Source organism: Watersipora subatra, chromosome 5, assembly GCF_963576615.1.
Source record: "Watersipora subatra chromosome 5, tzWatSuba1.1, whole genome shotgun sequence".
Taxonomy (NCBI): Eukaryota; Metazoa; Bryozoa; class Gymnolaemata; order Cheilostomatida; family Watersiporidae; genus Watersipora; species Watersipora subatra.
Window position 1 is genome coordinate 53,646,657 of NC_088712.1, and position 126,031 is coordinate 53,772,687.

Below are 126,031 nucleotides of genomic sequence, written 5' to 3' on the forward strand. Positions count from 1 at the left end.
TGTATAACTATACTACCCTATATGCTGTATAGCTTTAGTTTTACTACCACATATGCGGCATAGCTTTAGCTATACTACTGTATATGGTGTATAGCTATACTACCATATACGCTGCATAGCTCTAGCTATTATACTACCACATATGCTGCATAGCTCTAGCCGTACTACTACATATGCTGCATAGCTCTAGCTATGCTACGACATATGCTCTAGCTGATGTGATTACTGTAGCAAAAGGCTATAAATTGACAACTGGTTTGTGTAAGACAGAAAAAAGGAGTTGAACCTGGATTTTTATAAATGTAATGTCTATTCACTGGTTTTTTGTTTCAATAAACTGTATGGTCATGGTTACTGTGATTGTTGTAAGAAGTATTGATTTCAATTGTGTAACAGCTTGTTGTGTTAGTATGATCAAATGTTTGAGTTGTAATCACTTGTTAGATTTTTAGTGGTGGGAAACAAAGATGGTTGCTATAACTAAGGGTATCTAAGATAAAGGTCGTCGCTATAGCTAGGAGTATTTAAAATAAAGGTGGTCGCTATAGCTAGGGGTGTCTAAAATAAAGGTAATCGTTAGAGCTAGAGGTATCTAAAATAAAGGTGGTCGCTACAGCTAGGGGTGTCTAGAATAAAGGTGGTCTCTATAGCTAGGGGTGTCTAAAATAAAGGTAATCGTTAGAGCTAGAGGTATCTAAAATAAAGGTGGTCGCTACAGCTAGGGGTGTCTAGAATAAAGGTGGTCTCTATAGCTAGGGGTGTCTAAAATAAAGGTGGTCGTTATAGCTAGGGGTGTCTAAAATAAAGGTGGTCGCTACAGCTAGGTGTATCTAAAATAAAGGTGGTCGCTATAGCTAGGAGTATCTAAAATAAAGGTGGTCGCTACAGCTAGGGCTATCTAAAATAAAGATGGTCGCTATAGCTAGGAGTGTCTAAAATAAAGATGGTCACTATAGCTAGGAGTATCTAAAATAAAGATGGTCGCTATAGCTAGGAGTGTCTAAAATAAAGGTCGTCGCTATAGCTAGGAGTATCTAAAATAAAGGTGGTCGCTACAGCTAGGAGTATCTAAAATAAAGATGGTCGCTATAGCTAGGAGTGTCTAAAATAAAGGTCGTCGCTATAGCTAGGAGTATCTAAAATAAAGGTGGTCGCTACAGCTAGGAGTATCTAAAATAAAGATGGTCGCTATAGCTAGGAGTGTCTAAAATAAAGATGGTCACTATAGCTAGGAGTATCTAAAATAAAGATGGTCGCTATAGCTAGGAGTGTCTAAAATAAAGGTCGTCGCTATAGCTAGGAGTATCTAAAATAAAGGTGGTCGCTACAGCTAGGAGTATCTAAAATAAAGGTGGTCGTTATAGCTAGGGGTATCTAAAATAAAGGTGGTCGCTATAGCTAGGGGTATCTAAAATAAAGGTGGTCGCTATAGCTAGGGGTATCTAAAATAAAGGTGGTCGCTACAGCTAGGTGTATCTAAAATGAAGGTGGTCACTATAGCTAGGTGTATCTAAAATAAAGGTGGTCGCTACAGCTAGGTGTATCTAAAATGAAGATGGTCGCTATAGCTAGGAGTGTCTAAAATAAAGATGGTCACTATAGCTAGGAGTATCTAAAATAAAGATGGTCGCTATAGCTAGGAGTGTCTAAAATAAAGGTCGTCGCTATAGCTAGGAGTATCTAAAATAAAGGTGGTCGCTACAGCTAGGAGTATCTAAAATAAAGATGGTCGCTATAGCTAGGAGTGTCTAAAATAAAGATGGTCACTATAGCTAGGAGTATCCAAAATAAAGATGGTCGCTATAGCTAGGAGTGTCTAAAATAAAGGTCGTCGCTATAGCTAGGAGTATCTAAAATAAAGGTGGTCGCTACAGCTAGGAGTATCTAAAATAAAGGTGGTCGTTATAGCTAGGGGTATCTAAAATAAAGGTGGTCGCTATAGCTAGGGGTATCTAAAATAAAGGTGGTCGCTATAGCTAGGGGTATCTAAAATAAAGGTGGTCGCTACAGCTAGGTGTATCTAAAATGAAGGTGGTCACTATAGCTAGGTGTATCTAAAATAAAGGTGGTCGCTACAGCTAGGTGTATCTAAAATGAAGATGGTCGCTATAGCTAGGAGTGTCTAAAATAAAGATGGTCACTATAGCTAGGAGTATCTAAAATAAAGATGGTCGCTATAGCTAGGAGTGTCTAAAATAAAGGTCGTCGCTATAGCTAGGAGTATCTAAAATAAAGGTGGTCGCTACAGCTAGGAGTATCTAAAATAAAGGTGGTCGCTACAGCTAGGAGTATCTAAAATAAAGATGGTCGCTATAGCTAGGGGGTATCTAAAATGAAGGTGGTCACTATAGCTAGGGGGTATTTAAAATAAAGGTAGTCGCTATAGCTAGGAGTGTCTAAAATAAAGGTGGTCGCTATAGCTAGGGGTATCTAAAATAAAGGTGGTCGCTATAGCTAGGGGTATCTAAAATAAAGGTGATCGCTATAGCTAGGGCTATCTAAAATAAAGGTGGTCACTATAGCTAGGGGGTATCTAAAATGAAGGTGGTCACTATAGCTAGGGGGTATTTAAAATAAAGGTAGTCGCTATAGCTAGGAGTGTCTAAAATAAAGGTGGTCACTATAGCTAGGGCTATCTAAAATAAAGGTGGTCGCTACAGCTAGGAGTATCTAAAATAAAGGTGGTCACTATAGCTAGGTGTATCTAAAATGAAGGTGGTCACTATAGCTAGGGGTGTCTAAAATAAAGGTGGTCGTTATAGCTAGGGGTGTCTAAAATAAAGGTGGTCGTTATAGCTAGGGGTGTCTAAAATAAAGGTGGTCGCTACAGCTAGGTGTATCTAAAATAAAGGTGGTCACTATAGCTAGGGGGTATTTAAAATAAAGGTAGTCGCTATAGCTAGGGGTGTCTAAAATAAAGGTGGTCGCTACAGCTAGGTGTATCTAAAATGAAGGTGGTCACTATAGCTAGGGGGTATTTAAAATAAAGGTAGTCGCTATAGCTAGGAGTGTCTAAAATAAAGGTGGTCACTATAGCTAGGGCTATCTAAAATAAAGGTGGTCGCTACAGCTAGGTGTATCTAAAATGAAGGTGGTCACTATAGCTAGGTGTATCTAAAATGAAGGTGGTCACTATAGCTAGGGGGTATTTAAAATAAAGGTGGTCGCTACAGCTAGGTGTATCTAAAATGAAGGTGGTCGCTACAGCTAGGTGTATCTAAAATGAAGGTGGTCGCTATAGCTAGGTGTATCTAAAATGAAGGTGGTCACTATAGCTAGGTGTATCTAAAATAAAGGTGGTCGCTACAGCTAGGGGTATCTAAAATAAAGATGGTCGTTATAGCTAGGGGTGTCTAAAATAAAGGTGGTCGCTATAGCTAGGGGTATTTAAAATAAAGATGGTCTCTATAGCTAGGGGTGTCTAAAATAAAGGTGGTCACTATAGCTAGGGGTGTCTAAAATAAAGGTAGTCGCTATAGCTAGGGCTATCTAAAATAAAGGTGGTCGCTACAGCTAGGAGTATCTAAAATAAAGGTGGTCGCTATAGCTAGGTGTATCTAAAATGAAGGTGGTCACTATAGCTAGGGGTGTCTAAAATAAAGGTGGTCGTTATAGCTAGGGGTGTCTAAAATAAAGGTGGTCGCTACAGCTAGGTGTATCTAAAATAAAGGTGGTCGCTATAGCTAGGTGTATCTAAAATGAAGGTGGTCACTATAGCTAGCGGGTATTTAAAATAAAGGTAGTCGCTATAGCTAGGAGTGTCTAAAATAAAGGTGGTCACTATAGCTAGGGGTATCTAAAATGAAGGTGGTCACTATAGCTAGGGGTGTCTAGAATAAAGGTGGTCTCTATAGCTAGGGGTATTTAAAATAAAGGTAGTCGCTATAGCTAGGAGTGTCTAAAATAAAGGTGGTCACTATAGCTAGGGCTATCTAAAATAAAGGTGGTCGTTATAGCTAGGGGTGTCTAAAATAAAGGTGGTCGCTACAGCTAGGGGTATCTAAAATGAAGGTGGTCGCTATAGCTAGGGGGTATTTAAAATAAAGGTAGTCGCTACAGCTAGGAGTGTCTAAAATAAAGGTGGTCGCTACAGCTAGGGGTATCTAAAATAAAGGTGGTCGCTACAGCTAGGAGTATCTAAAATAAAGGTGGTCGCTACAGCTAGGAGTATCTAAAATAAAGATGGTCGCTATAGCTAGGGGTATCTAAAATAAAGGTGGTCGCTACAGCTAGGGGTATCTAAAATAAAGGTAATCGTTATAGCTAGGGCTATCTAAAATAAAGGTGGTCGCTACAGCTAGGTGTATCTAAATTGAAGGTGGTCACTATAGCTAGGGGTGTCTAAAATAAAGGTGGTCGCTATAGCTAGGGGTGTCTAAAATAAAGGTGGTCGCTATAGCTAGGAGTATCTAAAATAAAGGTGGTCGCTACAGCTAGGGGTATCTAAAATAAAGGTGGTCGCTACAGCTAGGAGTATCTAAAATAAAGGTAGTCGCTATAGCTAGGGCTATCTAAAATGAAGGTGGTCGCTACAGCTAGGAGTATCTAAAATAAAGGTGGTCGCTACAGCTAGGGGTATCTAAAATAAAGGTAGTCGCTATAGCTAGGGCTATCTAAAATGAAGGTGGTCGCTACAGCTAGGAGTATCTAAAATAAAGGTGGTCACTATAGCTAGGTGTATCTAAAATAAAGGTGGTCGCTACAGCTAGGGGTATCTAAAATAAAGGTGGTCGCTACAGCTAGGGGTGTCTAAAATAAAGGTGGTCACTATAGCTAGGGGTGTCTAAAATAAAGGTGGTCGCTATAGCTAGGAGTATCTAAAATAAAGGTGGTCGCTACAGCTAGGGGTATCTAAAATAAAGGTGGTCGCTACAGCTAGGTGTATCTAAAATAAAGGTGGTCGCTATAGCTAGGAGTGTCTAAAATGAAGGTGGTCACTACAGCTAGGAGTATCTAAAATAAAGGTGGTCACTATAGCTAGGGGTGTCTAAAATAAAGGTGGTCGTTATAGCTAGGGGTGTCTAAAATAAAGGTGGTCGTTATAGCTAGGGGTGTCTAAAATAAAGATGGTCGTTATAGCTAGGTGTATCTAAAATAAAGGTGGTCACTATAGCTAGGGGTGTCTAAAATAAAGGTGGTCGTTATAGCTAGGTGTATCTAAAATAAAGGTGGTCACTATAGCTAGGGGTGTCTAAAATAAAGGTGGTCGTTATAGCTAGGGGTGTCTAAAATAAAGGTGGTCGTTATAGCTAGGGGTGTCTAAAATAAAGATGGTCGCTATAGCTAGGGGTATCTAAAATAAAGGTGGTCGCTACAGCTAGGGGTATCTAAAATAAAGGTAATCGTTATAGCTAGGGCTATCTAAAATAAAGGTGGTCGCTACAGCTAGGTGTATCTAAAATAAAGGTGGTCGCTATAGCTAGGTGTATCTAAAATGAAGGTGGTCACTATAGCTAGGGGTGTCTAAAATAAAGGTGGCCGTTATAGCTAGGGGTGTCTAAAATAAAGGTGGTCGCTATAGCTAGGAGTGTCTAAAATAAAGGTGGTCACTATAGCTAGGGCTATCTAAAATAAAGGTGGTCGCTATAGCTAGGGGTGTCTAAAATAAAGGTGGTCTCTATAGCTAGGGGTATTTAAAATAAAGGTAGTCGCTATAGCTAGGAGTGTCTAGAATAAAGGTGGTCTCTATAGCTAGGGGTATTTAAAATAAAGGTGGTCGCTACAGCTAGGAGTATCTAAAATAAAGGTGGTCGCTACAGCTAGGTGTATCTAAAATAAAGATGGTCGCTATAGCTAGGAGTGTCTAAAATAAAGGTGGTCGCTATAGCTAGGAGTATCTAAAATAAAGGTGGTCGCTACAGCTAGGAGTATCTAAAATAAAGATGGTCGCTATAGCTAGGAGTGTCTAAAATAAAGGTGGTCGCTATAGCTAGGAGTATCTAAAATAAAGGTGGTCGCTACAGCTAGGAGTATCTAAAATAAAGATGGTCGCTATAGCTAGGAGTGTCTAAAATAAAGGTGGTCGCTATAGCTAGGAGTATCTAAAATAAAGGTGGTCGCTACAGCTAGGAGTATCTAAAATAAAGGTGGTCGCTATAGCTAGGAGTATCTAAAATAAAGGTGGTCGCTACAGCTAGGAGTATCTAAAATAAAGATGGTCGCTATAGCTAGGGCTATCTAAAATATTTTAAACCTATGGATTAAAACAAGATTGTAGGCGAGCTTAAATTTTTTTCCAAATTACAGTTCATAATTCAGAAAACGACGCACTGAGGTGTCTATCAAGATTACACTTCGTAGAAGAAATACATGTTTATATAATAAAATTAATCATTTTAGAACAAAAATTTTAACAATAGAAGCTTGCATGCACCGTTTTTCTTTATTTAAATATGCTCGATAACAACAAAACGAAAAATAAAATCTTAACCAATACCATTTGTAGAAGAAAAAATTAACAGATGGAATGCATCAAGGAGATGTAATGTGCTGCCTTTTATTGACAATATTATCATTTTTATTTAAGGTCAAAGTAGGTTAGAGAGTAGGTGGTTTTGACCAACGATGAAAGAAGAGATGTGAGATACTAATTGTTTTCTTCCTTCAGTTTTTTTAGGCTAATAGTAAAAGTATAGAGAAGGCGTGGGTTGTTGGAATGGTTAGTTTAAAATGATCAGGTGTAGGACTGTTTGGTAGGTGTCATGATCAGGTGTAGCACTGATTGGTAGGTGTCATGATCAGGTGTTGCACTGCTTGGTAGGTGTCAAGTTGAGGCAGCAGCTTCTACCTTACATAATTGATCCCGATGAGTATCTTGGAGTGTCCATTTCAGTCCCCAAGCCATTAAGCAATTATCTAATTATTCTCCATTCTCATTGTTAGAGTGAAGGTTTATGTCTCATTTTACAATATTGTCATTTAGACCATCTGGGAGTAACTTTTCTTATAAGAACACCTATATTCATTCAAATCAGAAATCTTTGGGCTTTCTAATGGTATAAGTAGCAAAATTGTAGCTCAATTACTGAAGAATGTATAGAATGTCAAACTTGGTGAATATAAAAATTTGACAAAAACACAATGGTACATGATTTCAAAAACATTATTTTTATTATTATGACATGACTGAAAACATAACAGAGGATTGACGAAGTTGCAAAAATTAGGAAATGTTCGAGATTTTCACTTCCAATACTGAACTCTGGTATGGTACGCTTTCCAGCAGTCTGAACCGTGTTTGATGCACAAGTACACATTGCAGGTTTCACACCGAATTGAACTCTTGACTGATTTGTGTTGTAAGTCTTTGTAAACCTTCTCTGGATTTTGCTGCGATTCTATCAGGTACTTTTTCTGGCAGACTGCACAGCGGTGATCTTTTGACCCATTAGTAGGCCACTCGGGACAGTGTAGTTTGCTCATGTCTAGACGTATCTCCGGATTGTTGGGAGTGGCAGCTGGTGTGTTTGTCCTAGTTGACTGTCGAGAGAATGACTTTTCACCTATCCATGTCGTCAGTATCTGCAGGACAAAGTCTCTGAATTCCATCGGCTTTTCCTGGCCATGCTTATAGAGCACATAAGCGTTGTACAGGGACCAGTGAAAGCATTTGCGGTCGATTCGCGCGTACCACTTATATGACTTTCGAGAGCGATCGAGTCTTGCCATTTTATCATTGAGGTCCACACCACCCATCATCTGATTGTATACGATGACGGATGGTGTGGCCTTCACTGTCAGCTTCTCACCTTTCTTATTTCTACGGATTACAGTTGGTGGCTCAGACAGCTCAGCTCTGACATAGTTTGACAGGAAGTAGATCGGTTTCTTGTCATTCCAGCGGGTTGCTACAATTCCTGTTTTCGCACACTGGAGCCACTTAGAATCCCCTTGCTCCAACCTCCGAGCTTCCGCTTTGGTGGCTATTAGCTGTTTCGGGTACTCCTTTCGGTTGGTCATACATGTACCAGTACCAGACATCTGAAGCTCACGTAGCCAGTGGAGAAGATAAGGTGACGTGTAGTAGCGATCAGTAACTACATGGTAGCCTCGACCCCAGTAACTTTGAACTAGTTTCAGTACTACTGCGGCAGAGTTTTTCACTGTGGTCAAGTCCTCAAAGTCTCTGTCCTTCCCAGAATAGACATCTAGGTTTAGCGCATATCCGCTGGAAGCACAACACGCCATCCAGACTTTCACTCCCCATTTGATTGGCTTTGAGGAGTCGTAACATTTCCCACTCCAGCGACCCCGAAAAGGAATCATGCACTCGTCTACTGACAGATCCTGGGAGGGAGAGTACTCTGCTGTGAATCGCTCTTTCATGTGATTGATGAGGAACCTGATTTTGTAAAGTCTGTCGTATTTAGGATGGCTACGATCCTGAATTGACGTCTCTTCATTACAGTAATGCAGGTAACGTTTTATCTGGTCATACTGTCGTAATGACATGACAGTTGAAGTTTTAGGCATCTGGAGAAGCTCGTACTGCGGTCTCCAGATACTTCGCTGCCTATCCTTGCAGAACATTTCTATGAATGCTCGGAGCGCGTAGAACGCTTGGAGTTCGTCTGTCTCGAGTTTAGTCCACTTTCCATAACCGCTGTGGATGGTACTCTCGCTTATCTTTCGTCTGGCAGCATTCTCGTTCGTGAAATCACATACTGATTGTAAAAGTTTCTCATCGTAGAACAGCATGAAGAAATCAGCTGGCTTTGAATCAGCAGGCATTACTCTTGTTGGTCCATGTGGTGCAGCTGGGTCAAAGTTAGGGCTGCACATTACTTTCTCAGTAGGCTGCCAGTCGAACGTGGGTGTTGGGGTATTATCCAAGTCAGACAGGATGAATCCCAGATAACCTGGTGCTGCCAGATTTCCTGAACTACCGTCATCACCAGAGGCTCCAGTAGGAATGTTGGTAGCAGTACTAGTACTAGCAGCTCCAGTATCAGTTGTACTAGTAGGTCTACTAGTAGTAGCAGTACTAGTAGAATTTGAGTCCAGCTGATCAAAATCTGAATCCCAGTCGAAATCAGCACTTAATTGTGAGTCATCATCACCAGTATCAGCATCAAAAACAATGTCCCTTGTTCAAGGATGAGCTCCAGTAGCATTGTCCACAAAATCATCTGAATCATACTCAAAATCACTAGAAAAATCCATAAATAAGCCAGCACTTCAAAATGTTACAACTTTCAACAATCAAAAATGGCCGCGTAGTTGTGAGTTTCCTTCCGTATATTTTCATTGGCCTTTACTCAGAAAACTTTCATTGTAACATGGTTCAATATTAGCCAATAAGGGAAGCTTAGCATCTCTTCTTATTGGTTGGCTACTCTAAGACTTCATTTGGATTGGACAAAGGCTGAAATTAGTCTATGCCAAATAGAGTTACACTAAAGCCTCTACAGAGGCTAGGAGGACTGTGTGCAGACAACTCCAAGCCTCCACAGAGGCTTGTATGACTGAAATGGTTAAGAAGCACTTCTTATATGTGGTGCATGAGTCAGCATGACAGCCACGATAAGAGGCTGATGGACAAATGCTGCTGGAAAAGTGTTTATGGCTGCAACCACAACTCCTTATCCACACAGTAGACACATTGAGAGTTTGAAGTTGCCAAACAAAGTGGGTCTGTTAGAGATACACCTCTCAATCATTACGGTATACATGTACTAGTACCCTGGCGGTTCTGTGTGCTCTGAAAAGTCATCAGGTGTGCCATTGGGGCTCAGCGAATCCCTATCTGCACAATTATTCTGAAATAGTTGACGATGGTCAATTGCAGTTTTTAGAGTGCCAGTTTAGCATGCTGAAAGTTACGAGTTCAAATCCTGGATGATACAACCTTTTTTGCTAACCGCGATTTCAAACAGACGGATGGACACGCCTCTTATTGTAGTAAACAAGATTATAGTACAACTTAACTAATAAGAGTTTGCTATGAAAAGTTTATTTGATCTGACGACTGTTCCATCATAAAAGAGCTCGACTAAGGCTCTGTATTAAGATTTGTTGTTTAATCGGTATACCACACAATTGACTTTTAAATTTAGTATTTTTAAACGATTTGCGCTCTGTACTTGTTGTCTCCTCCTATTAAACGCTATTTCATTATGAAATTAGCAGTCATAGGAACGATTAATCAAAGCTGGGATATTGACCCGCATCAATGGACAAAAACTGAAACCATTGGTTGAATTATAAGTAAGATATTATTAGCGATATTTATAATCAGGCACGTATGTTGGAAAAGTAATTCACAATTTGATGTTACGTGGTCATGTCTGTCTTGCGCACAATGTTATTTGTCCTATATATTGGCCACAATGTTGCTTTAGGATCCGTGTAATCAGATTGCTTATGGAATGATACTTAGTGTTTTCAGTAGTGGAATCATCAGTGCTTGTAGTTGCATAGTACTTAGCGCTTTCAGTTGCATAATACTTAGTACTTTTGGTTGCATAATACTTAGTGCTTTCAGTTGCATAATCCTTTGTGCGTTCAGTTGCATAATACTTAGTGCTTTCAGTTGCATAATACTTAGTGCTTTCAGTTGCATAATCCTTTGTGCTTTCAGTTGTATAATCCTTAGTGCTTTCAGATGCAGAATCATTAGTGCTTTCAGTTACATAATCCTTAGTGCTTTCAGTTGCATAATCCTTAGTGCTTTCAGATGCATAATCCTTAGTGCTTTCAGTTGTATAATCCTTAGTGCTTTCAGATGCATAATCCTTAGTGCTTTCAGTTACATAATACTTAGTGCTTTCAATTACATAATCCTTAGTGCTTTCAGATGCATAATCCTTAGTGCTTTCAGTTGCATAATCCTTAGTGCTTTCAGTTACATAATCCTTAGTGCTTTCAGTTGCATAATCCTTGGTGCTTTCAGTTGCATCATCCTTGGTGCTTTCAGATGCATAATCTTTAGTGCTTTCAGATGCATTATACTTAGTGTTTTCAGTTACATAATTTTTAGTGCTTTCAGATGCATAATCCTTAGTGCTTTCAGTTACATAATCCTTAGTGCTTTCAGTTACATAATCCTTAGTGTTTTCAGATGCATAATCCTTAGTGCTTTCAGTTACATAATCCTTAGTGCTTTCAGTTGCATTATACTTAGTGATTTCAGTTACATAATCCTTAGTGCTTTAAGTTACATAGTACTTTTGATCTGTAGCCGTAATGATATCTACACAGTAAGTTGAATATGGTTTGTGTGCCACATTTGGTTTGTTATTTGTTATAAAAACAGGACAAGTGACCACTAGCCCGTAAAGCAAAACTATTGACACAGTTATCTATTTGGAGTTGATCTTTATCGTGATCGAAAATATTTAATGGATTTTATGCATCCTTACATTCTTTATTTGTGTCCTCTTTTTTGTTCTCACAAAATGCTGATCAATTGGATCTCCTTGACTTTTTAAATATGCCGACTTGTTAAACGGCTGTGTGCAACAGTCAATGAAGTCATATTGCTTATGAAGCAGCGCTGTCAGATCTACATGATCCATGTAGATCTTATTCTAGTCATATAGAACTAACTGTAATATGTAAATATGTCCCACTAACTAAAATACTTAATATCAAGAAGACAACCTCATGCCACACACAACATTTATTGATATTAGAAATTCTGCAAGCTACTATTAAATGCTGCATACATACATTTTCACAATCTTTCAAAATTTCATTTTCAAATTTTGTGTACGAAAAGAGTTTTTTGATAAATTGTACAAATTGATGAAAACTGTTTTGGATTTAGTGTTTAATGTTATGATTTTGTGTCAGATGTTTATTATTATTCTATTCCAGTGCGTTAAAACAACAATATAATACCATATGATGCCAGTTAAGGAGATATTTTGACATAATCTATGATTGATGTCTGGCGCAATGCGTTTGTACGCACTTTAAAGTAATGAATAAGAAATTAGGATAAACAATCTTTATCGAAGACTTGGATTGCTTGGAAATGACAATTTAACTGACAACATCCATAATACTATAGTTGACTTCAACATTCACTAACAACAGACACTGACAACCCTATTATTAGACCTTTTACATACACATTTTCTGAGTATAAATAAAATGTCTTATTAGTGCTATTCTACTGCATGAAATATGCCCCTTACAATTTATCTCAGTACACACAGAGTATAAAAATAGAAGCCATAGAGGTAATTCTTCCTGCACACTTATCAGCGAAGTTAAAACATCAATCACATGTCTCTATGTTTGTCAAAAATCTTCTAGACTATTATAATAATCTTATAATATAATGCTATAACAAATACTTCTCTTACTCTCATAAAGCCATGGTTGGAGGTTGGAAAAAGATTTGCTTGATACAGGATGCAAACCCAAACCTTCAGCATTTTGACAAGCAGGCTAACAACTGCGCCAATTCACCACTTTTCCTGGCATTTCAGATCAACAGTGCATTTTGACCTAGCAGGCCAGGATGATTATAACACCTGATGAGCTCTCACGGCACAGTGAAGTGTCAGGTTGCTTATTTTATACAACATAAGACAGGCGCTCATTTCTTCTAACAAAAGCTTCTTGAAAGTGTCAAATAGAATGGTGGGTAACACATACAGACGCTGAAATTGTACGAAATATGGTGAAATGAGTTTCTGATCTGGTAATAGTTATTAGCTATCACAGTTTTACATTTTATTAAACTTTTAGAACCATAGAATTTAACATTGTTAGATGAGACTGAAGTTGTCTTACCTTTGTCTTAGCGCAGCTGAAGGGTATTTGCAAACTGTTACATAATTTGTTGTCTGTTCATTGAACCCTGTCTACTAGCAATATTAATGTTGATTAGCAGCTGACTGATATTAATGTTGATTAGCAGTTGACACGTGATGCAGGTGACAGGCACTTGGCTGGCAAACGCATTGCTTGATATATGAAGTCCAGCCAATATCCAGTATATCTAGTCAAGTACTACAAGCCTAAAGGCATTGTTACCTAATATAGGGTACAACAGCATTTTGTTTATACCTGTAGCATAAACGCTGTCTTGAATGTGTTTAGCAACTGTTGATATTGTTTGTCAGCGACGGCACAAGATGCAAATACCAAGCTTGAATCCACTGTAATTTAGATATTTAGTATAGAAATTAGTATTCACTTGTCTTTGCTTGAAATTATCATCAGTTACAAGTGTTTGAATCGTATACATACAGTCAAACATGGATAACTCGCTCACGGATAGCTCGAACACATGGTTAACTCAAACGGTTTCTTTGGTCCGTTCCCACGTAATGATAAATTAGCTCGAACAGTTTTTTGCCCAATGGCTACCGAGACGGTTGTTATCGCTTTAGAAAATCACTTTATTATTCCAAGCCATAGAGGTAAACCTCAACATTTCGTAAATCATAGGCGTCGTTATTACCACCGTCGGCAAAATATTTTTGTCAACAACTTTTCTAAAGGTTTGGTGAATTTTGATTTTTACCAAACATCCGCTTAGCGATCGCCTTTCGGAAGCATGGAAAAGTGAGGTGACCTTTGCATAAACTTCAAGAAAAATCGGCAAAATTGATCTCGATTAAAACTCTCAAATGAAAAAGATGTCTTTTTTTCTGAGCATTTCAACAACGATCAAGTTTTGCCAATTTTAATCTAAAAAACGTCCTGGCAATAACATCACCTCAAACAACAAAACAATCTCAAGTGATAGAAAAATCTCCTATACTTTTTGATAAAAAAGTTTTAAACTTTACATTGGAAGCATTTAATTTGAAACAAGCCATTTATGCTTTTGATTTCTATTATAGTTTGTATATGTGCATGTATCTACTAATAAATAAATAAATACATGGACTTGTTACAGTGCTCTGATAACTTGAACGCTCTGATAACTTGAACGCTTTCGCTCGGTCCCGTGAAGTTCGAGTTATCCATGTTTGACTGTACTTGGTGGTTGCCTGATTTTCTTAGAGCCCAAAGGAGTGCTACCAAACAATGGCCTGCAAAATCAAAGATTAAAGGAGCACAGGCTTACCTGGCTAGCAGTCATGTATGCTGTTCATAATTACTAGTTGGTCGCCTGTACCAGCTCATGCGCTTGGAGTGCCTGAAGTAACTAGAATAGTGAATGAAGACCTAACTAAAAATATTTAGGGGTATGTAAAACAGGTGTGAAAATGTAATGCCGAAAATTCTGATTTTCGGCATTACATGCTCCATACCTGTTTGATCCATACCATTGCATGATCAATGATTTTTGTCTAAATTTATCAAGATGATCTCCTAACAAAATAGACAAGTTTCAGACGCACAGCCAAACGTAAAATGACATAAAACTACTCATAAAAACAAAAGCTAACCAAACTACCACTGCCATTGAAGCCAATAAAGAACTATTATTCTTAGACCCAAAAACAGCTTGGTTTGTGAGAATCTTTAAAAATTTAGACTACAATTTTAGGAATCATAATAATCTTGTGATGTTTATGAACAATCAAAAACTGCAGGTAACTTTGAGGAGAATAGAAGGCCCCAGCCTTTCCAAATGTGCTGACGCCAAAATCACAACTAAAATTTTAAAAATTCATAGATAATTTTTCGACTCATTGCGAGGTTGGCAGAAATTGCCGAACATATGGATTCAAAGAACGGTGTCACCTTTCCTTCTATGTTCACTAGCAACTCCTTGCATTTAACAATGAAATGGCTACATGGAAACCGGATGTCTGGCAATGGTGAATCTTGCTTCATTCGGAAGTCACCATTTGGGTCATCTACCATCACAAAATCCTACAAAACCCTCACCAGAGGCAAATTTGTGAGATTCTTCATTTGGTCTTAGTAGCAAGCTAAATTACCAATAAAATTTGAGATCAAAAGTAAACCGACTGACACATCCAGTTGTACAACTTGCTGTTAAAACTGAAATAAAAACATTTGTCTAGCTGTAAATTCACAAATGCATGTCTAGGAACAAGTTACAGAGCCTATTCAATGTTGGATTGGCAACCGATGGGCATAACTCTGTAGCAGCCCACCAAGCTGATTTAAATGCTTTTACTAGCCAGTAATGGTTAACTAGATTGTTAACCTTGACCTGTAACAATGTGATTGAGTCACATCGTTACAGGTCGCTAAAAGCATGAGCCCCTATGTAACTCATGTGGGGTTGATGGCCATCGCCAAACAATAACCCAGGTTCAAACGCAAATACACTACTAGTTTATCCTAAAGCAAACCCTCCTATAAACTCTAAAAGTTAGGCACAATATATTATGTCTAGTTCAAGCACTCACCAAATGCTGGTTTATCAAGAAGCAGTGACTTACTATTGCTGAGACAGCGATATGGTTAACTCTAGTTTACTGCTAACACGAACGTACTAAAACAGCTTCGCTAAAGGCATCATCGGTTATCATTTGGCGACTTTGAAACGAAGGTTTTAGAAGCACTACCGACATGATGCAATAGAACTATGAGACAAAAGAATCTGGAGTATAGTGGAGACAACTCCTAAGATACATGTGAGAACAAGGAGAAGATACCTGTTGTCAGCACCATTTATTGGACTCATAGTAAACATGTGTCTAAATATATAGTCAGAGATGCTAGTGTTAGCGAGAAACAACAAAAATAATGCCACATTTTTAATAACTATAATGACTTGTTATGTTTATAGAATGATCAGCTGACAGGCTGCAGGAATGGCCGACTAGGAGAGGGTTAACACGAGCAGTTGCCAGCTTCTTGTTTGTACGTCAATCATTAGTCTGTTTATCAGTATCCATTATGTCATCCGGTTGTCATGGAAATAAGTTAGCAGTCTATAAATAAAAGATTAAATACTCAACCTATCGTAAAATTATGTTACTTAACAACCACGTGGTGCGCCATGGGAGACATATAAACAGGTCATAAACCATTTGGGAATGTTTTGGGTTTTGTTTTCAGCACAGTTTTGTTTTCAGTTAATCAACACACAGAGATATCAGATATGTATGTACAAAGATCAAGATAAAAATAACTATGTGTACATTAGCATGGTGCAATCACTCATAAATAAGGCAGTTGGTGAGATTGTGCCTGCTACTAGTCAATCAAAGGTGTGACAGCATCAAATTACACGTAATTGCAAATAACTTTATTCTTATTAAACGTAATATAGTCAGGAATTCTATTGCAGGCTTGTGCAAAAACAGTGAGCAGGTCAAAGATCAACTCTGAGTCGTCCCCTTACAGTTATGTAGCTGGCTGACTATTCAACCAACTGAAAGATGTGCATTGTTTAGCTCCATAATATTCAATAATTAATAGTGATGCGATGACATTATTTAAGTAGGCTTGCAGCTTATTTTCTCCTCTTGCGGAGGCGTGTTTTAAGTGAGCAAAGAATGAAACAGTTTGACAACATTTGAAACGGTTTATTACAACAGAAAAGTCACTACAGAGTCACAAAGGCTTGGTTACAGTCTGATGTTTCACACTAGCAGAGACTTCAATGTGTTTAGGACACGCTGCCGGTTGCATTAGCCTTAGATTTCACAACTTAGCATATGTCTGGAGTGTTTTTGGTCACTTCTAATGTGCTAATTCTGTTAGACATATTCTTGTATTTTAGAAAGGTATCACAAATGATAAGCCGGTAGCTCAATACTGAAGCAAAATAAAAAATTGTTGGACGTCAGCGTGGAATCTTTGTGATCAATATACAGCCAACACAGGTGTTACCAAAAATAGTAAGTGTGTGCTTGAGTATAAAGGAACAAACATCACACACTGGACCAGCCTGCGTAACCAGTCAAGTGTAGGCACGATGGCTGAGCCTACAAAATGGCCTTGCGCAATCAGAAAGAGCAATAAAAACCAAATTGAAGAAAACCAAAAGAGCAAAAAAGAAAGGTTGTTTGTGAAAGTTGGACTGACTAACTTGGCTTACCATAAGTTGATGATACAACTATAACTATTTCGAAGGATTGGAGTCCGTCTTGTTCGACTCCTTTTGGTTTTCAGAGTTATTTTGAAGTTTGGTCACTACTTTCCTCGTATGGCCTAAAATATTTTACAAATTACATTTCATAACTGTGAGTTCCATATATGTTTTCAACTATTCGAGATTAAAAATACATAAGATAAAGTGTTAGCAGCCTTAAACATTCAGGTTAGTAGGAAAGCGACACTGGTCAAGAAACTAGATGACTAGTATCACATCTAGTAACCTATCTTTCAATAAGGTTTCATCTTATTGAAAGTTAAAGGATGAAACCTTTCATCCTTTGACTTTCAATAGGATAAAACTTTTCATCTATGACTTTCAATAGGATGAAAGGCGATTGACAACTCAAAGCTGCTAAAAATAATCGAAGTATACTGGCTAAGTATATATGGAAAGATTGTAAACACTTCCTGTAGCTTTTAAAAACACTATTTTCTGCAGCCTTTTAGAGTTACTTATCTCGATACTTGATAAAACATCCAATACCAAAGAAGTGCATGCATGTACTTCCAATCATGCGAGTGCTGGGAATATAAACACATGTTGTTTATTAAACTCCATCAATATTCAGCCCTCATGTCAACTTCAATCAACTTCAATCAACTTCAGATTATATCTCACCCAATTAGCTTGATCAGCAAACCATGGTGCAATGTCCATGTTTTATTGAACTCTATACAAATTATATGGCTGTCGCTCCTCTGCTACAGTTGTCATGTTGATATCGAGTAAACATTCATTTTCCAAAAAATAAAGTATACTTATATTGCTCAGACCGTCACATAGTTCACAGCAAGGCTTTTAATACTTCATGAAAATTGAAATATGGAAAAAGTTCATAACACAGGTTGACAAATAATTGCATCTGTTTTTGAAGAATGTAAGCAAATCCATATAATGATATACATGTATCTAAATTGAACAGCATCCATAACTAGGTTATTGCTTATTAAAAGTGCCTGAAATTCTGTTGACCAAAGTTTATGAACAAATTTCTGCTATATAGATAATCATGATGATACTTTAAACTGGAGTTAATTAAACAACTAGGTTTATAAAGTTCGATAAAATAGCTCAATATTGCCTTCTGTAAAAGCACATAACAGCTAATATTTAGAAGATTTTCAAATAAGATGATAACTCTTAAAAAATAGGTCACGCTACAAAATATCTAGTAATACATCTTAGAAATGGTGATAAATAAAGCAAGCAAACTAAAAATGCACACTGCAAACTATTTTAGGCTGCAGGTTTATGTCACAGAACGACCTTATTTATCCAATAAACCTGCAGCAAGATATAGAACTGTGTTGCTGAAACTCTTACGCTGATCTACCAACCAAACTGCTAGGAGATGAACCTTTTCAGTTTTTCATGATGGAATAAGATATCGTCTATGACTCCTGACTGTTGCAAGACGTCAGCAAATATGACCTGTTTATTAAAATCATTTTGATTTGCACATGCAAGGCATTCTAACTGTTTTAATACGCTTTTTTCGTACTCGTGACTGTTTTTACGAGGAGCTGGGAAATATTTGTGCATGGCAATATCATAATAGACTAAGCCATAGACGGAGCAATCTGAAACACACATTAACCACAATTTTCAAGTTTGCACACAACACGCAGTAATTAACAAAAACAATAGAACAAGAAAGAAAAACGTGAATATTTCAAGTAAACGCATGTGATGTAGGTATAGCTTCCTATTCGCAACTATTATATTGGCCTACCTCCTACATCATGCTGATTGGTGTGCTGTTCGGCTTCTTTTTTGCTTCTTTGCTTTCCGCTATGACCAGAATGCATTTGTTTCTGAGTCTCGCTATCATAATTGTAATGCTCGTATTGGTCTTCGTCCGCCATAATTTCTAGATTTTTATTTCTAACAACAATGGAAACCTTGGGCTGGTCGGATGTGCAAATGTGGCATCGCGTTGTTCAAAACAATATTTTGATTGGACCAACTACGTTATCTTGTATTCTAATTGGATGGTTTATATACACGTTTGGATAACATTCAAAATGAAAATGCAATGACTCGTTGATCAGCATTTCTAATGCTGACTCCATTATAAATGCAATTACGAGATCCAACCGTGGAAAGATTTCACCAAGACACGTAATAAGTACTGTATTACTTACTGCGCTTATTACGGACATATGTACATGTACTAGCAAATTAGCAATGGCTCAAGAATGGTTTTACTCGAAGTTAAATTTTGGAAAGATAACTCCAAATTCAAATCATATTTGTATTGTAAAAACTGGATTTGCTCGAAGTGCATATAATGATACACACGTCGACGTATTAATATTTCAATATGGAAGGGTTTGGTGAATAAAAGGAGGTAGAGAATAAACGATGTAGTTTCAAAGACTTTTGGCAGTGCTAATCAGCAGCTCTGGTACTCCAGGTTCAAACTGTGAGATGCATGTAGTGGCAGCTTGAGTTAGGACAAACTGGACTGGAACGCCGCATCACTCAAAACACCAATTGCAAGTTTGCCGGTGTAAAAATCACAAGAGTGACCTCGTAAAGATCTGCTTTACATCTCAATCATGAAGCTTTGAGTGTTAGATCTTAATCAATAACACAGTTAGATGGTTAACTCAAACTGAAATCACTGCCTGGCCTAGGTGCATAAAATAGTAATAAAAAAGTATGCAAACTATGTACATATGTTTGAAGTTCAAACAACAGACAACAATACAGCATAATACATTGCGAAATCTGCTTTAATAAGTGTCAATATCTTGTCATGTGCAGGAATTCGTGTACATAGAGAGATAACTATAAAATCTCTGCACAATCCCTTCCGCCGAAAACTTGAATCTCCAGCTTTTTGTTGTATTATTATTTTTACAATTAAGGTTTTTGTATGGCGATACGTCTACAGCCATCCAGGACAGCCATGTGGTAGTGGTGTAAACTGTAATTGTCTGGATGTTCACCCATAATCTGCGTGGTTTGGGTAACTTTATCTGGCGAGTAGATTGAAGAGTGACAACATATATTTCTATATTCTATTATTCTGGTTCAGATTCTGTTTCACTTTTTTATCTATATCATAAGTTGATGCAGACATGGCTTGACACCGCCTCCTTTGTTCATGCCATCGATAAAAAGCATTTTTCAATACATCCCAATTTGCATTGCAAATGCTTGCAATACACGAATTTGGCTGAATGCACTCTGGGAAGAGGACTCGCCTGCTGTGCATCTTGACTTGGCACCAAAGGATTCAGGTTTGCTAGGTAATTCAGGCAAGATTTCTTTTTGTGGAGTAGTGACTGCCCTATCATTCTATTACTCTATTTGGTAGTCAAACACACTTTCACGTCACTCCCACACATTCCGCCAGTCTCAGTTGAAGAATTTTCCACTTCATCATTTTTATGTGGCAATAATGTTTATGGTAGTATCATGACATCATTGATCTGTCTTTCAAAGACCTTGGTCATCTTGCAACTCTTGTCAGTGGTTGGCAATGTTGTTCTCATCGAGCTGGCAATCGATCATTCCTAATGGAAAATTCCAGAAACCTCTCTAGTCATCCTTCATTATGCAACCCAACTTTTCCATTTTGCATTATTTTATATGTATGATTGTCATATACTTCAATCACCACACATGGGCCGACAAACTTTGGCTGAAGCAAGAATGTGTCTTGAAATTTAGCTCTATTCAGATGTCTGTCTGTCTACACACAGACTCCAATTCTGATCTTTCTTTTTAACCAAGACCTAAGGTAAGCTCCAAGCTTCATGTCTTGGCTCGATGATTCCTTGGCTCAACAGATGCTGCACCTGTTGGTCAACCTCTCGCTCCTTCTCATGGCAAAGTCATTTGATTGGCTGTCGAACAGCCTCGGTTTCTGGCTGCTGGGGATCTTGTGCTGAACGAGCAGGCATACCAGTGTCTGTATGACCAGAGCTGAACATGTCTCCATACACAGGAATTAGCTGTCCTCACTTCATCTTTTCACTGTCACTGAAATACTGTTGGACATTGTCTTCAAACAGTGACTTCAGGTGCTCCAAGATGTTTTGTTCTTTTGGGAACATCCCAACAGCTTGTACTAAGTAACATTAAGTATTCTGTTCTACAGTCAATTTATTAAGCCAAATTGAAGAGATGCTGTCGAAATAAACTTTGGAGAGGCTTCCAAGATTACATTAAAGTGTCAAATACAATCAGTAGAGTCGTAAGGTCACCAGAAAGACCTCAAGCATATCTGTAGAACACCTCAACCAGAGAGTTGTGCCTGTCAGTTTTCTGATAGAACTTAATTTAATCAATAATGCAATCATTCATAACAATGACTCTCGCTGAAATCATTGTCTGGCCTAGCCACACAGATATGGTAATAAAAAGAGTATGTAAAATGAAGTACAATCCACAGGCAGTGATTTTATGATAAATTGCAGTTCAACCAACAAACATTATATCTAGCATAATGCATTGTGAAATGCACTATAATGCATTTCCATCCCGTGGAATGCGTTGGGATTCATGTACATAGAGATGACTTTAAAATCCTTACACTAATCAAAGCCTAACTGGTTCAATCATAACATTGATGATGGAATGGTTATTTACTAATGAAATATTTGGAAATAAAACAAACTATTGTATTTTTATAGGAAACTATAGCTGCTACGCTTAAAGCACTGAAAGCTGTTTTAGCTTTTTTCCACTTCTGAGCAGTCTCTAAAACTTTCTTTGATGGTTGCGATCATCTCATTGAAAAGACTCAATTGCTTTATTTATAAAATCACTGTGAACTAAATCTTTGCAAACCTCAATATTATCGAAGATATACTTCTTGCTCGTAATTAACCACAGAGTATATAAAAGCTGAGCAATTATCTTGAAATAGACGATAGAAGAAAACTACAACCACTCCATGAGTATGTCATACACTCATACAGTATGTATTACATATTAAGAACAGTGCGTAAAGCAGTCCTTGAAGCAATTTAACGTAGGAAAACACAACTCTGATAAAACTGAGTTGAAGAATCAATAGGAAAATTTATGCCCGTAATTATCTCAAGCGAATGTATGCACATTATACATTTGTACAATTATACAATGTGTTTAACATCAGCTTATCTGACAACTGACGAAAACTTTGATTCACAAAGCACCACAGCCTGTTGCACATTTTTTTGCACCGAAAAATTTTGCAAACTTCAAGGTGCTACAATCAAGGCATCTAACGCACCACAAAATGAAGTTACTTCAATCAGTCATCTATTAATGTATTTTTTCTTCTTTGAGATTACACAAACTTTTTGTCTATATTTCTAACAGAAAGCCTAGTTGTAATAAGCGTGGACAATAATGTGTGGAAATTTCTAAATGTAAGAGCACTTTCAAACTCATGCAGATATTGCAAAAACAGAAACATTGAAAAAATTATAATTCCAAGCATTATGCAATCAAGTTACATAGCTAGGAAGCGTTCCTATGTGTGTAGAACTCAAGCTGCATAGCTTCAATAGCTTCAACATAAATGTAAACACTATCTAAATCATTGCTCGATGTAATGAATTTCAAAGTGAGACTTGCGAATAACCGCTGCTTTTATTCTTCTCATCTTGAGAATTATCTTCTCATTGAATAAGAAAATATGATTGATTATAAACATTGCTTAAAAATTCTTAATTCATAAAATATGGCAATAAATCTGACATTGGGTAGAATAGATGGAGGAAGTTATTGGAAAATAGCACTACATAAGGTTAGTTATGTAAAAGGCATCACTGCTGTCAGTTGTATTCTGGTACAGACTCAACCACTATCTTTTTTCACTTCGAGTAGATCTTCGGTCCTGACCTGCAACAAAAATTTGTGTGGTCAGTGTAAGTAGACGGTGAACTAATTATTGACAGCCATAAAGTTTACCAAACCCGTTCTAGACACAAATAGAATTTCCATGTATTTTCCGATCATTTAAACAGAATACAGTGCACCCTCAGGGTACGATTACCCTGATATACGATTTTTCACTTCACGAAATCGAACATGATAATTTTTCCACCTTTCTATACGAATCTTGTTTCAACATACAGATTCAACAAAATTTTCGCCCGAGGTTCAAATTTGGCAGTTGGTGTGCTTATTACGTACATGAAAATAACGAAGACAACGAAATGCTGTTTACCGAAAATATTTTCACAGCGCCTGAAAGAGACATGATGATTAATTTCTCGCAGTTTAGCAATTTTTGTGTGTAAAACGGGGATATTTTCTCTTCAAAACCAGTAGCAAAGTTGGAGTTGCAATCTCTTCATACAGAATGCCCAGTGGTCAGACAACTTCTCTTAACTTGCTAACAAAAATCCATTTCACTACGAAAACAGCATTGTTTGGTTTTCTTGCCAAATTAGGTTAAAAATTGTTTTAAAAGTGATAGTGAAAGCGAAAACAGAAACTGATCAGTGATAAAATTTTAGTAATAAAAAGTTGAAATTCAGTAAAATAGTTAAAAATCTATATATATATATTTCTCAAAGTTTGTGTGTGTATTCGTCTATGAATGTGATTGTCCAGCTATAGCTATTATTTTAGCATTGCCCCATACGTTACGATGCCTGTTAAGAAATATTTTGGAACTTAAATATATGCAACACGATGAGTCTTCATCTTTTTTTTTGTTAATATTAATTTATTCCGCACCACGATATCAACAATAATTTATCTCGAACTTAAAGTTTGGCGATTTGTGTAGTGATTATATACGTTATTAAAAGATATACGTTGATAGTTCAGCGGTATTCGTTACGGTTAAAAACTGTTTCGCAAACAAATAAATGATAAAATTTCAGCTAAATGAAGTATTATTTATTGATACATTGCGCCTTCGAGTTACTATGCCCCATAAAACATGGTGCTTTCCACCAAACCATATCAACAAACATTTTTCTCGAAATAAATATTTGGCGACTGTTGTACTGCTTTTTATTTGGTCATGACGGTTAGATTTTGTTTTCGCATTTTGTATAAATTGTATCAGTACCAAATCATCTGTAGTTAACATACTTGCTATTTATTTCACATCTATATTTAGTTTTCTACTAATTTATTCCAGCTGCTCAAAAAATTTTTCCCAGTTACACTATGTTTCATTGATTCTCATTTAGTACCTTGCGTTCCACATTCATTTAATACGACCAAAATCTTTTTCTCTTATTTATTTACTGCTTTTACGTTATTTATTTACTGCTTTTACGTTATTTCTTTGAATTAAAATAACTTTTTAAATCAGTTCTATTTAAAACATCTGTATGATATACAAACATTGTAAATTTTTCAATATTTTATTTAACGCTTCTTTTAATATCGATATAGTATATTAACATGCGCAATTTCCTTTCCTCAACAGACGTATATTGAGTTTGTTACACATCAGTGCTCGCTTTGTGTATTAGCTAACACATCGTTTCTTCTAAACCTAACAATTAGGAATTCGTGATTAATTTCACATTTTACAACAAACACTTGTAAGATTATTATAAGACTAGAAATTCCACTGTCATACAGTCCACAACCAAAGAAACATTGGAAAAAAGAAAGGGTACTGATGGTTGAGAAATGCAATATTAGCAGTCAAATGGCACTGCAGTGCAATAGGATAACTGCAATAGTAGCTGTAATGTACTGGGTGTGGGTGTTATTATATACAACAAATAGCAATAATGAAAGGAAAAGATTATATGTTTATATCTCTCCCCCTGCAATAGGAGAAATGCAATATTGGCCAATATTAGAAGTAAAATGCACTGATATTATTAGAATAACCAATATTATTAATACAGTAATAATATAAAACCAATGCACAATTTTGTTTACATTTCAAAACGTCATAGCTAGCAATATCAAGAAGTTGTGGTATTTATATAGATTTTTAGAAAATCTGTACTACGTAGTCATTGTTCTGTAGTCATCCAAACTTATAATTAAATATTGTAATAATTTCATAAGAATCGTTAGAAAAAAATATCATTGTCATTTCCTTTGCTTACACTGCGTTGGACATCAGTTAGAATACCAAAGTACTCAAAAGTGTCTAAAATGTCAGTTACTTTGAAATCGGCAAAAATGAAACGGTTTCAGTACTCCTACGTTAATTACAGAAACCTTCGGCAATTTGACAATGCTATAGACTGGTGAAATGTGCATGTTATTTTTTCGTGAAATGCGCACGACTTAATCGTTCTATTCTCTGTCGCTCGGCGTTTCAATTTCCGATCTTAACTTTGATAAAAGTAGGGCTTAGCAAGTTTTAATAACGATTTTCGGCCAAATAAACCTGTCTATTTGTGTATAATCCGTTCAGATGGGTAAGCTTTAAGATACTGTCGACTAGGGATGGCATTTGTTGTTTGAAAAGGTGTTATCGACTATCGTTGGAGTTATCCCACCGATAGCGATAGTATCGAATTATCAATGAGCAGACAGAGTTCACCGATAGTTATTGAGTGACTTGGTAGCTGGTAAAACTATCGAATTATCGTGCCTAAAAAGATCGAGGATTGTGGGAAGGAATAGGATAAGGTGTTCGAGTTATCAGAGCGTTCAAGTTATTAGAGCACTGTCACAAGTCCATGTATTTATTAGTAGATAAATGTACATATACAAACTATATATAAATCAAATGCATAGATGGCTTGTTGCAAATTAAAAGGCTTCTAGTGTAAAGTTTAAAAAAATTTCATCAGAAAGTATAAAGATTTTTCTATCACTTGAGATTGGTTTGTTGTTTGAAGTGATGTGATTGCCAGGACGTTTTCAGATTAAAATTAACCAAACTTGATCGCTGTTGAAATGCTCAGAAGAAAAGACATCTTTTTTTGAGCGTTTTAACCAATGATATACAGCCCCCAGGAATGATATACAGGGGGCTGTATTATGTATATCATTGTTTTAACCAAGATCAAGTTTGCCGATTTTTCTTTAAGTTTATTCGAAGGTTAGCTCACTTTTCTTAGCTTTCGGAGGGCCATCGCTAAGCGGATGATTGGCAAAATCAAACCTTTAGAAAAGTCGTTAACGAAAATATTTTGACGATGATGGTAATAACGACGTCTAAGAACTACTGAAAGTTGAGGTTTGTCTCTATGGCTTGGAATAAAGTGATATTCTAAAGCGATAACAACCGTCGTAGTAGCCGTTGGGCAAAAAAAACCGTTCGAGTTAACCAAGTTGAGGTCGAGTTATCTAAAGCAATTTATCATTGCGTGGGAACGGACCAAACAAATCCATTCGAGTTAACCATGTGTTCAAGCTATCCGAGGGCGATAACTATCGAGTTATACTATTGTTTATTATTCGATAACGATATATTTGTTTCGGATGTTTCGATAGGCTAAAAATAGGCAACATATTCATATCGAGAAAGACAACTATCGACTATTGAAATCGACTATCGAGCTATCGTGCAACTTTACTGTCGACACTTTTCAAAGACTTGGTAATATATTTGAATAGGTTTATATGTGTTTTGTATCGTTATTATACTTAAACGACTCTACAAAATGATGGTTAAATTTGTTGATGAGATTTTGAAACGAGGGTTTGCGACATTGTTGATGAATAATTTTTGTAAGTTGTGTGCACATGCATTTATCATAAAAACTCTCAAACTTTGCTCCGCTCATTTGGTCGTGGGATTATATGTTAGATTATCTGTAAGATTTACTGTACTATCATGCAAGATTACAAGTATCAGTTATTCCTCACTCTCTTTTTTTACATTTATATACATGTATATATTTCTCAAAGTTTGTGTGTGTATTCATCTGTGGTTGCGATTGTCCAGCTATAGCTATTATTTTAGCATTGCGCCCACACGTTACGATGCCTCTGATAAGAAATATTTTAGGACCTAAGTATATGCAACATGATGCTTCTTCGTCTTTTTTCATTAGGCTAATTTATTCCGCCAAATGATATCTACAACATTTTATCTCGAACTTAACGCTTGGCGATTTGTGTACTGATTATATACGTTATTAAAAGATATACGCCGCTGAACTCACCATGGTGAGGTATCCGTTATATCCGGTATCCGTTATAATAAAAACGATTCGCAAACGAATAAATGATAAAATTTTTGCTAAAAGTTTAAAGCTTACTAAAGCACATACTAAAATTTCCTTCAAGTATGTGTTTAGTAAATTAAATTCACTTAAGTTAGTTTCAGCATTTATGTTACACGCCTGTCTCAAGTGTAAGAACTCTCCACGTAGTACATTGTAATGTTATATTCTCTTGCAGATCATAACCACAAAATGCACTAAAGCCATTGTAGGTACCTATAGTTACCAAGGTTAACATAGTATTTGGTATTATTTTTAATGATAATGATTTTTACCATGAGGTGATTGCATTAAATAATGACTGGGTTTCTAAACCACTCTATGTATGCCTTTAGCCTACGATATTTTCGCATACCAACGCTGGCTACGAAAATTGGCCTGCCAATTTTTGCATTCAATACTGAAACGAACTGAAATTGTATAATTGTATACCAAATAATTTTTGATTGCAATCCTAGCAAAATAGACTATATTTAGCCATTACTTGCTAATTCATTTCACATTTGCAATCTTATCACATATCCTGTACCCATTTTTCAATTGCACATGCTAAATTAATTAAAACTCTGTGAACTCTATTAATTCTATGAAACACGATGCTTTTTTGTGAACGTTCATTTTCAATTTTTCATAAGGTTTAATTGCTAACTCTGTAAAGGCTAATACATTTCCTGCGGACAATTGTATCATCTCGAGTAGGAATAGCCTTTTACATTTTCTCTCTTCATTTGGTCAGACAAAGACAGTCTGATATCCCATTTTTACAGTTGTACCAGTGTCGAGAGGTACCAGTGTCGAGAGGTACCAGTGTCGAGAGGTACCAGTGTCGAGAGGTACCAGTGTCGAGAGGTACCAGTGTCGAGAGGTACCAGTATCGAGAGGTACCAGTATCGAGAGGTACCAGTATCGAGAGGTACCAGTATCGAGAGGTACTAGTATCTTCGTACTTAAAAATTGTGATGGATGCTGGAACAGTAACCTTTTTATGCACACACTTCTATGCACGAATTGTTATTATTAATTTAACATATTCAGAATTTTTATTTTTTGTTCTCAGTTTGTATTAATCGTATCATTACCAAATCATCTTTTACTGTAATTGTAGCAAACCAGTCTTAATTTAGCCATTACTTGCTAATTATTTCACATTTACCTTTAAACACTCATAGAGTTGTTTTATTTTGTTTCTCAATTTATTTGACCTGCACAAAACATTTTCCTCATGATATGGAGTTTGAAAGTTACAATTGTTTGACAAATTTTGAAAACCTTTTACAAGTGAAAAGTCAGATGTAGTACATAGTTTCCTGGAGATAATAGAAATTGCTCTCTTGAGAGGAATACATCAAGTTGAAATGAATATAACAACTTCATCAGCCATTTGACTATTTACGAAATACCAATTTAGAAAGAGAGTCATATCATTAACTCCCAACCCATATGACAGCAACAGTAGCCAGCCTGACTTAACAACTTGCCTGAATAGTCACTCTCTCTAGATGATGGAGCCTTCCTACGTCTCGTTCTACTAGCGGATGGAGCAACTGGAATTGGCTGAGCTGGTTTCACATGCAGTTTCTCAAGTCGTCTCCACATGTCCTCTCTATCCTTTTCCCTTCTTCGCTCTCTATAAATATCAACGCATTCATGTGAGCAGTAGTGAAAGAAACCTCAGAAGCTAAAACATTTATATTACATGTACACCACAGAGACTCATCACAGCAAGCTTGGATGTGTATTACAGTAAAAATGATGTTGACATCTTGTATGTGTATAGACCAGATATACACAAGTTAGTGAGTTATATGTAAACTACCAAAACACCGAGGTCACTAAAACCAAAATTTTTAACAAATTTCACTACTGTTACAAAGTTAAAAGCTAACATTATATTTATAACAGCATTAATTCTTCAATAAAAATGACGGTTGTCCTGATAATGTGGTATAGATCGGTAAACGTCTAAGCCTTAGGCCCTAAGGATAGCTCTGAAGTGGTGAAAGCGTTGCAGTTTTTAAAACTAACTTATATAGTTCAATGTTGAAAATAAATGTTTTAAATACTATTAATCTCAAAGGTTATAAAAACTGATACCATAACTATCATAGTTGATAAGACAATGCGAAGAAAAAGTTGTGTAAAACAGAATTGTCATTAGTTATTGAATAGATTTAATTATTGATTTTCCATCAAACATGCCAGCACATGCTAACCTGACATTACACTAGGATCTACCCTGCCTCTGATGATTTTGACTGTGATAAGAACACTTTGCGATGCTACAAGTTTATAGTCTATACAAGTGTATACAAGTCCACAAGTGATACAGGTAAATGCTAGCATGCGCAAGCTAGAACTAGGAGGCTATAAACTTCGGTGAACCAGTGAAGATACTAGCCTTTGCCTCTCTGTTTTGTAGTTTGCTGTCAGTTCATCGAATAGCTTGCTGTTCATCTCCATAAAGGTTTTGAGCACATTATAGACAAGAGCTACAACGATATAGACATATGTCAATACGTATGAGAGGGAAGGTGTCATAGTTTGTAAAGCAGGGCATATTATGTTGATTGAGAGTTTTCTTCTTTTGAATGTTTTGGCTCATTGTGTTGCATTAGCTCAGTTATAGCTCACTGATTGTATGGTGTATTATGTTGAATGCTATTTGTTATTGGTTGATTACTTGGCACGGTGTATTAAGTACTCATTGTAGTTTGTTGATGACCTGACATATTTGTGACAGCTTGTTGTAGTTTGTTGATGACCTGGCATATTTGTGACAGCTTGTTGCAGATTGTTGATTACCTGAAATATTTGTGACGGCTTGTTATAAATTGTTGATGAACTGACATATTTGTGACAGCTTGTTGTAGGTTGTTGATAAACTGACATACTTATGACAGCTTGTTGATTACTTGACATATTGGTGACAGCTTGCTGTAGGTTGCTGATTACATGACATATTTGTGACAGCTTGTTGTAGGTCGTTGATTACCTGACATATTTGTGACAGCTTGTTGTAGGTTGTTGATGAACTGACATATTTATGACAGCTTGTTGATTACCTGACATATTTGTGACAGCTTGTTGTAGATTGTTGATTACCTGACATATTTGTGACAACTTGTTATAGGTTGTTGATGAACTGACATATTTGTGACAGCTTATTATAGGTTGTTGATGAACTGACATATTTATGGCAGTTTGTTATAAGTTGTTGATGAACTGATAATTTGTGACAGCTTGTTGATTACCTGACATATTTGTGACAGCTTGTTGTAGGTTGTTGATTACCTGACTTATTTGTGACAACTTGTTATAGGTTGTTGATGAACTGAGATATTTATGACAGCTTGTTGATTACCTGACATATTTGTGACAACTTATTATAGGTTGTTGATGAACTGACATATTTGTGACAGCTTATTATAGGTTGTTGATTACCTGACATATTTGTGACGGCTTGTTGTAGGTCGTTGATTACCTGACATATTTGTGACAGCTTGTTGTAGGTTGTTGATGAACTGACATATTTATGACAGCTTGTTGATTACCTGACATATTTGTGACAACTTATTATAGGTTGTTGATGAACTGACATATTTGTGACAGCTTATTATAGGTTGTTGATGAACTGACATATTTGTGACAGCTTGTTATAGGTTGTTGATGAACTGATATAGTTGTGACAGTTTGTTGTAGGTTGTTGATGAACTGACATATTTGCGACAGTTTGTTGATTGTTTGGCACATTATGTTGATTATTAGTTTAAGTTTATTATCTCTGCTTTTTCTAAGTTCCATTTGTCGATTGTATTTTTTATTGTTGTTATTTAGAGTATGATGTTTTATATCTAGAATGTCAAGTTTACAAAACAAAGTAAGACTAACAGTGGACCTAACCAACAATTGGAAACGTTATCGCTGTATATAATAACATGTCAAGTGCCGTAGCAGTACAGGACTACACACAACAGAAAGGGAGGAGGAATATGTACAATATTATTGTTCTCATAGCAACCGTAAGTTATTGCCTCGTCGGGTCGCAGCCAAATAAACAAGAAAGCTAAATGTTTTTTTAAATTTTAAATTGCAAATTGTGCAGCCATTTAAACTCTATTTTCTTGACTATTTAGCAATAATAGCTTTCAAATTTTAATATACTAAGCAAAATTGACCGATTTTAATTTAAGATAATAAAATGACATTTGAAAAGTGTGGTAATTATGCCAAATAACACAATCATAAGCACATCTCATCGCATAACGTCATTTGCCACTGTCAACTGATTCAACTGTATCTGTAATAGGCCACAGTTGAAATTCATAACAATCAACATGTTGAGTTATATGAGCCTGATCCTCTACTTTATCCCTTTCTATATATATTGTGGGCACGTGTTCAACTTTATCCCTTTCTATATATATTGTGGGCACGTGTTCAACTTTATCCCTTTCTATATATATTGTGGGCACGTGTTCAACTCGGGCTTTCTTTAATAACTACATAGCAAGCGGAAAGGTAAACTACTAAAATTAATAAGACAGTTAAACTTTTTCACTTCTTTAGAAAGTAGATCATGTTTATTTGATCTAACAATATAGTTATAGGGCCTACATTTGATATTCTGAAGTGATGCACCAGAGAGCCTAATAATCGACATTTTCTACGGTGCAATCCAATACTGCAGCGAATACGATAGTGCTGCTAGGCTATAATCACTAGCAAAGCATTGACGCAAAGTTACCCCAAATTTAGTATGGGAGAGATAGGACAGGAAGCTAGCTTAAGAGCGAAAGGTTTTTGTCTACGACTCTGCGCCATCTACATAAAAAACAAGTAGAAAACCGCTAATAAAGCCAATTTTTAAAATGTTTGGTTGTCATGGAAAAAAAAACTAAACCACTGCATATATAACCCTTAGCATCAAGAAACAAATAATGAAATAAAAGATGATGATTTTAGCAAATGATAACCTTTGCTTTGTAATGAGGGACACTGAGGGGTGACAACTAGCATATCTTTAGCCATACCACAAATTGGCAAGATCTTAGAAGGTGCAAGCCAATATTAAAATTTAGATATCTGTGGGGTATTCAGAAGTTAAAAACAGCCCATCTAAGAATTTCAGATTGATAGATGTCAGCTATAAAAATTGAGACATTAGAAGATGGGCAGACCTTACCATAAGGAAGAACTTACCTATGATAGTTTGACTCCAATGTTCCTTGCTAATTCTATAGAGAGCAGGAAACATGAGGGGCAATATAATATTGGAGTGTTCCTCGATGAAGCCCATTAGATATTCATTGTTCCAATAGTAGAGGGCACGCTCAGCTACCTGTAACAAGTTGTCAGACTGCGTGTTCACTCCAGTTCTACCTCATTATGTATGGACATGAGCAAAACCTTGAAGATTTCAGGTCAGAAGACAGTGAAGAATTTACAAAACCAGAAGAAGCTAATGTGAGTCCAAGTAAAAGCAACAGCTAGATTGCAGCTGGTAGCAGAAGCCAATAAACTAACGATGCTAAATAAGTTTTTTCAAATGCTTCCATTTCAGCATATGCTAGTATTATGATCATTGTTTATGTCACTTGAATCGAAATATGTATTTGTAGCATTTGATAGATTATTATTAAACTTATAAATCTATGACTTTCTTCCCTGTATTACACTGATTAATAACATACCACAGATGCACAAATAAAATTAATTACATACTTTGATTTCCGCTTACACAGAAATAGATTTAGCAAATTGGGATTTTTCACATACTCAAGTATAATGCTTCCTCCGACTTTGGATGGTGAAGTTTGTGCCAAAATGGGAGCATTACACTTGGTTGATTACAGTAACTATGCCATAGAGCTATTATATTACTCATGTTGGCCTAGGCAGGTGGTAAGAGTCTAAGCACTATTTGAATGAATGCGGTAAACAGCTGAATGAGAAAGCTTTTGTCAGGTAATAGTCACTCAAATAGGAACTCTTTGCGTAATGCGGGACTATTATAGAAAACCATTTTAAAATTATGCTACATTTTTATAAAATACTAAAAATACCTTCCCAAATACCGTTTGACCAATAAAAGCCTTTCATACCTGAAAATGTGGACTGCTCACACATCGTGCGATCTGCTTAAAAAGAGGGTCCATAATCTTCTGGAACTGACTGTTTTCAATTACATCTAGAATCTCCTCCATTTCCCCCAAGAACATTACCTCCTTTCGACTGCAAGTCTTAGGCCAGAATTTGAGGAGGCCATTAACCACCGACTCAGTGAGACTCGGGTCTTTCTCAAGAAACTGCACTACACAGTAGGCCAGCTACATTAAGTAAGACACAACACGCTCAACTCTGATCGACAACCAAAAATAACAACTATCAGTGGCCGAAAGAAAGTAAATGGTATGTACAGTTGTAAGTTCCTACGAGTAGTCGGTGTACAAGACTTACCATTAATTTTTTGAAGAAGGGCCAAGATTGAAAATAACTTTAAACGCGGGAAACAAGCATAATTTACTGTAAAGTGGTAGAGTAGATTCAATTTTACATTGTTTTAAATAATTATAGCAAAAAAAGACCACCCATTACAATTCTTTAATTCAGTTGATCACACGACGTAAACTAAACTTTGCTGTAAGTCACCTCAAATAAGGCAGTCTCTGCCTAACATACTGATGACCAGTTTGATTATACATGTTTGTTCAGATCCAAACTGAAACCTGTTGCTAACAAATAGCAATGAAGAAATTCAAATTGTCATGTGAGATTGAGAAATCTATAAAATGTATTTTAAATTTCACTTAATAACATCAGTTATTTTGATATTAGCCTAAAACGATAAACGAGAAGCATTCTAAGAGTGGCTATACAAGCCGATATATTTGACACATGCTTTCGATGTCGACGTTTACTAGCAATACTTTTTAATTTGATAGGCTAATTCGCTTACAGCTACTACAAATAAAGATAATTGAAAATACCCTTCAACATGTAGCCAAATATTTTACTCAATCATCACAGATATTACAAAAAAGTATCGACTGCGTATGATGAATGTATGATGCAGACAACATTGCCACTACAGTATTGGCTTGAACATAGGTTAAGTATTAGTGCCCTAAAACATATCCCTGTGTTTCTAGCAAGCCATTGACAGTTTTATTTAAAAAAAAATTACCAACCAAGCAATACATGTTTATAAGTATTGAGTATGTAAACATTAGAGAGGAGCGAACTCCTTATAAGTCTTACACCTGAGCAAGCAGCCGTACCTACTCATTACATGTCAATTACAGACAGAGAAACTGCACTACTTTATATGCATACAACAGCAGGTCAATCAAGAGGCAGTTTTAGCCTAAAAGCTGAACATTCTTAACGAGGCCAATGAACGGAAAACCCTCCACCAAACCTCATATATCTACATCTATTTCAATCTCGAAAATATGCCTAATGTTATGAATGTTAGTTTGAAATTATTGGGCATTAAAATATAAACATTACTTCTTCAAATGAGTTCGGATTAACTCTCTGTTTAGACTATTCATATGTTTAGGTTCGGAATATGATATCGAATTTAGCCTATAATACTTTCTTCCTAATACAGCCTACTAAAAATGCTACAAAAACTAAAACAATAAATCTTTAAAGGTGTGACTGTCATATGAAGTTTTAGTGTAGATCTCAAGCTAGATACATGCTTGAGATGTGTGGATCATTGTAGATCTCAAGCTAGATACATGCTTGAGATGTGTGGATCATTGTAGATCTCAAGCTAGATACTTGCTTGAGATGTGTGGATCATTGTAGATCTCAACCTAGATACTTGCTTGAGATGTGTGGATCATTGTAGATCTCAAGCTAGATACTTGCTTGAGATGTGTGGATCATTGTAGATCTCAAGCTAGATACATGCTTGAGATGTGTGGATCATTGTAGATCTCAAGCTAGATACTTGCTTGAGATGTGTGGATCATTGTAGATCTCAAGCTAGATACATGCTTGAGATGTGTGGATCATTGTAGATCTCAAGCTACATGTAAATACATGCTTGAGATGTGTGGATCATTGTAGATCTCAAGCTTTAAAGCTTTTGGAAGAAAAACTTCGCTATCGCTGAAGTTTTTCTTCCAAAAGTTTAAAGAAATAAAATTTATCAGGCTCTGTATAGATGACTATTTTGAAGCTTCCGAAGATTCTGGCAAAAACATTTCAAGCGCAATATGGTAAATTGCACTGGTAATTGGCAGTGTTAAGGCCGTTTTCACTCACCTGGAGGTAAATGATAATTAGTAGCTGAGTAGGAATCTAAACATACTAATAAGAAAGTCTCAGTTGAAGGAAAAGTTCATTAAAGATTGCCATGGTCTTTGTAGCCATGGTTACAAAAAAATAGCGCAAAAGGTTTTGAACAATTTCCTTTAAAACCACCAGGCTGTTTGTTTTTTACTTAGTACTATGCTAAGTACAATTCAGTAAAAGTACCACACATCAATAACTACAGATAGTAAAAGTGGAGGCAAGTATAGCCTGATGTTATTAAAAAGACTCAAATATCGAAGAAATAGACAAGAAACATTTGCTAGGTCAAGGTTCTTTGCTTTCTGCTTTTGTACCTAAATTACTACACAATATAACATTTGAAAATTTGGTTTTTTTCTTGGTAGTTTTCTTGGTAGGACCTTGTCGGTGCAAGGAAAAAACATAGCTGCTTTCTTGTTCGCTTTGTTCTATTTTTTAAAGAGTAAATAAAAGATAATGTTTCTAATAACTATAAATTTCAGTTGCTATCAAGCTTTGAACTGTAAACAAACTATTTTAATTAGCTTATTGTAAAATTGAGCAAGAGGTTTATTAATAAACAAGTGTGATAAGAAATTGATCGTTTTACGGGTTTGAACAGTCACAGCAGCACCAATGAATGTGTCTGCATCAAGTAGAATCTATAAAAATTTCTTGATCAGATAAAATAGTAACTTCAAAACATTTGACCTTTACTCGACCTTTACCTTTATTCGAGGCATTCCTTTCAGATTATTATACATAGCTATATCAGACCAGGAGTTCACCAGGTAAATTATTTGTTGTTTGTGAAAAAAAATGATTTTTTTTGTTTTGCCCTGGTCAAATCTAACTAAGATAGCATAAACTTAATCAGGCTTGTGATATTGATAACAAGCAGTTATCATTTAGATAAATATTCCCCTACCTGTGCATGATAGACTGAAAGTGATTTAGCTTTATGTAATGGGAGCAGAACTTTGAGAAGAAATGTCTTATGTTCGGCTTTAAGAGGAAGGGCAAATCCGTTGACTATGCTGTAATAAATACATGATGCAAATCTGATGACACAACTCCACATTCTAACTAATGTTTTATTTTATTCATTTTATAATTATTTAATTTTATTCATAAACGCATTAATATGAAATGTTTACAGAGGACTAAAGACAACTCACCTCCCAAGAATTTCCAATAACTCTCCGATGCCATAAAATCTTTCGGTCTCATAAATAAATCTACAACAATATTATCGCTATAAATAATTGTTAGATCACGTTCACTGATGGATGACTTATTAGATATTAAGTCTTGTACCAGAATGGTTAGTTTGGTTTGTACAACAGGAAGTACATTCTGTTCCTTTGCAAGCATTAAACAGCCATTGTATAAGTTTTGACAACAGACTGAAGATTCTGCGTACCTTAAAAATATGTTGTTTATTTGTTTTCTTATGAATGCACGTAAACCTAAAAACTTTCCATATATCCGATGAAGAGAGGTCTTAAGGAAATCTCTTTCTCTTGGATCTTCACTGTCAAATAAGTCCAACAGCTGCACAAAAAAGAACAAAACAGACAATAACAAGGAATCAATTGAGCATGTCTTGGGGCTATTTGACAGCTGGTCAACTTTTAACTAGCCAAACTACACAAACAACCTAGAGTATTGGTTCCTAAAACAGTCAGAGAAAATTCAAACAAGTCCAAAGGTGACATGACATCAGTGGTTTGAGCAACTTTTGACTATAACAAATCCCTGGCAGCCATAATAAAAAAGCTTCTCTAAAGTCAACCAAGATAAATTACTAACGGTCACTATTACTACTTCACTAAAAAAAATCTACGGACAGTTATTTAGTTGTTCAATAACAATGACGAGCGAAGCTGCTTAAATGGAACCTATGAAAGGGATACATTTTGGATAAACAAAATTTGAAAACTAATGAAACCTTAAGACAGCCTTTGATATGAAAATCGATTAGTCCTTTAACCGGAGAATAGAGTAACAAGCAATAAAAACCATCTTATAACAAACCTAAAAAATTGCTTCTCCTTAGTTATAACACATTTGCACTTGCCACTTGCATGATAACCATTGGGTTATATTATACACAAAATTTCTATTTGCTGAATGCAAAACTGAAGAATAACCTCATAAATACAATAAAAATCTTTATAAAAATTTACATAAGTATGAGAAGATATGTTTTCATGTCATAATCTGCAGTTTTCTCACCTCCATAACAAACTTCTGATCTATGAATCTTTTAGCTAAACTGGCCTGAAAGTCTGGGCTTTCAAGGAATCGCAAAAAGAACTCATATACAAGCTGAAGATGGGGCCACGCTGCTTCTAGGGTAGCCTCATCTTCCTCGGGATCGAATTCTGCATTCTCAGGTGGTGGTAAAGTGCGAAACAAATTGCATGCTACCTAAAATCCATATAAAGACAATAAATCACTATCATTTACACTTTTACAGTAATGGTAGTTTTTTAAATATCACAAGTTACACGTCTTTCAAAGTTGGTGCAGCTTTTACAAAAACCAACGACTTGATACTAAATTCTATTTTAACACTCTACCAAAGTGAGAATATTCGTTAGAGCACTGTCTGCTAAAGAATTGCATTACTGAAATAATATAATTCTTATCATCTCTGTATAAATTTTGAGTTCTTTTATTATTAACATTGAATGATGGCACCAAAAATTCAGCTCATGCATACATAATAATGTCTTTTACCATTTTAACTATTTCTGGATATACTGCATCTTGCAGAACATTCTTGTTCGTGGTGACATAGTCAATGAGCTCAGTGAGGCAGTTCCGTTTAATTTCTTTGCTTTTCACATCCATCATTGGATCCATAAAGTTGAAGATATTCCCACACTGATTTAACTTTTTCATCATCAGATCATGATGATCACTGCTTGGGGTGTCTAAAAGAACGAGAAATTTCAAAATCCCAAGGCAAATTAATGTTAGAAATACAAGAAATATTCATTTTAGTGAGTTATATCAAGTTTTGGCCTCTTCCTGTGTGCAGAACATGGCGAGTTTGACAACAATAACTTTTCAAATTAATAAGCCAGCATAGTCAAAAAGGGTGCACACTAGTCAGCTTGAAGCTGTACCTTTAAATAATGGTAAGGGGATTAGTTCTTGTGTTCCAATTGCACGGTATCTTGAAGAAGCTTGGGCTTTTCTCTGTTTCCGTTGCTTCAGGCCATGTTTTAAAGATAATGCACTATCTGTGTCCAGCATTTTAGATGTGCCCATCTTTAGTTTGTCCATTTTTGGAGTTCCCAACGCCATTGTTGAATTCTGTGTTTTTATGTGAACGAAAGGCCTTTTGTGCGTGCGGTATGACAATAGTTTCCAACTTACATGGTAGTAAACGAAATTTTATCAAGGTAGAGTTGCATAAACCTAACAAAATATAACAAATGTAATTGATCTACGACTATGTGTAAATTACGTTGTAACACGTTTAATGTGAGCAGGAGAGAAAAAACTGTCGGTTTTGTATGTTTATAACATTCAAACTTATTTTGAGCAAGCATTTTAAGAGCGTATTTTAAATTCAATTAATTTAAACATGTTAGCTTATAAAGTTTATGCGCTACTGTTACCAACACAGTGTGCATAACTAAAAAGTACCGTTGAACAATGTTCGGTCACCAGAACCCTTTTTCCTTCTGCAAATTTATTGCCGTGTTTTACATAGCCGATAATTATATTTTATAATAGAGGTTTGGGGTGCCTGTACTATATTCGTGTGATTGTTAGAGCCTTTACCACCTTTACGCGTGACGGACCGCTATACTACAGCGATTACAGTGAAACAGCTTTCAAAGCGTAAATCGACGTAGGACAATTTCCTATACACTCTCGAACCTGATCACTACCGTCGCTCCAACATTTTGCGTTGGAGCTTTTACGATGGTCCAATCTAGTAATTCTAATTTGTATCACATATTATGTTTTGTTTATACAAATTAATCATGGTTTCATTTAAAATAAACTTTGAATAAAAATGCCCAGTTAACTAAATTACAAAGTTTATACTTATTCACTGTCAATGGTCTACATAAAAACAATCTTTAAAATTCTGTAAAAACCTAGAGACTAAACACAGTATCGGTATACCCGCCAACTCTCACGCATTGGGCGTGAGACTCACGCGATCACCCCAAAGAAAAAATAGAAAATGCGTGAGATTTTTGCCCCAATTTCCACAATTTTATATATACTATCATTAATACATCAATTGCCCCAAAACCAAATCTCACGCATTGCCCCACTCTTGGGTTGGCAGGTCTGAACTGTATCGGTCACATTCATAAGAGGAATAGTGCATTGCATCATATGTTTGGCTTCCATGAATGCGTTCAGGGCTAAGCCGACAGACTGGTTGTAAAAACTGCAGTGCAATGTATTTATCAAACATTGAGCTATAAGATCTTGGAATCGTTTTAGTATATTTACAAAGTTACAACAGAGTGGAAACAGCACATATATAAACAAAATAGATCACTCTATTCCTACTTACACACTCATAATCGGGTTGATAATTAATTGAACAACAATAATATTGCACCTGTACATATAAGGCATCAAATTCCATAGTCCGTTTGCATATTTACTGCTCGATCACTCAAATAGACATTCAGTCTGTACAAAGTATCCTTCACAATAGAAACAGAGCAGCTATGGACCACAGTGTAGAGCACATGTGAACGTTTAAACTCAATAGCAGTTTCTGATAGTCAGATACAATAGCATACTACCTGAACCATTACTTGCAAGTACCTACAATGACCATAATGGTCATGCATAAGAGCCAGGTGACAAAACTAAATTAAAATAGCCTATTATGTACACATAATACGCAATGCTGGAGATCTGAAGCCTGAATGTCTCGGAACTGACTAACCCACAACGCAGGAAGGTTTAAAACTTAATTGAAAAGCATAAATCAGCTGCATTTACCGGTAATTAATCTCTGCTTGCTGCCAAGCAGCTTTGAGCCTTATTTCATGCGAGAGAAGCCTACCAATAAGCAGTGAGCAAATATAAAAGTGTTAACTTGAAGCAGTACACTCAGGGCAGGCCCAAATGCTCTCCTCGGGAATTGATTTGAGGCCGACACAAAAGGTATGGTAGCCTCTATCACAATTATCGCAAACTATCATCTTGTCCTGCAAGTACAACAATGAGATGTTGTTGGAAAAACAAAGTGATCAAACTTTCATCACACATAATAAAGTCATTTATACAACTACAGCGACGTGCAAAATAAACAGAAATTTTTTGTTCATTGAACAAATTTCTCAAACTTATTTATAATTTGTTGTTCTCGTCACTGTTACAAGTAAACAAACATAAATTATATACCACTAGATTCAAAATTTTGTCAAGATTCACAATATTCTATCAAATAATCTGTAGGATGCACTCAAATTAGATTAGATGCAGTGTCTCAATGAACCATTGTAATAAAAATAATTGGATCACATATCACTAGGTTTCATGAGATGATTTCTCGTTTCTAAAATTTATAGATATAAATTCTTTATTTCCACAATCTAGTCGTGTAGGCAATGGTAGGAGTAAAAAGGAGCAAATAAAAATGTATGTGCTGCGATCATATCTGTACAGATTGTTATTTTCACCCTTTCCATTAAAAAATGAAATGTTCATAATTTTGCCAGCATAATCATTCAAAAACATAATTCTACAGCTACTTGGTTTACATATTTGAAATCAGGACAAAATGAAGATTAATTTAATATATAATTTATTGCTGTTGACTAAATTCACAATGAGTAACATTGTTATAAATGAGAATTTCAGTTTTCCAACAAAAGGGTCAAGTTTATTTCACACACCACTGTAAATAAAACTATATCAGTTATGATTATGATTGGAAAACTCCACTGCTTGCAAATGCCATCATGTCATACTCTGCTCATATGATTGTAAGTATATTGTCCCTACTAGGCACAGATGTAAATACTAAAAGTCGTCTTTAATCCACACGAATAAGCTTAAATTGCAAACGGCCTCTGGCAATAATCTTAAACATATTATTACTAGCTGCATTAACAATCTTACACCTAATATCCTTTTTCTTTAAAGAGAAAGGTATTCGTTAAAAGCTGCCGTATATGTCAAACCATTAAATTGATTTTATTGACTAAAGGTTGCCCTGTTTTGTTTTATGATTATTGTATGAAATATTTAGCACATTACTGTTTGAGATGAAATTACTGCCAATAAAGTAGTAAACAATTTTATCAAAAATCTCAGTGCTATGGTCATCTCTGAGCCGAGGCTAAACGCTCCTTTAGTATCCTCAAAAACAATAGTTGTGAGGTATTAACTACTCATCATTAAACTGTAGAAAGGCCGATTCACCACTTGTAGCTGATAAATAAAAAAATATTACAAATTAATTGTTTTCGAGTGAAAAAACTAAAGTAATAAAGCATAAGGATATTTGCAAGGAAAACATCACATAGGAAATCAATACACAAACGCTGTTCTAAAAGGAAAAAAGGGCTAGTCATTAGTATTTAACAAAAAAATGCTTGAATGCTATTACCTCTAGCGCTATAAACTTTCTGTTGAGACAATCTGCATCATGAAAACCTTTACCAATATAAGTAGCTGCTTCTATCAATTTATACTCATCTACCTACTCTAGACAGCCTCATGTCTAGGCAAGTGTACACGTAGATATGCAGGCATCCATTGCGACCTCTTTTAGACATCCATTATAACCCTTCATTACCTCTTTGCTATCAGAAGCTATTTTTACCATAAGAAACATCTACTGTCTGTAGCCGATTAAAGTCAAACTAAACGGAAAAGCACGTACCTCATTTCCAGGATCGGAGCATTTGACGCACACCTTGCACTCCATACACATCCAATTATATTTAAGAACCACGGCTAACATCTCATCTGTCAGCTCACAACACGTTGGGTGGGCTGGTAAAAAAAGCAATAGCATGAAACAGACTAGGAAGACTTACCCATGGAGCTCATTCTAACTTAAAGAACTTCAAAGAATATATGAGGTGTGTTAGTTTCTGCATAAATTTTCTATTCTTTAATAGCTAAATAGTATATTTACTTAGGCAAATATTCTACAGAATACTAGTATATCTGTGTTATTGCATATAACCATGTTCTATTGAACATCCTGTCATCATTCTATAGAATATCACTTCGTGAATCAAAAAAATTAATCTTGCTACAAAGTGTAAAAAGATTTACTGACTTCAGTAGAGAAACAGATGCCAATAGATGTATTTTCAGAGAGATTACATACCATCAACTAGATACATACATTCAGCACACGACCTTAACAAAATCATCACTGATTGTGAGTATGCGTCAACCTTACCTATTACTATGAAACTAACATGACATGATGAAACAACCCCTTCCCAACATCGTGTCAAGGTGACCTTATTAAGTAAGTGTGTGGAGATTCATTAATGATACGAGTTATTTTTAAAAAGTTGAGCAAAGCAGAGCTTTTGAAAAATTTGTTTCGCATGAACTGCCAAGCAGTATTTAACAAATCGGGACAAGGCGGCTGAACAGACTACATAAGCAGACATCTTTTTCATCTTAATCAGAACTTATAATATTAAAAATTAATTATTAAATTAAAATATTTTAAGTTCTCACGGATCAAAACAACATAAAGTAGCACTACCAAACCAATCAATACCAAACCAATAAAGTAGCACACTAAACTAGTTATATAATTTATGCCTTGAAAGCTTTGGGTAATGGTTTACTATAGTTATTGAAGCCCTTTTAATCTGTCAACGATTTTAGAAAGTTCTACAAGAATAATGGGTGGAAATCATCTATTGCAAGCTCGAGACTTACATTCTCGATGACACTCAGTGCATCGAAGACATTTCTCGGCATTACCGCTCTTGTTTTCTTGTCGACCACAGAGAGCGCATGTGCCGTCTATTAATACTGCTGCATTCCTCTTACCGCCAGCTATGGTACCTGCCAGTTGTGTCGGATTGCCAGCTATGGTACCTGCCAGTTGTGTCGGATTGGCGGCTAGAAGCGTTGGGTTGAGATCCTAGCAAGAAGGATAACAAATAAAACCAGAGTCTCCAGTACAGGTCAGTTAAACACACTAATAGTAGAATTTGCTGACAATATTTACTATAATAAGAGCTGTTTCCATTCGTCGGAAGCCACAGCAACAGCGTTTGCAAAAAAAGTTACCTCCCATGGAAATTGAACTCGGACACTCTGTTATACAGACTGGCACACTAACCATTATGCTACTCAGCCACCTTACCACTTCACGGGATAATCATGCCATACTGATTGCAGATTACAATCACTCTGGGTGCACAGGTTGTCAAGTGTACTAGTATAGAATAACAGAAAAAGATATAAATCTTTACTATGATAAAAAGCGTGTCCAAAGACACAGATACGGGTTGGAAAAAGATTCCATCATGCGAAATTCGAACTGAGGACAATCGGCTTACCAGCCTGCTAATCTACCACCTGCACTAATTATTAACCTTTATGAATTTTAGAATAATTGTGCACATAGTTATTCTTTGCGCTTTATTGGCACAGCTGATGATCTCTCACTGCACACTAGACCGTCAGGGTACTCGTGTTGATAAATTATCTGTGAACACTTCGAAATGCTAAACACTGAGTCGGTGAAAGTAGAATGTTAGTTGGTAACAACAAAGCAAGCTAGCTTGAGATTAAAAACCTACCTTTAATTCAAGCGGATGGCTGATTGAGAAATCTTAGACTAACCTACCACTGCAGGTCTTGACAGTGGCAGTGATAAATATAAAGACAGTAATCTTAGCTAGAGACCTAAACTGTGTAGGGTGCTGACACTTGCTGGCATTAGACGAAGTTTAAACTAACAGCGAATATAATGATAAAAACAGGGCTGAAACTGATGCTCAATAAAAATGTGTTAATGTGTTAACTATTTTAAGGCACTTCCATTGTTATTTTACAAAAAAGTGAGTTTGTTGCATAGTTGTCAAATATATACATGTATTCAAAGCTGTTAAAGTTGTCGTGTTTGACAACCTGTGTTGTTGTGTCTTACACCTGGTGTCATTTCATGACTGCACCAGGTGTAAGGTCTGATTTTACTGCTTTTTGACCGGTGAGCGTCTAGTCGCTGCTTGAAGCCCATATAAAAATGAGGCGTTACAAAGCATATCGTTGTGGAGCACGCTGCTTCTTTGCACGCTACGAAGCAAAGCGAAGTAAACGTTACAATTACTGCTTCGTCATGGCGATAGAGCAGCAGCCTGCACCAAAACATTACAAAAATATTTTTGATTAATGTCAGTATAAATAGTGGCGAAATCTTAGTTTTAAATTATGACAGCTATTATATTCATATTATTTATAACAAAAAACTGATGCTTCTATGAGTTTCACTAATTTCGACTATTTAAGCTAATTATGTTTTGCATCTTCGACGTTAAGAAAAAAACAGCTTCCATGTTTTAATTAAACCAAAATATTGAAAACAGCAAAGCAGTCTTATAATTTATTTAAATATTTGTACCAGATTCTAATTCTAAATTGTACCAGAAAGAACGATATTCATGTGACACATTTGTTCCCGACTCTCTGAGACACTCCATGTAAAGGAACTGACAAGCCTAGAAGAAGCAATGGCTCAATCGCACATCTAAAGACTTGGTTGGTAAACAATAGTCGCCTTCCTTTACAAAAGTACCTTGTACCTGAAGTATATTACAGAAAACATTTAAACTTTACTAGGTGCAACTTAAATGCCATGCGCTAAGATGCATCAAATATCACCTGCTCATTTTCTTCCTCGAAAGGCGGTAGAGGCATGTAGGAGTTGTGTATCCTTAGTGGCGGCTCATAAAGAGCTGTTTTGACAGGAAGGTACTTGAGTTCATCACTGGTGTACCTGTAAAAATGATGTAAGCATTTACGTGCTGCCATGCTAAAGCTGATGCAATAGAATTTGCGGTTGGTAGACTCGTCAAATGGAATTGTTAGACAACTAAACATACTTGCTATAGGCATCGGAGTACTGCCCCCTGAGCAGTGCAACAGGGTAGACTGAGGGCTGAGTTAGTTCAGGTGGGAGAGGTCTCTTCCTGTTCATAGGATAGTGGACAATCTACAGAAACAGTTGAACACGGTGGACACACACACAATATGGCAGGAATCAGCATCGTTACCTATTTTTCATGAAAATATACTTCATGCATTGCAATTGTTAAATTTAATAAAATTCAATAGTTCACATCATTCTATTTTCATATAGTTTCACAGTTCATTATTATATTACATGCACTACTAAATTTTGAAGTACCATATATAATGTATACCCATTATGTTATGTATATGAAATTATTTTATTATATTTTTATATCATAAAAATAGTTTAAAGTTGTTTCAAACACATAGTATTGAGAAGACCAACCAAGGACTGGCTATTATTAAACATTGACTGGGAGACAGCAAAGGCTGAGCTCAATGATGTCAGGCATGCAGACTGCTGAAGGGTCATACTAGACTAGTAGTTTTACTTATAATATTAATGCTAACGTGTTCACTTGTTGTTACAAATTTTAATATTGTTTTCGGAATTTTCATTAGTTTGTTGAAGCGGGCTTAAGGGTCATTAGCAAAGGTTCTTCCAAAAGCTAGTAACCAACCGAAGTAGGGATGTCATAGTAGTGTTTCCTTTCTTCTCGTCTCTCTCTTGCCAGCATCGCATTGTAGTTAGCCGCTGACCTCACTGCCTTCTCCATAAGCTTCTTCATGTCCATCTTACTAACTGCAGTCTAGAAGAAAGGAACGCGGTTATAGTGTTAGTCTTATCTATTGCGATAGAGAGAATAGAAGAGAAAGAGTGAAAGAAAGAGTAAAGAGAAAAAGTGGTTTTCATTTTAAAGAGAAAGCAAGAAGAAAAGGATGAGAAATAATAGAATATGAATAGCTGACCAAGTTTAAGCAAAAGACAAGAAGACAGGCTAACTGGCTCACCTGTACAGGAGCTGTCGTGTTCTGCAACTCCTGTAAGTCTTGGTGCTTCTTTGCTAGCCTCTGCTCCTCCCTATTCTGTAAAACCTTTGCATACTCCTGTAACAACATAGCATTATCAATGGTTTGTTGTTCTAGTCAATAAAAACGATACAATAATCTATTTCATTGATGGCCTTTTTTGTAACATTTGCCAAGCACTTATCAGTAAATTTTATTCTAATATCCTGCGTAAATGATAAGGTGACAGCACTTTTTATTTTAACTCAATTGTGCACCTTTCATGGTACACATATATACAATAGCTTACATTCAGGGTCTAGAGGGAGTTCTTTACAGGGCTGTAAGTCTATATCTACATAATTATATAAATCTCAAAGTCTATGTGTAGTTTAGTTTGTCCAGCTATAGCTATTAAAATGAAAAACTGTATAGCAGACGATTTGATCTCGGAACCTTCCATTCACCTACCCGACACCTTACTAATTAATCCACACAAGCTTGATAAATTCCCTCGGCAATATATGTCGCTACATGGGAGCAAATATGTTACTGTTTTCTGTCACAACGCAATGTGATGGCGTAACGTCATGAGAAGTGGTAGCTTTTATTAGTAAGCTTACTCAAGTTATCCATTGGCAATGTGCATGGCTAATAGCAAGTGGCAGGCAACTCTCATTACCTCTCTTTGTTTATAAGCTGTTTTTTAATACCCGGGCAACGCCGGGCATCCAGCAAGCATATATACATATACAGTATAAATACATATACAATATATATATATACATATACAGTATAAATACATATACAATATATATATATATATATAATTGCACATTATTGCAAAAAAGCAAACAACTACCCACATCGAAGTAATTGCCTAGACTATAATATAATTTACTTACTGTAAACAAGCAAACCACACAAATGTCAGAAACCTACATAGGACTTCGCTCAACAGACTTCAAAACTAGATGCGCTAATCACAGGTTATCATTTAACCAGAAGCAAACAAAATCAAACATAACTAAGCAAGGGCATATGGAAATTACATAAAAGACAATTCTGTAGAGCATAATGTAAACAAGAAAATAATAGCTGTATATTAATTATACAGCTATTATATGTATATATATAGATATACGGTATATATATATGTATATACTGTATAAATATATGTATATATTTATTTTTCTTTCTAAAAATATATTTTTCAAAAAAGATTTTTTGTCTAAGTATTTAACAAGAGAAACAAAACTGTTGGTTCACATAAGCATGCATGTATGCAGGTTTATACCTAACATATGCTTGAAAAGCGCATTCAACTTGCTAGAATAACAACCGGAACTTCTCAACGTGATCAAGAGGAGACAACTCTTAACATAAAAATACTCACCTCATATTTATCTGGATAATCCTGGAGCATCAGGTCAGATATTTCTTCGCTCTTCAACGCCGTTAGCCCTAAGAGAAACAAAAGAGCCAAGTTGTTACTCCGCTATAACAGACATCTGACAGTTTCATGACAAGACATGGCTCCTCAGAACTGTACTACTACAGCTTTCCTTAATTCAAATAAATTTTGTGCCGATTGCTGATTGATTCGTCTCTCATAAACTAGGCTATCAATTGAAAAATACAAGCAGATGTCAGACAGAAAGCATGTTGTTGTCAGCTACAAGGACTTATGATAAAAGCTAGTTTGGCTGAACTGTTTGTACGACTAATTACCATGACAACAATTATTAGCAGCATTCAGATTTACGGTGAGATTCTACCAAATAAAAACTTTAAACGAGACATTTTCTTGTCTCACCACTTCATAGCTACAGTAGTTCCTAGATACAAGTGATTCCGTGAAACCTTTTTTTCACATGCATGCCTACGCAGTATATTTTATGAAGGTTTTTATAACATCATGCATCAAATTTCGTCAAGCAATCACATATTAGTTCATCAGTGCATGAAAGACGCAGCAATGATGTTAAAGATATAATTTAGGAACGTCTTAATGCCCGTAATAAACAATTTAGGTATTGCTATGTAACTAGCAAGGTAATGACCTATAGCATGTTGTACAATGTTATTTCTCGTCTTGTATTTCAGGATAAAGAACCAATGAGAAACTGCATTAAGTAAAAGGCCAACAATGAAATGAAACCGCCACCCGAATGAAATGAAACCGCCACCCGAATGAAATGAAACCGCCACCCGAATGAAATGCAGCCGCGACCCAAATGAAATGAAACCGCCACCCGCTCTATAAATATGAAGTTTATAGCGTACTACCAATTGCTGTGTCTATGTTAGCTGACTACAATCTTTATTATAAAAAAGCATTGTCCATCTGTCTGCCATAACTTATAACTCTAAATGTAAAAAGAATGTAGCCTCAAAACACACAAAAATAACAAAGTACGCAGTATCAGGCGCTACTGGGTGGTAAGAAACTAGTCAAAAAGCAACAGGCGGTGCAAGAGTCAGGAACACCCAAAGTAATTAGAAAACGTATAGTATACGCGCGGAGACAAACCATTAGACTGAACATTCAATAAAAAGCCTTTCAATTGCTGGTTACTTTAACATACGCCAGTAGAAACATTATTGAGAAACCATCTAAAATGCAAGGCATAACAGTGGAATGCTGTTTTATTAAGATATACTGTGTGATAGCCTGTGATCATAAAGATACGTAAGAAAATAGCAAAGCATTTGAGAGCTATCTCACCTAAATCACACTGCATTTCTGTTACTGCTCCACAACCAGTGAGATAATTCCTCTCCTCTATGTCAATCTGTCTTCTCTCTAGATCTAATATAAAAGCAACCGTGATCTGTATTTCTGCTTATACAATGATACTAATCCAACCAAATTACAGCAAGTATTTTCTATACTGGTAGTACATTGTAAAATCATTAAATTGTACAGCTGTAGATCTCCTCTACTGATTACAGTGTACAGCTGTAGATATACTCTACTCATCTCAGTGTACACCTTTAGATATACTCTGCTCATTATGCAAGATAATTGTACTGCAGCAGTGACACATTTAAATGTGTAATGATATTTTTATCTAGCGCTGACTATAGAACAGTTTAATAATCTAAAATCATAAACAGAACAAAACCACAACCTTTTATCTACTGTCATGATCTTGGTTTGGGGTTTCACTCTACAAAATGTGTTTCCATTGTTTCTAGATATTGAAGTAGTACCTTCTCCAGCAGGCATGTCTATGTATTTAAAAGTAGAATAAAGAAAGACGAACACCATAATCCATAGAATGACCGCATTAAGTGTATTCTGTAATAACCAAGGTCTGATATCTTTAAATATGCAAAGGAAAAGCTAGTAACCAGTATATAACTAACCAGGGTATTTTCTTCTGAACGATTTAACATCGAGAAAAGCAGAGACCTGCTCTTGCAACATCCAGTATTCAGCATTGTTGTCATCTATCGGCCAGCTGTACTCGAAGAGGGCCTCAGCACCGACCCCTAGCGGAAGACTGCCAACCAGAAATAACCACAGGCTCAATAAAAGACATTGCAGTAATTGGTTATCTGAAGGCAGTGAGAAGTCTGGTAAGAGCGATGTAGCTGCTTAGCTATATAGCCTAACTTCTTCGAAAACAAAAGCTACCCTTCTAGAGATTACGATGACTGTCACAATAATGACAAGCATATAAAACACAGATACATGTACATGGGGAAAGGTCTAGTCAGCAAGGAGTTCATGGTTAATCTGTATTGAAATAATGAAAATAAATTTTGGTGCATTTGAAGATATTTTAAATCACTACTAATTTATTTTTATCTAAATTCATATTAAATCTCAAAGCTTTAATATACCGATAAAACTTATACAAGCTTTACACAAAAATGAAGTTGAAATGAAGCCTAAAGCATCGCAAACAACTAAAACCTCAAATATAGAAATAGAACTTTGTTATAGTCAATGATTTTGATAAAAATCTTAGAAAAATTGTCTTATTTGTTGGCATTCAATTAATCAATTTTTATCAGCAATTTGCAATAAACTTTGAAATTGCAGTGATTTTACATCAATCTGAGTCAAACCTTGCTCACTGCCTGCCAACTGCGCTAAGTACCTCGATTAGCCAAACCATTGCTCGCACGAAGCTTCAATGATTTTACACAAATATTTCTTGGCATGTAAAGTACTCTTCTTGATGAGAATACAAAATTCAATTCCGATTCAATTTAAAAAAGCTATTTAAAGTAAAATTGATTGTTATACATGCAGCTAACGACGATAATGAAGTAATCCTTAATTTATTATTTTTATTCAGTTATTTTTTTTTAATTAAGTAACAGCCAAAGCTTAAACAAAATGAGTCAGCTAACAAAAGTAATGAATACGAAATTTTTAAATGGGATACAAGTATAAATGTAGCAAATTGTCTGCAAAAGAATAGATCCAGTTCGCCGCAGAAAGTGTGCTTACGAGTACTGAGACATCTGGTATAAACACGAGATTATAGTAGCTTAGTAGATTAAAGTGATTTGAAATTAAACACAAGAACCGGCATACTGATAGACTGTAATAACTCTGATGTTGGTGTTAGACAGAATTCCATAGATTGTTTCGCCTTTATAGAATTAAATGCGATTGATTGCGCAACTGCGCAAAAATAGCAGTTTTGCTGAAAAATCACTAATGGTGATCGTGTTAGAGAGCTCTGTGAGCATTCCCCAAATGACTATGAAATAATCACAGCTCATCAAATCATACTACATGTATCTACTAATGAATAAATAAATGGACTTGTGACAGTGCTCTGATAACTTGAACGATCTGATAACTCGAACACTTTCGCTCGGTCCCGTGAAGTTCGAGTTATCCATGTTTGACTGTACTTTGATTAGCAGACAATAGTTTGACTACTACTATACTGTGTTAGAAACTATTGGAATTAGTAGAGTTACAGCTGGTTAGGTCATGAGACACGATTACCACTTTCATGTTTATGACAGTCTAACACTGTCTGATTCATAAAACTAAGCAAACAAGGCGAGTACCTTTGAAGCATCAATCGACTATTTGTCACTCGGGTGCGTTTTTGAGGAGAACTGGCATTACCATCCAAGGTAGGACCTGATTGACAACTGTCTTCATCTGTGACAATCGGAGGTGTGACAAAACTTTCTGGCTTTTGATCAAGACACTGAGAGTCCTCTTGGTCTTCAGCATCCGGTGCATCTGCAACTTCCGGTGCATTTGCAACTTCCGGTGCATCTGCAACTTCCGGTGCATCTGCAACTTTCGGTGCATCTGCAACTTCCGGTGCATCTGCAACTTCCGGTGCATCTGCAACTTCCGGTGCATCTGCAACTTCCGGTGCATCTGCAACTTCCGGTGCCAGAGACTCTTTAGAGGTAATACAACTCGCTGTGACTGTTACTTGTGCAGCAGCCGGACTCGAGTTGCCATCATCACTATATGCAAAATCAGTGGCACTGTCTCCACTAGGCGCTAAACTCATTGTTTGCTTAGCTGGTTCTACAACATCTGCTGAGACATTTTCAAGATCACTCGATGCCGTTGATGCCTCAGGCGCATCACGAGCTACTTGTTCTTCGATCTCTTGACATTTTACTGCTTGAGCATCAGTGTTGATGCCATCTTCAGCATGAAGACTCTGCTGATTTCCAACAAACTCTGGTTCTTCTTGCATGACACTTGTAGTCGACTCATCTAATCTTGTTACCGGTTCAGATTGAGTAGGAGTTTCAGCTACAAGTAAATAAACTCTGTTCTTACTGTAGAAGGACAATACATGCACAATGATAACTCTAGGTAAAGTAGTATACTGTAACTAACACAATAGTTTCTCCCTTCTCGGTCTCTCGATACTTCCCTCCGTCTCTGTTTTTTCCATCTCCCTCTTACACTTTTTCCTCTCCCTTTTTTCCCATTTTCCTCCTCCTTACTTTGCCTCACTCGCATTCCTTCTCTAACCTTTCTCTATCCCCTGTCCTACTTTCCCTTTTTCTCCCTCTTTTTTCTTTACTTTTTTCTCCGTTTCTATCCTTCTCCCCTCCTGTCTCTCCCTCTTCCATTTCCATCCCCTCTTTTCCCTCTCTTTTTCTCTCTTTCCCATTTATTCCCTCTCTCTTCCTCCTTTCCTTCCCTCTCTCTCTCTCTCTCTCTCTCTCTCTCTCTCTTTCCCTCACTTGTATCTCTCTTTCTTTTTTCTCGACCTCATTCTCCTTTCTTTCTGCCAATCTCCCTCCAACCCTTCCCACATTATCTTACACTCTAGCCTCCTCTTTTTATCTAGCTTTCTTTTTTTTAAGCAAAAACTCCCTATTGACCAATGACTTCCTTACGTAGAATACGAATACTTACCCATTGAAGCGATGCTTGTCAGTTATCAGGCTCTGAAAAATCAACAATTTGTCTCATTCCATTGTAAATAAATCAAAAAATAACATACTCTATTTGTATTTAAAATTCTTGCGTGCCCAGATTGAACTTTTAGAATGTGGTTCTAAATGAGCATAAAACTGGTAACGAGCTATCACGCTAAAGTTCAATTTTGTTCTCAAAAGCAAACAGGCACATTACGTAAACTGATCATCATGGATTAAGCATACGTGTCATGGAGAATACATCTACTGGTAAGAATAAAGATAAAACTTTATCAGCTTATTCGCCTACTCCTGTACAAGTAAGTAGAAGAGTCATGTGACGAATCAAGTTCTCGAAAGTCACTTACTATCAAAAACCTAGCAGTTGTACTGGTGTAAAACAGTACATCAATGTAATCTTAGATACAGAATTCCGATTAACACTACTACACAACAAGTATACAAATTGCACCTAGTTTTTTCAAACAACCACAATCAAATAGAAAAGAGTACCCTGTTCGTAAATAAAAATTTTCTTCTTTTATTTCCACTTGCATCTAATATATGCAATGCGTGGACTCTAGCACTAAGCAATGTTTTTCCCAATACTTTGTTATGAATAAGGATAATGAAAAAGATGAAGCACAGTTTACAAGAAATTTTTACTTTATGAATTCGTATGAAATCTACATGCATGATTTTAATAGGTAGTCTAGGTTAACAATAAAAATTAATTCAGTGTGCCTGTATTTAGTTATAACTTAAACATAATTATAACTTATGAACATTGATATGTATCATTGGAGAAGAACCCAGTAACAGAATACCAAAATAATAGCTTGTGCAAAAAATCACCATCAGCCTGAACGGCTTTAAAAAACTTTAATCAAAGAAACAAATTTTTTCTACTTCAAAACGGATTAAGCTACAGAACTTCAATATACATCAAATTCTGCCCATCATTTATATACATCAATTCATAAAGCAGTAACTCCAACCCCGTTACGGCACCCAAATGCAAGACTTATATCTAAGGCCCATTTGTACAAGAACAATAGAAAACAACATGATTCAAGGAGGGTTGGCAATTGCTTGCTAGGAAAAACAAGAGACAAAGCTCCTTTTGCATGTAATTGCTTGTGCTTCTTTCAGATTCTAAGTACATGTACAGCAAACTAAGTGAAATTATATGTCACACATCTTAAGCTCACTGCTTAACTACACTGGACTTTTACTTTAACTGCTAATCTATACACAGTATATAAATCTAAGTGGTTGTTGGTTTATTTGTCATACATCCAGTTATCAGAACAAAAAAGCACTTTGCAATTTGTTTTGCTGGAATTTAACTCGAAAACATGGGTTTTGCAAACAGGCACTAAGCACTACACTACCTGCCATACTGTAGAATAATTGTGAACATACATGTACTTATTATACCTGTCAATCTTAATGGCGCAGAGGTCTGCCAGTGTACTAGAACAAAACACTTGCCAAGACTTCCCAAAATGCTATAAATATATGTGTATAAACTTTCTTAAATTATACGACACAGAAATGAACAAACACCTTCATTTAAAAGTTAGAATGGTAAATGTTGTATATGTTGATTAAAAACAAAGTTTTTGTGCAAAAACCTTTTTATTACCCATGCTATGTTGGGCATTTATCTAGAATGGTACATTATATGACCAAAACTGTTTTTATTGCACCAAATATTTTTATAACACTAATTAAAAAATGGTGATGATCATTCCATTAGAATATTTTGGTAACTCGCTTGAACTACAACATTCAAACTGCATATTACCTGCTTGCCTACATTATTTGTATCGCTGTTCTTGAATAACTCAATACCATAATCTCAATTATAGTCAGTAATCATTAATGACAATATCTTTTGTTATTGATTAAGTTGGATCTGACATTAGACTACAAGCTTCCACTTTCTTTTATTGCACTTTGGACAAACAGGTGATGCCAAGTCAAAAATAGATTTATCATCTCATCTGGCTTCAAGTCTAATAAATATACAAATGCTGAACTTGAAGACTTGTAGTTAATGCCTAAATTTAGAACTCATACACCGCTAAATACTTCGTGTTACTTCCGCCAATTGTTATAAAAAGGTGTAGTATCTCCTTGTTTTCACTCAAGCAGTTTTAATAAAGCCTGCAATTGGTGTTTGGCTTTCAAATAATTGTTAGTCTTACAGCATATTTAAATATTATAACCGTTCCTACTGGATGCTAACAAATGCTTTAATTCTATGAAGACATTGAATAAAACCATAGTTGCTACAGAGAAACATCAATATTCCAGCGTGACCTGTAAGAAAGTACCTTCTAGTTTCAGTTTGTGAAATTAATTAAATTAACCAATTAAATTATTCAGCCACAAGTTATTCAGTGCTATAACTAAAGAAGCAGATTTTTATGATGAAATCTACTTGAAATCTACATATCTTACATATTCTAATTAATACCTTTTGGAAAAACATGTTTACCCACATCCTATTTACTGCACTTTAAATAGACCTTTTACACCACCATCACACAAATAAGTTACGAAATATCAAATGACTGTGTTTTAAGATGCTAAGTAAACATGAAATGGTATGCAATAATATCCAAACCTACTTCAAATTTTTTCTCTAGTTTTCTCAATAGGAGTTTATGAATATACATATATATTTGTAATACATAAGTAAGCTTCCTTGCTCATTCCTATCACTTTTTCCTTCTCAACTTTTTTTAGCCAAGCCAATGTTATCACGATTTTGTTTTATAGAAGATATCATTTTTCTCTATCCAATAAAACATTGCTGGTATGGGATATAGGACTTTTAAAATGTACAACATGTATTTCTACAACTCCAAGTTTTGAACTTGAAAACCTTTGAAACAAAACTTCGATCAAAAATTAAAATAAATTTTCTTTGGTGAATGTTCTTAAATCTATTGAGTAGTTCCATTATTCCTGTTGGTAGTTTCATTGACCTCTTCAATCAACTTTATGCATCAATCATGCAAACTAAAATATTGTGATATTTGCGAAGCTCAGTTTCCCAAATCGCCATAAGCATCCAGCTATTATCGGAATAGCCCTGTAAAGGAGAAGCCACCTTGCCTGGAAAGCCAATGGACTAACACCCAGCACTTGCTATACAAGCAACTGTGCTCCTGTGTTTGGGGAGAGAAGAAATCCTAGTGAGAGACTAAAGTGTCAGCAAACCGTAAAGAACTACACCACAACAAAAAAACAACAGGGCGATAACATTGATTTTAACCTCTGCACAGCTGGTGCATTATAGGTCTATCCAAAAATAAATAGATTTTTTGGCAAAATTTCAAAACAGTAATTTCATTAAAATAATGCTTCACATATGAAGTATACATACCAAACCCTAAAATAGGAAATAATTGTGGGGGTAGTGCTCCTCTATCATGTTTTAATAGTTTGCTAAAGTTAGTGTATATGCACAAAATACTTTATGACCATAATGGCAAGATAGAGATGCTTGTACATGGTATACATATTAGGCCTACTCTGAACACAAATATCTAATTGTAATGGATTTCGCAATGGCTTTGCTGCCCGCTAATGCATAAATTGGTATTGCAGTGCACTGATCTATTGGTGTGGGGCTCTTTTATAAGTTGGCATGTTTTGAGTAACAATGGTGACAGGAAACATCAATAAGTTTCTACTACACTTGTATTATTAGTTCAAAATTGGTAGTAATTTGTCTTCAATGCTGACTTTATACACTGTACCTTTAACTAATTTCAGTTTTGCTCAAAGTTGCACATATTTCCAAAATTTGCGTCACCGCTGTTACACTGTCACCATTGTTACACCCCTCAACTCATCTAACTATAGTATTAATTTGAGTGAATTTCACATTTAACAGTAATTTGTGGTGTTGTTGATGTTCTCATTTATGAGTTACTCATTATCATATTGTAAATTTAAGCCATCGTGGGAACTTAACAAGCTTCTTTTAGCAAGTTAGCAAACGATTGCTACCTTACAAATGTATTACTAAGACTTGCGACTTCGATATTGAGAATGGTTCAAAATTTAATCAAATCTACTCATGGAAGTAACTTGTAACAAGTGCTTGAAACAGAATATTGTTAGGTGGAAAGTCTGCTGGTCATTTCTGATTTCAACCTGGGTAACACAATATCTGCAGAGCAGATGCGTAAATATCGTAAAAAATATGTCAATATTCAAAACAATAGACTTAGCATTTGACTGCCCTAGTCAAAATCAAGAGTAGAACAAAATAAAGAGCTCAACTTACAGAAGATCATTTGGAGGAAACTCGAGAGAAAGCAAGAATTAGAGTTAAGCAATACAGAGATCGGGAAAAAACTTTTGAAAGTAAAATTACCAGGTATGTACATTTTATTTTTTTCTTCAAAAAACTTAATGGTTTACTACATCTGCGTACATTATGGATGTTTTAAGTTAATGTTTCATGTATTTTGTAAAAAAAGTTATTAAAGTTTATATTCACTTTTGTAGCAACCACTTCCCAATTTGGCAACCCACAATCTGAAGATAAAGCTGTAAAAAGATTGATCGAGCACTTCTAAACGGCCCAAGCAAAGGTCGTCAGACCGTCCATAAACTGGCAATGACAGTTAGACTATCATTGTCAGAAGATGGCAATAGAGATGAGAAAAGATAAAATGAAACAAAGATATAGAAAAGTAAAAGTATGCCATTGGAAAGTTTTAACTTTTACATAGATCCTGATGACCATGCAATTAGTGATCCAGAAAGTGAGTGCAATTCCGAACCCATCAAACAACTAGCAAGCACATTGAAAGAAGATGATTTTGTGCTAACATTGCTGCCTGGGAAAAAAACCTCTAGGCGTTATGTAGGAGTGGTAAACAATGTAGATGCCCTCAAAGCTAAAGTGCAGTTTTTTAAAAAGTGAAGCCAAAAAACACTTCAGTTGTTAATACAAAAAATATAGCATGGGTAGAATTTCATCACATAGCCAAGTCACTGTCTTGTCCTACTTTCTCTAAAAGAGGTCAGTAATGTTTTACAGAAGATTTAGAGCATGCAGAATGCTCTAAAACATTTCTTTAGTACCTTCTCACAATTACATGATCAATATTCTTTTTTTCATTTTACGTTATTTAAGCTTAATCATGTTTGTCATGTATTATAACTATTATATTATTACATTTTATACTTTGAAACCAATAAAAAATATTTCAAGTTAAGGCTTGTCTATATATATCGTAATCATTAGCTTTAATACCATTATTGATCTCATTAAAGCGAACTTAAATACTTATAAGTTTACTGAATATAAGAAGCGTAACGGTGGTGACAATCAAATGTAACAGCGGTGACATGCTTACAAGCAGGTAGTTAGCAACTACCATCTAATATCTGGATAACTTTTAGTGGATATGTCAGCAAGCTTCTTTAAAATAAGACAAATAAGTTTTTATAATTGTGCTTCCCAACAAATCAGAGAGTTTTAAGGATAAGCAACTAGCTCTTCAAAATGCATAGTTCTCTGATGTAACGCGAGTGACATACTAACTAAAAAATTTCTCTGTAAAAATTAACCTCAGTGTGACATATTATACGTCATTCGAAAGAGCTCGTTGAGCTCTAAGAGAATATCTGATTTAAAATCATCTTAAATGCAATACCAATATTTTATAACTAAATTTCTGCTCCAATTGTAACAATGGTGATTATGGATAGACCCTTATACATCATGACGTTGCTTGCAACAATTACAGTTGAGCATGAAAGCTAATATTAATTTAGTATAATTATGACAAATTGCACGCAGAACCTACTTGCAAGTAGCTAATCAACGCTGACTTCTAAAATCATATTAAAAAAAACATGACACTGTCTTTTTTTTCAAACCTCAGTCGGTATCGCAACCACTTACACATTCAACTTGTGGCAATCATAGTCAACTATCAAACATTTCTTAAATCACTTTAAATATTTGAATGATATAGGTGAAAAAACAACACGCAACCTTCAACGCTCAAAAGCATGTTCAAACTAAATAAAACGCTAAGATGAAATGGCCAAAGGCTACAACTTCATAAATCGTTCACTTCAGACTCCTAAAAAAGAAAACGTTGCCTTAGTCTTTGTTTTGTAGTTGCGAATTTGTGGCTGGCATAGAAAGACTCGAAGGAAACAAAGCTTTCAACACGATTCGCTGCATAGAGGTTTTTCATTTCAAGCTGACAAACTTCGACTACGCTTCAATTGGACAAATGGTAAATACTGCTATTTTGATTCGTCGATTAAAAAACTTGCGTAAATTTAGCCGATTGACAAGAAAAGACAACTCCATTCTCGGTCAAAACTTCTATTATTGGTTACACAGAAGAGATTGGTCTGGCTTTATTAATCCCTACTCTTTGTTTACAACCCGCTCGCTTTAAACGCGCACGGTTTCTCTACTGCAGGACATGTCAAGGAGTATGGAAGTGTTCAGGCAACTTAGGCATCTGTCTCTGCTACTCTTAGCTCTTATAACATTGTCTCAAGCAGCTGGAGTAGATTCATTTTTTCCATTTGGGCTTGGTCTAGATGAAAGTCTGCCTATCGGGGATAACAGCACTTCAAACCAGATCAACTTGGATATTCCTATTGTGTTTTACACTGAACGAAAAAACTCTGTATGGGTAAGTCTGTTGCATTATCAACATTTCTACTAGTAATGTCCAGTTACATTTGCGTGAAATGAGCTAAGTATTTTGGTAATTTCATTGTAGTCCATTGTATTTAGCATTTGAATTCAAAAACAGTGAAAAACTAAAGTGAAAGGCAGTTTAGTAATCAATAATATTTGATACTTTTTGTTGCCAAAGCAATAATCCATCCCTGTTACGTCTTCCCCTATAAAGGGCAATCATATAAGCTGCCGAAAAGAGGATGAGTGAGAGAAGGAACGAGGATAAGCATATCCTTGTCAGCCTATAGATTTGACAGGCTGTCATATGCAATAGCCCGTATCGTCGTATGTAGTGCAAACACAAATATATTCATTCTGTTTAGCAAATTGCGAATGACAAGTTTTCTGCTATCCATTATTTGATTGTCAATTTAAATTTAGCTAATTAATCGTATGCCAGCAGGTAAAGATCAACTGCACGCTTAGCAGTGATTAAAGCGTAACTAGTAATAAGCAATGCTAATTGCTCTACACTCTACAGTACAAGTAAACATGCACACTTGAGGCCTGCAGATGAACATGTCTGACCTTTGTATTCCCTTTAAGGATGACTTTCCTGCTAACGCCTGTGTTTTCTTGTTTTTAGTAAAATAAGTTAGTGGACAAACCATGGAACAATTTAAAAGATGTTTCTTGCATCATTCAACTTCTGGTTAATTTTCTTCAGCATATCCCTTCCTACAATTAATCTACTGTATCTCAGTATATCCCTTCCTATGATTAATCTATCTCAGCATATCCCTTCCTACAATTAATCTATCTCAGTATCTCCCTACTTATGATTAATCTATCTCAGTATACCCCTTTTTACATGTTAATGTATCTCAGTATATTTCTTTTATATGCCAACACCCTCAGCGCAACTTTAAACAAGTATAGAATCACATACTGCTTTTAAATCTCTAATGTGGCCCCTAAGTTTATTTTGTGACCACAAGGCTATTTGAGCTCTAAATAGGTACTCTTTTGGAATGGTTGTCAAGATGAGCTGTCAGGGTTTTGTGATACATTCTTATTACAAGTAAATAGCTACATGCGCTATTATGTTTCTGTTGGTAACATAATTGTCACTTCTCTAACTGCCATCAGCATCTGTTTTAAGCATAGCATGGCATTCTATAGTATCTGGAAGAGATTTATTGCTCTTAGTAACGATTGTAGGCAACCACATGCTAAGTGCAAACTCAGGTATCAAATTTGTTATCTTACGCCTGATTCACTGCGAACTAGCCTCTACTCAGACAGCTTTATCAAACGCTTTACGTTGTAATTACTTGTTGCAAGGGTTTAGGGTTCAAAGGCTAGATTTTTATGACAGCCGTATTATGTTGTGGTCTCCCTTAGCACTTAATTATTACTTCCCTAGTGATGCTAAAGACAAGGATCCCTTTGTGCATGCACTCAGACGGTCATCTGAGTATAAATAGTTTGCTTGATAGGCGTCTCAGAACCCAGCCATGTGTTCCCATTTAGAGCCATATCCTATTTCAAGAATGGCAATTGAGTGAAGGTGTCCTGACATGGCCATTGAGTTCATGCGCCCTGAAATTTTAAGAATCACTACCTATTTGGGAAAAAATGATTTTTCTTTCCAATAGTTAGCTTTTGAAAAGAATTGGGGAGTTTTTAGATTTCCTACTCATCTCTTAGAGGGATTCCCGTGACAATAAAGAAACATATTATGGAATGGGGTTTATGAGTGCTGTAGAATGGGTCCTATGTGAGTGCTATGGGTTCTATACAATACTCACAAGTTTTGTGTTATCGTCCACACGCCATTTTCATCTATAATTTGACTTACACTGTGATTACCAGAGCCGTGTTCAAATCGGTAGTATTTCAAATATTAGAATACTCAATTATTTAAAACAAATATTCGTTGTAGTGATTCAAGTCAGTTTTCATTTATTGGATTTTATTTGGTCAAATGCAAAAGTTGTTTGAGGTTTTATTTTAAAAAAAACATCGTGATTTAGGTTTACGTTTTGATAAATTTATGTACATTTTTAGTGGATGTTTTTATATATTTTTAAGCAGCAGAAGCGTTGATAAGAAAATGAATCAGAAAATTTTTGACAGTAGTCTTAGGAAAGCTGTTGGTTAATTTAATCATTGGATGTCTTCATCGTTTGCTAATTTGGACACTTTTTTACATATATAATAGCGTACATTTTTACTTTTTTTTAAATATATGATAGTTTTTGGTTAATTTGGAATTCACGGCTACTTGATGGAATAAAATAATATTGATAGTAAAAGTAGTCTCTAAAGATATGTAATTGTCATATAATAACCCAGATCTATGTCCAAATCAGTGGTGATTTGAATATTCGAATACTCAAATCTTTGAAGCAAAATTCTTTTTAGTGAGTGGAGACAGTTTTCCTTCAATTTGAACAAATGCAAAAGTGATTTGGAATCTGAAAAAAGCGAAATGAAGTGGTTTAAAATTTGGATTTAATAAAAAATTGATTTATTAACTGAAATTTTCTGGTGCGGTCTGTTGGAGGAAAACTGATCGGGTAGAAAACAAATATGTTATCCAAAGCATTTTAGTCTCCATGAAGTTACCATCAAAGGCAGTTTTAAAGGGATAATTTTTTGGTTAACTTGCAGCAATGTCATCAATAACGACTATTACCAGTGACAATAAAAAATTATACATGCATACGCAGAGGTTATCCATAAACAGAGCTCAGACTTTGAGCTCTTGGTTAGACTAGCCACATTCTTATCTACCCTAGGACATTTATGTATTCGCCTCATCTAACTTTTGCGTTTTTGCGGAGTCATCCTCTCGCGAAAATTTCATGTGCGAAACTAAACTATCATAACGAACGAGCGAAATTAAATAGCTTTGGTCATTGATAGTCCAAGAAAACAAATGGCAGCAAGCGATCAAATTCTATTATCAATCTCACCCACACCACTCTACCTGTGCGGTTCACAATTACAAAATAGTCCCAAATTGAAATTTTTTTTATCGGTAAACTGAACCTGAGGAATCTAATTATGTTTGTTCCACTGCATTTATTTTCACATCACTATATTTTCACACTCATCAGAGCTGCGAAATTAAGTTGCAGCGAAATTTTACTCTGTATACTACTCACGAAACTAAATACTAGCGAAATATAAGTGTCCTAGGGTATACTATGTAACAATCTTACCTACCAATTAAATGGCCCTCAGGACATTTACAGCTCGGCTCCGCAATACGACATACAACCTTCTGTCATCCAAGATATAAAATATCAGTTTTAATTGATTGTGAAAACTCCTACAGCAAGCATGTAAACTTATTTCACTCAAAGGCTATCAAAATTCTGACAGAGGTCATCTGGTGTTGGGATATAATGTGATGTTTTATCTTATGTATCAAACCTAGATAAACTAATCCCATCACTTTTAATTCACTTTGTCACTACTGCATTTTTATGGATATCAAAAAAGTATCGTTTAATAATTGTTCAAGGCTAAAGTTCACTAGATCGTCTGGTTGGTCGACTTTGCTAAAATAGTATGAACTCAGTCTACGGCACCCCACAAGGTCGACCTTGCTCAATCAAGAATATGACATCTTACACTCTACCCATAGACGGTGAAGTAATAATTGCTGTGACAATGCTGGTGTTGCTTACGTTACAAATTGCATTAGACTGATATTATTTAGCCATTAATCTTTTTATTGTTACATTTTGTTTCTTTTTGTTCGGTCCCTCATCTCCGAGGTCAGAGGTCAGCAAGCAACCTGTATCTCTTTCTGTTGTGGCTCTCTGTGACTCTGGAAAATAAATAATGATTATTCAATAAAGATTAAAATTTTGCTTTTAGTTTGATCGTGTTAAAATACAGTTCAGAATTTTAAGATTACTAAAAACTTGTAAAATTTTAAGAAAACACTTAATATTTTCATCCTCCAAATTATTTCGGATGTCAAGTGTCAAACTTTCCATGGGTGCCAGACTGCCACTTATCCAACATACTACCAGCTTGATTTATTGACTTCTTAATTCTTGACTAGAAGGTAAATGACGACTAAATCCAAGAAATGGCAACTTTATGAAGATGACAGAATGTTTAATGTGTGAACAACTGACTGCATAGTCCAGTACATGCGATGAAACACATAATCCAACTGCACATTTTTTCGCTTTATTGTTTGTTCAATGTCTGCTGATAATACTAGGACAAGATCTTTATTTCATAAATCAGAGGTAAATAGGGTGACTGCATGCTGTTTGCATTTTTCATTCAGTGCGGATTAGGTAGGTTCGCCTTTATAAATTTATATATATATATCTGTTTATATATATATGTCTGCATATATTTGTATGTATGTGTGTATATATATATATGTTTATATATACATTATATATATCTGTTTATATATATGTTTATATATATATATCTGTTTATATATATATATATATATATCTGTTTATACATATATCTGTTTATATATATATATCTGTTTATATATATATATTTATATATCTGTTTATATATATATATATATATCTGTTTATACATATATCTGTTTATATATATATATCTGTTTATATATATATATTTATATATCTGTTTATATATATATATATATCTGTTTATATATATATATATATATATATATATATATATATCTGTTTATACATATATCTGTTTATATATATATATATGTATATATATATATATATATATATATATACATATCTGTGTATATATATATATATATATATATATATATATACATACATATATATATATACATATCTGTGTATATCTGTGTATGTATATATCTGTGTATGTATATATCTGTGTGTATATAGGCCTATATTATATAATATATATAATATTTTGTTATGTATATAGGTGTAGTAAAATGTAAAATAAATACAATACTTAAATAAACATCAGTCATTTGAAATTAGGCACCGACAGGGTAAGTGCTTTTAGCTACATGCAAAAATAAAACTCATCTGCAGCAGTTGGTTGGTTTCATAAATTCAACGTAGTATAGCTTTTTTATAAATGTTGTAAATGTTATACGCATTGTTTATGTGTATACATAACGTGTATATGACAAAAAATAGGTTCTTTCTTTTTGTTTGGAGCCAGTTTCAAATTGCTCTTTGAATAAAAGGGCTGCCAACATCAGCTTTATTTGAATGACCCAAATAATCACTTAATTTTGATACTCTGACACCAATTTAAACTCAACTAGCATGACCTTGTCAATTTGATGGCTCCTAGACTATATCATCACAATAATCACTACTCCTTGTTGTGCTTTTACTAGAGTACTACCAGAGCTGACACAAGCAATCAGGGCACGTGTCTCTTTGTTAACAATGTTCAATACTGTTTAATAAGAAGCATCAATCACCGCTCTTTCTATGATGCACAGTGCTTCGGAGTTGCGCTATCTCCGAATCATGGAAACGGCGTCTTCGCACTGAAATCACTGCGCACTGATCAGTGCGAAGCCAGTGCAAATTCGCAGCAAGGAAACAGCAATTGCGCAGTGGCTGCGCACAGCTCTCATGCCGTGGAGAGGGATTCTTCGAGGGCCATAGACTAGTACCAATGTTATAACGCTAATCTTGTTTTTTTCTATTCTTCCAATCTTCCTTCACCTAAATTTAATTATGGTCTGCATTCACGAGGATGATGAGGTGATTACTTTCCTGGACTTTGTTATCGATGCCAACACTTTTCGAAAAAAAGGTGGCAAGTCCTAAATTAACGTTTAAATAATATATTACTTAAAAATACTTATTAAAAATATATTACTTTGTAAAAAGTGTGTTAAGGTTTGTGAAACCTTGTGAATGTGTATTGTAAATAAAAGTGTAATGACGACAGAATCATAAAAAAGACCGTTTATGACGTTCGCTATCCGTGATCGATTCTATTTCTCCATCAGGCGATTCGATTTATACAATTTCTCTTCTCTGGCTAATCTGCTGAAAACCACTGCGCAGCATGGAAACGTACAATTCCCTTGACTTCGGAGGGGGCTGCATCGCAGTACTGCGCATCATGGAAACATAGTGATAGTTATTGCTGACTCTCAAAATCTTGCTGTCTTGATCAGCATGAATCATGATTTTGGAAGTTGCCTTCAGGTACAGCCACACGTGCCAATTTTTTCATTGGTTTCGACCGAAATCACGAAATGAATGAAAAACACAGAAATATTTGGCTAAAATTCACAGAATTGTCAGAGCTGTGCGTGCACATCGAAATTAGCGAGTGCAATTTTAGCAGCTTTCGCTATTGGTATTGTCCAAGAAACGTATTACGACACACAATAAAAGTACCAGTGCAATTCAACATAGTACATTCGATGCAACTGCTTAGATTATGCTGTTGTTGGTCATTTGCATGTTGCGGATTAACACCGGCCCTTTGTTAAAAAAGATAATGAATTTTATGCCGCAGATCATAGTGGCCTACTCCTGCCTCGTCAAATTGAAATTGGAATGAATGAAATGTTGAAAATATTTAAAATGGAATAGCTAGTCTAGCATATTTTTGCGCATCGTTGTCAAGAGCCATTTGCATCTTTCACAAGTGCGAAACATGTGATAAAAATTTATCAAATGTTTCACACTGTATCAAATTATGGTTTCAAAATTAAATTAAAAAATCAAATTTCGCTCGAATTATGGGTTTTACCGAATAGGCAAACTTGTGGATTCACCGGGTCATGGAAACACAGTGAAGTGGCTGTTCAATGTTCTAATCAGTTGTGGTTAGCTAATTAGATAGGACCTGGTTTATTATCTTCACTGAATGGAACTCATTCTCTCTAAATCAACTGGTATACAAAGCTTGTAGCCTTGTACCACTCGTGAGTAGCATACAGAGTAAAATTTTGCTGCAACTTAATTTCGCTGCTCTGATGAGTGCGAAAATATAGTGATGTGAAAATAAATGCAGTGGAACAAACATAATTAGATGCCTCAGGTAATAAAAGATTTTTAATTTGGGACTAGTTTGTATTTGTGAGCGGCAGGTAGAATTGTGTGGTCGAGATCGATAATGCAATTTGATCGCTTGCTGCCATTTGTTTCTTGGACTATCAATGGACAAAGCTATTTAATTTCACGTTTTCACTCGTTCGTTATGATAGTTAGTTTTGCTCATGAAATTTTTGCGAGAGGATGGCTCCACACGAAAGTTAGATGAGGTGAATACATAAGTGTCCTAGGGTATTTTATCACTTAGCTATTGCCTATAACACAAATGGTATCGTTAAAACAGCGATATATTAGAAGATTGGCAAACATTGCCATAAACTGATGGTTTGTCAGCAAGGATGGGTAACCACCATGAAGCGATTGTTACAATGAAGATTGTAAAGCTCATTTTGATGATTAAATATTCCTTGTAAACGAAAGGGGAATGAATTTCAGGGCTCGGCCCTAAAATTTTAATTTGCAAAGGTTGACCTTGTACAGTATTATAGGCCCAAAGGTCATGTCAGAATTTAACATCATTTTAATAATAAAATATCTACACAGCATGAACTTTTTCAGATGCTATTACCCTGGCAGGCTAGTGTGGTGTGAGAGATCATCAGGTGTAACAACTATGTGTACAATTATTCTTGAACGTAGTTGATTGGTGCAAGTGTGATAGAATTGATTCAGCAAGATAAATGTTGTGAGTTCGATTCCAGTATGATGCAACTTTTTCCACCTTCCAGCCATGGCGTCTGGCAGATGCTGCTTTCATTATAGTAAACGTTCATTACAGCACTTGTTAAAATCCTGCAGAGCCAATAACTTTACAGAGTCCCGCGACCAAAACCGGAAACAAAAATGCTCGTTTCTAAACAAACCCAATCGACATACTGATCTTTAATGGAATATTCAAACCTCGCTCTCATAACCGCTCTTTTTGGCATTTACTTTACTTTTTTACAAAAAATTACTTGTAGCTTTTTGTAGGGAATTTTGTACTCTTTCAAATGGTGTATAATGCAACAATCGATTTTGGAGCAACTGCCAATGGGAGTAATCTTTGTTGGTTAGTGTTGTGGTCTCTCCATTATAACTTATATAAAAAATAGTGGGCGTGGTCTGTTTGTTTGGAAACGAGCGAGCTCCCATATATGCTTCCGTTGGTCTCAGGACTCTGTGAAGCTATACGGCTCTGGAATCCTGATGTAGCAAGCAAAGTTCAAGAACCCCACATATAAACTACTTCATAGTAATGCATACAACACCAGTTTTACAAATGTCCAGCTTGTAAGGCTTCTATAAAAACAATAGGCTACATTGTACGAGAAAGTGAAATTGACACATTGAGTGGATAGCAGTATTTGGAATAAACTCGCTCATGGAAGCACAGAGTATTGCAGTAAAATTTATTGCGAGACATGCTCGAGGCTGAACCAACTCGCAGATTTCGGCTGAGCTACTAATTAAGAAAATCGTACAAGTTGTGAGCCACTAATAAACTTTAGATGAGCTGTCTAAATGTCAACAGGATAATTTCTATTATAAATGGTAAGTAATCTAGGTCAATACGCTTTAGGTTGCCTTATATCATGATATTAACATATATAATTTAAAATTTTATTTCTCTTCCAAAGTTCAAAGTAACACTCAATGTTCAGTCTTGTAATAACGAACGAAAACTGTCCTATAATCTAACAAATGTCGGTATGCACCTCTTCTCTCTCTCTCTCCTCTTAAACGGAGTGATCAACCAGTGTGAGGCAGCACAAGTTAGAACAACTCTTTTCTCAAAATAGTCCTTTGACGTGCTCAAACCTATCTGGTTTGCCCAGAACCTGCTTTGTAACAATTATAATTATGAATTCCTTCTCTGTAAGATGCTTAGCTACCTATCTTCATGGTTTGCTCTGAGAAACCATTCAAATCATAAGCTAGTTGTTAATGGAGACTTAATCACTACCGTTGTTGATGTAACAAACAAGCTAACTTGACAGAACCAACCAATCAGTTTATAATGATACTGAACTCATTATAGACTTAGAGCTACAAAGTGTGTGAGCAATGCCCCTAAGATTGAATATGCCTGCTTAGCTTATTGCAAGCAGAGGCTCTGCATGCCTTTTAAGAGCATTGTTGAACAAACAATGGCTCTGTGATTTTGCCTGGACATGTCTGTGCCCAGTGGCAAGAAAACCATGACAACTGGAGACATGCCAAGTTGCAGAGAGAAACTTAAAGGATGGCTTGCAACAAAATTCACATTACATATATTTGATATCAAAAGATTCACCATGTCTTACTATGTGCAAAATATGTAGGAATGTGATTACAAGCTCTTAAAAGCTAAAAAAACGAAAAGTTAATCGCAGCCACACGAAACTGCCGTAGTTTGGATTCTCTTTCCAAAATGGCTGAAATGTGACGCAGTTGAGGTAGATGGTTTCTGTTTACACATTCATGCAACCTTATTCGTGGAAATATTTACACAAATATAATTCACGCATTCAATAAAACTATGTCTATTGTTCTTACACTTCTGTTTTATCATCATCGTAATGCTGTCACTTTTAGCACTGATATCTTATAACTTACCGTAGAAAATCGTTTAATTTTTTAACCTTGCCTCGAAGGAGTACATATCATTGTCTGATAAACATGACGAGCCTGTTGGTCACCTGTGATAATCGAAAAGTGTTGCAAAAATTATTTGCAAAGTATTGGGTCACATGATCACATTACGACTTGATGATTAGATCAAGCCGAAACAAAACTGTAAAGTAGCGAGCATCTATATTTGATACAGGGTATTCGGTAAAACCCGAAGTGTTTGTCATAAACTAGTGCTACGATAAGTTACATATCGAACTTTTTATTGGCCTTTTAATTCACGTGACAACATCCCGTGACAAGACAATAACCAAACTGTAATGACAACGTCAGAGAAATAAAGGGATTCCAATCTACAGCGGCTTTTCATTTTTGAGCTTTTAAGAGCTTGTAATCACATTTTCACATATTTGGCACCTACAACACAACAGAGTAAAACATTGTGAATCTTTTGATACCAAAAGATTCACCATGTCTTACCAGGCTGTCGTGGATATTCAGTGAACTATCGAGAAAGTTTGAAAGCTGCAAACTTTCCTGGAGTATCCTCGAAAGTAGTATCCTTCCCGAAGTAGTCTTCGGGCGCATAATGGAAAAATAATCGCTGAGAGGACAACACGGAAAATCGGTGATACAGTATGAACCAGCCTTTAGATACACATAAAGTTGTTAGAGACGGTTGCTATTCGTGTGAAGGTTCTGATCACATTTCATCGGAGAGTCGCTTGTAATTCTAGCAAGACTAAACGTTCTTCTGACCGTGTGGGATGAGAAATTGTATAGGAATTCCGTGAACAGCTTGCAAAATGCCATTAGTAGATTTTCTATATTGTTAGGTGCAAGTGTTTTTTGTTCGCGTGCTTTACGCAAATAATTAGTTTGCGTAAAACAATAATAAACTAACAAAACTAACGATCAATTTTTGTTTGCGTGTTTTACAAATTTTGCACTTACACACTCCTTTCTGATGTCTGACGACTTTAATTTATGTTTTCTGCTATCTGTGTAATTGATGAAACATTCGCAATCGGGATATAACGTTTTCTAGGTAGGCTCTACGATATGCCAAATTTCAATATATATATATGAACCAGGTGTCTATATACAATAATCAGCTAGCAGATTTTGAGAGTTCTAGTAGTAATATCTAAACCGGCATTAATGGGAGTGAAAGCTATTTAACAATTTTTTTATTTCAAGCAAAACACTGAAACACTAAGATGATGATCATATGGCATTCAATATTTTGAAATTAAATTGGATGAACCAACTGGAAACTTGATGATAATCACTTGCCACTATTGAACTCCTTACTATAATTTCTAGAATTCTAGTAGGCAAATCATGCTACTAAAAAATAAACCCATCCTGCGCAAGGCACTGACAGACCGTCTCTATTTGTTAATAAAACTTTTGACACTTATAATATCCACGTCTTTTATGTGTTTAAAGATGAACTTGTCGAAAGTTTTTATAGATTTTATCAGAAAGTATTGATATTTTTCTATCAGCTATTTTTATGTTTTAGACAACATGACTGTCATGTTTTAAGATTAAAATTGACAAAACTTGATCGCGGTTAAAACTCGCAAAAAAATACATGCGATATGACATCACTAGTTGTTATCGTTATGATAGTTGATATCGGTTATCGTATTCAAGTTGCAGCATTACACATCTTTATTCTGTCGGTCTCTTTCAACTACAGACATCGTAATCACATTTTCCCTTGAACTGAGCATTTTAACCATGATCAAGTTTTGTCGATTTTTACCTTGAAACATCAAGGAAGTCAAATCACCTCAAAAACAATCACAAATGACCAAAAAACTGATACATTCTGATGAAATACACCAAAAATTAGTGAAAGTTTATCTTTAACCTCACATTAGGTCTTTGTAACATTATAACATAATTATATCTTTTATTATTCTTTATATTTCTCACACTTTATTTTTAATTTTCATCTTCATTTTCACTTTTGCTCACAAAAGGTCCCAGAAATTTTGAATGTCAAATATCTGCTGGAGTCTTACATGTTGGAAAATTGATGTCATAAAAATTTTAACTGTAGACCTGTGTAACTAAAAAGAGTCGACTTACAAATATCTGGTATATGGGACCGCATAGTTGAAGTACCGCTTAGCGGAGGTAGTAGCACAGCGTGGAACTAAGACTACACCTCTGTTTTGCTTTGTCATTACACTTACATTTCCTTCTATTTCCATAGCAGCTGTTAACATAACATTTGTGTTTATTTGTTTTACAACCCGACTCTTGGCATTTGAAACACCTCCTATGAAAAGAGTTTAGTAGCGCAATGTGAGACTGTCTGATGAGAGCTCCATTAGAAATATGTAGAAGTAGAGATAAGATATATTGCTCAATTATGCCATGAACCTGATCATAGGAAAACTCGCTGTCTAAAGCCAGGTTTTCATATCGATTGCGAAACCCCGGCGGTAATCTGGAGCGGCAAAACGCTTGCGACGCTAGGCTCAGCGGCTTCTGTTCACATATAGCTGTTCACATATGGCTAATAACCGCATAAAAATGTTCACTCGCCATCCCATTTCGATAATGGTGACCTTCACTTGTACAGAGAATTTCGGGAAGGTTTTGCCTGCGGCTCTTTGCGAAATTTGAACATCGCGTAACTCTTGCGTTGACAGCAGGCAACTACCAGTGGTACTCAGCGGTACCCGGCGTGTAGGTTCACATTTCACCGCAGTAGCCTGCAGTGCTGTCACCGGTGCTTTGCGGTGTATATCGGAACCAGGCTTTACAATGACTGGATGGTTGATTAAAAAGTTTTTAACTTTCCAGTTCATTGCTCATTGCACCTTAATTGCTTCATAACCTTAAGGCCTAATAGAGCTTTATTTTATTTCAAAGGTGGCAGAATTTTGAAATTACATCTCAATACACCACTATAATCATAGCATGTCTCATTTTACAGTCTTCGTTTAGTAATGATAATCTCATAGAGGCGTGTAACATTATTGCATGGAGGTGTGCAGCATCATTTTGCAGAGGTGTGCAGCATCATTTTATAGAGATATGCAGCATTAATTCATGGAGGAAGTTTTCTACTAGAAGTGCAAGAAACCTAACTAAAGTTATCATTAGGATTAATATTCATTTTAAGAGCCAGAACTTCCAACTTCGCAATCAAGCAAGCCAACATATAAAGGAGTTTCATTTCAGTTATTCATCATACACGAAGGACACAAGCAGAGATATTGTAATTTCGGTTATCATTAAAATAATAATAATCCTATTTCTTTGTCCTGCTCTATTTTCTCTGACTAAAAGGAAGAAGAGCAAACAGACCAGTACAAAGAATTATTGTGATTTGAACCGGGAAGACTGGGGTGTAAGACCTAAATTGATAACGATAATCATTAAACCAAAACTGTCGCGTACAACTTTTATTGTATTTACTAGGTAAATCAGACACGCTGATTCCGATTTTGGTACTCAAAATAAAGATTGGTCCACTAAATTTCAGAGTAATGAAAGCTTTTTTACAGCGTTTTAATATCGGTCTCGAAAACAACACGATCGGCACAACAAGCTCCGCCCATAAATACGTGATGTAACCTAGCTATTTAGGAACAGAAGTTACGTAGGGATGTTTAGACCGATTTAGAATAATAGAGATAGGTGTTTTAAAATCCATTAATATCTAAATTCAGCCTTAAAAATAATATCAGTTTTTTCTGAAAGGTAGATAAGCTATTTAGCATTGCATATTTAAAAAAGCGCGATGACAATGCTAGCTTGTGGTAAAACCGCGCTTTTTGAGATCATTTTTCTCGGCGTTCAGCCCATTTAAACATTATGTAACAAGCTACGAGCAATTTTAAATAGTTTATATACCTTTCATAAAAGACTGAAATTATTTTACAGGCTGGATTTAGATAATAATGGGTTTTAAGACACCCATCTCTATTATTCTAAATCGGACTAAACATTCCCAACTTCCGTTCCTGAAAAAGCTAGGTTTCGTCACATATTTATGGGCGGAGCTTGTAATGCCGATTGTGTCGTTTTCAAAACGGATATTGAAACGCTTTAAAAAAGCCTAAATGACTTTTAAGGTTAGTGGACTAATCTTTATTTTGAGTACAAAATCGGAATCAGCGTGTCTGATTTAGCTAGAAACTACGATAAAAGTTGTTCGTGACAGTTATGGTTTAAAGCCTGGAGAACCATAAACCACAGATTGACCTCATACCTCGCTGAGATAAGGGCTGAGATGTCCTTTAAAACGATCTAGAAATCAACACTTTTAGGGAAAGCACTATTTCTCAGAAAAGTGCTCCAGGAATTTTCAATTATGTGACAAGTGTTTGGTTCTTAGATGGGACTTGGGCTCATTATAAAACCAATCATGCAACTGTGGAAACTACATTCTCAAATAATAATAATAATAATAATAATGAAACTCTTGATTATGTAGATTCTAATCATCTCAAAGAAAAGACCAGCTGTGTAGCTTTTTACTCGTTATATAAGTTAGCAGAAGATATTGATAAACACGCATATTACCGGAATAATTCTATTACTATCTGACGTTGGAATTTTCCCATCCTAAAGGCTACTAAAGGCAAAACAGATGTGATGTAAAGTTGCTCACTTTCCACACAACCAGGCATGATATAGAAAGTGCAATATGAGAATACTTTAGTAAAAACACAAACTTTATTTTAAAATTTGTGCTAAAATAGAACTAACAAATATTAGTCGTCTGTAAATGCAGTTAGCCAATCAAAACTAAACGACGAGCATAATTGATTATCAGCGTTTAATAAAACTTTTGCTTCCTTCAGCTGCGGCTTGTCATGAGTTGGTTCATCCTAATTCTACCTCCAGCTATTAATAATCGATGTAGCTTCGGCCTTCCTCTTATTCTCATTGACTTGGTGACGTAACTAAATCTACAGCATTGTACATTCCTGTGGTATGTGGTGATATTACAGGTGAGCAATAATGGGCTGATTTCCTTTGATGGTCCGTTGGCTGAGTACAGCGGAGAGTTGTTTCCTCTTAACCGAGAGGTTTTAGCACCATTCTACGCCGATGTTGACACTACCTCCTCTGGTGAAGTCTTCTATAGGTAATTCTTTTCATTCTCTTTCCTCTGTTGACACTGATCACCTGTTGACACCGATTACCTGTTGACACTGATCACCCGGTGTTTTAGGGAAACAAGAGAGGAAGCAGAGCTGCAACAGGCTGTAAAAGAAATCAACAGAATCTTTAATCCAGAAAATGAGTTTAGACCACGCTCTTTGTTCATAGTCACATGGGCGAATGTCGCACCATATTCACGCAGATTTGAGGTCAGTAAGATTGTGCTCAATGACCTCCTTTGTTAAAGAGCATTCCTCAACCGACCTCTATTGTTGAAGAGCTCTAGAAACATAAGTAGATGCTGGAAGAAATTGGAGTTTAGGCAGTATTCAATTTTATTCACTATACTTGAAGACTTAGTCTATATATATATAAATCTCAAAGCCTGTCTGTCTGTCCAGCTACAGCTATTAAAATCTAAGAACGAAAGATCCGCTTCGGGCTAGATTTGATTTCAGAACATGCCGTTCACCGAGCGATAACCTATTTGATAAGCTATTTAACATTGCATATTTAAAGCGCGATAACAACGTTAGCTTGTGATGAAATTTCACTTTTTTGAGCTCATTTTTCTCGTCATTCAGCCTATTAAGCATCCTGTAACAATCTACGAGCAATTTTAAATAGTTTATCTACCTTTTATAGAAAACCAAGATTTTGCAGGCTGAATGTAGATAATAATGGGTTTAAAGACACCCATCTCTATCATTCTAAATTGGACTAAACATCTCTAACTTCCATTCCTAAAAAGCTAGCGTTCGTCAAATATTTATTAGCGGAGCTTGTTGTGCCAATTGTTTTTGTTTTCGAGACCGATATTGAAACGCTGTAAAAAAGCCTTCATTACTTTGAAAGTTAGTGGATCAATCTTCACTTTGAGTACAAAATCAGAATTGGCTACAAAATCAGAATTGGGGTGTCTGATTTACTTAGAAAATAAGATAAAAGTTGTATGTGGCAGTTATGGTTTAAGCTACACAAGATGCAATGAGTTCATTAGGTGATATGAGTCATTATCTCTGTTAGTATAATTATGCATAGCACTCTGCATATGTTAATATTCTCTCAACTACATTACCTGCCACTGTTTATAAGCTGTTTTTTAATACCCGCGCAACACCAAAAATTCGGCTAGTATAACGATAAAACTACAGTAATGATTGAAAACGTAGCGAGAGCTTGTGAAGAAAATAAATATCTGTCTGAAGTATCAAAATTTTTGCTACTTTTGATCAAAAATATATAACTATATATTTAAAAATATATGGAACTATGTATTTTTGAGATCCGAAGAATATACCCAATTTTATTCTGACAAGTATTTTTTCCTTGTTTGATGATCTACAGTTGTTTTAGCTATTTAGCTCGATTAAATTTTCCCTCATTAGTCTATATGTACACGTATTTATGGCATTCTGTCTCAGCGTGTCCTCAAATCTCACTCTTGGCCTGCTTTTGTTTCGTCTGTCTCTGACATCCAAAAGAAGACAGTAATACAATTTTACAACACAAGAGAATAATACAATTTTGTAAAAGTATATCTTTTTTAAAGATGGTGTTACGAGGTGAAGGTGTAGATGGTTATGTATGTTTGTTTCTTTATACCAGGTGCTGATAACTCCTATCAGGTTCAAGTCTCAGTTATTGAAGTTAAATGACAAAACGCATAGGAAACTGAATTAATAAACAATGTTGAGCCTTAATTGCTTTACATATATATAATTTAATTTAAAACATATACTGCTTGTTTTTATTAAGAAAATTTCATTTTTACAATAGACTGAACATTACGAGCTTTTGGGCGTTTTCAATTTATTTATGTATCATAAATGCGATTTAAAATACTTGAATCTTAAATTATCAAATTTTTTGCACCATAAGGTGTGCTTAAAAGCTTAAAATCTTCTAAAAGATTGACAGTACGGTCTTTATTACTATTATTATTATTACTATTATTATTATTATTACTATTATTATTATTAATATTATTATTATTAACTGTAACTATTTCTCGCTAAAAGTACAAAAACTCCTGCTAGGTATAGAGCGGAGGTGAGCTGCAAACTGCTATTTACTTGTTTAAAAAAACACCTAAAATGGCATCCCTTAAAATAAGAAATATTTGTGTGCGACGTGGTGTCACTAGTTTTTATCGTTATGATAGTTAATATTGGTTACTGTATTCAAGTTGAAGCGTTATGCGTCTCAATTCCGTCGGTCTCTCTGCGACTATAGACATCATAATTGCATTTCCGGTTGATCTGAGCATTTTAACCGCAATCAAGTTTCGTCGATTTCAATCTGGAAACATCCTAGCAATCAGATCACCTCAACCATGAAAAGTCAATTGCTATAGAAAAATACCGATACTTTCTGATACAATCTACTAAAACTTGTATAAGTTCATCAATCTTTTTTATCATAGTCTAATATAAGCGGATGTCAATCAAGCATTGATCACTGACGATTCACGATTCCGAGCCAAAGTATGTTTGATATGAACAGAATTTTGACGGTTTTCACCATTGCTCTTTGGAAACCAAACTAGCTGCTCGTGCTCGCTCAATGCTGCTACTTCTTCTTGCCTATTCACTAAAGGTCAGCAGAGACACCTAAGGTCATCCAAATATTATCTCAGGTGAGTGCTAGATCAATTAACACTCTCCTACGACTTACAAATACTCTTTGTAGCAAAACACATTCCAGTTGATGATTGCTAGTGATGGTAGCAGAAGCTTCTGCGCATTCCTTTACCTCAACGATGGCATCAACTGGATACAAGCCGATGTTAAAGAAGGCATCCCAGAGGTCGCTGCTCAGGCTGGCTTCGACAGCGGTCCCCAATTATATGACGCCCTCGTGCAGCCTGGTAGCTCATTTCCTACAGCTCTCAACTGGGACAGGTAGAGTTAAATGTTCTGCAGACAATGTTCGAATATTTCCTTACAATCACTATGTTGCCATGGCGCGCACGATACTTAAATTGAGCCAATCCGCAAGTTAACCGCATCATGGAAATGGCATAAATCTGTAAGCTAAGCGAGTTTTGCTATTCACACAACTATCGAATCCATCATGCTTGCGAATGATGGAAACAGCGCTTGCAAACATTTTCAATACTTCCGTTCATCCTTTCTTGATCGAGTTTCACGCGTTTGCGTCGCTAACACGTGTGTCGCTAACTGCGTCGCTAATTATAAACTTATAGTGTTTACAGTAATTATAAACTTTAACGTTTATAAAATTATAACTTATAACTAATTATAAACATACTTTTTTCCAACAAGGCGCTGGAGTCAATTCGCATCATGCCAATGTCCATAGAAACACTTAATTCACATGGCAACGCAAATCTGCATGATACGCGTCATGCAAACAGTGTATAGTACGAGCCGTGTCTGTCCGTCTGTCCGAAGGCACGGTTGGAGGTTGGAAAAAGGATTGCATCATACGGGATTCAAACTCCCAACCTTTCTCACGGTAAACTTCCACTAACAAGTGTGCCAATCGACTGCCTCCTGAAGGTTCTAGAATAGTTTTATATCTAGTTACTACACCTGATGATCTCTCACGGTACAGTAGACTGCCAGGGTACTAATCCTCACTATAATAAGAGCTGTGTCGGTCCATCTATTCGATTTTAGAGACATTTAGAGCCTGGAAAAAATAATTTATTATGCGCAGTTCAAACTCATTAGAGTATAATACTAAAACAAATTCAACAGAATCATTTTAGCAGAATCATTTCACTGACTCGGTCCTTTACATAACAGCAGGTCGGTTATCGTAGCTTTCGAATACGACATACAAATCTCTCAGGCTAGGGTTTTCAAAGATGCGTTATAAAGCACTCTTGCTCCCTGCCAACTAGTGCTACTCGACACAGTCATCCAGTACCATCGCTTACCCCAATTACCTCATAACTACTACAGTTGACCCCACTTCTTCAGACTTCATTTTCTCAGACTTTCAATTGTCGGCAAAAATGTCCGATGCAGCCGTGTCTGTCAAAAAAATGAAACTTTGACTGAATGACAAGCTAGACCTACACGACTGGTCTCTCCATGCCAATTCGGTTATAGACCTCAACTTCAACCGAACACCGTTTATAACCGACACACATGATGACTCACCACGGTATCAAACGATGTCACCATTACTTGCGGTTAACCTGACACCGAGGCCACCTGAACATACTCATTTCATTAACCTTAACTTGAGATTTTTGTAATAAAATAACATATAAATAGCTTTCGAGAATGGATGTGATATTTACATATATGTAAAGCAAGGATTAAAAAACCTTTCAAGAGAAAATAGTGTCAATCTCCATGAAAGATTCTGTGTATCCGGTCCAAGCACGCAGGCGCAGTTTTTATGATATGGAAGCGGAAACCGCACTAAAAAATCGCATCTCGAACTCACACCGGTTAACCAGAATTTTCGGTATTGCCCAATGTCAGAAAATAAATGAATCGATTAGATTTAATAGAAACTAACTGCAACCATCGGATCAACTCGAAACATCGTGCAGGTATAGAACAAGCTCACCCGATAGATGACGTTAGCAACGCATGCGCTTGAGTGAGTGTAGCACCGTGATTTTTGTTTGTATTCATGGTATTAACCTTCGGGGACAAATTTAATATCGGAGTCTCCTCCCCCGCTGACAAATCAATTTGGAAAACATTGTCGATATGTTATGCGTTCCATATTTTGGTCATAACTCGAAAACGGTTTGTTTGATCATTACGAGCCCTGAATAAAAAGTGTTCATTAGAAACTTTTCCATCAAATAGTACTGCATATGAGTTTGCTACAATTATGAAAGAATATGTGATTCGAGCTCAAATGTCATTTGTGTATCTCTTATAAACGCCCCACTGCACTGCTGAATCTCAAAGCACCCATCAAAGACTTGGCTAATCCAAGGTATAATTGAATGCAGCTTCCTTCTCTCACATAAGAGTATCCTCAGGCAGCACCTGCTGACCAGATGGTGATTCAGCAGGAACTGATAACTTGTATGCTGCCTTTTGAATTCCCTAGACATACTCCCAATAAAATATCGACCAATAGTTTTCTTAAATGAGTGCAGCGTAAAGCCGTGGTCACACGGGCACCAAACCAAACTAATTGACGCAAAACGACGTCGTTTTCAGCTCTAAAAAGTTCGGCTGAGGACATTTCTGACCGAAACGAACTATTTCGGTACTGCTCGAAATTTCGTGCCGAACCCTTGCTCTTATTGGCTGGTTAAAATTCTAGAATTCTAGTGAGCACGCGTCACATTTCTTCTTACGTGCGTGTGAGTAAAGTTAAAAAAGAAATGGGACGATACTTTTATTTCGTTAAATAAACAACATGAAGCAATTTACGACAAGGTTCACCCGGACTTGTGATTGGGTTGCATCAATGTAAGATGTTGCACTTAAGTTTTGCATAAATGTAAGGGAATGGTTGTGATTTTCTTTCGTGTGGAATATAAGTAATGTGTCATATTCATCCTGATGAAGTATCGTTGACTGATTTATTTATGTAAAACCACAGTACTATGATAAAGACTGATTTTGTTTGTTATGTACTCAGCATAGAAAAACATTCATATGTTAATAAAAAAAATATAATTATGTTGATGGGAAGGGTTAGCAAAATCTTTGTATCGAGTGATTTATTTTGAGCAGCTGAACGATCTTCTGATAAATCTGCTGTGTAATTATAATTGTTCCTCAAAGTTTTTTGTTTACAATAGAAATATTTAACTCAAATACATAAAAACTACTAATGAAACCGTGTCTTGTCTCTATACGTATGGTATCTAAGAAGCTAAGTTACTTCGGTGGCCGTGTGACATGTGCCCCGAACCGAACCAGCCTCCGAACCGAACCGATCCTACGTCGGTTCGGTGCTCGTGTGACCACGCCTTAAGCCCTCATTTAGTAATATGCAAATTCCTTAACTTGGAGTTATCTTCTACATCCTGTCGTCAACGTATACAACATATACGGTAATTGATTCATTGATGACCAAAGGCAAATAAAAACAAAGCTGTATTATGGTAATTAAAAATAGATACTTCAGAAGATAGGCCTGAGAAAATCACCTAGGGAAAGGAAGAACAGTGAAGATATAATAGTAGGAAATCTTTTATTTGTTCACAGACACATTTTCATAACTACTAATGGTTTGTTGATATGATTACTTTTATGTAATCAAAACTATATGGTTACATGAAAGTAATATATGATTAACACTATCCTATACACATATATGTATATGATGTTGACATACAGTCAAACATGGATAACTCGTCCACGGATAGCTCGAACACATGGTTAATTCGAACATTTCCTTTGGTCCGTTCCCACGTAATGATAAATTGCTATAGATAACTCGAACTCAACACTGTTAATTCGAACTGTTTTTTTGCCCAACGGCTACCGAAACGGTTGTAATCGCTTTAGAAAATCACTTCATTCAAAGCCATAGAGGTAAACTTCATCTTTTCGTAATTCATAAGCATCGTTATTACCACCATCGGCAAAATATTTTTGACAACGACTTTTCTAAAAGTTTAATGAAATTTGATTTATACTGCGATACGATGAATAGCACGGGCTAGCCGGGGCACGCGTGCAAGGATTTTCGCCATGCACATACAAAACAAAAATCGCATGTTGTTTTTGTTTTGTATGTGCGTGGCGAAAATCCTTGAGTGCGTGGCGTAACCCAGCTAGCCCGTGATGAATAGTTTTCCGACGTTGATTCCGTGTTGAATCAACGTCGGAATGTTGAATGTTTAAATCGTCTTAAAAATTTTTGTAATTAAACGTATACGTTGTCTGAGCTACAAAAAAACTATTCATCGTTTGACCTAAACACAGAATACGTGTGTACATTCAATAAGTGTCTATTAAAAAAGCGTGAGTGATATAGAATGTACCGTAAAACCTCGTAAAACTTCTAATTGAACTGCCTCGGAGTGTTGCTCTTAACGAATCCCAGGTAAAGTAAGGTAATCTGCATAAACTTCAAGAAAAAACGGCAAAATTGATCGTGGGTAAAACCCCAAAAGAAAAAAATGTCTTTTCTTTTGAGCATTTCAACAACGATCAAGTTTTGCCAATGTCAATCTGAAAAACGTCCTGGCAATAACATCACCTCAAACAACAAACCAATCTCAAGTGATAGAAAAATCTTTATACTTTTTCATGAAAACGTTTTAAACTTTACATTAGAAGCATTTAATTTGAAACAAGCCATTTGTGCTTTTGATTTATATTATAGTTTGTATATGTACATGTATCTACTAATAAATAAGTAAATATATGGACTTGTGACAGTGCTCTGGTAACTTGAACGCTCTGATAATTCGAACACTTTTGCTCGGTCCCTTGAAGTTCGAGTTATCCATGTTTGACTGTATATGATTAACACTATCATATACACATATATGTATATGATGGTGACATATATGATTAACACCATCATATACACATATATGTATATGATGTTGACATATATGATTAACACTATCATATAGGCTACACATATATGTATATGATGGTGACATATATGATTAACACTATCATATACACATACAGTCAAACATGGATAACTCGAACTTCACGGGACCGAGCAAAAGTGTTCGAATTATCAGAGCGTTCAAGTTATCAGAGCACTGTCACAAGTCCATGTATTTACTTATTTATTAGTAGATACATGTACATGTACAAACTATAATATAAATCAAAAGCACAAATGGCTTGTTTCAAATTAAATGCTTCTAATGTAAAGTTTAAAACGTTTTTATCAAAAAGTATAGAGATTTTTCTATCACTTGAGATTGGTTTGTTGTTTGAGGTGATGTTATTGCCAGGACGTTTTTTAGGTTGACATTGGCAAAACTTGATCATTGTTGAAATGCTCAAAAGAAAAAACATTTTTTCCTTTTGAGCGTTTTACCCACGATCAATTTTGCCGATTTTTCTTGAAGTTTACGCAAAGATTACCTCACTTTACCTTGCTTTCGAAGGGCGATCGCTAAGCGGATGTTTGGTATAAATCAAATTTCACCAAACCTTTAGAAAAGTCGTTGACAAAAATATTTTGCCGATGGTGGTAATAACGACGCTTATGAATTACGAAAAGTTGAGGTTTACCTCTATGGCTTGGAATAAAGTGATTTTCTAAAGCAATAACAACCGTTTCGGTAGCCGTTAGGCAAAAAACAGTTCGAGTTAACATTGTTGAGTTCGGGTTATCTATAGCAATTTATCATTACGTGGGAACGGACCAAAGAAACCGTTCGAGTTAACCATGTGTTCGCTATATCCGAGGGCGAGTTATCCATGTTTGACTGTATATGTATATGATGGTGACACATATGATGAACACCATCATATACACATATATGTATATGATGTTGACATATATGATTAAAACTATCATACACATATATGTATATGATGGTGACATATATGATTAACACTATCATATACACATATATGTATATGATGTTGACATATATGATTAACACCATCATATACACATATATGTATATATTATAAAATTACTCTAAGAACTGTCAAGTTTAAAATAAACTCTTGCTCTTAAGCACATTTGAACGCAGAAAATAATTAATTTGTGGTTTTTTCTTATAAAATGGTACTAATTCAAATTTTAAAATGCAGACAAAAGGCAAATTTAAATATGAAGTCAAAATAAAACAATTCATGGCTTTTGGTTTTAATTCTCAAAGTTGCAACAACTTTACAGTTACTTCATGACTCTTATGTAAACTTCTAACAAAAACAACCCTTTGACTAGAATGTTTAAGTATCCATAGTATAGGCTATGAAGGTACGGTGGAGTCTTGTTCAAATCTCAGGATTGATACTCTCCCTCCAAAAGGCCCATTAGGCTCAGCCCAAAATCACGTTTTAAGGGGGCTTTCCAGACCAGGGGGCACTGTCTATGAATTTGCTGCTTTATGGGGTTTCCATATCTATAACGAACCCCAAATAAAATTTATTAAGTTTTGTTGAACAATTTCTTTTATTGATTGGCCTGATTAGATGTTCTTCTAGATCCATAGGGGATACATGTGCTATCGGCCTAGTAAAAATTATTTTTATAGTTTCTGAATCATATTGGATGTTTAGCGGGGCGTGGAACCTGGGCGTCCCCTAGGGAACTCCCAGTGTTTCGGGGGGTGTATTTCAAATTGACCAACCAGGTGATTGGGGGTACAATATCCAAGTCTAGGCCTAACCAAGTGGGTGTTTCTTTCAGAGTATCAACCCTGGGATTAAAACAGACAAATAGGGGTGGCGGCTGATCCAGTTAGCCACTTGCCTGATTTAACCGATGTGCCTATATATAGGTCTATTATATATACAGGAGAATTCACATTAACGAGACCTTCATACATGACACCATATATTGTGCACAGCACTACAATGCATATACCTTGAAACACTTAGCCAGTGAAAAGAAAATTTCCAAGCTGTGATAATTTCCAAAAATAACAATGAAAGATAGACAACTCCTGTAACGACAATTTGTTTGCAGAAATGTTTGTTCACATCAAGCATTCCAATCGTCTTGTTTTAGTAAATATTAAATAAGTTATTCCTTTAAATTTATGTCTTAAATTTCTAATTCTAACATACTTATAAATCATACAAAATTATATTCTATCATCATGAAAGTCGAACAACACATGAACGATACGATGGAAAACAGATTTTACTTTTGCAAGTGATTTACATAAATGGCTCCAATAGACAAGTCTTACTTATACTTGATAATTTTCTAAATCTTACTAAAAATTATTATAATTTGATTATCATTTGTTTGAATGTTACTGCACTTTGATAGCAGCTGCTATGCCCCTAATTATCCGTCCTATCAGATATCTGAACTACATGTCTTAACAATTAACTAGGGTTGACCCCACTAAGCAGAGTGCATTCCTTTCATGAATATGGTCTTAGCATTGAAAAATGACTTGTTCCAGTAGATTTTCTCATCGCCTTGAACAGTCTTTGCTTGTATGTCTGCTGCCACCTCGTGGTATCCACACATTTTTCAAGTGCAAGTTGTCAAGTGGTTACATATACATGAGAAAATTAAAACCAAAATTATTCTCTAAACTTTATTGATCGGCTCTAATAACGCAATTGATTTAAAAACAATTTTGAGCTGCAAGACTGTAAAGTGTTAAAGATCTTAAGACGTTAACGCTCAGTATAATTAAAACTGTCTGTCAGCTCCAAAGATCAAATCAAACACCATCTGCTATACATTTTCACCTGCGCTTAGAGCTGGGTTGCACTTGGCAGCATTTTGCTAATAAGTTTTTCCAAGGCGCTTACAGCTTGTAGAAACCTAGACATGTGATCAAGGGCAGCGTTTGCACACAAGAGCTCATGTAACCAACAAGTAGCCAGAATAGCCTCAGACCTGCTAATAGGGTTACAATTGTAAACCAAATACATGGTGCCACAAGCTAGGCTTTTGAAAACATCTGCAATCGCTCAAAATTTTTGTGAACTGATTTTTAGAAATTTTACAAAAATGTAACTAAAATATGAGGTCTGGCATGTTTATGATTATTTTATATTCTCTAGAAGTTGTGTGTGATAAAATCTGGTATGTGAGTTAGAGTCTCTGGTGAATTTACTTTGTAGTACTAATTATATCACAGTGTTTAGCTTTATAGTAGGCTAGTGGCATTTTAATTTCAAATTGACATCGAGGCACAGGTTAGTGCAATTTGGTTAGTGTAACTGCCGCATATAAAAAGTTCAGAGAAAACGGACATAGGTCAGATTTGAATAAGAAAGCATGTTCCAGATAACAAACCAATCAGAGAGCAGTGTGACAATCTCTGTTCAGTCATTATCTGTTATCAGGCATTTTTGGGATTTTTTACTTGGTCTGCTTACTTCAATTGTACAGTGGAACCTCGGCTCTCGAACATAATACATTCCAGAAGATTGTTCAGAAATCGAGTTGTTCGAGATCCGAAACAATTATTCCCATTTGAATGAATGCATGAAAATTTTAATCCGTTCCAAGCCGAAAAGACATCTTCGGTAAAGTATTTGTTCAACATTTTACATCATAAACTGCACTGTGTACTACGTACTATAAATAAAAACAGGTAGATATAGATCGTGTTTATTTTTAATAAAAGATTTTCTAGTTATGATGAAAAAAGAAAACAAAGTAAAATTTTTGTATGTTTTGCTCTTAAAACAGCGAAAACATTCTAGGTTAAGATACAATACCAAATATCACTGAAATTGATAATGAAACAGCAAAAATGCAACTGATCAGTTACATCAGAAATTGTGTGAAAAAGAAAATATAAACAGCAATGGCACATTTATTTCACATCTTTGAAGGAGAATCCTCCAAAACAATTTAGGGTAACTCGACTAGAGGAGTTGTCTCCCTAGCAAATCTTTTCGGTAGAGGCACGTCATCCCAGACAGTTTCTTCCTTTTTGTAAGGAATATATGAAGCGTATGAAGAATATATGAATATATATGTATATGCTTTTCTTGGGGTCAACAAATGTTTCCATGCTGTTTCCGGAGCTGTTCCGAACATTTAATTCTGATGCACATGTTCCAGTTTGGTCGAGAATCAAAATTATGTTCGAAATTCGAGACGAACAAATCTCAATTTTTTTTGTCGAAAACCGAATTGGTCGTGAACCGAAGCTCCGCTGTAGTTGGTTTTGTCAAAGTTCATGAACTACAATGGTGTGTGAAATAAACTTTGTACATGCAGCATTGTACAGATATGGGTCATACCACAATATTTTTATTTGTTATTTTAAGTTGTCTCCATGAATAAGCATGATATATTATCAGTTGAGTAGCTGAGTGTTAAGAAGAGGCTGAAAGTTTGGTAGGAGTCTTAGTTCTATTAATCAACTGCATCAGTATACTTTTGCTAACATTTAAAAACAAAGAACGAGGTCAGCCTTGCTCGCTGCCTTTAAGCCAATTAACGATGAGCTGCCGTCTTAAATTCAAATTTATCATCAGAAGATCAACATGTTATGTCAGCGCTAGACCTAATTATTTTTAAGATGATGTTGCCGATTGAATCAAAACTAGAATTAAATACATTTTATTTATTTATCAAGTTTTTCAAGATCTTTTATGACAGAACGAGTAACTGTGAGACACCAGGAGTGTGGATGTACAAAATTGGATACCTACGAGAAATCGAGCAACCAGACCTTGGGCGTATTGGCACTGGACAACCAGGTGAGTCGTATGAACCTAGTGAGGTAACTGTATGGTGTGTCCATATTTTAGAAACACAAAGCTGTAACAAGAACATTTGAAGATTAAACACGATAGGTCTCCAACGAAACAGATGTTTCAAATGCATTTAATTGAGAGCAAAAATCTTCAAAGATTTCTGACAAGTATTCATCCAGCCTGCAAGTGGATTACAATAGTATTGTTTGATGTTTATACATAACTTTTATGTGTAGACCCACAGAGTGTAATCTTTTGCCATGAGTAAAAAAATTAAACAATTTTAGTGTACTTGCCTATTATTGGAAGGAATGTTTATATATGTATATATATATATTTTTTTTTATATATATGTATATATATATGTATATATATATGTATATGTATGTATATATATATATGTATATATATATGTATATATATATGTATATGCATATAATGTATATATATATACATATATACACATATATATATATACATATATATACATATATATATATATATATATATATATAAAATCAGTAAAACAGACTATAACTTTAGATAGAACACTTCATTACTAATAGTTTCATGCTTGCTAAGAGCAATCTTCAGATAATATAATATTGTATATACATTATCTGATTATAAAATTATATATGTTCATGTATATACATATGTCATAGAGTATTGATGAACACATCACCATGCCTCGTCAATCTATGTAGCTTTGGTTCCCTTAAATATCGGTCTGTGCAGCTCTTCCTTTAGAGGCAGCGAGGAGGCTGTCAGTAGCTTTCGGACTTATCTCCTGACACACCCTTTCTATCCAAACACAGACCTACCGTGCAGTAGACAATAGTTTTATAAGCCTTATGTTTTTAAGCAACTGGTAGCACGTTAGCAATATAAATAATTCTGTTTAAAGCTACATTCTGCTGAAACACTAGTGATAAATACAGTCAGAAGGAGTCGCTAGCAGTATCAAAAGTAGTTGCTAGCAGTATCAGAAAGAGTCGCTAGCGGTATCAGAAGGAGTAGCTAGCGGTATCAGAAGTAGTCGCTAGCGGTATCAGAAGGAGTCGCTAGCGGTATCAGAAGGAGTCGCTAGCGGTATCAGAAGTAGTTGCTAGCGGTATCAGAAGGAGTCGCTAGCGGTATCAGAAGTAGTCGCTAGCGATATCAGAAGGAGTTGCTAGCGGCGTCAGAAGTAGTCGCTAGCGGTATCAGAAGTAGTCGCTAGCGGTGTCAGAAGTAGTCGCTAGCGGTATCAGAAGGAGTCGCTAGCGGTATCAGAAGTAGTTGCTAGCGGTATCAGAAGGAGTCGCTAGCGGTATCAGAAGTAGTCGCTAGCGGTGTCAGAAGTAGTCGCTAGCGGTATCAGAAGTAGTTGCTAGCGATATCAGGAGTCGCTAGCGGTATCAGAAAGAGTCGCTAGCGATATCAGAAGTAGTTGCTAGCGGCGTCAGAAGTAGTCGCTAGCGGTATCAGAAGTAGTCGCTAGCGATATCAGAAGGAGTTGCTAGCGGCGTCAGAAGTAGTCGCTAGCGGTATCAGAAGTAGTCGCTAGCGGTGTCAGAAGTAGTCGCTAGCGGTGTCAGAAGTAGTCGCTAGCGGTATCAGAAGGAGTCGCTAGCGGTATCAGAAGGAGTCGCTAGCGGTATCAGAAGGAGTAGCTAGCGGTATCAGAAGGAGTCGCTAGCGGTATCAGAAGGAGTCGTTACTGGTATCAGAAGGAGTCGCTAGCGGTATCAGAAGTAGCGCAATTTAAAAATATAACTACGACCATCATGTTATGGTTGGATGTAACAAATTGCCAATGGGAGCCCTATTATGTTTTCATGAGTTAAAACGGCTAAAGTAAGCATAAACTAATAGTGCATGTCTGTCCGATGCAGATCCGGAAATTTCTGAGAAGGGACAATGTGAGGAGAGATGCAGCTTGAATAGTACATGTGTGGAAGGATGTTGCGTATGCAATAATGGTTACTATGGCAATGGAATATCATGTCTTAAAGGTAATGTTTCTTTCTTATTTTTCGAGTTACTTCTACATTTTTCAAAATAAGTTACATGACATTATTTAATTAAATTTTGTTGCTGTCTAGCTAGACAATTAGCTTCAATGTATGGCTTACTAAACGCAGTTCAGGTTTCAAAGTGGTCCGTCATGTCAAAGGTTTGTTTTCCTTCTGAGAAATCTTACACTGACTCGATTTTGACCTAATTAATTGACCAAATTAATTGACCTAATTAACAAAGTTCTTCCCAGTAAATGGGATCAGGCTATATGCAAATATTAGATTTAGCATTGACTTTAATTATACATGCCTAGCTGAGACAAATAATAATAAGAAACATGTTTTGTTGCTGATCAATAGTTTTTTAATGTCAAGTATTACCATGCATGGGTAGATAACTTCATAATACAAACTTCATTGTTCTAATTAAAGTTAGTACTTTTAACAGAGTAGCGTTTTTTAATTAAAGTATCAAATCTGACGAATAACTTTGAAGATCATGGCATTAACGGTAGAGATCCGAGAGTTGAATATCCTTGTTAGCTTAAATTTGGCAGCAAAAAAAAGCTTTACACAGTTCTTGAAGTTTGCCTCTGCTATATGGTTGTTTGGGTTTTCAGTTTTATTAAAGGTTGACTTGCAACAAAATTCACATTCCAGTTAATTGGTATCAAAAGATTCACCATCTCTTACTCTGCTGTGTTGTAGGTGCAAAATATGTGGAAATGTGATTACAAGCTCTTAAATGCTCAAAAACGAACAGTTAATCGCCGCTATCACGAAAACGGCGTAGGTTGGAATCAATTTATTTCTCTGACATCCTCAAACAATTCGGCTATTGTTTTGACATGTGATGTTATTACGTGAATTAAAAGGCCAATAAAAGGCTCAATATAAAACCTCTCGTAGCACTAGTTTATGACAAACACTTTGGGGTTTTAACAAAAAGCTAGTATCAAATATAGATGCTCACTACTTTACAGTTTTGTTTCGGCTTGGTCTAGTTGTCTAGTCGTAATCTGATCATGGGATCCATACTTCCTGCCAAACAGCACGAATAATTTCTGCAGCGTTTTTCGACTATCACAGGTGACCAACAGGTTCCTCGTGTTTCTCAGAGGATGACATGCACTCCTTCGAGCTAAGGTTAAAAAATTAAGTGAATTTTTACCATGCGTTTTGAGATATCAGTGCTCAAAATTACAGCATTACAATGATGATGAAATAGACGCGTGAGGACAATTGACATGGTTTTTATTGAATACGAGAAGTATATTTGTGAAAATACTTCGACGAATGCGATTGCATGAAATTGTAAACGGAAGCCATCTTTTTCAGCTACATCCCATTTGAGCCATTTTGGAAAGGGATTCTAATCTACGGCGTCTTCGTGAAGGCTGAGATTAACTGTTTGTTTTTGAGCTTTTAAGAGCTAGTAATCACATTTCCACATATTTTGCACCTACAACACAACAGAGTAAGACATGGTGAATCTTTTGATACCAAATAACTGTAATGTGAATTTTGTTGCAAGGCAACCTTTAATTATAAAGATTTAGCAGCTACTAACAGCTATAAATTACGCTGTTTATATTTGTAAACATGTTACTAATTTTTCCTGTCAAACCAACAGGGCCTAGCAAAAAACAGCATGCAATGGCATGTACCGTAAAACCTCTATTTGAATGCCACCTTTATATGAATACAACCTCTTATAAAACTCCACTATGGAAGGGTTGAAAAATAGAGCGCCACCTTTTAATTGAACGTCACCTCAATTAAACCATCACTTTGACATTCCTTGATCTTTACGAACCCATAATAAAAAGTGATCAATGGAAAAGTGTCCACAAACTGGTACTGATAACTACTCGATTACATTAATAACAATTAATTCTTTTGGTGTGGCTGTAGTGGTTGCCATAGTTTTAGTGATTATGTGCCTGAAAAGATCGATCATCACAATCATCAGAACTACACTCTGATTTGGAGTCACTAAGGTTTAAGTTCTATCTATTGTCTTCAGATCCGTCCATAAGGTGTTTTATAACCTGATTGATAACTTTAAAACGTTTTGATGAATGATGAGAACGCCTTTCACTCAGGAACACCGTAAAACATAATAGCAGCCATTGTTATGGCGTATCGAAGTTCGTTTTCTAACTCTAAAGCTTCACAGTTGTTCCTTAATACTTTGAAAGCAACACGATAGGAATAATTAAAAACTCTATCCGCCTAATATGTTTTACTCAAAGTAGTCCTTTGTTCAACTTGGTCTGATGCTTTGACGCGTTAGAAAAACGGTTTAGCAAAAATGCTGAAGCCAACGGCATTAATGTCGCTCTGCCCAAATAAGAGTGCACAATATAGGCGGCGTTAGCATCGCTTCACCTGTAAAAGAGCTCAATTTATTATGCTAAAATTCTGACCAGCTAGTCAAAAAATAAAGAACCGTCCTCTATTTGAACGTGACTTTTAATATAATGCCACTTTGAAAGAAATGTTGAAAAGCACAGCACCATGGCATTCAAACAGAGGTTTTCCAGTAACTTGAAATCAGTTGTTTCTTCTACTTACATTATTTGAAGCCTTGCTGTCTGATTGCAGCTGATGTTTTACGCATGAATGGGAGAATTGTGGGTAGGGTGAATGAGCAGGACATAGCTGACGTGACCATGCATGTCTATGCATCCTTGATCGACGGTCGAGCCTATACAGCCATCAGCAAACTACCACCTCTGGTTGGCTATCCATCGCAACTACTTGTGCCTCTGGGTGAACTGATCGGTTGGCTCTTTGCCAAGGGTGTCTCAAGCAATGGATTCACTATCTCAGGTAAGTGAACAAGATGCATGCGTAGGGTTTGTGTTAGGATTGTATGTTTATGCTGATAAAAGTTAGATGATTTCTACTAAATGTGAATTACGATTGAAGTGCTTGTGATTTACCTTTGCTCCATTACTTGAAAGCTTCTCAAGGTCAGAGACATGTTTTTTGTGTGACAATTGTTAAACTAAAGCTAATAACATTATGATGTCATAAACAGTAGATCTTGTTAATGTTTTCCTTTTGCAGTTTTATAAAAAAATTCCTATTGTTCAATAACATTTGCCCTCTCTGTTACTCAATAGCACCTGCTCTTTATCGGTCCATAGCACCTGTTTTCTATCGCTCAATAACACCTGCTCTCTATTGTTCCATAACACCTGCTCTCTATTGTTCAGTAACACCTGCTCTCTATTGTTCAATAACACTTGCTCCCTATTGTTCAACAACACCTACTCTCTATTGTTCAATAACACTTGCTCCCTATTGTGCAACAACACCTGCTCTCTATTGTTCGATAGCATCTGCCCTCTATTTTATTCAATAACACCTGCTCTATATTATTCAATAACACCTGCTCTATATTGTTCAATAACATCTGCTCTATATTGTTCAATAACACCTGCTCTATATTGTTCCATAACACCTGCTCTATATTGTTCAATAACATCTGCTCTATATTGTTCAATAACACCTGCTCTATATTGTTCAATAACACCTGCTCTATATTGTTCAATAACACCTGCTCTATATTGTTCAATAACACCTGTTCTATATTGTTCAATAACACCTGCTCTATATTGTTCCATAACACCTGCTCTATATTGTTCCATAACACCTTTTTATTATTCAGAGGCAACTACTTTTTATTGTTGAATACCATTTGCTAGCTAATATGTAAAAACACTACAATAGTTTTATGTTGATTAATAAAGTGAAACAGTCATGCAATCATTTTCTATCTTAGTTAGATACAAAAATATTTATTGCATTTTTAGGCTCAGATTTTATGCTAACTTTCTTAAAATGTAAAACTGACTGCTAATACCATTATCCAATGAGACATGAGCATTGTAAAAATATTTCCAAGAAATACTAACACACTGCACCTAATACCAAGGTCAATGGAGGCATCCGCTAAACACATCTGCGCATAGCGCCATCTCATGTAGCCTTTGTCCATAGCGTTCCTACACAGCTGCAAAAGTAGCTATGATGGAAAGAGTTACAAATAAATATCAAAATCTATCCGAGACTGCTTTAATAATATATTTATTATTTTATTTTAGGTGGAATCATAAATTATTCAGCAACAATCGAGGTGGGAGCTGAAATACTGCGTGTCGAAGTGACAATGACAGGTGTCATAGATGGCAAGGTTAGAGACCTGCTGATTAGTGTCAACGGAGACCTGCCGGCAAACACTATTGGATACAACATTGCATTTACTGACTACACTGCACAGTACACAAAAGTTGGTCGTGGTAAGACTCATGAACTACTACTCAGTATGTTTATTCTCAGATTTGCAAGAAGAGATTTTAGTAAAACATTAATTAGAATTTTATTCATTTTATGTTTAAATATTTATCCCACAGGTATTAAAAACAGCTTATAAACAGTGGCAGATAATGTAGTTGCCGTTGGCTAATTTGAATAAGCTTGTATTCGTAGTGCTAAACTGACTAATAAGAACCTTGAGAACAAGCTTTAGCGATGTTGCATGCAACGCCGAGTAGCTAGGCGTACTTTAATCCAGATAATGACTCATATCACCCAATGAATCCATTGCATCCCGCGTAGCTGAATGGGTTAGCTTGTTGCCTTGTGACCGGAAGGTTCTGCGGATCCAATACTTTGGGCTATGGATTTTTCATAGCTAAATTTTAATTTGCTATTGCTGGGCAGACGCCGAACAACGACAGACGATGACAAAATTTGAGATAAATATATATATATACATGTATATATATACAAATTATGTATAGTTTCAATGCAGTCAATTCCTTTATAGTATGATAAACATAAGTAGTCAGCGCCAAATTTTAAATTAAGTGCTCAAATTAGAATAAATAAACTAACTTAAATTAAGCTGAGTTAAATTTTAATTATTTCTAAATTGAAAAACTTAAATTAAGTAACTTGATTGAGTAATTAAATTAAATTTAAATTAAATTAATTCACTTAAATTAATTTCAAGTGAATTAAATTAAAAGATGGGCTTTATTTTTAATAGCAATTTTAGTTTTACAACTTTTAATCTGCGAGATTTCATGTCATGGAACTTACAGTTATTGACAAAAATGAGCTACACCTTAAGTTCCCTCACAGTGTTTATTTACAAAATGTGTTGTAATGATTTTAGTCTGGAAAACAAATCTATATGACAGCCATCTATAAATATACTGTTTAAATACTTTTAGGAACATACAGGTCTGAGGGAACTCGCAACTACATCATTAGAGACAAAGAATTCCCATTTTACATGAAGGAGACGATAACTTTCAACGAATGCAATACGGCTCCAGACTTTTACAGAGTTCATCACAGCGGCTACTATGTAGTTTACAATGAAAATGATCTCACAACACGTTTTACTTTGATGTCTCAAACTCAACTGGAAGACGGTAGGTAAAAATTTGCTAAGGTTAAACATGAGCCAAAGTCAAACGGTGAAAACAGTGGTATCTAGTTCCAGTAATAAACACATTTGTAGTTGTTCAACTTGGAGAATTTAGTAAATTGAAAAAGGTGTGGGCGCAGCAGTCAGTGAGCAAATTGGGTTAATAAAATAATCTACAGTCTGGCCATTACCATATATCCTCGCATATAATCTGACCACTTGGCTTGGTAACTTTATTTTGCATTTTCAACTTGGCTTATATACAAAAATATACGGTATATAAAACAGAATTAACTGATTGTACTCAACCATACTCATTCTCTTAAAGTAAGTTAATTGTCAATTAATGAAAACAAATTAAATGGGGCTGTTGTAGAGCGATTAACAGTTTTGCTCCCTAAATCGTGAGCCTTTACAGTAATGGAAAAACTATCAATAGTTGCACAAATGCTACAAGTTTACTGCTCACACATACAAAACACAAACTCCCATTATATACCTAAACTAGGACTGATAAAGAACTCAGGCTTTGTAGGAGCAGTCGTGACTCATGGATTAGAGCGTACAGCCAACGAGCAGCAACAAGTTTCTGGAAAAAACAAATCCAACTTTGAATGCTCTGATGTTACAATAACTTGCTACCTTGGTATATTGTTTTTGTTCATTTGCAAATAAAACTGCTAGTGGTGATAAAAAAATTACAAAATCCATTTTTATAGATTTTGAGAAGATCTTCAGAAGGCTTACAATGGTGTGGCATGTTTACTTGTCCAATAAATACATTGTGGACACCCCATCTTGATAGCAGTTCAAACTCAGAGTTGTTTTGAAACCCTAGTAGAAAAGTGCATTCGTTGCATCGAAATCAGTAGTTGTTTGTTCACTTATCTGCAATACTGGAAAAGTGACTGACATTGACATCTGCCAAAAAGAAGATAACTTCTCACTATGAGTTAATTCTGCGATCAGCACATCTTTGTTCATTTATTACTGACAAAAAATTTATGTTTATCCTAATTTATACATTAATTTTATGTCTCTAGAAAATTGCCAGGTGGTGATCACATTCCAATTTTTTTTTCTATCCATTTTGACATTTCCGAACATACGAGTCATTTGTCTAGTTCTAAACAAACATGTACCACCAAATCTGCAGATTATTAGTGTGAGAGATGAAAATTATACAAATCGCCACAAAATATTAGAACTCACTCAAGTTCAAGTCGAAGCATCTATGTTTTTGCAACTAGTTCACGAATGGTATCAGCCCAGTATCGGTTCACTCAAGAAATTACAATATCCCATGAATGCTAACGAGTTGGTTTTCATTTTTGATGAGATAACATGTAAGTCTATAATGTAACTAAACTTGCACCTTCGTACGTTTGTTTTATAAACTTAACTTCTAGTAAACTACTTGGGAACTCCTGGGAAAATCCACGGTCAGTGTAGTTGTTGGAGTTGTGATTTCTTGTTAGCGCTCGTGCCTCTACCGTTCGTTAATAACCGGTATTAGATCAAATTGATCACCGATGCGTGACTGTATAACGGCTATCGCCTATTTGTAGTTGTCGTTAATCAGGCCAGAGCCGTATAGCTTCACAGTGGGAAGCTATACGGCTCTGAATCAGACTACCCGGCTGCGAACGCACATGGTCTAATTCAATCGACATCTAAAAAAATGGCGAACACGTGTGACCAGGTTCATAAGTTTGGAGATCATGACAATTGTCGATTGAAGTTTTTCAAAGCAGCATCTATCGTTTGCTCGCAGTTTTCTATTGATGAATCGAAAAGCTATCAGTTCAAGATTCATATGATAAACAATAATAAAACAAAACTTTTGAGCACTAATCCATGCGATATAGACTCTACGCGCATCAATTCTAAAACCAAACGAACAAACGTCTGCTACGCATGCGGTTGTCCACTTACACTAGCTTTGAGGAAAGATAACACATCTAGCTATAATCGTGTAGCTAAGCGTCGAGTTAAACCTAAACCAAAGACAGGCAAACTCGTGCTACGACAGTTGAAGAAGTCCGACGGTCGCAAAGATGGATCAACATTTCAACGTCGTGTGTTAAATCATTATTTTAATGGTTGCAACAAAATCATCACAACGTGTGGGATGTGTCACCGTGTATCGGTTGCTGTGGACGGAGAGAAACGCTCCGATGAGTCTTTTCTCAGTAGGCACTCTGTTAGACATAAAAACAAACGCCTCAAACGAAAACTTCAAAATCGCTCCCTCACCAACAGTCCGTGCCAGTTCACTGGTGAGGCAAAGCCAGCAACTACAGAAGACGTACAAACTACTGCATCGCTACCTAGTAGGGCAATCAATTTTCATGAAATGTCTTCTCGATCTACAAAAAAGACGACAAAATCTCCAATGCAGTCACTTAAAACAATCCCCTCTGCTTCAACAACAACAACGGACAGTCGACAGCCCAAAGTTCAACGGCGCATATTGGACAAAAATAGTGCTGCTGTTATCCGAAAGTTTCAGAAGCAACAGGTTACACAGCTGATGAAGTCTGCTCAGACCCAAAAGCAATGTCACGCAAAGTCTTCACTGAGCAATTTCTTGAAGTCATTCAAATGATTTAATTTGTATAGTAGTACGATTTGCCAACTGAGTTGTAAGGAAAAAGTATGTACACTATATTTTTAATTTTGTGGGCTGTTTGTGCAGTTATATCCACGCGCTGTGATATTACGAATATCTTGGGAGTTTTATGTCCAGCAGTACTCAATAATTGAATGTACATTGTGCGGTAATAAACTAAGATATCAGTTATCATGCATCGCGTTTTTGTTAGTCTGTCCTTAGCCATGGTCCTACTGCTTTATTTACATTATTGACTCTGACCTGGTTTATTCCCTTTTGTAATGTTTAGAATAGTTATTACTACTATCAACTTGTTTACAAACTCGAGCACAACAAAATATATTTAGTTGAAGCTCACACGTGCCTTGCTCTCATTCAGTTACGTTAACTATACTTATATACTTGGAAATTGGTGACCGATAGTATCGTAACATTCCATTCATGATCAGTTAGAGAGAATTCTCTATAGGTGCTACGAATGAGCCAAATGCAGATAGTTGTCAAAAAGTCTTTAAGGACTGATAATTCTCAATCAGTTTGAGAATCTTCCAGTTATTGTTGATAAGCTTCGCCAATTCCTGACTAACAAACATACCCTTTATGTTCACAGACAATGTCTGCGCAAGTAATAACTGTCATTACAATGCTGTGTGTGTGCCAAAGGGAAATAGCTACACCTGTACATGTAAGCAAGGCTATGAAGGAAGTGGTCGCGATTGTACAGGTAAGAGGCAGCTACACTTCATCCCGCTATACCATTTCGTTCAACTCTACATATTCAAACCACATAATTATAAAGTGCCTCAGTTTACATTTTTAGCTTTGTAGTTAATGCTCTGACATGACTTAGCAAGGTGTGTTGGCAAGCACATAATGCTCGCCTCACATTTTCTCGTTCCGTTATTGACAGCTAATGAACAAACATGAGTTGGGTGGGTTTTTATCAGTTATTAAATGGCCTCCTTTCTTCCCAATAAGGCCAAATTCATGAACATTGTAATCTTTCACACTGCTTAGGTGCTGGCTGGTTTAAGCACAGCATGTTGCTGACTCCGACACTTGTTGCTGGCGCTCTTTGGTTGTCGTTTATAGTGCTGCGCTCTTTATTACTTCTACTAATGTGGTAATCTAAACACCCCAGGAGGTGTTTCAAGTTTTGACAATCTTAAAACAAATTGCTATCATTTTTTTAGTACGGGAAAGTTGATCAGCTTAGTGTTGTTGTCACACAACCATCCTGTATTGCAGACTTGGATGAATGTGCAACTGGTGCCAACACTTGCTCTCCCCTTGCGATCTGCCGAAATACAGATGGAGGCTACATCTGTACCTGCACAGCAGGCTACAGTGGCGATGGATATTACTGTGGTATGCTTAATTAATTCAAGAACTCATTTCTATGTTCTTGTTGCTTTCAGTTGACCCTTGAAGACAACAACAAACCACATTTTGTGCAAATAGTTTTGGGCAGACATGTACCGTAAAACTTCTATTTGAACGCCATAGCATTCTGTTTCAACAATTTCCCTATAGTGGCGGTCAGTTAGAAGTGGCGTTCAAATAGAGGTTGGCGTTGTATTTTCAAATAGCGTGACAGAATTTTAGGAAGATAAATTTAACTCTTACAGACAAAGCAATGTCAGCTACATTTTGCACTTTTTTTGGACGGAGTAACATTAACCCTTTTAGATACAAGAAATCTGCTAACTTACCTCCGACTTGATGTAGATTTCTCAATAAATATGCATTGAAAAAGTAAGAACTATCACTCCCAGCTGATATCTGTTGCTTGCAATAACCTGTGATAATATTATAGAATTAAGTCGGTTTTGCTACAATAACAATAAAGGATGATTTGGTAATAATACAATTAATACAAACTGAGAAAACAAAACAAAAATCCTTAAAAAGGTTACTGTTCCACCAGAAGCTATCCTTCAAAACTTTGAATATGACGATACTGGTACCTCTCGATGCTGGTATAAATTTAAAAATGCGATATTGTACTGTTCTTGTCTGACCGAATAGAAAGAAAATGTTGAAGCTCTTTCTACGAAGATAATATAATTGTCCGCTTGAGAAGAAATGGCCTTGACCCCAGATATAATAATTGAACCATAGGAAAAATATTTCTTATTAGGGGCATTGTAACGCGTGGACGCATGGCTAAACTAATTAGCTTGTGCATACGGTATACAGAATATGATAATGCTAGTGGCTCAAGGCTCCTTAAAGGTTGACTTGCAATAAAATTCACATTACAGTTATTTGATATCAAAAGATTCACCATGTCTTACTCTGTTGTGTTGTAGGTGCAAAATATGTGGGAATGTGATTACAAGCTCCTAAAAGCTAAAAAATGAACAGTTAATCGCAGCCACACGAGACCGTCGTAGTTTGGATTCTCTTTCCAAAACGGCTCAAATGGGATGTACTTGTGACAGGATGGTTTCTGTTTACACTTTCATGCAATCTCATTCGTCAAAATATTTTCACAAATATACTTCACGCATTCAATAAAACCATGTCTATTGTTCTTACGCGTCTGTTTTATCATCATCGTAATGCTGTCACTTTTAGCACTGATATCTTATAACTTACCGTAAAAATTCGTTAAACTTTTCAACCTTAGCTCGAATGAGTACATAACATTGTCTGATAATCATGACGAGCCTGTTGGTTACCTGTGATAATCGAAAAGTGCTGCAAAAATTATTTTCGAAGTATTGGGTCACATGATCAGATTAAGACTTGACGATTAGTCCAAGCCGAAAGAAAACTGTAAAGTAGCCAGCATCTATATTTGATACGGGTCTTCGGTAAAACCCAAAGTGTTTGTCATAAACTAGTGCTACAATAAGTTTGATATTGAGCTTTTTATTGGCCTTTCAATTCCCGTGAGAACATCGTGTGACAAGATGATAACCAAACTAATGAATACGTCAAATAGATTCCAATCTATGGCGGCTTTTCGTCTTTGAGCTGTTAAGAGCTTGTAATCACATTTCCACGTGTTTGGCACCTACGACACAACAGAGTAAGACATGGTGAATTTTTTGATACCAAATAACTGTAATGTGAATTTTGTTGCAAGTCAACCTTTAAGTAGCTCAGTGGTGGCGATCTTGGATAAAAAATTTCTGATGTATTTGTTGAGAGTTCCAATCCATCAATACGCGAACTTGTAGCTGGACATACAACGACGATAAACTTTAAGAGGTATGTATATAGGTTTAACAATGTTGCATAAAAGCTAATTGCACTCATTGATATGTTAGATACAGTTGCAGCCAAAACTGGCTTTCCTGTGCAATAGAGGAGGAGTTATGAGCATCAATCTATCGAAAAATGAGTTTATATTGCGGCAACGGTGCTATAATATGCTATAAATCTGCTAATTTATGAGTTATATAATAATAATAATCTATCAATTGCTGCAAATATATATTCAAGAATAAGTGACATAAACCATACTTAAAATACATGCAGAAACAAGAATTAAAATTTTTGAAACAAAATATTTGTATCGTTTGCTCGGTCAGTTGCGTTCTGATTGTTGCTTGTTGTAGTTATGGCTGTTCAATACATTCCACAATGTCTTCTGACCTCAAATGCTCTTCTGCACTGTTGAACTTAGTCGATATTAGCGCCCAAACAAATTTTTTAGTAGAACTAAACTTTGGTGTTGCTATTTAACATACTTTTCACAGAAATAACGATAAACTTTTATTCGCATGCGCGTTTAGCACAATATTTAGCCTTAATGTTCCATCGTAAATGTTGAACAGTCTTTTACAAACATTAAAGTATCAAGACCGCGTTAAACAAGAAACTACTATTAGTCTGATACAGTTATTGATTCTTTGATGTTGCTTTCAAAGCTATAACGAGAACGTAAATCTTTGGAGTTAAAAAATCGATTTCGATAGGAGCAACAACAACAACAAAAGAATTAATTATTATTAATGTAACCGAGTCATTATTACTACCATCTTGTGGACAATTTTTTACCGATCACTGATGGATTCATAAAAATCAAAGAATGTTCAAGTGGCGCTCAAATAGAGGTTTTACGGTATGTGTAACTTTTTATTAGGAATGATAATCATCAACAAAAGGGTGTTTTGCATTTTTCTTGGAAAAAACTTGAAAACAAAAATAAAAAAAATAAGTTTTTTGTGGACCACAGTCTAATCCTTCAGCATGCTTGTACATGAGTAATGAGAGGGCGTGACCACCTCGAATTCTTGCAACAGACTTGAGGTCAACTATTAATTGGCTAACACAATAATTGAGCAGTGCCATTCACTATGTTTCCATGATGCGCAGTGCTTCGGAGTTTCGCCCTCTTCGAATCATGGAAACGGCGTCTTCGCACTGAAATCACTGCGCACTGATCAGTGCGAAGCCAGTGCAAATTCGCAGCAAGGAAACAGCAATTGCGCAGTGGCTGCGCATAGCTCTCATGCCGTGGAGAGGGATTCTTCGAGGGCCATAAACTAGTACAAATGTTATAACGCTAATCTTGTTTTTTTCTATTCTTCCGATCTTCTTTCACCTAAATTTAATTATGGTCTGCACCCACGAAGATGATGAGGTGATTACTTTCCTAGACTTTGTTATCGATGCCAACACTTTTCGAAAAATAGTCCTAAATTAATGTTTAAATAATATATTACTTAAAAATACTTATTAAAAATATATTACTTTGTAAAAATTGTGTTAAGGTTTGTAAAACCTTGTGAATGTGTATTGTAAATAAGAGTATAATGATGACAGAAGCATAAAAAGACTGTTTCTGGCATTCGGTATCCATGATCGATTCAATTTCTCCATCAGGCGATTTGATTTATACAATTTTTCTTCTCTGGCTATTTGCTGAAAACCACTGCGCAGCATGGAAACGTACAATCCCCTTGACTTCGGAGGGGGCTTCATCGCAGTACTGCGCACCATGGAAACATAGTGTATGAATTATTATTTCTGTGTAGAACTTTATCTAATGTTAGTAACGGGGTGCAAAATCTTCTGCAAATATAATAATGGGAGCATCTTTTAGAATTCATTGCTAAGGAATATAAGTAAACTATGTACTGTGTTTTTCTATTGTCAGCTATATTGCATTGTTATTTTAGTAATTTTAAAATTAGTGGAGTTTATTATTGGTTGAATGAAAGATTTTTGATCAAACTTGTTTTGAAAATTATAACGACATGGACAAAATTTCATGTTTGTATGTGATAGAAGTATGAAAACGGCCTTTTTTAAAAGAACTTTCTAAATATATAAAACATATTGTATTAGCAATAGTAAATATTTATGGTCTGCGGTGTTGATTTGAAGACGTGTGGAAGAATTTGACTTCATGTTAATTAAAGTGTAAAAAAATTGCTACTGCATTTAGTTTGTAAGATTCTCCTTGAAGGGTATGCCTCTCAAGATTGGCATAGCCGGTGGTGTTTTCTCTTCCATAACCTATCACAGTGTGTATCTGTTAGCTCATCTTCTCAATATGCTGGTTTTTGGAGTTTGGTCACCTTGTGTTGTTAGCCCTCGCTTTTAGCAAGCATTCAACTTTTCAAAGGCCACAATAGTGTCACGCACACTAGCCTGCACATTCTATTTATACAGCTATAGAAGAAGAGAGGAAGTCTTGTCGGGACATGACCTGCCATCAAAATGCGTACTGTGAGCAAAGAGGAGACCAAGTATTCTGTATCTGTAATGTTGGCTTTAGAGGTGATGGTACCAACTGTGAACCGATTGGTAAGGAGTCAAGGCTGTTATGCATCCCCTTGTAGCACCGTAGCTATACAGGCTGAGGTTTATTGACTGGTTGGGCGCCAGCCGCTCATGTCTTGTTGGCTAATTATCTTGCTCTCGGAATGCAAATTATCGCCGTTTAAAAAGTAGCAGTAAACAATAAGTGTAATATGGTAATAATTCTTATAGTAAGTAGAGAAGGATCATTGCTAATAGTCTTCATATATCATATCAAGATATAAATCTCAACCTGATCCGGTCATCAGGTTGTGAATCTCAGGGTTGAGATCTACAGCCTGATGACTGCGCAAGCGTGCAGCTGACTGGGATAAGTACACTATCTAGTTCTCTACTAATTTGTACTGCTCTATTCTATGTTGAATACTGTGGTTTTAGTTCTGCTTATGGTAAATTTCAATATATATATATTGCATTACTGTTGCCTGCAGAGTGAGGTCTAGGCATACAGTCTACCACTGAATGCTTGTAAAACAGCGTGGTCTTAAAGATAAGCTTACACAAAATTTTACTAGATTTTATCAGAAAGTATCAGTATTTTTCTATTATTTGTGATTGTTTTTGATTTGTGAGGTGATCTGTCTTTTTCAAGATTAAAATCGACAAATTTATTGCAGTCAAACCGCTCCGATCAAGGGAAAGTGCGGTTATGGCTTCTGTAGTTGCAAAGAGACCAACAGAATAGAGACTCGTAACACTGCAACTTTCAATATCAACTTGCAATATCCGATATCAGCTTTAGCAACAATAGCAACTGGTGTTGTCATTAGCCACAATAGCAACTAGTGATGTCATCAGCAACAGTAGCAACTAGTGATGTCATTAGCAACAATAGCAACTAGTGATGTCATTAGCAACAATAGCAACTAGTGATGTCATTAGCAACAATAGCAACTAGTGATGTCATTTCTCACGTATTTTTCTTCTGAGCATTTTAACCGCAATCAAGTTTTGCCGATTTTAATCTTGAAACAACTTGGCAGTCAGATCTTCTCAAACATAAAAAATCACAAATGATATAAAAATACTGATACTTTCTGGTAAAATCTACTACAACTTTGTGTAAGTTCATCTTTAATGACAAGTATTCAAGTTTTCTTTCGTCTTCCATCCCCTGTACCATTTTAAAATAATAAAATGAAGTTATGAAGTGGTGTTTAATGTTGCTCAAGAACTGCATACATTTATAAAAAACATTCTGAGAAACTTTAGACTTTATATGTAAGCAGTTACCATATATTCCCTCATATATGGTAACTATGCGAGGATGACAAGTATCACATGATGACAATTAATGACAAGTATTCAAATTGTTATTCAGAAGCTAATTCGATTACCCTCGACTAACGATCCATTTTGTATTTAGTGAACACTCTATCAAACACTACTTTTCCAAAGCCCTTTTTATGTATCTATTTATATATATCATAAGGTATTGAAGAAAACGTCACCACGCTAGGTCAACCTAGCTACTTTGATGCCCTTAAATATCGGTGTGTGTGCAGCTTTCTAGATGAACCGGTTAAGGGCCAAGTCATCAGGTTTCGGACTTGTCTCCTCACACATTTCTTCTATTTACACGCGAGCCTACCTTGCATTAGACAATAGTTTCATACACCTCTTGTTTCTGAGTAACAGGTATCATAGTAGGAATACACCGTATATCCCCTCATATAAGCCGACCCTATAAATTTTAACGCACCGTACGTATCTATCAGAGCGAAAGGTTGCAGAAATGGAGCAACTTTTGCTGACTCAGTACAAAACATTTCTGATTGGTAAGTACTCGTATAATTAGCGTATCCTGTCTCCGCTTAATCAAAAAGAAACAAACTTCTGTTTGCGTTGGTCCAATGGAAAACATGTTTGCATCACTATCAAAAGCACATTTTTATAGCTACTGTGATGGCTGTAGCACAGAGATTATCGTAGCACACGGACATTATCGGCTAAATTTTAAAACATAGACTTTCTTTTAGTGATCTTAGGCAGCAGTAGCTATCACCTATGCATATCTATATTTAGCCACTTACATCATTTTCCTTTTATATTGAATATATATTGAATGTCTTACCACAACCTATAGCCATCACGAGTTTGACCAGGCTATCTTATGTAACCCTTGTTGTTGTCGTAGGCCAACCATATTAAAAGCTGGAACTTTTTCACTGATGGTAGAGTAGTCTTTGGCTGCGACTGTGTCTGTTATATGTAAATATACACTAAAGCACTCTACTCTCATGCGTTATTAATTCTGAGCCTGAAAAAGGGGAATTAGCTAGTGCGCAGATCAAGCAGCGTCTTTTACACTATTTGTTTTACCTGATGATCAGAAGCTTTACAGTAGGTTTCACAAATTGTAGATCAATGCACTTCTATGATTATATCTTGGGCAATAGTAGTAGTGGCAGTGAGTATTTACTTTTAGCAGTAATAATAATGTCATAAGCTATGTTTATAGTAGTAACTCATCTGACTCGGAAAATGTCTAACTTGTCAACCACGATAGTATGAAGAGGATAAAAAAGTGTCAAAACTGATTTTGCAACACATTGGTGGCCTTTTTATAGCATCAGATGATGTACAATTTTATGCTAATTGATTAACAAAGTTGAGTTAATAAAGGCTCAGTTGTAGTTGTTAAAATTAAGTTAGCATAATGTAATTTCGTTTGCTTTCAATCAGAGCAGCACGCGTGTAAGTCAGACCTTCAATTTTTGTAACAAATTTTTGCGCTCTATAATCAGCTTATATGCGGGGATATACGGTAGATAATTTTTAAAGCTAAGTTCTAGGTTGTGTCTTGGAGCAACTATTTTTATATATACGCTGTAATGTGTTTACATACAAAACATGAGTTGCAACTCCTTAACCAATATTGTAGTTGGGTACACGTACCATTGAAGCAAATGTATGATATAGCACTATGTAAGAGACTTAATGTGAAACTTAGTTATGTAAAAAAAATTAAAAGAGTAACAATTATTAAAATTCTGATCAAGAGTTGGCAGTATGTAAGTTCAGAGGTTAATGTATTATATTTTTATGTATTCTAGTTCATTTTCGCCAGCTTCTCTGTTATGTTGCAAAAGTTCATTTGTTTAGGTGCTTGTTTTAAAGTAGAGTAAGACTGTAGATCGGTGGGTGAAGAAGAATAACATTAGTTTTTATTTGTGCAGTCGTAACATGCAATGAGGCAGATATATGCGATGAAAATGCCGATTGTGTGTACAATGGTGAGACGAGAAGCTATGAGTGCCAGTGCAAGGACGGGTTCTCCGGTGATGGAGAAAATTGCGACATACCAATCGATGGTGAGTCACTAGGAGGCTATCAAACACCAAAATATAGTTCCTTTATTGGCAAATGATAAGTGGTGTATGTGTGGAGTTGTGTGCCCAAATGACAATCTGATGCATGTGATGGTCATTGAAGTTTTTCCTCCAATTGACTTTTAGAGTAGTTTTTTTTTCATTCCATAACAATTATGCTTCGTAGAATAGAAATGATGCTTTGTAGAACAAGCAACTGAGCAATTCGATTCTATTTTTAATTTTAGTATTCTAGCGCAAAGTAAATGTGCTGGGCAATTCCTAGATTTCAAAGTATTTGTTTTTTTGATCTATTTTTTGACAGCATTAAAAGGTAATGTCTCTTTTTTCTTGCATTCTGCAGTGTCTGGCGTTCGATTGTGAATGTTTGCTGTTGTTATAGATATGTTAAGCATTGATTATCTATGCGGATGATATATGATTGATTTTACTTGGGTTGATTACAGCTAGCTGCGCTTACTGCGCATTCCACGCTGAGTGTGTCTACGACATCGAGAGACTGTTCTATAAATGTGTCTGTAAGGCTGGCTTTACTGGTGATGGAAGGAGTTGTCAGCTTATTGACTTCAGGGAGGCTCAGTCCACCACCCCCACTCCACAGACCACTCTCAGTCGAGGTATGCTATGGTTACAACTAATAAATGATCATATTTATTATTGACGCCTATGTGTGGGTAGACCTACTCAATCTTTAAATAGACCATCTAGTAGTCAATATATGAAGGCACTAGACATGTGTACTGAGGCACTCATATACAGTAGACGTTACTATAACGTAAATAATCCTTGCCAGGAACGTGTACTTTGTAGGGATTTACGTTATAAGAACATTAAAATACATGTAAATTGACTAATCCGTTCCAAGATCTTTCCAGACTCACCCCTTTGATCATGCAAAAGAAAAAACTTCACTTAACTCTTTAAATTTGTAGCGCTATTACTATATGTTTACTTTCTTCTTAATATTTTTTTCAATCATTTTACACTCCACTAATTATCTTTTAGGTTTTCAGTGTAGACTTCTCTTTTTATGTGCTTTCGCACCTGCTTTTAGTTACGATATATTACTAATATATATATTAGTATGTATAATATGTAAATAGTGGTATGATATAATAAATACATGTTATACTAACCGAATTTCCAGTGTTGCACGGGTATTAAAAACAGCTTATAAATAGTGACAGGTAATGTAGTTGCTTGCCATTAATTAGCCTGGCACATTGCCTAGGCAATGGCTAATTTGAGTAAGTCAGTTAACTTGCTAATACCAGCCGTGAGAGCAAGCTTTAGTGATGTTATTTTAACCCAGATAAAGACCCATATCTCCCAATTAACTCCTTCAGCACCCGACTAATTTCTAGGCGATCAGTCTCAAATACCGCTCATTTTTCAGAAAGTTGCCATAATTCAAATTACTACTGCAAGAAACAGACTTGAGATGTTTACTCATTCAAGTTGCACAGGAACCAGCCAAGTTCACTTTTTCAAATGATATTACATTTATATAAATAACTCATAACTCTTTCATGTATATCTGTGTCTCAAAGAAGGTAGTTCAGAAAATTTCTCATTTTGAAAAAATTGTCATTTGCTGAAACCAAGTTAGACTTGCACCATAAAAATTGCAAAATATAGTTTCACTAAAATTACTCATTTATTACATACAATACACAGTTATAAATATTATTTATACAAATACAGTTAGTCATGAACATGAAAATTATGAAACTCTAATTTCGAACTTTTCTTCGCCAGTATCATCCTTCAAGCAAGAACATAGCTGATCTACATGCCAATATAACTCAAATAAACTGTCAGAAATATGTTTCAAATATTAACAATATGTTCAATAACTCTGTTCTTGACTTTTCAGACTTTATATACATGTATTGCTCTAAGAATCAATATGATGCTATTTGAGTGAATGATAACCTTAGGCTGACTACGGCCAATAGCCTAAAAAGTGTATTTTTATTCGAGCATAACTATTCAAATTGGCAAAATTAAATGTTAATAAAAACTTTCAAACATTAAAAATAATGATTTGGTTTATGCAGTCTTTCACTGTCTTACCCCTTCTGAATCTGCTTTTTTATCGCTAACGATAAAGTTTTAAGTTGCCATGATGGTTTCCGGTTTAGGTAAATGTCGATGTGAGTGTACTATTTTGGCTATAATTTTTGCCAGAGACATCATTGAGGCGTATTTCAACGTTTGTCTGATTGGCCAACAATTTTTCTGTCTAACCAATGATATACAGCTCCCACAAAGATAGGCGACGGGCATCATTTGGACGGGTCTTAATGATCGAGCTCTGTTGGGATGAACCCGAACACGACACCCGAACAAACAAATATGCTGAATAAAGCCCCTTGTTAATTTACAAGCATGAACAATAGTGGTTATTTTACTGATCTGTTGGTTTCATTTTGTTATCAAATCAATATAGTTACTCAATATTGTCACCGTTATGATTAGTCCATTTGCCATTCGCAAGCATTCACGATATTAATATTCGCAATCGTAAAATAGCTCAAATTTGGTTTTATATTTAGATTTTGAGTATGAAAACTACACTCCACAGCTTTGCCTGCTGTCCTATCTTATTGGCCAGGTAAAACAATGTGACAACGATGAAAGACTGTCATTTTATATTAGGGGTGGCAAAATATTAATCAAAAACTAGAAAAAAAAGGCTGTTGTTCGGGTGATTTTGGGTAAATTATATTTAACTTTAAGCATATACTACGATACCTACCCATTTCAAAATTAGTAAAAATAGATAATTTGAAATGTTTTATTTTCCATGGATTCATTTTTTTTAGTTAGGTGTTACCCCTACATTGTATAAATTCAAGGTTTGCTATTGTGAATTGCGGGGCCTAATGACTGAATGAGCTAATGACACGATAACAGCGAGTCATCTTTTCCAAAACCTAACAAGGCAACGCGACCGCCCCACGAGAATTGTGTTAGCTCCGAAACCCAGGCTTACACAATCCTAACAGAGCACGATCATCAAACCCCACCCATATGATAGCCGTCGCCTATCCTTGGGGGGCTGTATATAATTGGTCTAACTAATCAAAGATTTTCTTTTATGATTTAAAAATAACGATACAATGAGTTGGTAAATTTCAGAGACGAGATAACTCGCGTTGGGTGCATAGCAAAGTTATAAATACGCGAGTTAACTCGCCTCGGGTGCGAATGAGTTAGTCTGTTACATCTCACGTAGCTTAATTGGTTAGTTTATCGCCTGGTGAACGTGAGGTTCTGAGATCAAATCTTCTGCGATGCGGATTTATCATTGCTAGATACTAATAGCTGTAGCTGGACAGACCGAACGACAGATGACAAACTTTGTGATTTAAATAGATATATGTACTGTACTCTCCTCCAAGCGGCAATAAATAAAACGATGTTTTATTTATTACTATTACTATTTAGCCAACTATTACTCTTGTTGTTTCAAAATTGAAGTTGAGCACTTGCAACTACTTGACACTCTACGATATACGGAATTTCCTACGTAATACAAAGCAACCGCTTAAATTTATTACGTTAAATGGAATTTACATAAAAATATGTCTACGTTATCATAGTGTTTACGTTATAGAAATGTCTACTGTATTTAGTAGAGTCAAAGTTTGAGTTTATATGTATCTTTCCTTGTTCCTTTGTTTACATGTATCTGTATATATATATACAGTCAAACATGGATAACTCGAACTTCAAGGGACCGAGCAAAAGTGTTCGAATTATCAGAGCATTCAAGTTATCAGAGCACTGTCACAAGTCCATATATTTACTTATTTATTAGTAGATACATGCACATATACAAACTATAATATAAATCATAAGCACAAATGGCTTGTTTCAAGTTAAATGCTTCTAATGTAAAGTTTAAAACGTTTTCATGAAAAAGTATAGAGATGCAATTTTTGTTTTGTATGTGCGTGGCGAAAATTCTTGCGCGCGTGACCCGGCTAGCCCGTGCTATTCATCGTATCGCAGTATAAATCAAATTTCACCAAACTTTTAAAAAAGTCGTTGACAAAAATATTTTGCCGATGGTGGTAATAACGACGCTTATGAATTACGAAAAGATGAAGTTTACCTCTATGGCTTTGAATAAAGTGATTTTCTAAAGCGAAAACAACCGTTTCGGTAGCTGTTGGGCAAAAAAACAGTTCGAATTAACAGTGTTGAATTCGAGTTATCTATAGCAATTTATCATTACGTGGGAACGGACCAAAGGAAATGTTCGAATTAACCATGTGTTCGAGCTATCCGTGGACGAGTTATCCACGTTTGACTGTATATATATATATATATATATAGATTTCTGGCTCCATATTAAAATAATTTAATAATATATGTTTTTGTTATGCAGAACAACAAAACAACTGCTACTACAACAGAGATCTCTGCGGTGAAAATTCTTACTGCGTTCAGAACAACCAAGAATATAGATGCGTTTGTAACCCTGGATACCTTTGTAAGTTTTGCAAACTTTTTTCCATAGTACTAACAACTGCAATAGTCGTCCAGTTGTTGTAGTTAGTACTAACAGTTGTTAGTGATAGTCTAGTGTTGTCCAGTTGTGATAGTACTGACAGTTGTTAGTGATAGACTACAGTGTTGCTCAGTGCTAATAGCTGTAGGTGATAGTATCACTAGTTTCGCTGCTGTTTGCCTATCATTATTTATCTGTAATTAAATTGTTGTTTATTTAATTGTTGATTATAGTTTCTAGGGAAATCTAGCATCTTTTACTTTTAAAGGTATAAACACACTAGGCGATATTTAGAGCGATATCGCGCTGCGTGGCGCTAATCTGCGCTAGAATTCACCCAGCGTGCTCATCCAGAGCGATAACGCTAGACTTTCTCTGCACAACTTTATCGCTAGCGAGATGCATTTCGATTGGTTGGATTTTACCAGAATGCAATTTTATGGCGGGTAATTATTTCTTATCGATGTTCACCAACGTACAGTAGCGACAATTTGCTATTTTGTTAATATTGAAACATCTTCAGAACGAGCACTGAATTGTTCATAAATTTAATAATAGCACTCCCAGTCATGTGCACCATAACAAACAAAAATTACAAAAAATCCAAGTTGAAAACCAACATTTGGAGTCAATCGTTGCGCAGGTTGACCATCTTGAGAACGGTAAATATTTAATACATTAGGCCTAAATATAAAAAACCACTACAAAATAAGATATGTATAAAAATAGTGAAAAATATTACAGTGAAAAATGCAATAATCGTTTTTCTTATGTCTCCTTGTAGTGTAGGCAGTGTACAATCCGTGAAAGTGAGATAGGTTTAATAACAAATGCGTAAGTTGTTTACGTTGTCGCTTAGACGGCGCCATATTGACTGACCTAAATTTATTAACTCCGAAGAAACTAATGATACGGAATTTTATTGGCAGTTTGTGGGCGTGCCCATTATATCGCTTGCTAGTGAATCGCTCAAGTGTGTTTATGCACACGCTAGCGATATCTCCGCCCTCCTCATGACGCTCGCGATAAAATCGCCTAGTGTGTTTACACCTTGAAATATTTCTAGTATGTAAACTCTAACCAATTTGATGTCCTTTGGATATGGTTGATATGAACTTCCCTCGGTTTCTCAACGCTTTCTTGTAATGTAATGAAGCTTTGAACTATCCAACAGATTTCTAGTAACTCATCGGGAAGGAAATGGATTGTCAAAATGATGATCATAAGATAAATGCTTTCCTATTTTGGAGTGAAGCCCGAGAGCTTCATGAGAAGGCGGTTTAACTTTTTTTTTTCGTTCAATAGATTCAGCTTCTGTCTGTGTGGAGGCTGCTTGCCAGAGCCACAGTGAGTGCGGGGATAATGCTCACTGCCAGTTGTCTATCAGAGACAACAAGTTCCAGTGCAAGTGCAATGATGGCTTCCAAGGTGACGGGCGGCTCTGTACCACTACTGGTATGTACCCCTGTGTCTCCTCGTCTTCTTCTATAGCTAACCCTCTGTTGTATGCTCTGTACCACTACTGGTATGTACCCTCTGTGTCTTCTCGTCTTCTTCTATAGCTAACCCTCTGTTGCATGCTCTGTACCACTACTGGCATGTACCCCTGTGTCTCCTCGTCTTCTTCTATAGCTAACCCTCTGTTGCATGCTCTGTACCACCACTGGTATGTACCCCTGTGTCTCCTCGTCTTCTTCTATAGCTAATCTGTTGTATGCTCTGTACCACCACTGGTATGTACCCTTGTGTCTCCTAGTTTTCTTCTATAGCTAACTCTCTGTTGTATGCTCTGTACCACCACTGGTATGTACCCCTGTGTCTCCTTATCTTCTTCTATAGCTAACTCTCTGTTGTATGCTCTGTACCACCACTGGTATGTACCCCTGTGTCTCCTTATCTTCTTCTATAGCTAATCTTCTGTTGTATGAGTAGTTGGTGTACCTTCTGAACCACTCACCGCTAAAAGTATCTACATGACCTGATGACTAGCAGAGACAAGTTCTAACAAGCATGAACAAGCGCTAACAAGCATCATGTCAGCTAGATGACATTTTTATTGGTTTATTAATCATAAATTATTGCTCTATATTGATATTAATGCCTAACCATTGCAAGAATTCTGATAGAAACATATCAAAGTTAGTTGATTGCAATGCGATTTTGGGGAAATGTGGTGTATACTAAATCTCCTGCATTTGTTGTTTCTTTATTTCCTACTGAGGAAATTGTCTTCTGTACTCATTGCCGGCCATGTATAATTATATATGCATGCTGGGTAATGGTTAGGATAGGCAGTCAACTTGTATAGAGGTGCAGCGTGAAGAGCTCTTCTAAAGGACGGCAACTATCGAAGGATGATACTTATCCATGGAAGAGAGCCTTTAAGCCCGTACAAAGGTCCTTAGTTTTACTGGGTTGTTCTGTTCAAGATGCTGGGCAAATTAATTATTAAGCCTCGCTTTATTGCTACTATTACTCTGGCAGCCTCGAGTGCTGTGAGAGATCATTAGGTGTGCCGATATAGCACAGAGAATAAGTACGTGTACAATTAATCCAATATGCTGGAAGGCAGACCCGACTCTTAAACCAAAGTGTTAAGAGTGTACAGATGCCAAACCGAATGTCATGTGTTTAAATCCTGTATGATGCAATCTGTTTTCTCTACCATGGCTTCTTTGGACAGACGGATAGAAACGACTCTTATTAAGTAAATATGTTCTTCCATGTTAGTAAAGTTAGCCATTATGATTACAGCTGTCAACACGTGCAACGAGGTCAATATCTGCCACCCAGATGCTGATTGCTACGACACTGCATCCGGACCTAGATGTGTTTGCAGGTCAGGCTTCATAGGGGATGGCACCATTTGTACTCCTCTTCAGGACAACTGCATGACGAGACCAGCACTTTGTGACAGAAATGCTGTTTGCTCGCGTGCCTCTGCTGGTGACTATGTGTGTATATGTAATCCCGGCTATGAAGGGGATGGCACCTCATGCAAAGGTGAGTAAGAGATTCGTCGTTTTTACCTTGTGTATGCAGCAAATGACTGAGGAAATGTCTCTTTGGATTGTTTGCTGCATGAACCGGCCAGGAAATACTTGATATGGAAACTATATATTTGCTTGAGGTTGTCACCTGGCTGAGGTTTCTGATCAGTTTTATTAGAGATACTCCTGTAGATGACAGTTTTATGCTACTATACCTGGTGTGTTGGGCTAGATGTTAGAATTTGTTCTTGAAATGTATCACAGTTTGAGGCTAACTCCTGTGTTTACAATGCCCATCTCTAGTGTAGTCTTCAGTAAAGCAAGTTTGGATTTTTTTCTCTGCATTCATTGTTGTTCCTAGGTGAGATATTTGCAGCTCATGTACCTCACTGCTACGAACATTGTTGGTTGATTGTAACATCACGTCGGATAAGAAATAATTTCTGAAGTTAAGAATTGTCCTTTATTAAGATGTCACAGGCATAATACTACTGGATATGGAATACAAACCTTTGTGTTACGCGGTTGTCTAAGTGTTATAAAATATGTTGCACTGTGCTACATTGACAGCGATGAATGAGCAAGGGAATTATCTCCTCTTCACCCAAGGAATGTCCGTGTTTAGAGTGCCATTCTACCAGGCTGGCGGTGACAGAGGAAGACGAATCCTACATAAATCAGGTTTGACGAAAAAGACTATGCATTGACCAGTATTATGCATTTGCATTAGAAATTCATCCGCAGTCTCTGAAGCTCTATTGAAAACAATTGATAGTTTATATCGAAATGAACTATTAAAGGTCAATAGGTCGAAAAATGTGAATCGTCGAAGATGGGTATTACTCATCCCATAGAGTTTGCGATCATGCAGATGTGTTGTGGTTATTTTATTTTAGTTGTTGCCAACTAAGTTATGCTTAATGTCAAGTCTACTTGTTATAAGCAGGGCAGACACTGGTAGGACTAGCTGCTGACTGCAAGGATAGAATGTTCTACTATAGTGACATCGGCACTGGTACGATTAGTCGAGCATCACTGGACAATAGTTCCGACAGTCAGGTGATCATTGATGGTGAGTGCGATAATGCTTGTTTAAACATTGTAGCTGATCGTATTGGCCAGTGTGCTTATTTGTATCAGGTATTACGGGCTGATTTCATGTGATTAAATTATTTACTTTATCAAAGAATAAGGCTTTATTCTATCATAATGTACAGTTAATGTGGATATTTTTTACTGGAGAATGACATTTACGCTAAGAATCATTTATGCTTGGTCAAGGTACGATGTTGTTGAAATGTTGCGGATTATCATTGAATACACCAAAGAATGTGACAGGTTAAAAGTCAAACTTTGACTTACAAGTATGTTCATGAGAGTACGGTGTCATATAAGTCTTTCCAGAGTCTAACAATTTATATACACTAAGTAATTACAAATAATATTAAAACTAATGCCTCGTATAAAGCTCGAATAAAAAGTAATTGTACAAACCTAAAAAACCCAAATTATATGTAGAAACTAAAGTAATAATAAAGTAATAAAGTAATATTCAATAGAAAAAGGTTTTCATTTTAAATTTATAGACAGTAGAATTGGTGTGTAGCCTTGACAGTACAGAAGAGGGTTGGTGCATAGGTAGAGTTTGTTCAGTTAGCTAATTAAGTTTGTTTATATTGGTTTTAATAAAAAAAGGTTTGTATTGTTACTACATTCCTTAGGGATGTGCAGGCAGAAGTGCAGGCAGAAGTGCAGGCATGACAATGAGTAGGTTCAGGGGTAGAGTGAGTGATAGAAATGGAGTGTAACTCACTCAAACATATACTAGATGCTGGGTAAACTATTTTTTATCTTTTTATTATTTTTATGGTTAATTCTTGATTATGCTGAGATTACTACTTCCTACGTTGAGACCAGTATTCGCCTACATTTTACACAGTTGTTAGTTGTTACACATCATAGGTTGAGGTCTAGTTGTGTTAGTATTGCTTCGAGTAAACAACCTGATTAATTTGTTAAAAATAGAATTGGCTCTAGTGTTGTGTTGTTGAAGAACATCTGGATAAAATATTTATATTAGTTTATCTGGCTGGCCAGTCTCATCAGCTGTACCTTGTAATCTACTTGTCCAGTGTTTGACATGTATTACTTCCTTACAGTAGGTGGGAAGTTAGTACTTTACCTAGTTACAAACTTGTGTTTGTATTAGAGTTGTCTACCCTACTTTGTCTTCCTCAGGTCTGAGCTCACCAGAAGGCCTAGCAGTAGATTGGGTTAGTCGTGTAATCTTCTTCACTGACTCAGCCCTAGATCGTATTGAGGTGGCTGATCTCGAAGGACGGTATCGCAAGGTCATAGTTGACACTGGTCTAGTTAATCCTCGAGCTATTGCTGTCGATCCAATTGATGGGTTGGTATAGAAAGTTTTACAAGTTTCTATATATGTTTATGATAAATCGCTTTGTTGGTGTCTATCACTTATTCTTCAATTGGGTGCGCTGGCATTGGTCGCACATGTTTGTTACTAACTAAACCATTGCCATAGATTGTTCGCTGTACTAGGCAAACCATAGAGTGATATTACAAGAATGACAGATCGTTCAGAGCCGTTTTACAACTACCTACTGTGAATATGATTTTCATCATTTATTTAATATAGGTCTGGTAATCGGACCAACCATATGCAAATTTGTTTAATAATTGCTTGTCTTACGATATGAAATGTCGTAACTATTGTCTTTGATTGTAAAGAAATATGCAGTAAAGCTATGATTCATTATATCCAGTGTACAATGGGTGCCCTGTTGAAAATGTTGTTGAAAATAGGAAATAGTTGGCACACCGTACATAGAAAAATATCTGTAATTCACGCCTCAGCATTGTTTTTTCATACAGTAATATTAATGTCTTCAGTGCATCGCAAATTTTTCAATAGCTGCAGTTCTTTTGTGCATGACACGGAGGGAGGAGACGCGGTCAACGTAAATTTAGCAGTAGTTTGGAGCAATAAAAAGTAGGCTAGGAGTCTATGAACCTTTTTGGTGATCAACTAGATTTAGGAAACAAACATTAAACTAGCTTGTTATTTCTCAAAAGGTTACTTACATGATCTCCTTGTTATTTCTCAAAGATCTCCTTGCAGCTTTTTTATTATAGTCAAAATGATGAACAAGCAAACCAGGCTTTTGTTTAAATAAAACAGCTCTGTGAACCAAATATTTTAATGTGCCATGTTTTTGTACCCAAACTTGCTCTAGAATTACGACTTACGTTAGATCTAATGTGTAAAAAAGGTGGGTAGATGCTGCTTCTTGGGTTTTCACTTGCCGTCAGTGCTGGTCGCCATCAGCAGTTACTGTATATTAAGGTACCCTATATTTCTTCTGGATGACAATTATTTTCTAATTCGATGCTGGACCTGGACCAAACACACCCCGTAGTCAGGGTGTACAAAAATTTGTTATACAGTATTCTCTTACATAATATCAAAGAATGGCGCATTGATAAACAGACATCAGTAAGCACGAAGAACGTAACAATAATAATATTAGTAATTTCATTATAATTATCATTGCATATGCCATAGCGTCATCTTCAATATCTATTAGCGACGTGTTTGCATTACCTGCCAGTGAGGTCAGCTTTTTTAGCTGATGTTGGAATGGATATTGTTATATTGTTGGGTGTATCGAATAAGCTAAAACAGTGATGATTATATAGCAATGCACATTGCTTCTAGCGAAGTGTTATGGAGTCTCTTCTTGTTAGTCACGTCTTACGCTTCTACTGCAGGAAGATTTACTGGACAGACTGGAATAGAGCTGAGGCAAAGATAGAAGTAGCCAATATGGACGGGACAGGACGACGAGTGCTCGTAGACACTGACCTCTCCTTGCCAAATGGTATAACGTACAATATGTATCGTCAGCAGGTGTGCTGGGCAGATGCAGGTGAGAACTATAATCTTACACTTTGTTAATAGTATACTGGAGGTGCTGGCTTGATACAAAGTTGACCATTGAAAATAGTTCTAATCTAATCCACTAAAGAAGATTTCACAAATTTTCTGCACATTTTGCAATTTTCATTATTCTTGTCTGAAGCGGCTTAGTTGCAGCTCAGGCTGTAGACACCTTCTACATGATTCAGGTAGCTTTGTAATGATGCATGAAAACACCGAAAACATTAAAATAAATGCTGAGGCTCATGAAATTAAGTACGTCTAGGTAAGTTTTTTACACATCGGCCATGAAGTGTTGGTCAAATTCGCACATTTGATTCCAATTTTTCTTGACGACGCTGGATACTATGAGAAATAGTGGAATTGTAAAACCATTAAATTTGTTGCCTTTCAAGCAAACTATTGTAATGCATTCGATCGATGAGAATGACTGCATTAAAATTGCAACAATTCACCTGCCAGTCATGTGATATGCACCCTTGCCACGTAAACACCATAAATCATCTGTCTAAGCAGTGAAACTCCTTAGGATAGTGACATAAATCGTGTATTTGCTCCTAGAGATATATCAGTGTCTCATTTGCAACATGTAAATGATTGGCATTTGCCAAGAGTAGGTTGCATTGACCAATCATGGGTAAGATTATATATTATCCATGTTTAATGTTATCCGCGTTGTTTCCATAACGCAGATACTTCATAAGTTTGCATCATCTGCAAGCTGGAAGCAGCGAGCCAGGTGATTTTTGTTGCTCACAGAATTTTGTCAAATGTTTCATGCGTGCCAAAGATGGAAGTGGCTCTCGTAAATGTTACCCAAGAAAATAACGCTCAATGACATTTTAAACATTTTGCAGACTTCAGTTGTTCCTATTTCGGTTTGATGAGACCAAGAGTGAACTGCTATGACCTCTGGTGTAGAATTCCTTATCTTTTTTAACAAAGGTCCCGCGTTCATCCGTAACATCTAAATGTCTATTGAAACACTTATCACACGGTAACTCAATGTCCGCACAACTCCAGATCTGCATCATCCTCGTCATGAAAACAGTGATTAAAAGTATTTGTCTATTCACTAATAGTAGTTTCCAACAATAATCAAAATTTGTTTTTTATAGCACGTATATAATCTGGCTGGCTGCTGTACACGGTGTTATAGGAATTACTAAATCATTTAGGAGGGTTTACACTTGTTATGCGTTCAGTCAATGCTGTAGTGATACGCCATTGTCTTTGCTTTCATAGCCGTTCACTTGGCATGTTTAGGCACCCAGAAGTTGGAATGCATCAACAGAGATGGAAGAGGACGCATGGTTGTGTATGATCTGGCAACTTATCCATTCAGTCTGACCACCTACAGAGATAACTTCTACTGGACAGATTGGAACAAGTGAGGCTCAAACTGTAGTTGTGCCTTAGCACTATTAAGCGCGCTTGAAAGTCTAACATTTTCTATAAAAAAAATTTACTGTGCTATGTATCTGGACTGAGTTTTAAAAATCTGTTGTGTGCCTTTGTTAAGTGCACTAAGGTAACGGCCCTGCAGATCATTTCCCTCCAAAAGAACAAAAGCCCTTAAGTACACAGCAGAGCCCCACTGCTAATTACTCTTGTTTAAAAGCGCCTAAAATGGAATCGGCAGAGCAACATGCTTATGAGGCTCAGTTCAAACTACAGACAGCAACGGGCAAGTTACGGCAGCATAGGTGGGTGGATTATAGACACATGGGCTAAGGTAAAGCCAGCTTCTATTGTTGAAAAATTTTTAAAAGCCGGCAAGAATGTTGATCCGCAGTCAGCCTGTCAGACTGAGATAATAATGAGGAGAAACCCGTAATGTTGGACAGTGAAATAGCTCAGCTGTTTCATTCTGATACCGCTGATGACAACTTTGAGAGTTTTATAGAAGAGTGAATATTTTATCCAACAAAGTTTGCTAAGCTCACTGTTTTGTCTTGGCTGTTGTTTTGCGTCGTATAATAGGGTACGCCTTGTATATTGGTCAAGTACAAAAGTAGACCATGCAGTTGAGACTGACCCTATGATATGGTGCGGAAAATTTGGTAATACATAGTTGTTTAATACCTTGCGTTTTCTCTGTCAAAGCGTGGTGAGGGTCTTAAATTATGAGTTATTATGTGTAATATTATTCTATAACTTTGTAGAAATGCTATTCAGTCAATTCCAAGAGGAGGTGATGTACTTGGTGCTAGTATCCTTTTCCCTAATGGTGGTAATGGAAAGGCTTACAGCATAGAGCCTGTACCTAGTCAGTGTTTTCCTGGTATGTCACTTGTTTCATCTTGTCGCTTCTTTCCTCTCTTTCAAACATCGCTTTGTGTCAAAATGATGATCATGATCACATGAATCTTCTACAATAGTCAAGCATTGAAAAATACTTTGCTCCTTCTAATACATAATTTGATTACATTGCTACAGGTGCCAACAGGTGCTCCTACAATAATGGGGAATGCAAGTTTCTATGTCTGCCCACATCAGACCGAGAAGCAACATGTGCTTGTCCAGATAATGTTGACCAGGATGAGTGCAACAGAATATTTCGATCTTAACAGACTGGAAACGTCAACAGTAAATGAATACAGGAGAATTATAGTACAGAGTTGAAAAACATTGTCACAAACAGATTTTAACATTTTATGCAAACTTTAGTCGTTGTGTTAAGAATCGATAAGTCATCTCGTTATAGTGTAATCTCAAAAAGTTCATCGAGCTTCCAGTCTCCTTATAGTCATAATACTCTGTGGTGTTACTCAGTTTCGAACGTGTTTCAGTTAACAATTGCCTTATATTTATCGTATTTCAGGTTAGTTCGCGCTATCGGTTGAATCAGGTCTACTAGTAGTTTCAAAATCAGTAAATTGTCAATAATTGTTCATCACTCTCTAGTATTGAATATACTTATTGTGGATTTAATTGCAGTTTGAGTTTGTATAAAGCTGAAATATATCTTACTATTCATCTCTAGCTGATAGTGTCATTCATTCTTTAAATATCTACTAATATCTTGTTTGTTGCTTACGAAAACATAGTTTCATGGCACATAGTTTTCATAGTTACAATGTTGAAGTGAATTCTTTAAATTAATGGCAGATAAAGAAGGGTTAAATGATTAGCTGTCCAAACTAGCCTGATAACAGGTCCAGTAGAATTAGATTTTCACTGATCAACATCCAATTTGGAGAAGAGCAGACAACTCTGGCACAATAACAGTCTATATACAGTACTAGCCGAACGTCCGGCATTCCACAGGTATTAAAAAACAGTGGCAGCTTTCCATTGCCTTGCACATTACCAAGGACTTATTTGAGTATGCTACTATCCTATCCAATATTGCTAAACTTACAAATGAAAGCCCTGAGAGAAAGCTTTGGTGACATTGCGTAACGTGAAGTGTTATACATATTTTAACAACGTAATGGTTCATATTGCATTGTGATTCCTTTGCATCTTGCGTAGCTTAGTTGGTTAGTTAACTGCCTGCTAATTGGGAGGTTCTGAGATAGAATCCAGCCGGATGCATATCTTTCATTCAAAGAATTTAATAGCTATTGCTGGAAAGACCGAACGACAGGCTAAGATATATTCTAATGAATGCATGTGTTGTACGGGTTTAAAAAGTGATTATTTTTGTGCAATTCATACTGTACTGGCTGCATCACCTGCTACAGCTTTATATTGATTGCAATAGTCTTGCTGCCCATGTGACTTTAAGCATGTTTCTGATGGCCAGCAGTTCTAGTGTAATGCTAGCGAAAATGTTCCGTGTGAAGCCATGAAAGATTGGCATGTGTATGTGCCTACTGTTCCATAGTATAGCCAGTTGGATGGACAGTGTAGTGTATTGCATAAATGCGTGTCTGCAGATCTGGAGGTTTTAAGTTCAAATTCAGTGCACAACAGATTCTTAAACACACGGACAAAAGACGGACACAGATTTATATTTACATATACATAATTTTCATTCGTCTGTCCAGGTATAGCATTAAAGTTTTAAGAATTAAAACTGTGCTTCGTACTGGATTGGAAGTCGCCACCTTTAGTTCTGGAGGCGGCGAGCTTACCTAATGTATGTAATTTCATTCAATGTATTAATTGTGGTCATACTCATTACATCGGTTAAAATACTCTTATAAGTGCTTGAGGTTATTAACTAGCACGCTGGATCATTATGCCTAAGATTTATTAAGCTAGATTCTGACCTGGCTCTCACTATTGTAACAATTTTACTACGTTACCAGGTGAGCAAGATAATTATAGGATGAAGTGAAAAATTAATGAAAGTAAATTAAACGATAGAATTTAATATTGAGATTGTTTATTAGTTGTATCAAATTATACATGTTGTCTCACATGTTTATCGCTTACCCTTGTGTCAGTTTAGTGGCTCAACTGAGATCTGTTGGTTGGTTTACAGCTAACTCGACCTTGATCATTTTTGTTGACCGACCAAGAACCTGTTTAGCATGAATCACCACTTATGTCTATTCACCAACTTGCTCAAATATTTTTCATGGATTATGTTACCTTACTGCTGTATTGAAGCACGGCATATACAACCTTTGAAGCTTTACACTTTAGATTGGCTTCAAAAGCTCTTAGTTGTTTTTAATTTTTTTTTCAAAGTTTGTAAAGTTACATTTATTTGGTTATTTCATCAGTTAGCAACTATTAATTAACATGAGATTTATAAACAAAATTTAGTGGTTGCAACCAACTGGGTGAAAGTTGAAGCTCTTTTAGTACCTGTCAATGATCTTGCATTAAAATATCAGCAAAATGGATGCCAAAAAAGAAGAGAATTTAAACAATGTACACGACTTATTGGACCCGCAAAGACATCTGGTACATTAAAAAACTTCAACCAAAAAATACATTAACCAGCAAGTCAAAAATTCACAAAAAGACGAGATGATTACACGTAGACAGGTCTGTCAGTCTCTACCAAAAATAACATAAAGTCATTCACCGCTTTTAACCTGTGCATTTATTTGACATTCTCATACAACTTCTCTCAGATACCTACATCCTACAACATGAGAAACATACACTGAGCGTCTAAACATCTTTACATGTCAACAGAGACATCTAGAAAGAGAACAGCTTTAACGACTCTGTCTCGCTCTCTCTCTTTTGACTGTTGAGACTTGCAATTTTGGTTATTAAAACTCAGTTGTTTGAAACTGAACTTAAGTTAGTATGGACAGCTGTTTGCGTGGGTGTGTGAATTTTTATTTTTAACCTTTTGTATGATTATTATTATTGCCTTAAAATTATGTTATTTTGTATAGTTAACATATTGAACGTGTAACAATAAAGCTGTATCGTTTGGTGGTAAATATTGATATAACTTATAGCTCAGCACTTTCGTTAGTGTCTGAACCAACACTAATCAATTAGTTCATGTAAGCTAAAAAAGCAATAAAACTAATCATAGTTTAAATAAAATAACAAAGAAAATTCAACACTGAAGTGTTGTGGAAGTCGGCGCTGACTAGCCACTTGCAAGTGGGTTCTGCGTACAAGTTGTCTTATACCGAATGAGTAATAGCTCTCATGCACAACTATAATTGTTGCAAGCAAGGTGTTGGGTGAATAATGGCTCTTTATTTACACAAGCTCTATAAGCCTGAAAAGATAGAACAATTAGATACAATTCACTACAATCAAGCGTAATGCTGAAATGAGTTTATAACAAATACTCAAACAGTTACACTTGTAAATATAAGAATGTTAAGATATATATGTTACAAAAATATACAAAGCTGCACAAAGGTAGATTAATGTTACCACGCTATTCTTAATGAAGATTAAGAACGTAATTCTCACTCCTTAGTTCTGTCATTCGTAGTCTGTATTGCTTGCTCTGTGCTCTTTGTTCTCTCTCACTAAGGTATTTTCTCTTGTTGCATATCCTTACCCCTCCTGCTTAACACTGGAGCACCTTTGCTTATATAGCAAGGGCTTAGTCTTAATCTATGGGCTTTCTGGGCAGGCTGGCTTTTGGGCTAATCCGAGAATAGTTGAACACTTATGATAATTAAAGAAAGCTCAACTCAGTAAATTCATCACAGATGTACGAGTATGCAGAATAATTGTGTATGACATGATTCCTAAAAAAACGCATAACAATCAGGGATCACCATAAGACGTTGACGAGCGGAGTGTAGTCTCACTTAGGGAGTTGTTTACTCTTACTAGCTAGTTGATAGTTTCCTATCGTGTTCATATACGGTAATAAGCAATGCATCGTATATACCTGTACATTGCACTTTTGTTTTTGTTTCTATTTGTGTTCGTCTACAGCGCGCTGTACGTGAAGTAAAATTACAGACTAATAATGTATCTTATGCATCTATGGTTTGTTACGTTTATTTAGACACGAATTAATTTTGCACTATGTATTGCGTGTCTATATTTGGTTAAATTCTAAAGGGGGTTTCTGACGCTTAGTCTACGGCCAGTTTTCTTGTTATTTTTTTAGTCAACATCCCCCTCGATTTTGTGGACCGTTTCAAATGGTGCCTATCGCAACGTTACTTTTAGCATTTAGAATGGCTAAATGTCGACTATTTTTACATAATATTTTTGAAAATGCTCTCAACTCACGACTGACTCCCTGATAAACCTTTTCATGCTTAAGCGAGATGCACTGGAGCATTTGCGCACTAGGAGAGACTCATTACACGCATTTGTGACTTGCATTACAGCTGTTTTATAAGGTTTTGACATTGTTTTTTTTTGTTACTTATCTTGAATAGACCATGTTCCATCATTAGATTCCGAGGTTGTCGTAGCCTATTACAGGCTGCTTTGTTTTTTGCAGGATTTAAAGGGGTCTGCTTTTTGTTCAAGCCCTTTGCAATCTTTTTGGCTGATTCAGGTTTTCCCATAGTAGTTTCTCAATGCTGTCATTTTCCTTACATGTTATAACTGTATATAAAAGCAGTCATTCTCAGTTTGCATGCTATTTTAATGGCCCCCAAATACAGAATATGGTACCTAGTTAGGTGAAAAACAAACTTGTAACACTCAGATAAATCCTAAAGCAATTTGAAGTACAACACTACTTAGAAGTTGAGCTTTGAAAAAATATTTACTTTATAACATAAAAACATGTAAATTTAAAGAATGTCCGATCTAGCAATGCATTGAAATGTTCTATCCTTGATGAATTATAAAGGTAGATATATATCATCAAATGATTACAGAAATACGATATATCTGATTCTGCAATAATCTGTCTGTATGACTGTACTGTACATATACTATAAACGATAGTGTTGCATTTTAGTACATTTTTTATTAACTCTATTATGACATCATATACTTTTTGAAACAACTAGTACCCATATTTATTTTCAATATAAAACTGACACCAGTGTCAAATACATAATTTCGCGTCAAAGCACTGCTATGTATTTATAAATTGAGGCTTTTGGAGGGGCCCTTTTTGTTGAGATTCATGACTATAAACAATGTGCAATGCTATACTACATGTGCAATGCTAAGTTGGAGTTACATACTCATGTATTACTGTTCGTTATTTTATCCATGCTAAAGTGACCTAGTTGACTTGATACCCTATTGGTTACTTTTTACTGCTTTTGTTTCCTTCATTCTCAAAAATTGTTTCTGAAGTACAGATCGCAAAAATAAAACATCTCTAAAGAACATTTATTTCTCAGCTACTAGAACTGTTACCACTACGGCTAAAATACTACTTCTGGAGCAATAGAACCCGGTGAGACCATTGCATTATTAATCTTACACAGTTTTGAGTTAAGCAGGTAAAACTGGACACACTAACAGCCAACCTTCCACTATGACTACATCAACAGGTTATGGTCCCAGTCCTAGTGTATTACACTCACAAAGACTGTATTTTAATGGAGACATTAACTCATATGATATCTGGGAAACCAGATTCTTGGCACATCTGTATACAGACGGTTCCCTACTTACGAAAATTCGAGTTACGAACAACGGTACATACGAACAGGTCTACGTGTAGGCACTACTCAGAAGCACCACCCAGCATCCACCTTTCTCTGCCCAGTTCGTTGCAGTGCATAGGTGCGTGAACGTTCTCCAGTGTGCAAAGAACTTTTTTATTTGTACTGTACGTATTGTAAAGGGATTTGCCGGCTTTTACTTGGCACGATCTAGACTAATAAATAAAGAGAAGAGAGTGCATGTAGTTTCATGCGGCTTTTAATTAGCGAAGGAAATTTCAATAGCCGAGGAGCGTACGGCTGTTTGCTCTGCTCAACTAAATGAGCGCACTCCTGTATATACAATAATATCAACTGTTCCGGCTAACGGTAAATGGTAAGAACACCGGCTAACAATGTGAATAAATTGGACCGCTAGCGTGTTGGTATGACAACAATATAAGTGACGATAAGTGATAGTGTTATGACGGTATATCAGATATAACAATAGCATAACAAGTGAAACAATGATATAATAAACGGACAACATATACAAAAAAATAAGACAACAACGATAAGTGATAGCATAACGATTAAAACAACAATATAATAAAAAGGACAAGACATACAATAAATAAGAAATGCATTGTCATGGCCCGGCGTCTACCAAAGTATTATCTCCATTTTATTAATTTTTTTTAGTGCAAACCAATACAGGTTACATATACAAGCCTTAAATATACTTATATAAACCTTCAATATACTTATATAGGCCTTAAACATAAATTGTAATACAAAATATAGCACTGAAGCAACTTACGAACAAATTCACCTTACGAACAATCGTTCGGAAC

General features: G+C 35.9%; 4 protein-coding genes and 1 long non-coding RNA gene across 5 annotated transcripts; 1 reads left to right on the forward strand and 4 right to left on the reverse strand.

The window, feature by feature from the left end:
• Positions 1-7,182: 7,182 nt before the first annotated feature.
• LOC137397468 (piggyBac transposable element-derived protein 4-like) lies at positions 7,183-11,516 on the reverse strand. Its single transcript, XM_068083757.1, has 3 exons — positions 11,361-11,516; positions 9,682-9,758; positions 7,183-9,085 (listed from the first exon to the last, which is right to left on the reverse strand). Exons 1-3 carry the CDS (start codon positions 11,514-11,516, stop codon positions 7,183-7,185), a joined length of 2,136 nt encoding a protein of 711 aa, XP_067939858.1.
• Positions 11,517-15,536: 4,020 nt separating this feature from the next.
• Positions 15,537-18,926, reverse strand: LOC137396570 (uncharacterized). The gene is made up of 3 exons (XR_010978577.1): positions 18,723-18,926; positions 16,931-17,043; positions 15,537-15,818 (listed from the first exon to the last, which is right to left on the reverse strand). It is a non-coding gene; the product is annotated as an uncharacterized lncRNA (long non-coding RNA).
• A 3,710-nt stretch (positions 18,927-22,636) lies between these two features.
• LOC137396569 (serine/threonine-protein phosphatase 2A 56 kDa regulatory subunit epsilon isoform-like) lies at positions 22,637-38,703 on the reverse strand. The gene is made up of 11 exons (XM_068082884.1): positions 38,523-38,703; positions 38,131-38,327; positions 37,624-37,818; positions 36,809-36,939; positions 36,564-36,623; positions 36,314-36,422; positions 33,201-33,425; positions 32,299-32,437; positions 29,498-29,588; positions 28,578-28,726; positions 22,637-22,834 (listed from the first exon to the last, which is right to left on the reverse strand). Exons 1-11 carry the CDS (start codon positions 38,701-38,703, stop codon positions 22,797-22,799), a joined length of 1,515 nt encoding a protein of 504 aa, XP_067938985.1. The 3' UTR covers positions 22,637-22,796.
• Positions 38,704-39,850: 1,147 nt separating this feature from the next.
• LOC137396440 (PHD finger protein 10-like) lies at positions 39,851-52,858 on the reverse strand. The gene is made up of 12 exons (XM_068082723.1): positions 52,826-52,858; positions 51,496-52,210; positions 49,825-49,961; positions 49,181-49,264; positions 47,849-47,916; positions 46,456-46,551; positions 46,125-46,253; positions 45,474-45,583; positions 45,253-45,367; positions 43,300-43,507; positions 42,272-42,384; positions 39,851-40,589 (listed from the first exon to the last, which is right to left on the reverse strand). Exons 1-12 carry the CDS (start codon positions 52,827-52,829, stop codon positions 40,473-40,475), a joined length of 1,896 nt encoding a protein of 631 aa, XP_067938824.1. The 5' UTR covers positions 52,830-52,858; the 3' UTR covers positions 39,851-40,472.
• A 21,507-nt stretch (positions 52,859-74,365) lies between these two features.
• LOC137397658 (nidogen-like) lies at positions 74,366-120,210 on the forward strand. The gene is made up of 22 exons (XM_068083960.1): positions 74,366-74,498; positions 76,981-77,192; positions 86,479-86,579; positions 88,454-88,573; positions 91,184-91,411; positions 92,692-92,886; positions 93,826-94,029; positions 97,250-97,363; positions 97,888-98,007; positions 102,271-102,405; positions 105,600-105,734; positions 106,199-106,369; positions 110,152-110,256; positions 111,580-111,729; positions 113,029-113,277; positions 113,835-113,945; positions 114,211-114,336; positions 115,503-115,674; positions 117,057-117,214; positions 118,492-118,615; positions 119,391-119,509; positions 119,665-120,210. Exons 2-22 carry the CDS (start codon positions 76,999-77,001, stop codon positions 119,793-119,795), a joined length of 3,162 nt encoding a protein of 1,053 aa, XP_067940061.1. The 5' UTR covers positions 74,366-74,498; positions 76,981-76,998; the 3' UTR covers positions 119,796-120,210.
• The last annotated feature ends 5,821 nt before the right edge of the window (positions 120,211-126,031 follow it).

Coding starts and splice junctions, on each gene's coding strand:
- LOC137397468 (XM_068083757.1), bottom strand. CDS start 11,516: ATGGATCATGTAGATCTGACAGCGCTGCTTCATAAGCAATATGACTTC. Junction 9,759..11,360: donor AGAGGACACAAATAAAGAAT/GTAAGGATGCAT, acceptor CAACTATTTCAG/AATAATTGTGCAGATAGGGA. Junction 9,086..9,681: donor GAGCACACAGAACCGCCAGG/GTACTAGTACAT, acceptor TCCTTGAACAAG/GGACATTGTTTTTGATGCTG.
- LOC137396569 (XM_068082884.1), bottom strand. CDS start 38,703: ATGGCGTTGGGAACTCCAAAAATGGACAAACTAAAGATGGGCACATCT. Junction 38,328..38,522: donor CCCCTTACCATTATTTAAAG/GTACAGCTTCAA, acceptor TCGTTCTTTTAG/ACACCCCAAGCAGTGATCAT. Junction 22,835..28,577: donor TAGAGAGAGTGACTATTCAG/GCAAGTTGTTAA, acceptor TTTTTGTTGCAG/GTCAGGACCGAAGATCTACT.
- LOC137396440 (XM_068082723.1), bottom strand. Junction 49,962..51,495: donor AGTCGATTGATGCTTCAAAG/GTACTCGCCTTG, acceptor TCTGGTTGGCAG/TCTTCCGCTAGGGGTCGGTG. Junction 42,385..43,299: donor CACTGAGTGTCATCGAGAAT/GTAAGTCTCGAG, acceptor TTTTTTTACCAG/CCCACCCAACGTGTTGTGAG.
- LOC137397658 (XM_068083960.1), top strand. CDS start 76,999: ATGATTGCTAGTGATGGTAGCAGAAGCTTCTGCGCATTCCTTTACCTC. Junction 91,412..92,691: donor CAATGGATTCACTATCTCAG/GTAAGTGAACAA, acceptor ATTTTATTTTAG/GTGGAATCATAAATTATTCA. Junction 113,946..114,210: donor ACGAATCCTACATAAATCAG/GTTTGACGAAAA, acceptor TGTTATAAGCAG/GGCAGACACTGGTAGGACTA.